This window comes from Sinohyriopsis cumingii, unplaced genomic scaffold (genome assembly GCF_028554795.1).
Source record: "Sinohyriopsis cumingii isolate HCF-2022 unplaced genomic scaffold, ASM2855479v2 utg000198l, whole genome shotgun sequence".
NCBI lineage: Eukaryota > Metazoa > Mollusca > Bivalvia > Unionida > Unionidae > Sinohyriopsis > Sinohyriopsis cumingii.
Genome location: NW_028315875.1, coordinates 2356175 through 2492093, shown reverse-complemented (window position 1 = coordinate 2492093; position 135919 = coordinate 2356175). Strand labels below are relative to the sequence as shown.

Below are 135919 nucleotides of genomic sequence, written 5' to 3'. Positions count from 1 at the left end.
GGCGAGGAAGTTATGTAATTTTGTCTTCATTGCTACAAACATGTTTTTTCTTCTTCAAAATTGCTTGCATAATTCGGTGATCTACTTAAAAGCCAATATATAATTTAATTTTTAAACCACTGAAGTAATGTAAATGGGTACAATATTGTGAAGAGGAGTTTGATAATCCTACATACTCCAGATCAGTTTGATGACTTAAAATAATGGTCAGTATGAATTCATGCCACATATATGACATTCCATGAAACATATGCTGATAATTTTTCCAGTGAGGGATTTCCAGCTAACCAACAGACATCTTTAAAAAGAGTATACAAAAATATATTAAACATGATTTAAACATAAATGAAGACTCATTTTGCGAATAGAGGTTAAAAAAAAATCAGAGATATTACTTACACAAGGATGTAAAAACATTTCTAATCAGAATTAAAATGTTACTATGCCAACACAAAAAAGTGTGATTTCTAAATTATTCAACATGGTTAAAGAAAGAAAATATATGGAATCCACAAACTAGTTAACGGAAATGTAGAGATACAAACATTTAAAACAAATCAGCCAACATTTGCACATATGCAGCTAATACTAAACTATGATTATACGGTTTTGTTCGAAAACGTTTAGATGATGTAAGATAAGTACATAATGATTTAATCAAACTTAATGTTGATCGTAAAAAATCGATTCATATAGTAGATATAGGTTATCTTCAAGATGGAAATGTTAAAAGAATAAGCAATCTACTGAAACGTGACATTGCAAAAGTCTGACAATTAACTGAAATAAAAAGAATATCATTAATGCAAATGATGTGACAAGTAAAAAGAAATTGCAAGAAATTTAGCAAACTTATGAAAGCAAAAAGCACAAATAGTTGTGAATTCGCTATTTGCAAATTTTCTTAAGAGAATAATATTAATAAGATTGATTGGATTATTAAAGAAATGTTACCCTAAGGAGAAAGGTTAAAACAATTGGTTAAGAAAGGTGTGACAATTATGGTTATTTTACAGTTCTGACGGTATCTTCTGTTACGTGTTTAGCCTCGAATAAACAGTAACAAAACAAAGAGTGAAAACAACAAGCACTGAAAAATTTAACAAATTATTTATTTCCCTGAGGGAAAAAACACAAAAAAAAAATAAAAAAGGAACTTACGGTTTTAAGAATCGAATCCATCAATAATCCAAGAATAATCCACGAATTAAATTTCAGAAGTCCTAATAATGAAATGTTCTAATGAATTCAAGTTCGATTCCCGACGAAGAATCCAAAAAGGAAGGCGATGACTTATACTGTAGTAAGTATACTTCTGACGTTTACAATCCCTTGTGAACCACAGAAAATAATATTCCGGTGTTTGAATTCCAAATAAAATTTAAATAAATGTCTTTGTCCGATAATTATGTATGAGCACTCAAATATTTCCAGAAAAAAAGAATTATCCTTTAGAATCCAAATAGTTTGAAGAAAAATTAAAATGTAATTCCCAAACTTGTCACAAACACACACACTTTCCACTATCTTTATAAACACTTTACACTATCTCTTTAAACAAAGATTATACAGTAACTAGAAACGCAAAACAGATTCCCAGATTATGGTCAACACTCCAGAATTTCTGAGAAGTATTTACATCTAAAAGCACGTAGTCCCAGTATGACCTTGACAAAAATCAATCATTTTACTCTAAGAATAAGAGAAAAATAAAACGCTGTGTACTTGTCTCTGTGATTTCTTAAATCAAGGTCGGGAACTAGGTCACCTTTAGGTGTTTACAACTGAAGATTGAAGGTCAAACTACTGTCTAAAAATGAAATCAAGTATCAAGCTTGTAGTAAACAAAACGACATTACTTTGACACATAATGAAATTAAAAATAAAAAGATTTTAAAACTTACAAACAACTAAATTAAATCAAATATAAATTAAATCAAATATACATAACACTTCCCCCATACAGAAAAAGAAAGAGTTATATGACAAAGCTCTCGTTTTACCATATATTAATTATACATGAGGTTAAAAAAATCTTATAATTTACACACAGTCTACATGAAATAATACATTTTTATACACGGGAAAGTGCATCTTCTATTAAATTATCTTTTCCCTTAACGTGTCTGATGTCAATATCGTTTCACGTAACAACAAACTCCACCTTAGTAGTCTTTGATGTTTATTTTTCATCTTGCCGATCAAAGTAAAGGGGTTGTGGTCACTAAATAAAATAATCGAAGAAGCAGCTGAACTAATGTAAACTTCAAAATCTTGAAATGCCAATATCAAACCCAACCATTCATTCTCGATTGTTGAATAATTTCTTTGGTGCTAATTTGGCTTCTAAGAAAAATAGCACACTGGGTGATCAATACCATTTTCATCTTCTTGAATCAAAGCTGCTCCAACCACAACATCACTGGCATCAACAGACAATTTAAATGATTGGCTGAAATTTGGAGCTGTAAGAACTAGCGCGCTTTAAAGTATGGCTTTTAACTTGTCAAAAGCCTCCTGACATTTTACAGTCCAAGGGAACTTGTTTTTCTTACTCGATAACGTTGGCAGGGGTTCAGCAATTATAGAAACATTGGAACAACATTTTCGATAGTACCCGACTATACCCAAAAATCGTATCAGTTGCTTTTTATTTACAGGCACAGGGAATTCAGAGATAACCCTGATCTTAGCATATATAGGTTTAACTTGCCCATGTCCCACGATATATCCTAGATAAGTTACAATAGCACAGCATAACTCACTTATGGATAAATTAATTGTCAAACTTGCATCTGTGAGTTTGTTAAAGAATTTCCGAGTGTTAAATGTTCATTCCAGGTGTCGTTGTAAATATTCTTGAACGGATTCCCTAACAGCAGACAATAACAAATGGATGCCTTCATCCCAATATTTATCCGTATCAAAACAATATGATCGAATCATATTTTTCAAAGTCTGATAAAATCTTTCTAATGCACATTGGCTCTCAGGGTGAAAGGCAGAAGATTTGAATTGTTGGCTGCCTAATTCGTGCATAACTTGCTGGAAAATTCCAGACATAAAATGTGAGCCTTGATCAGATTGGACAGATTTGGGAGGGCCAAACTGAGTATGTAAACTTTATGAAAGCTTTTACTATTCTTTTAGATTTAATATTCCTCAGACGAATTTCCTCTGGAAACCATGTTGACGCACATATAATGGTCAACAGGTATTGGTTACCTGACTTGGTCTTAGGCAAAGGACCAACACAATCTACCACAATTCTACTAAATGGTTCGTCAAAGGCATGACTAGGTTGTAGATGAGCATGAGGTATCTTCTGATTGGGTTTTCCTACCATATGACAGGTATGACATGATCTACAATATTTACCAACATCACGTATGATTTTTGGTTAATAGAAGTGAGTCAAGATCTTGTGTTAAGTCTTATTAATCCCAAAATGACCAGAAAAAAGGAGTTTCAGGGGCCAGACTAAGTATTTCCTGTCTGTAAGGCTTTGGAACTACAATTTGATAGTTCACTGATCACTCATCATCAGCAGGTACATCGGGAGGTCTCCATTTTCTCATAAGAATTCCATCTTTAATGAAATGACAGGAACTTCAGTGGCTTCAGTTTCACTAATGGCCCTTCGAAACGAACAGGAGATCTCAGGATCTTTTTCCTGCTCAGTGACAAGTGATTGTCGTTTTTCACCCTGATTAGAATAAAGAGAACGAGTAGTTAAAAGAGGATCACTGTGATCAATACCTTCTGATTGATCCAGACAAGGAGTGAAAGTAACCTTATCAAAAACCTGAACAGTACATGTGTCAAATAAAGGAACACCTTCCTTATCGACATCATTCTCAAGAGCTTTCCTTGCCATAGCTCTGGTAACTGCACAAGCTGGGAATAAATCAGAGAATTCTTTTTCAGTTAGATCGACTTTCTGATCCAAGCAAGGCTTGTCAGTTACAAATGGATTAACCACAACATTGTGTCCAGCTAGGTTGTTGCCTAGTAATAAATGAATGCCCTCAATGGGTAAAACATCACTATACCGACTGTCACGGGTCCTGAGACTAAGTCTGATGACAAATGACACATTGGAGAGGCGCATTAAGAAAGCCGCACTCTACGTCCTGAATAAGAACACTCTCATTAGAAGAAGACTTCTCAGAAAAAGGCAAAGTACCTGACAATAAAGGACTCTGAGAAGCTCCTGTGTCACTTAAAAGTTTAATAGGGATAGGCTTGGCCGAATCACCCAGGAGTGATATAGAACCCTTCGATATGAATAGTTCATAATTATCCAAAATAAAATCAGACTGGGGTTTTATTAGACCCAACAAATATATTGCTTCCAGTACATGACCGTGACCTTGACCTCTTAGAAATAAGGGCATTCGGAATAGGTCTGTCTTGATTCTGATGCCTCTTTTTCAATTTGTAGCAATCATAAATAACTTGTCCTTTCTTCGTACAATAGGTACACGTAGGAAGAGACAAGAATCTTGAATCAAGCATATCTGAAGCTTGATTTTTAGAAGTTGTGCCAGTTCGAGATTTAGAAGGGCTTTTATTACGCTGAAATATTTGTCTGCCAGAAGACAGTTGAGTGGAAGTCTTATTTAAAAAAGGAACTTTATGAGTTAAAGAATACTCAGCAGCAGCACGAGCAATATTTTCCAAGGTTTCGATCTGATGCTCGTCAAGATAAGTCTTAATGTCACTATAGACACAGTTCTTGAACTCTTCAAGTTATACAAGTTGTTAGAGACTTTCATAATCTTGAACAACTTTATTGGCTAAGCACCATCTATCACATAACTGCTCTTTTCCTCAAGCCAATTCGACATGAGTTTGTCCAACTTCATTTTTTATAGTTTCTGAATTTTTGCCGATAAGCTTCAGGGAATAACTCATAACCCTTTAAGATGCATTCTTTTACCGTATCATAGTCACCACTTTGTTGAACTGACAGTGAATTGTAAATATCACTAGCCTTGCCAGTGAGTACACATTGTAATAACTGAGTCCAATGCTCCCTTGGCCATTTGAAATTTTCGGCAACTTTTTCAAAACGAGTAAAATATTTGTCTACTTTTTCTCTAAATGGGAGCACTAAACTAATGTTCTTTGCAACATCGAAACTTAAATTTGTATGTAAGTGGGAATGTGCTTTTCACTTGCCAGGTCTATTTCTTTTATTATAATTTGATATTCCCTGTCTTCCTTCTGTCTTTCTTGCAGTTGCATTTGCATCTATCTCTCTCTCTCTATCTTTCTTCCTTATTTAATTGCATTTGCATTTGTTTATCTTTCTTCCTCCTGTCTCTCTCCTCTTTCTCATACTGTAACTGCATTTGTTTTTCTTGTAACTGTATTTGTTTTCTTGTCACTGCATATGTCTTTCTTTATCTTTTTCTTCCGCTTGTAAATGCATTTGTTCGTTTCTTTTTCAAATTGTAACTGCATTTGCATTTGTTTCTCTTCTTTATCTTTCTGAAGTCCCAGCTTCCTCAACTCCAATTCCATCTTGTATTTTAATTCTAATTCCTTTACTTTTATTTCAGGATCTGATATAGACATACTGATCGAAACCAAAGTACCTTCATCCAAAACATTCTTTTCTACCAAGTACTGGACCACAATATTTTTTATTTCTTCGCTAAGGAAGCTTTAGCTCATAAAGATCATATTTTCTGGCAAGATGAATTAATTAATCTCTTTTGAAAAGGTCTAATAGGTCCTGGGTAGGACTTGAAAAAGGTTTCCACTCTTGATGACATGTCAGAAAAAGCTTGCCGATTTCAATACAGATTTCAAAACTAGGGGAATTCAAATTTCAAAACAGTTTTCTGAAATATTTCAGCCAAAATTCAATATCGAGGACGAGCAACAAATTCTTATGTTACGTGGTTAGGCTCGAATTAACTGTGAGAAAAGAAGAGTGAAAACAAGAAACTTTGAAAAATTTAACAAATAATTTTTTTCCTGGGGGAAAAACCGCTTTAAAAATAAAAAATAAGAATTTACGGTTTTAAGAATAAAATCCAAGAATAATCTACAAATTAAATTTTAGAAGTCCCAATACTGAAAGTTGTAATGAATTCAAGTTCGACTCCCGACGAAGAATCCAAAATGGAAGGCGATGACGTATAATGTAGTAAGTATAGTGTTGATGTTTACAATCCCTTGTGAACCACAGAAAATATTATTCCGGTGGTTGAATTCCGAATAAAATTTAAATAAATGTCTTTGTCCAAGAAATCTGTATGAGCACTCAAATATTTCCAGGAAAAAGAATTATCCTTTAGAATCCAAATAATGTGAAGAAAAATTAAATGTAATTCCCAAACTGCTCACAAACACACTTTCCAGTGTAAAGAAAAAGCCCCGACTGAGAAATATCTCTGTAAACAATGGTTATACAGTAGCTTGAAACGTAAAACAGATTCACGGATGAGGGTCAAATCTCCAAATTTTTTAGACGTATTTACGTCCAAAAGCACGTATTCCCAGTATGACCTGGACAAAAACCAATCATTTTACTCTAAGAATTAGATTTAAAAAATTAAAAGCCTTTTACTTGCCTCAGTGATTTCTGACATCAAGGTCGCAAACTAAGCTAGCTTTATGTGTTTACAACTGAAGAGTCAAGGTCAAAATATTTTCTAAACAAATATCAAGTTCCTAGTAAATAAAACTACGTTATTTTGACATTTGATAAAAATTAAAAATAAAAAGATTTTAAAACTTACAAACGATTAAATTAAATCAAATATAAATTAAATCAAATATACATAACAGTTATGAGGACAATAACTTAGACAAATTTTGTAAAAGACCTAATGTTAAAGGCAGAGGAACAAGTGCTGCGTCTGGTGATAAAGGTAATACAGATATATTCATCGATACGCTTAAAACGACATGAAAAGTAATACCTTCCATTTCTTTTAATTAGCTTAGAAAGTAGCAGTACCTGTTCCGACGCAGTCACAAACTATGAACCAGAAATAAAATTAGACCAACAATTTTAAGTAATTTCAAAAAGTAATTTTTTTCTCTAAATTACAAAGTAAAAATTAAAGAGACTATTACAATATTGTGAATTAAATCCCAAATAATTCTAAATGTCCTATCATAAGTCCTTAAATATAGAATGCTCCGAATGAATTGCAATAGTCTTGAATGTTATGATATAACACAGAGATAGAATCCAGAATGTCTTTGAACGAATTCACAATAATCCAAAGTAGTGTGCATTAATCCAAAATCGAATGAGCACTTTAGTAACTCCAATGAATATATTAAGTAAAGGGTTCCTCTCTAATTATATCTGAACACAATTGTAAATACTTATCGAAATGGATTCCGACAGACTGACCGAAACAGGAATGAATTATTTGCTTATCAAATAGCTATCAGTACAATTTTTCACTTGACCTAGACGTAAATCATACCCAAAATAATCAAATCTAAATGTAAGCAATACTGGGCCTTGAATGTTCCAAACTAAAATGCTATGTAAACATTCTATTTACAACTTTTAATCATGAAAAAAAAAATAGCTATGTAAATAATGCGTGTACATTATCTAAGGTTCTACTTAAAATTATGGACAAAAGTTAAATACGCAATTAAATATAGATAACACATCATTAGCTGGTATTACTTGTGGTTTATTGACCTGAATTTTTCATTTGCTTGAAAAATGTTATTTTGATGTTTTTGTTATTTATTGTATGCGTAAGCTTGTTCTTTGCAATTGCTATTAATAGTATATGCATAGTAACCAAAAAAATAAAGAAGGACCATGAGAAAAGTGAAAATATGATTTGTTCAAAAAGTAATTTACAACAGCTTCTGCAACCATTGTTTTGGGCTTTTTTATGATCTTTACGTATAAATCATGTGCGGGTTCGGTTCTAATGACTACACAACACTAGCCATTATTCTTGACTACATTAAGTATTTTAATCTGTGATATTTGTTGGCTATTCTTAATGATTATATGTTTTATACGTTTGTATTTTGTACTTGATCTTGTACAAAATCATGTTTACTGTGTACCCGACCAGGGACATTTATCTTGTAAACAACAGTACACATAGTATGAATTTTGTCAATGATTGTTTATTCGATAGTCAGCTCATTATTAATATAAACATGATTATAGTCTTGATTCTGACCCTAGAAACGTCTATAATGGAAGTTTACATGAAGCGACAGAGTATTATCAGAATGGTAATCGTGACCTAGGTCTAGTACAGGGGTAAATAATTTTGCTTACATTGGGATTATTTATTTTTGCCTTAACATCTTGGAGTAGAATCGGTCTTATCGTTATGTTTGGTTTATAATTGTTGTGGATTTATTTATTGAAATTACTATTTGCTGGAAATACAAAATGCTCATCAATTATACTCTTGGAGATAAAAGTTAATTTGGAATTATAGTGAATTTAGGCAAAGACACTTTTGGACCATATTATAATGATACGTCGAAAGACTGTTAGTACATCATCAGACTCCATGTCATTGGCACATTACTTCGTTCGAGTCTACAAGCGCATCAACACATTATATTGCAACTTATTTGGAATACCACTGGAATTCAGTTGGAACTTTATACATTTGGACTAGTGATATAACTGTTAGGACTATTTGTGACTTAATTCAAAATATTATTCAAAAAAAGTAAGTTCTTTTCGATTTTCATTTGTATTATAGGGAAATAATATATTAGTTGAATTTCACTGCTGGTTTTCGCTCTTCTCTGTTACTTAGTTTAAAACCAAAATATAAAACACATTAGCTGAAGTAAGTTCTCCCATGTCCTGAGGTACTGTTACGTATATTTAATTTGCATTGCTGATTAGTTATTTTTAAATATATTTTTATTGCAGTATATGCTACTGATAATGTAACTTCGTATGTTGGACTTAACCTTGGCCAAAATCAAATTCATTTCTACCTGACCTGAATCATTGATCCGGGTTTCGTAAACGTCCTGTTTATCTCAGTCTGAGTCTAGAACTTTTGAACTTCCCCATAAAATGCCGGGTTTACCTGATGTGGACTATATTTTTTCTGTATATTTTTAGCAATAGACTTCTAATTATAACTAAGATTTTATTCTGTAAAGATTATTAACCTTCCAGAGGGAAACTTTCAATTAGGTAATGTTCTTTTTTAGAAAATGCTAAATATGACCTGAGGTCAGGTAGTGGACTATGTAATCTTGTTTCTCTATAAATTAATTAACGTGCTAGAAAGATCTTGAGGCATAATCATCTGTTGTTCAGTAGTTCATTAATCATCTGTTGTTCAGTAGTTCATTAATCATCTGTTGTTCAGTAGTTCATTTCGGCTGGAATTTTATTTATTCAAATTTTTTATTTGCTGGAATTACAAAATGCTCTTCCAAAATAAAATTCTTTGAAACAGATATTTGAATTTATAATAAATTTCGAATAAGTATATATTTTTTTATTTTATTATTGTGATCCATCAAAAGACTGTTGACAAATCACCAGGACAAGGGTCACCACAGGCATATCAACTCTTCTAACGTTAATTTGGATTTCCACTAAAGTTTATTCAGATCTTTAATCAAATAGGATTTGTGTCTTTAATTTCAGGATTACCTGGGATTTAATTCGCATTACGGACATACCTTTGTTACTTTTTCACTTTGTATTCTAGAGAAATAAATTATTTGTTGAATTTCGCAATGCGTGTTGCTTTTCAGTCTTTTCTATTACTTGTTTTAAAGACCATAGAGTCGTAATAGTTCATAATTATATTTTCTTCAGGGCCGTTATTAGTCTAATTTTATATTTGCCCATTTCTATATCTACATTAAATAGGTACATACTTATGTTCCTCACGGACCGTATTAGTATAGTTTATATCTTGCTCATTTATATATACCTACTTTCCCTATTAGGAGAAATACTGAGACTTTTGCTGATGATGTCAAAGTGTATTCGATCTATACTACCGATGGTTGGATTAAACGTTTCTTCATCAGGTGATGATTTTTCACAGCCTGACAATAGTTTTCATGGATGAGTGTAGATGTAAAACTTATATGTTGATTTTAATAACCTTTTAAAATATTTATATGTTAAACGCTAAAAGATATCTTATATTATGATATTGCCATCCAACTGATTTTACCGGAAGTTTTTTTCTTCACTCTGTGCTCCATATTTATTTACTGTATCTCAATTATCGAATTCTAGCATGTATTCATAAAAAGGCTTAATTGTTAGTATGTAGAATAGTTATTGTCACTGTTAACGTGTATGACTGCTTAAAGATGTAATGTGTTAAACTGACTTGCTAGAGAAGGGAAAGATGTACAGTTTGTTTGATTGGAAAATCTGATGTCCGTTATTTATGTATCTAAATTATGCTGTTTTTTATGATTGCAAATGTTATATATTTGAAAACATAAAATAATGGCTAGCAGATAGTCTTAATAATGTACGCCTATATTGATTTGCCCTGTCGCGTTTAACTTTAGGAGTTACAGAATTTAAAAGTGACAGGCGAAGGCATGTAGGAAGTGCTTTAACGTGGACAATTTAATGTTTGTTTTATATAATCTCTAATTCAATAATCTGTCTTGGTTGTTTGCTATTCATACTTACGTCTCCGCTTATAGCTTTCCTAATTCTAGTGATTATTCGTGGATTATGGGGAGTCGGTATCGGTAAGATATTTCTCAACCCGAGTATTTAGCCAATTTAAAGGTGTAGATATCTTAATGTACAGTTTACACGTGACCTTTTGGAAAGCATGGATCCTCTTTGGTATGTGTTTTAGTAACCTGAGATAGGAAATATATTTTCTGTTGTATTAAGTGTTTGGGTCGTGTTTTGGCTTGCATGGTGTTAACAACGGTTAATCAACTTGAAATACTTAGTAAGAAGGCATAAAAACGAGAGATAAGAATAACCACGCAAGCATAAAATTAGAACTTCGAGACGTGTGGTTATTAGGCAATCAAAACAATTATTTGTAGTATTTGCGCGTTTAAGAACCATTCAGTTGACAACCACTGCTATCCTTGGAAATAAAGGAAACATGGACTTCCCAGTTACTCTCATACAGGCGTGTTTGATTCGCTAGATATGATATCCCTTGCATGTGGTATAGTTGTGTTAATTTCATTAAGTTTACATTTCGAGGGTGTGTGATGCAACAGCGATCAAAGTTAGCCACAGTGGCACTATGTCCTAATAATTTAAAACACTAACACAAAAGCACAAAACTGTATTACTTCGTGCATATATATATATATATATATATATATATATATATATATATATATATATATATATATATATATATATATATATATATATATATACGATAGATGTATAGCTCCGAGCCTCCAGTCAGCAATGCCGACGGTTATATGATTGAATATACAAAAAAGTGAAATTCAACTAATAGCAATTTAATGATAATTCAATAATCAAATGATTAAAATTTCCCAGCCACTTTCCTTCCGCTCGACCCTGCGATAGCCTATTGCATCATATGATTTGTAGTGTGAGATAGCTTTCCACCTGTCCTTGTATTCTACTCATCTGTGTATCCTTCTCTCCTATTTCTCCAATTCCTTCTCCTCTTCCTCCCGACTTTTTCCAAATTCCTTCTCCTCCTCGTCTTCTCTATATTCCTCCGCCTTCTCCACTTTCTCCACCTCGACTACGTTTCCTCCGCCTCCTCGACTCTCTCTACTGACTAGACTTGTCGACTCCGACTGTTCTGCTAATCCCACTTCCGTCTCCTTTCTTAGAGGCTCAGGACTCACTGAACGGGAAGTTCTGTCCCCCAAAATGCTTCCTTTACGAAGCTTTGTCTTTTCTTAGAATCTCCTCTCTACGTTTTTCCGCCAAATTACGAGTGGCTTTCTCTGAGTAATCCTTTTTGCTCAGCAATCTTCCCCGGAGAACTAAATGTTCGCTTGCTAGTTAGAAGTTATAATTCGGATCGAAATTGTTACCACATCCTCCGTCTCAATTCCGATTGGATGTCTCTTTGATCTGATCCAATCAAACTTAGCTTAGCGGACAATGTCCTTTTGGCTGTCTGTCCACGTGGTGACGGATTTAGAATATGTCCCGGTCCTCGCGGGTTCCTCTGATCTTTGTAAAACATAGGTGTGAAGTCGCTGGATCTAACGCCTATGCCGATTCAAGATGCCGTGTCGTCTTTCTGGTCACGGTAACCTTGCCTAAGAGATTGTTTCTAGCCTGCGGCATGTTCAGACATCAAACGTGGCTTGTAATAAAAAAAATATTATATACCAGAGATGATACATTTTCTTAGAAAATAGTTTGACATTGGCTGTTAGTTTATAAACATCATTTGTTTCAAATCCTGACCTTGTTTCAGAATTTGTAGCAACCTTCGTAAACAAGTTCTATTTTGTTTTAAAATGATTGGCTGTTTCCAAGGTCATGATGGGACGTTGTCTTTAAGATACAAACAATTTTTTGTTATTATTTCTTAGAGTAAAAATGATTCGTTTTCGTCATGGTCACACTGGGTAAACGTGATCTGTAACAAGCATATGCTTCTATAAACTTCAAGAAGATGATCACGTAACCCTTGTTTACGTTTTAGAAAGCCCGTATAACCCATGTTTTGGAGAATTAATCTCAGTAGAAGTTGGGCTGTTAAACTGTTAGTTGTATGGTGTGCTGGTTGGAGTTATTTCAAATTACTTGGTTTGGAGTTATTTCAAATTACTTGGATTCAAAAGGATTAATTCTGTCATTTTTTTTTTTTGAAAATACGTGTGCTCATGTAATATTGTGGAACGAGGACAGTTTCTTTTTATAAAAATTTATTCAGCTATCAGAAACCGGAGTGATAATTCTTATTTCTACAAGGAACTGAAGACTTCAACACTACAGACTGCAGCATACGTCATCGTCTTCCATCTTGAATTCTTCGTCGGGATTCGAACGTGAAATCAGTAGAACATTTTGTTATTAGGGCTACTAAAATTTTATTCTCAGATTAGTTTTGGATCATTTTTGTATTTGATTCTATAAAACCGTAAGTTCATATATTTATTATTTTTAAAGAATTTTTCCAGGGAAATAAATTATTGTAATTTTAAAAGCTTGTTGTTTTCACTCTTTCTTGTGTTACATTTTATTCGAGCCTAAACAAGTGACATATATATATATATATATATATATATATATATATATATATATATATATATATATATATATATATATATATATATATATATATATATATATATATATATATAATGATATTTTATTATGTTCAAGGACGAATACTGTCAAAGAATTTTTTTATCACGCAGGGTAAATTGTTGAATGTTTAAAAGAGTAAGACCAGGTACTGATCCTGCGTTCATGATTGTCATTATTTCATTCTGATATCTGAGTTCGCGAGGGGGAATGGATTTTGAAAAATTAACATAAGGCTGTTTGATGGCATGTCATATGAGCCAGGGTTTACAGTGCTATACTATTAAAAACATATATTGCTATTGTTTATTCCAACGTTGCCTATTGCATTTAGTAGTAAACATTCCGATAAACTGATTTTCACACAACTGCGTTATGACATTTACCTGGGATTATCAACATCTTCAAAGTTAAATCCACATAACTCAGAAATACGGGTAGTCTTTTAAATTGTCATGGTTACGAAACACTCTTTATCATCCTGAAGACTATTGTTTATATCAATACTTTGTTCTCTGATCATTTTTTAAATAAAAAACCGAATCTCAGAACCAGTCCTTATATAGTCCTTGTATAGCAGATTCATTTTCAAACATGATATTTAATTTATATAATGCTTGAAATTAATCTTTACAAAATGCAGCAATCTAAAGACTAGAATGAACGATGATTTATTCCGGCAGGTTACTTTTAACCTCTGTAAAAATGAATAACATAATCCTTTCCCGTCAGAATTTCACCGAATGCAAATCCAAGCTCTAAAGCTAATACCAAACAAGCGTTGTACTGTTTTACTGTCAGTTTTTTTTTTAAACAGGGACTAAGAGAGATAATAGATAGTTTTCCAAGTATTCGATTGACCATACATACATGCATACATACATACATACATACATACATACATACATACATACATACATACATACATACATACGTACATACAATCATACATACATACAACCCTTTGAAATGCAAACGGAATAATAAACATGCGGTAAAAAATAAACGGAAAATGAACGAAGAACGAATACTAAGTGAATGCTGAATGAATGAAGAATGAACGAAGAACGAATACTAAGTGAATGCTGAATGAATGAAGAATGAACGAAGAACGATCGATAAGCTGTATAAGCTGCTTCCCGCAAACAAACCATAAACGGTAAATAATAATCTATAACAATAATTACAAATGGACTTTATCTTTTGCGGGGGGGGGAAGGTATTTATTTATTTTTCTGGAAGTTACTTCAATGTTTCTGGATTTGTATCTTCCCCTAATATCTCCCCCTCTCAAAAAATCCCATTTTGACAGAAATATCCTAAGCTAGACAACAAAAAGTCCCATTTTGACAAAAGTATCCTATGCAACACAACAAATAGTCCCATTTGATGCCAATGGTAAAGCAATTTTCGAAAAATAAAAGTTACTCGAGAATTTTTTTTTATAACTACGTTCTTGACTTAGAAGCTTGCTCCTGTATTATAAATTGAACTCTACTCTGAAGCCCCAAAAGGCTGCATAGAATTTTACCTAATTTGGCTTGAACCTTAATATCCATAAGATATAGGTACAAATGTAGCTTTTTAAAGTAAAGGGAGTAATTTATTCAATACATCGTAAAATAATTTACTTCCTGAGAGATATTTTCTTGAGAACATTTGTTAAAATTGTAAAGTAAAAACATGTGAGTTATGTTATGTTGTTACACGTCCTGTATATGTTTCTAGATTATACGTCTTTATTTGAAACATTGGCGCAGGTCTTCCATAAAAACTAAACTTTATAAAGTTAAACGAACATACATGTATTGTTGATTATTGGAATGGTCATACAATATATTATTGTGTTAAACCGTCTTGCTAGAAATGTTTGATTATTATTATTATTATTATTATTATTACTATTATTATTATTGGGTATTTTGAGGGAAGGGGGTTTGGGGTTGACTGAGATATGGTTAGAAAGTAGGCCGAAGCAAATCTTTCTATTTGCGTTTTCACAATATCTTTCTACACAATACAGTGTGCGGAACATGGTCGTAAAATCTGCTTTTCCTCAGTCTGTATCTGAGCATCATTCATTGATTTAGTTCAGCCAGACACTTCATTGAAGCTTGACATACTCACACTGGGAATTTCCGTTGAAGACTTAGTTCCAAGACGGTATACTAAGATGTAACATTAAATATGAATATTTAATCAGAAAAAAAAAAAAACAACAACGGGAAAAACCCCTTTATGACAGTGAAAACTAGCACGCGACCGGAAGCTTCTGATGTGATCGTCTCTAATACAGCTGTACTTAAAATTGGTAACACATGTTAGCATATTTCGCTGCGTCATCATGCGTATGCGCGAAGTTTAACGTGTTTTAGCTTAACTGCAGACCTTCTGCAGCCGTTACTCGGATAAAAATAAAATAAATCAGAAAAAGGTGCTTTAGACAGATGGAATAGTTCTGCATTAACCTTTGATTCGGCACGCTCAGGAATACTTGAAAAAAGTGAAGTGGTTGCAGCAAGTTTTCACAAAAAGGAAGTTCATCTGATAAAATCACTGTAAATTCCCTAAAAAAGACAATACCTTTTCATTCTATGACTTTTTCCATGTGAAATATTTAGACTTCTTCCTTGATTTGATAGGTTCCATAATGGCTAGGAAATTGAAATCGTCACTGGCAGACAATTTGAGCGCTGATACAATCTTTTCATGAAGGAAATAAAGTTATACTTTAGATTCTAAATCGTTCAGAACTTCCGCACTCGAAATCACACTTAAGATTTCATTTTTACAAGTAGTCCCTTTCTTCATACAAAGAAATCTTTCCGCACGTGGATCTTATCTAATTTTCTTAGATAAGTGTTCTGCAATATATATCTTCCTGCATTTCATAGAACAAAATCATATATTATATGGAAATGCGTGTACATGCACTTAATTTAAAGGATGCAAAGACATTTATATATACAAAGTAGTTCCAAAAGTTATATCGCCACTGTGGCGCTATCATTTTTCTCCCATTTATATATTTCAATATCTCAGTATAAATTACCTTTATGACGTTGACATGTCATCAGATGGATATACCTAGCCATCTATCAACCGATCAATCTATATAACAGTCAGACAATCAGTCAATCTATATCTGCAAGAATGTTGTGTCACTGGATGTATAACGCTTGTTATTATTGTCAGATACTTGTAGGAACCGGCCGTTTTCAAGGTCAACACGAGGTGTGCCTTTTCCAATGTGTTAGAAAAAAAGTAAACCAGCAACCTATTTCACCACACCAAGCATAATTAACGAGTTAACTGGAAAGTTTGCCAAACTCTATGCAGCCACTAGATTCATGTAAATGTTTTTATAAGGTAATGCGCCGAGATAAGAGATACAGTGTCTTTTTATTTTTTTAAATACACATTTTTTTATTGCTGGGTGGTCAGGTCTGGTTTTATGGATAACTTGATTCATGCCCTCAAAATGAATTTTTACGCTTGCATTATTAGAAACTATTAAAATCACTATAAAACGTTTTCTGCTATACTTAATGTACACGTCACCGAAAAATGTTCATAAACTCGCTCAAATTTTAGTTTCTTGAGAGCTGCCGTATATCAGAAAAAATATGATGCAGTTTTACTTTGTTTTTCAAGCTTTTCGAAACAAACGTTTGTATATTTGGATATGTCGTGAATTTTTAAGATATATTCTCAAACTATTTCAGAACAATTTTATTTCTTTGTGTTAATATATTTAAATGAAAAGTTTGTAGTGCGTGGTTACCCATTGGAATTTTTAAACATGATATTAAGCAGTGCATGTTATAGAAACCAGGTTTTTATATTTCTTTGCAGTCTCAGAAATTTCTGTGGTAGGTTTCTAGCTTATAAAAAGGTAAGCAAAACCAAATTGTGAATAGAGACCTTTACTTAAACAACTAACACTTACTCCAGGTTAGTAACAGTAGCAGAGAGTACGGGATGAACCTGACTATCCAATATAGAATAGGGGTACACACCAATTCTCAATTTTCGAATTCGATCGCGAGTACACACGCCATTAGGCCGAATAGGGTATAGCTGTTAATGTCAGTCGCTGTTTCGCATTTATCTCAGTCAAATGTGGCGTCTATAACTTTTACCGTTCCGTCAAACTCGCAAACGTTTTCATATCCCGTGTATGGTGGCCTTAATTCTCGAAACAAACAAAACTATTTGGGGATTCATTTATTTTCTCGCTAAATATTCCTAAAATGTCAAATCAATTGCAGTTTTCATTGCACGAATAAGCAAGTCGCAAAATCAATATAGTCGTGAGAAGAAAAAAAAAACTGTGGATCCTGTCCAGTTAAAGTATTCAAAAAGACTCAAGATGCACTAATACATCCCAAATAAATAAATAAATAAATAAATAAATAAATAAATAAATAAATAAATAAATAAAGCGTACACGATATATCAAAACTGATACATAACCACAAAAATATAAATGTTCCATTTATTGCATATTTATTTGTGGATATATTTTGAATAATTAAGTTACTATACGACATACAAGTGATATGATGCTGGTAATAATGAATGTAGTAGTAGTAGTAGTAGTAGCTATTCTTTTTCTTCTTCGCCTTCTTCTTCTCACTGCTCTGTCACCACAATGGTAATGATGATGTAGAAATGTTAATCACCAGATATTCAGCCAGATAAGAAATAGCCCACTCAGAATTAACAATAGCATAAAACTACAGCCTAAAGCCTGTAAAAATATCATCTCGAACAATGTACCTTTTTTATGGGGTAACATCCATATAACCCATCCGAAATCTGCTAATCTGCATACCTTTGTCGACTGATATTAGTTTATTTATGAATAATCATCGTCATCATCATCATCATCAGCAGCAGCAGTAGTAGTAGTAGTAGTAGTAGTAGTAGTAGTAGTAGTAGTAGTAGCAGTATATAACACAAGAAAAGCAGCGTTGAACATGACATTCCGGCTTTTAAGCAAGTGGTACAAGACAAGATAAATCGAAACAAAAGTCATTTCGCAGATATACAAACAAAAAGGAAATAACTAAATCCCATTATTTAATGACCAGGTTTTACTCATTCATGGGGGCCCCGAGTGGCCGAGTGGTTTAAAGCGCTCTCCGTTTCTGATCACTACAATCTCACCTCTGTCTGCGTGGGTTCGAGTCTCCGATTCAGCCAATGTGGGTATGTGAGAAAACTTGCCAGTAGCTTCTCGTGGGTCGGTGGTTCTTTCTGGGGTTTTCTCGGGTTCTTCCTCCATGGCGTTAAACCCTACAACAACAACAAGAAAAACTTATTCATGCTTCTGTCGCCCTCAAAAGTTTCACTAAGATATGTTTCTGCTGGTCATAACGACATTATTTCCTTACATTTAATTTATAGGTTATGTGTATATTCAAAATAGTTGTGTTATTAATAGCATACAAGAAAAACAAATGTTCATTTGTAAATTTCAAGCATGAAAAAGATGTACTGCAATGTATTATAAAAGATGAAAGGCTACGGATTACATCTGGTGGTGATACTATTGAGGGAAAAGTAAAAACACATCATCATCCGTAATATGAACTTTATTAACTCAGTAAGGTATGAACTTTTTTGATGCATATAAATATACAAATATGAAAGTAAGCTAAATCTGCTGTACAGTTTGAAACCTAGTAAACATTACAAGGTCATTCTACAATAATGCAAGAAAAACACAGATCTAATTGGTGAAAAACAAAGATAGTTTTAAAACAGCACTTAGTAAATGAATCATATGTTTTATATCCACATAGGAATGTGACAATTTAATATAAATCTCAATTCATTTATACTTCATAGAACAAACGGAGCAAAACTGTTGAGAATAAAAGATCACACTGCAGAGGAATATTTAGGCTGCTTGTTGATAATTATTATTTCTCAAACGAAAATAAATGTGAATCTACCAACAATGTTATTCAACAATAGTGAAAAATAATTTGAAATAAAATTGTGAAAATAAAAGTATGGTTTTTAAAAATATGTCTCAAATGTGAAACAGAAATCACTTGATGACCTTTACAGAACTAGTATTTACGGTAAGACATGACAAGAAAGTAGTGTAAAATATAGATAATAGCACAAAATGAAATAACGAATACGGTTCGGACTTGAACGGCAAGATTTTATCTCCGTATTTTCTTTTTTACGTCTTGCCATAAAAATCGTACATCAACTATTTGGATAGCACTAACACAGTAAAACCACCACAGATGGGCGTGGATTGCTTCATTTTGCTTGTGGTTTTTTTTTTCTTCTTCAGTCTAGTAAACAACGAAAACATTATTTATTATTTGTACGTTTGCGAATGATAGATTGTTATGATATTTGAACCTTTTTCATCTGTGCATATTTCTACTTTTTTTTCTTAACACTTTCCATCAGACAGAGCGTTATTCATAATTTTAATGGAATCTTTGAGTCTGCTTCTATGCAACCTGTACCATTATTATCAGGTGTTTTGAGCAGATTTTATTATAAGCAAATAACTGTGTTCACCTATGTTATATAGTTATTTACACGCTTGTTTCGTATGTATTATTGATAGTTTGGTACATAAGGACTGACCTTAATCCTGACCTTTCGTGCCTGCTATCGTATTTCATCAAGCCGAGTAGTATTCGTTATTTCGTTTTGTGTGTCTATCTGATATCGTACCTCAAATTCCTCTTTCAATAATGATGAATATATAATGGTCTATCAAACGTTTAAAATCTACACCTAATATCGTTAAGCTCTCATAATACCTAATATCGTTAAGCTCTCATAATACCTAATATCGTTAAGCTCTCATAATACCTAATATCGTTAAGCTCTCATAATACCTAACATCGTTAAACTCTCATAATACCTAATATCGTTATACTCTCATAATACCTAATATCGTTAAACTCTCATAATACCTAATATCGTTAAACTCTCATAATACCTAGTATCGTTAAGCTCTCATAATACCTAGTATCGTTAAGCTCTCATAATACCTAATATCGTTAAGCTCTCATAATACCTAATATCGTTAAGCTCTCATAATACCTAATATCGTTAAGCTCTCATAATACCTAATATCGTTAAACTCTCATAATACCTAATATCGTTAAGCTCTCATAATACCTAGTATCGTTAAGCTCTCATAATACCTAATATCGTTAAGCTCTCATAATACCTAATATCGTTAAGCTCTCATAATACCTAATATCGTTAAGCTCTCATAATACCTAATATCGTTAAACTCTCATAATACCTAATATCGTTAAGCTCTCATAATACCTAGTATCGTTAAGCTCTCATAATACCTAATATCGTTAAGCTCTCATAATACCTAATATCGTTAAGCTCTCATAATACCTAATATCGTTAAACTCTCATAATACCTAATATCGTTAAACTCTCATAATACCTAATATCGTTAAGCTCTCATAATACCTAATATCGTTAAGCTCTCATAATACCTAATATCGTTAAGCTCTCATAATACCTAATATCGTTAAACTCTCATAATACCTAATATCGTTAAGCTCTCATAATACCTAGTATCGTTAAGCTCTCATAATACCTAATATCGTTAAACTCTCATAATACCTAATATCGTTAAGCTCTCATAATACCTAATATCGTTAAACTCTCATAATACCTAATATCGTTAAACTCTCATAATACCTAATATCGCTAAACTCTCATAATACCTAATATCGTTAAGCTCTCATAATACCTAATATCGTTAAACTCTCATAATACCTAATATCGTTAAACTCTCATAATACCTAATATCGTTAAGCTCTCATAATACCTAATATCGTTAAACTCTCATAATACCTAATATCGTTAAGCTCTCATAATACCTAATATCGTTAAGCTCTCATAATACCTAATATCGTTAAACTCTCATAATACCTAATATCGTTAAGCTCTCATAATACCTAATATCGTTAAGCTCTCATAATACCTAATATCGTTAAACTCTCATAATACATAATATCGTTAAGCTCTCATAATACCTAATATCGTTAAACTCTCATAATACCTAATATCGTTAAGCTCTCATAATTCCTAATATCGTTAAGCTCTCATAATACCTAATATCGTTAAGCTCTCATAATACCTAATATCGTTAAACTCTCATAATGACCTTGTCCTGGTGCACTATAATATTGTGCAAGATTTAGCTTGCTGATTTTCATGCAGACGTTCCGAATGCTTAAAATGATCGCACAACATTGAACCATCTTTTCACGTTATAGTTGTGTAGATTGCCTAATGTGTGAAGGTATAATGTGGAATTCTATCTGAAAAGTATTATTAGTTAACATCAGATATGTATGAATTATTACGTCGTGATTTAAACGTTTCGATCGAAAATAACTGTTTCCTCCAATCTAGTTTGCATTGGACATCAATGTATGTATTACTGTATTCTATGAACTGCATATTTTGTTGAACCGAAGATTTACTTTACTTTTGCAATAGAACCATTTCATTCTGTCAACGAACGTGTCATAGTGCAAGTTCCCAGCCATGAATGAAAGTGATATGAGTTTAGGATATTTTACATTAAATTTCACTGAATAAGCGCTTCACCTCTGTAAGATATAGTCAATTAGGCCTGATCACACATCACCTCTGTAAGATCCAGTCAATTAGGCCTGATCACACATCTTACCTCTGTAAGATCCAATCAATTAGGCCTGATCACACATCTTACCTCTGTAAGATCCAGTCAATTAGGCCTGATCACACATCTTACTTCTGTAAGATCCAGTCAATTAGGCCTGATCACATATCTTACCTCTGTAAGATCCAGTCAATTAGGCCTGATCACACATCTTACTTCTGTAAGATCCAGTCAATTAGGCCTGATCACACATCACCTCTGTAAGATCCAGTCAATTAGGCCTGATCACACATCTTACTTCTGTAAGATCCAGTCAATTAGGCCTGATCACACATCACCTCTGTAAGATCCAGTCAATTAGGCCTGATCACACATCACCTCTGTAAGATCCAGTCAATTAGGCCTGATCACACATCTTACTTCTGTAAGATCCAGTCAATTAGGCCTGATCACACATCTTACTTCTGTAAGATCCAGTCAATTAGGCCTGATCACACATCTTACTTCTATAAGATCCAGTCAATTAGGCCTGATCACACATCTTACCTCTGTAAGATCTAGTCAATTAGGCCTGATCACACATCTTACCTCTGTAAGATCCAGTCAATTAGGCCTGATCACACATCTTACCTCTGTAAGATCCAGTCAATTAGGCCTGATCATACATCTTACTTCTGAACATTATTTTATCATAAAGGTCATATATTCACCACAATTTAACTCATGGACATTTTTTAAATCTTACCAAACAATTTGTAAAACATGTGAATGAATTATGTACAGCTCTAAACGACTGGTCTGTGTTATTTATGATTGCAGTACGCGCCAAATTCTGATTTAAATTTTCACAATTGTTCTTTTTTCGTCAGATATCTATTAAACCAATGACGGTATCTATCCAAATTGCATTTTGATGGTTTAATAACGTGACCACTTGGTAAATTTATCACAGATTCCTGAAAATAAAAGCAACACCAATTAGCTTTGTTTTGTACATTTATATAAGCTTTTTTATATATACGAGTTTCCTCAATCTATGTGCAATTGCAACATATCCACTTCTGTCATATACTAGCATGCATTTTCACTTATTTTCTATACAAATTTCGTACGTTTGATGTCTTTACCGATTTATATTCTCTTAATTGAATCTCTGAGTCGCTTAGTGATGATTATGTTTGTATGACTACTTCATTTGTCCAGCTGTAAAGGAACATAACGCCGTTATAACGCTATTCACCACTTTGAATGGTTTTAGAAGTGGGCTCACCCGAAACCTTTTCAACTCTTTATTAATAGCATACATGGAAAACAAATGTTCATTTGTAAATTTCAAGCATGAAAAAGATGTCCTGCAATGTATTATAAAAGATGAAAGGCTACAGATTAAATCTGGTGATGATACTATTGAGGGAAGAAAAAAACAACGCATCATCATCCGTAATACGAACGTTATTAACAGAGGTAGTCTTCTCAACTGAAACTAGGCTGAACTCCTCACTACTTGCGAGATTCACGCAAATCCAAGCACATCAATCCGGGCAAGTATCTACCCCACCAGATCGCTAGATATCCTCACAACTAATTTACATACAGATTCAGGTCATGGTTATGGTGTAGGCAATTTGCATGTGTTGTATTGGTGCTATAAATAGGTGTAATAAAAGAACTCGAGATATCTGTTTATTAATTTTTATCTATGACATATCGGAGAAAAATGATAATAATTCTTCATTTAAATATACAAATAAAAACTTCAAAATTATTTTTGGAGAAAAGCACGCTAGTCGGATTTGAATTCAGGTATTCGGGTTGATACGTTGTTCAGGTGATAGCTATTTACACTGAATCAACACTAACCTCAACCGCTCTTTTTACGTTCATTTTTGACAGTAAAGACTTATTTTGAATAATTTGCTGTGACAAAGAGGTTCAATCACTCATTATGGGTCTTATGCATTACTAAAGTTCACCGGTCTTACAGCAAATTGACTAGCTTCTTATTACTCGGTAACCATCTCGATTTTTAGACTTTTATCTCTGTAGCAGACATACGTAAATACTTAAGCCATGTCGGTTGTTCTTCTGCAATCCAAGCTGCACATTTGATTTCCAGTGCTTGTCTAACTGTGACCGGCAGTTACCGAACAGGTCATGTTATTTTCAAGGCTAACTCAACGTAAATGCAACCGAATTGTAGATTTAGTTTCTGTGTGAATTTATAAACGAAAGACTAACGCTTTTTTCATACAAATGGAACAGCTTGTGGTCAAAGGACGACAGTATCCAGCGCTAGCCAGCGGGACCTTACTAGCAGACAATGTTTGGTTTTTACGTCACTTTCCTTCCCTATTTTGACCTCCTGTCCGTCTCTGTTGTAGTATCCCTGTACTTAACGTTAGTAGGAAAATTTACATGTAATGTGGTAATATTGTAATAAAGCAGTAAGTGAATACAATGCTGGAACTGATTTCTCGATGATCATTGTTTAATTTATATTTACATACAATTTTACCGCGCACAATAAAAAGCAAAATATCATTTACCGCGCACAATAGAAAGCGAATATCATTTACCGCGCACAATAGAAAGCGAATATCATTTACCGCGCACAATAGAAAGCGAATATCATTTACCGCGCACAATAGAAAGCGAATATCTCTATTGATTCTTGTGCTTTAGCTTTGCCATTAGCAGTAGTCTCAACTGCATTGACTCTGGGAATGTATATTTCTAGATCTGTTATTTACTATTTGAATGTTTTAATTTGAATAGCATTGAAACACGGTGAAAACGTTCGGGATGACGATTGATAGTTGTTTTTTGGTTGTTTCTTTTTAATATTTTTTCCCTACATCTTAGTAAGTCTGCAATATACTCAACGCCAAAGAAGAACTCATAATTTGGGCCTATTTTGTCTTTTTTAAAACATTACGAGTGACCTTGTTCTGGAATATCACGTGTGTGTGTGTGTGTGTGTGTGTGTGTGTGTGTGATGAGGGATTTTAATAATTTCATTTTTAAATGGTCATATTTGTTGTTTGTTTGTGTGTTTTTATATATATATATATATATATATATATATATATATATATATATATATATATATATATGTGTGTGTGTGTGTGTGTGTGTGTGTGTGATTTAGCATATAAGCAAATAATACCAGTAACCAAGGTATGAAATGTTACTAACGTACTTAAACCTAAGACTTAATTGGTTTTGTTTAGCTTGTAAACATGGATGGTCTAGAAATGCCATAACGTTCTGATACCAGATTTTGCATGTGATTTTACACATTTAAATTGGTTACGTACATTCACTACGTAACTAGTTTCATTCGGTCGTGTAAAGTGCGAACTTTAGTTGCACGGTGTCGCTGTTATTAACACCTGATATAGCAAGAAGCGACCTAGGGATTGTCTTGTATTCTACTCGTCAAAGCTAATCGGTAACAATGGCATATCCCAGGGCAACGAGAAATATGTAAATCAATGCCAGTCACTATGAAAACATGCGAATTATGAAAATGAGTAAATTTATTATAATTTAGAGTTTCACCGAGTTCCGGTTTTTATAATCTTTCATTAATTTCAGCACACGTCGTTTCCCGTGCTCACGGTCGATAATTACGTGTCATCGATATGCGGAAAGTCTTTGTCTTGGCGGGAAATCAAGGATGTCAGTCCACATATATGTAATTAGTACATCGAATTATCCGTGTTCTGTGAAGTCTTATAGGAAATAAGCACAGATTATTTCTTCCTTCTCAAGAAAAGGAAATGGATTCTTCAGAGTCTGCGTCGCCATTGGAGGAGCAAAGGAACGTCAAGATGTCTATTTTTACTACAGATGATAATTGGTTAATTTGGGGAGTGTGTATCCCTGCCCAGCGATTAACTTCCAGTTATAAAGGCGTTGAGTTTGTGTGCCCACGGATTCTAAGCATTTGAACTTAGTAGCAGGGGAAATTAGATCCAAATGCCTTGCGAAATTTCATAATGTGTTGCATTACGATAGTAATAAGGAATGCTAAAACCACATTATACAAACCTATTAACTTCTTTTGCACTTCTATCCCATTTTTAACTGCCAAGAAAATAAGTAAAGACTGAGAAACTTTACCGACAATAAATAACAAAGTGAATGACACCGCGTCTTCTCCGGAATCAAAGCCAGATGTGATGGTCGGGAACTGCTCATCAGCCGGTCTTTAGAAGTTACAGTATAATATGTCTATTCATTTCTTGATTGGGAAGACACGTTTTGATAATTACCGTTGACGGACGTTGTCATATGTTTTAATTATTTCTTCATTTGGACGCGGTGTAATTTCTTTTTGATGGTAAGAGGATGAGTGCGCACAAACCAAACCACACCATCCTACAAACTTTACTTTTCTTTATTTTCTACTCCAAACTACAAGATAAAGATAAAGAAGCAACAAAGGTGCTCTCAAGAGCCATTAAAAGTTAATAATTCAACAACTGGCAGAAATAGCTGCAATATCTTCTGGTTTTTGTCAATGATCCAAGATTTTTGTTTTTAAAGACGTTCCCTTTATGAGGCCTGTACTATTCCATACATAATGCACTGATGGAACAGTTATGTCAAATAACACCAACAACACGTTTTAAAAGCAAAATGCAGTCTATTCTGAACATGAAATTGTCATGGGTAAAACTGTATATATCCCATAACATTTAATATTCTTTGTTTTTGTCTTTATGTGTTCATCTGCTTTATTTTAATTTCTGGTAACTGTTTCTATACTAGAGTTAAAAGTGATAAGTGAAACGTATATATATGTACCATTTAAAACATAATTCGTATGAATCCGTTTTATAAGTAACCGTATTTACTATACCAGTGGTTCCCGATCTCCATATCAAAATCATGCTCGGCGTTCACAGGCCTATAGATTTCTTCCGCAATTTATGGACTTTTCTAAATAGTTATGGAGATATTAAATGATATTCCAAAAGTTCGGAATTTGGTTCAGGTTTGAAATTGAATCTTTAAAGTCACAGTTTCTTCTGAATGTCTACATCTACTGCTTATTAATGTTTGAAAATGCCTCTGGTAATAGGAAATGCCTCTGGTAATAGGAAATGCCTCTGGTAATAGGAAATACCTCTGGTAATAGGAAATACCTCTGGTAATAGGAAATGCCTCTGGTAATAGAAAATGCCTCTAGTAATAGAAAATGCCTCTGGTAATAAGGTAATAGGAAAATGCCTCTGGTAATAGGAAATGCCTCTGGTAATAGGGTAATAGGAAATGCCTCTGGTAATAGGAAATGCCTCTGGAAATAGGAAATGCCTCTGGTTATAGAAAATGCATCTGGTTATAGAAAATGCCTCTGGTAATAGGAAATTCCTCTGGAAATAGGAAATGCCTCTGGTAATAGGAAATGCCTCTGGTTATAGAAAATGCCTCTGGTAATAGGAAATGCCTCTGGTTATATAAAATGCCCTTGGTGATAGAAAATTGTGGACTCTTAAAAAAATTGGTTTATAAAAAAAAAAAAAGGAGAATTGGTACGGGCGCGCCAGTGTATGTGTGTGTGTGATTTTCCCTTACTCTTGGACTCAAATAACGGACATTTTTTATAACACATTATGATAATCGTGCATTCATTCGAAGCCGTGTAACATAATCTTGTTAACACCGTGTAAACATCAAAGACGTAAATATAGCAATTGCATATTTAAACAGCAAAGAATTAGCCTCAAACTCACTCACCCACCCACCCACCCACCCCCAAAAAACGCGAAAAAAGCAAGATGAAATAATATTCAAGTTATTATTTTAAACTTTTCCTCTAAGTCTCGGAAATTGGCAAAACTCAATACATACTCAAGTATAAAGCAAAAGACCATGCATGCATAATTTGATTCAATTATTCATTTACTGTACTCCATAATTGCGTTACGTTTTGATGAACTGACAGGATTATGGGACAAAATTCGTTACAATCCTTGCTGTACCGCATTCTTATGTGATTAGAAAAATTTTCGTCTCTGAAATACCGTGAATATATGGGAATAGTATCAAGACTCGACGGTTTGGTTTAATTGCAATTCAGATCCTTTTATGTGGATTTGTTGTTGTTGATCTGTTGAGAAAATAAGAGGAAGAATATCACAATAAGATGTCTATATGCGTACAAATTTATTTGCGTGAGTATCAGTGTGACAACATTTCCTCAACATTTTATTTATTATAGTCACCGACGCAGGTGTTGGGCTTTGAGACTAAAGGACAATAATGGAAATTCGACTCTTCAAAAGCATTGGCTGTAATTTAAATACGCTATTTGAAAGAAGCAAACAAACAAAGGAATACAAATTTAAACGTGAAATCATTGTTCAACAGGTACGACTGCTACACGCCTGTAGAAGGTACTGATGCAGTTAAAAGTCAGACACCAGAGCACTTGCTGAAGCTGGCATCTCGTGCTTCCATTGGATGCAAATACAATGATACTATATTTCATTGAAATTTGAAATCTTAATACGCACATTAATCAAATTTAATTCCATCACTGATCAAGACCGCAGGAAGGCAAGGGCACTAATACTAAAATGAACTTAACGATAATCAGTTATTGGGTCATTTGTATTTTAGAAATATGCTGCTGCAGTTAATAAAACTCGAGCATATACGATCTTGCGTTTAATTATGTAAATGTAAACTATAGAAAAATGGAAAAGAACTGTTTGTTTTATAATGCCGTCTATAAAAGGAAAACAAATCTGTTCTAGACGAAGACAGTTTTTGACATCTTAAAACTTTTGATTCGAGCATAACAACTCTGACAAATGGACAAACTGAGGGTGCAAACTAAGACTTATATGTGAACATTTACAGATTTATGTTTAAATGTGAAGTAATTTAGAAATTTATGCACGCATTCTGTACCATTACTCAACCCATCCCTGTCACCTTCCTTTGGTTGCACATTCAAAAGAAAAAGATCTACAACTAGAAAAAAGGCAAAAATTGAGCATGGAGCCACTTAATACTGTAATTTTCGCTTACAAATAATTGTAAAATGTGTTACACTGCTAAACCTTTTGTTTTTCATAAAATGACAAAATTATTCGTTTAGAATGAAATTCTAAATCTGGAATATGTTTAAATAAAATGTAATTGCAATTAGTTACTGCGTATGCCTGGTCACGAACGAAGACTGAGCATATAATGATCCATCCATCCGTCTTTACGCCAGTTTCACGGGCATCGTTAGTCCGCACGTCATGCGACGATACGATGCAGCGAATGTGAGTACGGCACTATCAAACCTAAAACAGTTCCCTGTGACCTATATTTCAAGCCTTAGGGTCTTCGGTGGAGTTTGTTTTTATAAGCAAGTTTCTCTGGCATTTTTCTTCTGCAGTCTTGCCACTTTGTGTTGTTTGATGCACTTTTAGTGAAGTACAACATCGTCCTGACAAAAACAGTTTAGCGTAATCTATATTTCACACCTCAGTCGCTTTGGATAGGTAGTAAGTTTAGGGCAGCAGAATGATGCAGTGCTCTCTCTCTCTCTCTCTCTCTCTCTCTCTCTCTCTCTCTCATTAAGGCCTTCAAGTGCCCTAAGCATTGAAAATAGTATGCGCTCACCCTCCTACACAATGTGACTGTCCAAAAAAACAATATAAAAGACTAAATAGGTGGGAAAATACCGGTATTGGCATCATTCGAAATCAAAATACTCGTATTGCCATCATTCCAAATCAAAATACTCGTACATGCAGATCAAACTATTCATATATAATTCATTTAATTTTATCATCAAGAATTAAATTCAATTTTTTTCTGGAGCCCCTGTTAGGAAGGTACCCTCGGCACATGCCTAGTGTACTGAATGGGTAATCCGTCACGGGGCACTAAGCCTTGTGGTGGCGATGGGTGGATGGGTGCCATTCCACGCATCATGTTCTTTTTCGGCATTTTACTTAAACAAACGTACGTCTTTTTCATTCAAATGCATGCGTTTAGTTACTATTCTCATAGCTTTTAATAAATTTAAAAAATAAACAAGTTTTGGTGTTTCCGAGCGGGAGGGAGGACGCCAAAAGGCAACACAAGCCTGGGGCGCCGTCCAATGCAAACCTGAAACGGTCCTGGTTAGTACCATATAATTCGCAATTGTCTTCACTATTTGGTACATGATCCATGCAGAAGAGAATCACGAACAATCCAAAAAAATGGGTACTCTTAACTGAAAACCCGTTTTTGTTTTCCATCTCCTTTACGGTTCAGTAACATTTTCTTACCACCGTAACACCAATGTCGCAGATACTTCCTGGTTCGATTTAATTGCTAACTGGTATGCACATTTTACCAATTAAAATACTTAACTCTGGAATATGTGGGTTTAAAAGAAAACAAAGCTAGAATTGTGCGTGTTTTTATTCAGTTAATCATACTTAATGTACTGACAGCTCCCAGAAAAGTTTCAAGGATTTCTTCCCTACTAGTTGCCAGTTGTCAGTGAGCAAGAAATATATGACGAACCAGCAAGAGGTAATTAAAATATTTGAATACATTTACATTTGATCTAAGTCATTATTCTGACTTAATTAAAATTAGTACCGATCATAATAATTCCCTCTCTCTGTCTCTCTCTTGTCTCTCTCTCTCTGTCTCTCTCTCTCTCTCTCTCTCTCTCTCTCTCTCTCTCTCTATATATATATATATATATATATATATGTTTTTATTTTTAATTTTCGTAATTTGTATTCATGGTCGTGAAAAATAAAAATAATACAAATGAAAAATTATACTAATTTGACAGCGCCCAGAAAGATTTTTCCATGCTTTTAACTAATTATGTTGATCGGTATGGGCATAAAACTGCCTATGTGTGGAACATGAAGAATTTAACATTATGCTGCCTTTATTATTTTGGATCGTCACTCGCACAATGCGAATTTAATGTTAAAATTGTCATTGGATTAACATGTAGAGTGGATATGGGCACAAGGGGAATGTAATGTTAAAAGCTCCACGAGATTAACAATATGGCTCACTATGGCCACAAGGGAATTTTAACAGTGGGGGTCACAATAGATACCTACTGGAATTTAATATTGGGATACGTATGGCCACACGGAGGATGCCTCTTTCGATATAAATGGGGAGTTTAATATTGCGGGGCGATGAAATAATGGGCATTTGGATGCCATAGACTTATCATGGAAGTTCACGTAACTAAGTGAAATTTTAAAAAATTCAGAAACAAAAATGATCAATAATATAAAAACAATTAAAAGCAAAGAATATTTTACTAAAATGGTTGAGACTAAAAATAATTCTAAACGTCTGAAACTGAAATGGAATTTAGCTAAGACCGAAACAAACTGGATAAATGAATACAATTTGTGGAAAGAATTCCAAGCATTTCAAAATATTTAAATTTATTTGTAACTTTTAAAGCAACTAAGGAGTAAAAATATGTCTTTAGTGTTCTCATTGAAGATTGCGCGAAATTTAACAAATTACGTTTTTAAAAAGAAATTTAAATATTAAACTAAATAGTTATGGTTTAAGATACATATCTAAGCATTTCAAGAAAAAGATAAGCAAGTTGAAAAATTGTCAAAGGAATTTTAAAAATTAAAGTCAAATTAATTAAAACAAACGTGTAAAAGAAAAATTAAATAGGAAAATTAAATAATTTTTAAATGAAGCTGTATATTGCAAAAATTACACATATTACAAAATGTACCAATTTGAACCAATGAAACTTTAGAAACATTTTGAAAAAGTTTCAATATAAGAAGCATAAATAATTTTACAAATTAAAAAGAAATGTGAAATATTAAACGAAATTAAGAAGCTTACAATGTAAGAAAGTATATAAATTTAAAGCTATGTGAACATTTTCTACCGTAATTCAAAACAACCAAAAATTGCCCCAAAACGTACAATTTTAATATATTTAAAAATAAATGAAGTAGCATTCTTTAAAAAGAACTATGTAATGGCATCATAAATTAAAGAACAACTTTTCAACAAAGGAAAGATTTTTAACAATTAAACAAGAAACAATGAAAAACAAATAATAAAACAACATAAAATATTATATTTGAAACCTACAAAAAAGAATATATTGATCAAGGATAATACAAACCGTTTGAAAGGAAAAGAAAAATTGGGTGTTGGGGAAGGGTCTTAGCACCATGCGGACATAAAAGCACGTACACGTATATATCATTACACCTTAATCTACTTCCGTCCGTTTTGGTTTGAGTTTCGGGCTCAGACAATGTTGGCATGTGAGAAAATTTGCCAGTAGCTTCCAGTGGGTCGGTGGTTCTTACTGGGTTTTCCCAGCTTCTTCCTCCATCAGTTATACAAGACACCATGTATAGCCTATCATGTGCTGAAAAGTGGCGTTCAAACCAAAATGACATCAGCTCTTTATCCTTTTGTTATTTATATCTATATTTTTGGGTAATTTGTGTTCATATTTGTAAATTGTAGTGGATCAGGTGAGTTCTTAAAAGAATTAAGTTATTTCCCATTGTATAGATTGCACAGATGGGTTCTTTTACGGTATGGGGTATTTGCGAGCAGGAAAAAGTTGTTTCTGGATCGTAAGCTTTTATATAAGTATAAAACTAATCAATTGATTTAATTCTTATTTCAGATACTTATTTCATATGCTCTTGTATTAATATCATATTATTAATATCATATGTATTTATCATTGTGTTTAGATATTATTTAAGGGGAAACATTTGTTTAAATTATTTATAGAACTACAGAGTGATATTTGGGCTAAATATTATCCTGCGAATATTGTGAATTTATTAAAAGGAGTTCTAGACGATGATATTTTGATACAGCAGGACTGTTGGCAGACTAGTACATTCGAGGATCTGAAATTTATTCTGAACATTCGATTCTTTAGGATTTGTGACAGAACTTTCTGGAGTTTGTTTGGGGGGATTCATTTCATAATACTGTAGGTTCCTCTTAAATTTTTATTTTATAACTTTCATAATAAATTTTTTGCTAAGTTTTACAAAACTTGTTAGTTCTTGCTTGTTTCTGTAATTTAGTTTATGACCATATAACACTTTATTCATAGACTGATACAGAATATACTTCCAAAAACGATTTGCATAGTCCCATGCCTGTGATAAACGCACAACAAATATGACTGGTATACAAACGAAGGTAATTATAACTGAAACAAATTTAACATTTATATATTCTTCTATCGTTCACATGCATACAGTTGCATGCATTTACTAAATACAACGATTGCCATTTCAAATAAATGTTGTGGTCCAAAGAAGGTGGAACATAAGTTATAATTGAGGAAGTGTATTGCATTATTGTTTGATTTCCTATCACAAGAGCTAATAATTAAAAGTCCAGAGGAATTCAAGTGTAATATTCTGGTTTCGCATGCCTGAATATTCTCTAAGTCGTGTGGTTTTATTTATTCTCATTTTTACGTCATTTTTCTGAACTCAGCGCTAGCGTTTTGTGCTGATATTAAATTTGTATGTAATGACACCACCTTCTTTGACTAGATTTTAACCTTTCTCCATTCTATTCTCGCTGGTAAGTAAACCTCGCAAATCACCCGAGTGTCCCATTGTATAATCAGCGATAAATGGCTGTATCATATACGGTAGGCGATTTGTACCATAATAATTTAAAATACAACAGCTATGTCTATATAATGATATTTGAAGCTAAGACATGTCATTAGTGTTTTTGAAATCCATCCAATCCCGTAATTGTTTCTGTGTTTCTGTAACGTTCATAAACCCTTTGTATCCACCATTTGTGACTTTGAGAAGTCAAAGACAGATTTTACAAAAGTTCGTTCAGGATATTTGTTCCTCATCAGTTTCATTATGATTCAATAACGTCAATATATAGTTACTCCTTGCAATATTGAGTAGATCTTGAACGTACCAAAATAACTCCTGTCGTGAATAATTATTGCAATATATAAACAAATCGTGAAAGATTTATTATGCTGAAAACCGGATAGTAAAGGCTTGTTTTACAAAATATTTACTGGATATGATTAGCACATTTTGATGCTGCTGTCAGATTTTGTCTGGCTGTGAAAATAACCTGAATCTCAAATAACTTTAGTGGGCACTTTAGAGGTGTTTTAATGCAAGAAATAAAATATTGTTTTCTTCTGGATAACATGTTTTCGATTCTTTTATCTCAATGTACATTACATTCATTTCTGCTGATTGATTGTGTATACAAAACATTTATTGTTTGACTCTAATGCGGTATAAAAATCAAACTAAATGATATCATAATTTGATTCTATATGCAACTGGATACAATATTGAATATAAACCTAATAACATATTGCTGTGAAATAATTACTGAGAATAACTTTTATTCAACAAAGTGGAGGCAGTATAATTCATAATTTTCAACCAGTTTTTGACGGTTTTTCATACAGTATTCAAGGACATTTATGTAACTTATTATTCATAACAAATATCTTAATCATATACCTTATTTCTTTGCAATGTTTGGATGAAACTAATCCGATATCTATTTTAATTCCATCTGTTTACTCCTAACTCAGTACAATGAAGGAAAAGAAATCAAATCAAAATACATATAGGCATTAGTTTGGTTTTGTAATCGAATTCATTCGTGTGTTTATATATTTAATGTTTTAATGTTCTAATTATTTGAGACCATGCAATATTATTTGCACCAAGATTCCTTTTCAGGATAGTCATATTTATCTATATGCTGCTCCCTACTTTCGGTTTGTACTCTATCAGTTCTTCTAGTTCTTGTTAATACGTGTCTTTTTATCTAATTTAATTATGAGTGAACCTGCTTCTATTGTTAACATTTGTTCTGAACTAGTTAAATATTTCTTTAAAAATTACAAAATTGTATATTTTGTTAATATAACCTAATATCATACCAATATTGCTGACCATTTCTCAGTCAATATTTTCTTTAATTGTTAATATAACCTAATATCATACCAATATTGCTGACCATTTCTCAGTCAATATTTTCTTTAATTGTTAATATAACCTAATATCATACCAATATTGCTGACCATTTCTCAGTCAATATTTTCTTTAATTGTTAATATAACCTAATATCATACCAATATTGCTGACCATTTCTCAGTCAATTTTTTCTTGAATTGTTAATATAACCTAATATCATACCAATATTGCTGACCATTTCTCAATAAATATTGCTGACCATTTCTCAATCAATATTGCTGACCATTTCTCAATCAATATTTTCTTTAATTGTTCAAGCTCAACATGCAGCTTGTTATAAAATTCATCGAAGATAACACCCTTAAAATTCATCGAAGATGACACCCTTAAAATTCATCGAAGATAACACCCTTAAAATTCATCGAAGATAACACCCTTAAAATTCATCGAAGATAACACCCTTAAAATTCATCGAAGATGACACCCTTTGTCATTATTATTTACCTTGTATTTCTTTCTTGTCTATCATGTCTGGTTATATCTGATACAAATTCTTTTTCTGTCACTATGATAGGATATCAGTGTTAGCAATTAAGTATTTTTATGCGGAACTCATGGATGGCATTGTCGGATTTCCTGATCCTTCTGTTGGATTTCATTATTCTCGTCTTTCTGTAATGTTCCCGTTTGGAAATGCCACAGTTTTCCGGTGATTGTTTTCTCAGTTTCGCTTTCTAAATCATTTCAGTGTTTGTTTTCTCAGTGTCGCGTTCTACATCATCTTCGTGTTTAAAGTGTTTTAAATCGGTTTTACATATTATCTTGTTTAAGTGATCATTATCTTATCGTTTTCCAAACGTGTACAGCAGTAGATAAAGTATTGAATCTTTCTATAAACAATTCCTTTCCATCGAAAATCTTTTTCCTGTTCTCGTCAATCTGTTGGGCCTTTTGGTGCAGATCTGCTCCTGTGTTAGCTCTCACAGTCCAGTGTGTTGTCAACTAGTTTCCTCCATGTCTTTAACCGCTCCGGTGGCCTAGTGGTTAGAGCGTCCGCCTAGGATGCGGGAGGTCGTGGGTTCGATCCCCGACGGGGCCCCGGAGTGGCCGAGTGGTCTAAAGCGCTCTCCGTTACGGATCACTGCCATCTCACCTCTGTCTGTGTGGGTTCGAGTCTCCGATTCAGCCTATGTGGGTATGTGAGAAAGCTTGCCAGTAGCTTCTCGTGGGTCGGTGGTTCTTTCCGGGGTTTTCCCGGGTTCTTCCTCCACCATTAATACTGGCCGCCATGTATAGCCTATCGTGGGCTGAAAAGTAGCGTTAAACCCTACAACAACAGCAGTAACAACAATCGATCCCCGGCCAAGTCATACCATAGGCTTTAAAAAAAATGGTACAAACAGCTGCCTCGCTTGGCGCTCAGCACTAAGAGAATAGTGTTAGGACTGGTCGGCTTGGTGTCAGGTCAGGATAATGTGACTGGGTGGGACATCATGCTACATGTCTGCGGCATGATGCCCCAGTGCTAGACATCACTAAAAACGTTCACACTGCAGCCATCGAAGCGATGTGACTGAATTTTTTTTTATAGCTACGATAATAATGTAAATCACACACACACACACACACACACACACACACTCCTCCATGTTTTCACACCTATACAGTTGTTAACCTCCATAGTGTTACGTATTTGACTAACAACTTGTTGGTAGAAACCGACTATGAGATGCATCAAGTCTTTGTAAATCGTCTCAGAGACTAGTATTATGGTTATTGTTTAGGTTTATGTCACTGTCAATTTTATGACTTCTTTCTCAACCACTTTTATATCGATATTTTAGGTACAAACGAACTAACGCCCTTACAAATTCTTCAGTTCTGATTAGCACTGATTCTGCTACGTCTGTAATTAATTTATAGATAAAAGAAAGTCCATGCCACGCTGCTATACATATGTTGTCTCCTGCTATTTATCTAACAGAGAACCAAAGATTACAGACATAATGTTTAGGCCTATTTTCTTCTACATCTTGACTGATATTTAAAATCTTAGTAATACTTCTCAGTAACTGTCTGAAAACGGTCCCGTAACATTAGATGAACAAAATCACCATGAAAACTTTTTCTCTTATAAGAAACACATATATTGATATCTGGTTATTGAATTCTAACAATTTATTTATAGGTGGTGACATTCATAGCGTACTTGTTACTTGGGGTAACTTTTGAATTGTGTTTCAAACATTCGACAGCAATACTTTTTCAAATGTCACCATTTGCAGTCGTTTCCTACTGGCCTTAATTCTTGTACATCTCGTGGTCCTGATTAATATCAGGTGTGTAAAGTTCTGTATTTCATAAAAAAAAACTTTAAAAGAAGATGCCATTTCTTATAATGTAATATATTGTGAACAAGTTAAAAAGAAGCCGGAATGATTAGCTTTACAAAATGTTCAGAATGATAGTGGACCAAGTGGAAAATTCAGTAGCTTTTGCATAACAATGCTTTAGTTTTGCAAGGACCAAGTGGAAAATTCAGCAGCTTTTGCATAACAATGCTTTAGTTTTGCAAGGACCAAGTGGAAAATTCAGTAACTTTTGCATAACAATGCTTTAGTTTTGCAAGGACCAAGTGGAAAATTCAGTAGCTTTTGCACAACAATGCTTTAGTTTTGCAAGGTCCAAGTGGAACATTCAGTAGCTTTTGCACAAGAATGCTTTAGCTTTGCAAAGACCAAGTGGAAAATTCAGTAACTTTTGCATAACAATGCTTTAGTTTTGCAAGGACCAAGTGGAAAATTCAGTAGCTTTTGCATAACAATGCTTTAGTTTTGCAAGGTCCAAGTGGAACATTCAGTAGCTTTTGCACAAGAATGCTTTAGCTTTGCAAGGACCAAGTGGAAAATTCAGTAGCTTTTGCATAACAATGCTTTAGTTTTGCAAGGTCCAAGTGGAAAATTCAGTAGCTTTTGCATAACAATGCTTTAGTTTTGCAAGGTCCAAGTGGAAAATTCAGTAGCTTTTGTACAAGAATGCTTTAGTTTTGCAAGGACCAAGTGGAAAATTCAGTAGCTTTTGCATAACAATGCTTTAGTTTTGCAAGGTCCAAGTTGAAAATTCAGTAGCTTTTGCACAAGAATGCTATAGTTTTGCAAGGACCAAGTGGAAAATTCAGTAGCTTTTGCACAAGAATGCTTTAGTTTTGCAAGGACCAAGTGGAAAATTCAGTAGCTTTTGCACAAGAATGCTTTAGTTTTGCAAGGACCAAGTGGAAAATTCAGTAGCTTTTGCACAAGAATGCTTTAGTTTTGCAAGGACCAAGTGGAAAATTCAGTAGCTTTTGCACAAGAATGCTTTAGTTTTGCAAGGACCAAGTGGAAAATTCAGTAGCTTTTGCACAAGAATGCTTTAGTTTTGCAAGGACCAAGTGGAAAATTCAGTAGCTTTTGCACAAGAATGCTTTAGTTTTGCAAGGACCAAGTGGAAAATTCAGTAGCTTTGCATAACAATGCTTTAGTTTTGCAAGGACCAAGTGGAAAATTCAGTAGCTTTTGCACAACAATGCTTTAGTTTTGCAAGGACCAAGTGGAACATTCAGTAGCTTTTGCACAAGAATGCTTTAGCTTTGCAAGGACCAAGTGGAAAATTCAGTAGCTTTTGCATAACAATGCTTTAGTTTTGCAAGGTCCAAGTGGAAAATTCAGTAGCTTTTGTACAACAATGCTTTAGTTTTGCAAGGACCAAGTGGAAAATTCAGTAGCTTTTGCACAAGAATGCTTTAGATTTGCAAGGACCAAGTGGAAAATTCAGCAGCTTTTGCACAAGAATGCTTTAGTTTTGCAAGGACCAAGTGGAAATTTCAGTAGCTTTTGCATAACAATGCTTTAGTTTTGCAAGGACCAAGTGGAAAATTCAGTAGCTTTTGCACAAGAATGCTTTAGTTTTGCAAGGACCAAGTGGAAACTTCAGTAGCTTTTGCACAAGAATGCTTTAGTTTTGCAAGGACCAAGTGGAAAATTCAGTAGCTTTTGCACAAGAATGCTTTGGTTTTGCAAGGACCAAGTGGAAAATTCAGTAGCTTTTGCACAAGAATGCTTTAGTTTTGCAAGGTCCAAGTGGAAAATTCAGTAGCTTTTGCACAAGAATGCTTTAGTTTTGCAAGGACCAAGTGGAAAATTCAGTAGCTTTTGCACAAGAATGTTTTAGTTTTGCAAGGACCAAGTGGAAAATTCAGTAGCTTTTGCACAAGAATGCTTTAGTTTTGCAAGGACCAAGTGGAAATTCAGTAGCTTTTGCACAAGAATGCTTTAGTTTTGCAAGGACCAAGTGGAAAATTCAGTAGCTTTTGCACAAGAATGCTTTAGCTTTGCAAGGACCAAGTGGAAAATTCAGTAGCTTTTGCATAACAATGCTTTAGTTTTGCAAGGTCCAAGTGGAAATTTCAGTAGCTTTTGCATAACAATGCTTTAGTTTTGCAAGGTCCAAGTGGAAAATTCAGTAGCTTTTGCACAAGAATGCTTTAGTATTGCAAGGACCAAGTGGAAACTTCAGTAGCTTTTGCATAACAATGCTTTAGTTTTGCATGGTCCAAGTGGAAACTTCAGTAGCTTTTGCATAACAATGCTTTAGTTTTGCAAGGACCAAGTGGAAACTTCAGTAGCTTTTGCATAACAATGCTTTAGTTTTGCAAGGACCAAGTGGAAAATTCAGTAGCTTTTGCATAAGAATGCTTTAGCTTTGCAAGGACCAAGTGGAAAATTCAGTAGCTTTTGCACAAGAATGCTTTAGTTTTGCAAGGACCAAGTGGAAAATTCAGTAGCTTTTGCATAACAATGCTTTAGTTTTGCAAGGACCAAGTGGAACATTCAGTAGCTTTTGCACAAGAATGCTTTAGTTTTGCAAGGACCAAGTGGAAAATTCAGTAGCTTTTGCACAAGAATGCTTTAGTTTTGCAAGGTCCAAGTGGAAAATTCAGTAGCTTTTGCATAACAATGCTTTAGTTTTGCAAGGTCCAAGTGGAAAATTCAGTAGCTTTTGCACAAGAATGCTTTAGTTTTGCAAGGACCAAGTGGAAAATTCAGTAGCTTTTGCACAAGAATGCTTTAGTTTTGCATGGTCCAAGTGGAAAATTCAGTAGCTTTTGCACAAGAATGCTTTAGTTTTGCAAGGACCAAGTGGAAAATTCAGTAGCTTTTGCACAAGAATGTTTTAGTTTTGCAAGGACCAAGCGGAAAATTCAGTAGCTTTTGCACAAGAATGCTTTAGTTTTGCATGGTCCAAGCGGAAAATTCAGTAGCTTTTGCACAAGAATGCTTTAGTTTTGCATGGTCCAAATGGAAAATTCAGTAGCTTTTGCACAAGAATGCTTTAGTTTTGCAAGGACCAAGTGGAACATTCAGTAGCTTTTGCACAAGAATGTTTTAGTTTTGCATGGTCCAAGTGGAAAATTCAGTAGCTTTTGCACAAAAATGCTTTAGTTTTGCAAGGACCAAGTGGAAAATTCAGTAGCTTTTGCGTAACAATGCTTTCGTTTTGCAAGGACCAAGTGGAAAATTCAGTAGCTTTTGCACAAGAATGCTTTAGTTTTGCAAGGACCAAGTGGAAAATTCAGTAGCTTTTGCACAAGAATGCTTTAGTTTTGCAAGGACCAAGTGGAAAATTCAGTAGCTTTTGCACAAGAATGCTTTAGTTTTGCAAGGACCAAGTGGAAAATTCAGTAGCTTTTGCACAAGAATGCTTTAGTTTTGCAAGGACCAAGTGGAAAATTCAGTAGCTTTTGCACAAGAATGCTTTAGTTTTGCAAGGTCCAAGTGGAAAGTTCAGTAGCTTTTGCACAAGAATGCTTTAGTTTTGCAAGGACCAAGTGGAAAATTCAGTAGCTTTTGCATAACAATGCTTTAGTTTTGCAAGGTCCAAGTGGAAAATTCAGTAGCTTTTGCATAACAATGCTTTAGTTTTGCAAGGACCAAGTGGAAAATTCAGTAGCTTTTGCACAAGAATGCTTTAGTTTTGCAAGGACCAAGTGGAAAATGCAGTAGCTTTTGCACAACAATGCTTTAGTTTTGCAAGGACCAAGTGGAAAATTCAGTAGCTTTTGCACAAGAATGCTTTAGTTTTGCAAGGACCAAGTGGAAAATTCAGTAGCTTTTGCACAAGAATGCTTTAGTTTTGCATGGTAAATTGTGTTGATGATGGTTTTATTCTCAGCTTATCGTTTGTCTGGTAAAATAGTTAAAGACTCTAGTAATGGATTATACGTTGACATAATTGTGTTGTATGGTGAGGAGAGGTGTACACTGCATATAGTATTTATCCTTTAGGTACGTTGATTTGTATGCTACCTAAGGACTTCTTTTATAAGGATTTACCATCAACTTAGGTTTAGAAAAAGGAACCACACTTGTTTTTTTTTTTGCAAAATGAATAAGATACTCAACGCATCTGCACATCTGCCAATCAAACAATATATTGTTATGTCTGAACTATATGAATTTGCTTTATTTCTTTCAAGTAGAGTTCTTTCAGCATCTTGTGATTATGTAGATTCTCGTTATTCATTTTGCAAGTTGTTATATCCCTCTACACCGCACATTTTAACAACCATTACTTTAGGAATGGATTCATGTAATATGTAATGTTTTCACCATTTCTTCATGGTCTGCAGAAAAGCTAGTCTACGAATCTACAAAAGCAGTATAGTGTTTGTGTATGTGAGTAAACAAATGTATGTCCATCAGTTAATTCGAGAAATTTTATGTCGAATAGTGTTCCCTAAACTTTGTGAATGAAAAGTTCTTATGCAAATACATTGTCCTCTGTTTAGATGTTTTGTGTTGTTTGTTTCAAATTCATATGTCACTTTTTGTAATAATCACGTTGATTTTAAACGGGCTGTACATACCTGACATTTTGCATTTCATGCCTCCATTTTGTCAAACATTTGTTTGTTGGATTTGAAAAGTTCTACAACTGGGTGCATCATGTATTTAAAATGTTTAATTTTATTTACATCAAGATAGCAACTTAAACTATTTTATCTTCAAAATCTCCACATGTACATACCTTTACAATGTATTTTACATTTTACTTTGTCAATATAGTAAAAAAAAATCGCTTTCCTTTTCACTGCTTTGGTTAATTTTTAAAAACTCTTTAAATTTCATCATAATTTTGTGACATTTCCTAGTTTTCATTATGTTGAAAATCCCATTGACAAAAAAAAACTTGTAGTCTTTAAGAATGTGTTTGTTTTACAGAAATTTGTTGCAGAAATGGAATCAACTTCATTTTTTTTAAACGTTATCTTGTATAATTTCCTCGATAACTTTATTTATTACCTTTCGCCGCTTCACCATTTTGTTATCTACATGCGATTCGGGATATTTTAGTTACTTTATTTCTCTCTGGTTTTGTCATCAACATACCTTCACATGTCATGCATGTTTAACTCTTTAATTCTATATTTCACTGTTTAATGTTCATCTATAACATTCTAGAAAAAAAACGTATTTTTTTCACAACTCAGAATTTTCTTTTTCTATTTCATCTTTTATCTTAATGATATTAATGTTTCCTGTTGATCCCAGTGAATCTAACGATTTATCACATTCTTTATATTCTACGAGTACATACTTTTTAATATTCATTCTTATGGTTGTCATAATCTTTTCGATTTCACACACACACACACACACACACACACACATATATATATATATATATATATATATATATATATATATATATATATATATATATATATAATCTTGTTCGTAATATACTTGAAACTGTTGCTCATAAAACAAATCGTGTATGTACATTCACTTCGAATTCGTAAAGGACCCAATTTCCTAAATAAATGAATGATTTAGAATACTTAATTTATTGTTATTTAGGTAGCCCATTGTTAATTTTTGTTAATAAAGTAAATTATTTTCATTTAAAATTCATAACCTTGCCTATTTAGGCATTCCATATGTACCTGTGGTAAGGTAACCGAAGAGACACGTTCATACGTTTCATCTTTCGCCCTAGCTTGCTTCAACTGGAGCAATATGCATTAAACTATGATTATCGGCAATGAAACTTTGAATTAATTTTTAAGAAATAACAACAAATAGAGATACTTTTTTTTATCTGAGTCAGTTTTGACAAAAAAAGATGTACCTAATTAGTGAATATACCGGAAAAAGTGTCACTTTCAGTATGGTATTGATGCTGTTTTACTGATAGTATTACCCGTCTAAGATTTACTAATTTCCTCTTAAACTAATCATTTATTCAACAAAAAGACTTCTGTCCGAAATCTATACCTTAGAGTTTTACCCAGCAACAGTTTTCCTTTCAAAAATCACTTATTAATTGACAAACAGTTGACTTACTACATCGAAAATTGTAACTACTAATCAGTAGACAATACTGGCAAAGAGAGATGGTGAAGTTTTTTGATCAGATCCCCCCAAAACGTCTTAGAGGGTGATAGTCAAATTATTTTTGTCCCAATAATTCAGGCCTAAGCATTACAAACAGAGACGTCAATGGGGGGGGGGGGCAGGGGTGTTGCATGTCCCCTCCCCCAATTTGCATGTGCTGTAAAATCGCTGTAGACTAAAAATGAAAATGAACAAGCCCGTCAAGTTCCCCTCCACACACACACACCAAATCAAGCTTTGACACTCCCAATCAAGTTTTGCACCCCCACCCCCCAAGTTGAAATGACGTCCTTCATTACAAAAGGTGTTATGTGCTGACACAACATTAATCAAACCACATGATGTGAGGCACTAATGAGATTTATATAGTGCAGACAGGGGGACAGTGGTTTAGTTATACGGATTGCTCTATGTCCTGGTGATAAGTTTTTCACGCCCCTTTGTCCGTAGTACGTAAGAAGAAAATGTTTAAACAGTCGGAAACACCTAACGTCCAAATACGTTTAGTCAGCGACTTCTTTACTGATTCTCAGAAAGAACCAATCTGTACACTGAATCAAGTGACATCTGAATATTACCTTGCGATGGGGTGGGGGGAACATATAAATGGCTTGACTAAGACAAGTTGATATAATGAATTTTGAGAAGTCCCATATCTGGTGTTTAGTTGTTCACCGTATCTGCCAGTCAAAACCATGGAAACAGGAAATACCCAGAATGTGCACGGTTTTCAGCATCATATATATATATATATATATATATATATATATATATATATATATATATATATATATATATATATATATAGATAGATAGATAGATAGATAGATAGATAGACAGACAGACAGACAGAGTCGATCGTGGATTTCACAGCGCACCAGCAATGGAAAGGCTATATAGTTTATGTATATCAATATTGTGTAGTTTATATATGCCGCGATTTTAGATTGTAATGATTATTTATAAACATCTTGTTCAGCCACTTTTTAAGATAATTGAAGCTATAAATAGGATTTTTGTTTGGATGTTGAACCTGTTTATAGTTTGAGATGAACTTCCTTGGTTAAGTTTTAGTACTGTATTGCGAAATAAATCAGGTGGGATAATTGAGTATTGCATTATAAGTCAGGTGGGGTTGTATAGTGTCATAGAGAGGTGATGATGTTTAAAAGGCGGAATAAGTGAACAATTATCCCTATTTGTGTTCTGGTTTCATTTTCAGTCTGCAGAAGTATTTAATGTGTTTAGATTAAATTTGAGATTAGTTATTTATTTGAATTATTTATTGTATATTACAAAGTGCTCATATGTCTTCTTGGACGAAACAATATTCTGAATTATTGTGATTTCATTCAAAGACATTTTGCACAATGGCACTGTGGTACATCGAGACTGCTTGCAGTTTATCACATTCAATGCTATTTATACATCAGCACATTCAAGACGTTAACTTCATTCGGAACACACATTCAATGCTATTTATACATCAGCACATTCAAGACGTTAACTTCATTCGGAACACACATTCAATGCTATTTATACATCAGCACATTCAAGACGTTAACTTCATTCGGAACACTCTATTCGTTCGGACTTGTGATTTTGTTTATCTGAGATGTAATTCACAATACTGTCAAGTTCTTACATTTTCATTTAATAATTTAGATAGTTAAATTATTCGATAAATTTTACGAAACATGTGGATTTGCTTCCTATTTTTAATTAAAGACCATAGAATCGTAACAAAATTCGTGGTGTCATCAGGTATACGAATTTCTGTTAAAAGTTTTAAAAAAATTATAATTGCTTTTGAAATTCAGATTCACTTTTTTTCGGAATTTTCATTGTCTCTGGTAAATATTTTAATTTCTTATATATGAGAAACGTTAAGTGAAGCCAACAAGCTTTAGCAAAATAATCTAAAATGGAGGTCTTTGTTTCAAATCCTACTCAGGTAGGGTTAGAGTATTGTAAAAGGAAGTGTTGCTTGAGCTTGCAAGACATTATTCTATTTCGGAAGTAAAAATGTCTTTAGTAAAACAAAAAAAGGAAAAAATATTTTGACCCTGTATTTTCCAAAAAAGAAATGTTTTGATGAAAGAGATATGAGTTTGATTTAGTGTCTACCTTGGTCTGGAATGATATTACAAGAATTTAAATAAACAACTAGCTGGAAATAGAGTTTAAAAAGCTTCAACTTCAAAAAGAAATGATGGAATTCAAAATCAATGAGAAAAATAAGTGAGGGAGATACAAATGTAGAGAGAGAAATGGGAGAGGTAGAGGAAAAACAGATAAAAATGCAAATGAAATGCAAATTCCAATAAGACAAAGAAGAAAGAGAAGTGAGGCAAATGCAGGTAGAAGAAAGAGAAGTGCAATTCAAATTAAAATAATTAGAACTGGCAGGTGGAAAGCACGCTACCATTACACACAAGTTCAGGTTTAAATGTTACAATAAATATTGCCATAATACTTGTTTTAAACAAAGATTAGTTAATATTTTCCTCATTTTGAGAAAACTGCTAAAAGTTTACAGTGGCCAAGAGAGCACGGGATTTTAGTATTACAAAGTGTACTTATCAGCAAAGCTCGTGAAGTCAACACTTAACTGTCGGAAGAACAAAACGCTGATTATTATACAGTTATGGGGTGTATCTTGAAGGGTTATTAATTGGTACCTGCGGCTTATCGACAAAGGTTTCGGAATAGCAGTAAAGAAACTGGACAGACTCATGTCAAAATTGCACTGGAAAAAAACTGTTTGATAGGTGGTGCGAAGCCAAGGCTGTGGTGACTAAGTGACTCACAAAGCTTCATTTGTCAATACATTTTCCTTTCAGATTTTTTTTTAAAAAACCATCCCAGTCTCATACGAGTACTTCCAAATCTCATTCTGGCAGTTTTACAAATCAAATTTCCGATAACTATGATCAGAATTTGTTAACCTTCCTACGTGCACTTATCGTGAGAAGAAAGGACACGTTATTTCTGGTTGTTATATGTTGGAAAAAAAAGCATTAGAGGAATCATAGAGCATTTCCAAACGCTCTTGTTTGTAAGAGGTCGCGGCCACGGTCTTGTGTTTGAAAGCCAGCAATACATTGGTTGGGTGAAAGAAGCCCCAATCTTATCTTGTTATTGAGAATTATAAACCATTCATGTCGAAAGTATCTATGACTTCCCAGAGGCTTTTATTATCAAGTATTTTCCCTTTGTCTGAGAAGTCTTCTTCTAGTGAAAAATTTCTTATTCAGGGAGAGGAGTGCGTTTTTGCTGGTGTTCCTCTCTATAGTGTGAATTTGGCTTCAGACTTAGTCTCGCGACCATGACTAATGGAGCGGTGAATTCTTTACCCATTCAGGGTGTTCATTTATTACCAGACGATGACCTATCTGGAGATATGGTTGTGGTAAATAAATTTGTAACTGACAAGCCTTGCTTAGATCAAACGTTTGATCCAGTTGAGATTTAAATTCCTCAATTCTACCGTGCTTGTGCAGTTTTTAGAGCTATGACAAAAAGAGGTTTTGAGAATGACGTTGATCAGGGATTCTAGCTGACACACGTATTGCTCGGTCTTTTTAAAGGTATCTTTTGCCCCTGGTATTGATGAATCAAGAGGTATTGATCAGTGAAACTCGTTTACTACTCATTCTCTGTATTATAATATGAAAGAAAATCATTTGTTGTCCTTCAAAAGCAAGAACCTGTCATCTCATGTTTTTTTTTCGAGCGCTATTAGCGAAACTGAAGCCACACAAATGCTTAGTCTAGCCCTAGGATTCAATAAGACTATCATGAGACCGTGAATAATTTTTATCAGACGAACATTAAGAGTGATGTTTCTAAATACTTTAGATCTTGTCACACTTGTCAAACGGTAGGAAAACCAAATAAGAACATATATATGGCTCATCTGCAAACTATCCATGCATATGATGAGCCATTTAGCAAAATCAAGGTGGACTGTGTCAGTGCCTAACCTAAGACCAAGTCAGGCCACCAATACTTGTTGACCATAATAAGTGCATCCACACAATTTCCAGAGGCAATTCCTTTGATAAATATAATACTAAAACACCTTCCCAAATCTGATCCAGGATACATTTTACGTATAGAATATTCCGAAAAAATTATGCATGAATTAGGCATCTAACAGTTTAAACCTTCTACCCATCACCCTGAAAATTAAGGGAAGATGGAAATATTTCATCAGACTTTGAAGAATATGATTCTGTCTTATTGCTTTGATACACGAAAAGAAGTTTTCAGTCTTATGATTTCTGTCTCTCTTGCCCATACCTCAAAATCCTCTTCAGGCCATATAGTATGGTCCTTACACAATTGAAAATTAAGTAAATTACTTAAATTATATCATTATGACACACTGGAGTTGGAAACAGAAACAAGTTTACTATTTATGTTAAAGGAGTGTATTGATAAAGATAGCCAAATTAATCATTCAATCAAATTAGTTATACCTGCCCTACACAATGAGAATTTAAACGATGGCATGCAATTTGACTGTTGTGGCTTTACTTTAAATAATCTTCGAAATTCAGAAATAGTAAACAATCTGGACCAGAAACTTTCGCATCTACAGTTACACAAAAAAAAGAGTAAATTAAAACAGCTGTTTTGTGAGTATGAACACTTGTTTCCAGATCTTCCAGCATGAACAAATGAAATCTACCATGATGTTGAAATGGTAGATTGTCATCCTATAAAACATCATCATAGGTTGAATGCCTGAAAAATAACATCCAGTATTTGCTGCAGAAAGATTTTACTGAACGAAGCAAAACTAACTGTTGTTCACCATGTATTCTTCAGCCAAAAACCAGATAATAATTTCCGTATGTGTTCAGATTACAGAAAATACCAAGAATAGATGTCTGCATTGACATAACTGGAAATGCAAAATATGCCACCAAGTTTAACCTTTTGAAGGATTCTAGCACATTCCACTCACGGAAAGAGCAAATATTTTGTTTCGGTATTCGTGACTCCAGATGGACGTGTCAATAAAAAGGAATACTATTTGGTATGAAACATTCTCCCTCAACATTCCAGCATTTAATGAACATGATTACATCTGGTCAAGATATCTGCGAGGCGTACATTGATGATCTCATCATCTACAATTTTACCTGGAGAGATCATCTGGAACCATTTGGACATTCTTTGATTCAATGAGTGATGCAAATTTGACAATTAATTTAGGCAACAGTGAGTTTGGCCATGCTTGTGTTGCGATTTTAGGGCATATTGCGGGACACGGCCAAATCCAATCTATAGAAACTGAGGTCAAATGTCTCTCTAAACTCCCAGTGACTTCCAGTAACATCTACCTGATGATATTTTGGGGGTATGGCTCGATAATATCGGAAATTTTGCTACAAATTTCCCATAATTGCTTAAACCCTGACAATGTATTAAGTAAGAAATCCAAGCTGTATTGGTCTGACAAATATCAGGAGGCATTCGATAAATTAAAGGCCATATATATCAGTGCACAAGTTGAATCAGCTCCAAATTTCAACCAATCATTTAAAATTTATGCTGATGCAAAATAATGTAGAGGTTGGTGGAAGATTGATTCAAGACAAATATGGTGTCGATCATCCAATGTGGTATTTTTTTATAAACAAAATTAAACAAGCACCATATAAATTATTCCACCATCGAATTTTTTGCTTTATTAATGGCTTTGTAACACTATGAAGTATTAATTCAGCTCCTTCTCTGATTGTTGTGTTCAGTGATCACAACTCAACATTCCTTCATTGACAAAATGAAAAACAAAACAGAGATTGTTGAATTTGAGTTTGATATTGCAAGAATACAACACTGACAGTATATACATCATGGTTAAAACAATCTGATTGCATATACAATCCCCCGTGTACTATGTTGCTTTATGTATATTTTGTGTCATTTATAAAACATCTATATAATTTTATCTATATAGCATCATATGTATGCTTGACATATATATAAAAGAAAGTTTTATTGCGTAAATCTTTCGTTTTCTTTATTAGGGGAGGTTTTATGTATATCTTACCTGCGGAAAGTCGGTCTGTTGGAGACGGGTAAGTATTTCGTTGATAAGAATTTAGAGCATCTGCTACCTCTGTATTAAGTTGAGGCAAGGTATCACTTATTGATAGTAGTATTACTTTACAATGGCGATGGAAAGACAGAGGAAAAATGAGTATTGTGCCATTGGCATAGAATACTTAGATTACTAGCTGGACCAAGTCACAGCATACATTCAAAAACGAATTAAAGAATCAAAGGCAGAGAAAGAAGCAGAATGACGAGCGGTCGAGAGAGAGAGAGATAGAGAGAGAGAGACCCAGAAATAGTTGGCCATGATAGAAGCTGTTGAGAAAGAGAATTCTAAAGAGATGTCCAGGATAGTAGCTGCTGTGAAGGAAAGAGAGATCGCTCATGCTCTCAAGATGGAAAGATTACGAGTAGAGGCTAGAACAGCAGATAGAGATGACACCAGTTCGAGTCCTGGAGAAAATGGACGACCGACTACTTACCACCGTATTGTCCAAATAAATATACCACGATTTAATGAAAAGGTAGAATCAACTTACGATTTCCTCGTTCAATTCGAAAAATTCTGGTGCCTACATAAGATTCCTGAACAACATTGGGCAATCAACATTTCGGCCTTTCTGCAAGGTGCCGATAGGGAAGTTTATCACAACTTAGCAGTAGACCAGGCAGACGATTACAACACACTGAAGAAGGCCCTTCTGTGTCATTATCGGCTGATCGCCGAAACATACCGGAAACTTTTTTGAGAGTCAATGAGAAAGCTAATGGAGACCCAACTCCCAATTTCCCAGCCGAGTTATATGAAGATTTACGTGAAGAGATACTTAAGGAACACGTCCTGAGTACATATAGTCAAGCATTGACAGTTTCCTAGTGGAGAGAGCATAAGACTCTCGAAGAGATTGTCAGCTTGACGGAAAGAAATGAACAAAGGCATTTAAAGACTTGAGTCTCTGGAACTAAGAACAGATCTGGCTCCGCTGAGTCACGCCGTGTGGTTGAGGGAGAGTCAACCATACGTAACCGTCATGGGAACGGGAAGGTTGGAAGTGGATCTATGGGTAAGTATTACGTCCACATAGCCGGACCGGCCTTGACCACCGAAAAGGACTTTGCAGGACGGCGAGAGCCAGGGACTATCTCAATGGCATGCAGACCCAGGTGAATGATGTTGCCAGGTAAAAACCTGGAACCGAGGCAAGCTATAAACTAGTAAACCTTTTAGTCACCAACATCAATGGGGATGACGCCATCTTATACGACACTAGGTTTAGTTATCCCGACCTTGTCGACAAGTACGTGAAGCCAGAGGACTATACAGGGGACATAATTGAGGTCCAGTACTCCAACAGAACGCGTGACTCATTACCCGTTGACCTCATTGACCTCTATTCACCGTATGTAAACGGAAAATCGAAGCCTCGCACATGTCTGGGTTGTCACATGATGTCATGATGTCATTTTGTTTTACTCCAGCCAAACACTGAAACCTGTACACCTGTACCAGTAAATGCAGTGGACACTAGTTCCAAGCGTCGTCAGGGGAAGTCAACGCCAATGGAAGTTACGTTGTTGCCAGTTGGTAGCTTACTGCCAGCCGAGCTGAAGAAACTTTAGCAAGTGAACGAAACTCTGGAGAAGGTGCATAAACGCGGTGCAGAAGGAATGGAGAAAAAACTCCGAAAATCAAGGTTAAGTTTATACACAAAAAGGGGATCTTGTCACGCCACGCCAGAAAAGGACACAAGCACTTCAAACAAGTCGTCTTGCCGAACGAGAAGTATTGAAACTCGCACATTAAAGTCTCATGGGCGGGCACATGGGAATTGCCAAGACGCATGACTGTCCAGAGATATGTTAAGCGGTTTTGTTTCTCATGTGACAGGTGTCAGAGAATGGCACCAAAAACATAATCGACCCGTTCTCTTGGGGAATACACCTCTTATCGATGAACCGTTCTGCCGAGTAGCGATAGAATTGAACAGACTGATAAAACCGGTGTTCACACAAGGAAATCATTATATTTTAACGGTCGTTGATCACGCTACACGCTATTAGAAGGCTGTCGTGTTAGGCAATGCAATTTCGGAAACCGATACTGAAGCTCTGCTTGGGATTTGGTCACGAGTTGGAGTGCCTGACGAGATCTTGGCCGACCAAGAGATGCAATCCATGAGTCAGGTGATGGAGGAGGTGAATTGTCTAATGTCGATTAAGCATCTCACTACTAAACAGTATCACCCCAACTCCAAAGGACTTGTCGAACGGTTTAACGGGACTCTGAATAGCACCCTTGAGAAGCTGATTGAAGGCCGTCCTAACGATTATGATCGGTATATTCCTGCCATGCTTTCTGTACATCGGGAAGTGCCGCAAGCGAGTTTGGGGTTTTCCCCCTTCAAACTAATGCAGTTGTGGACTGACGACCAGGCTGTTAAAGAGTACGTAATAACTATCAAACAAACTGGAAGAAGTCTGCACGTTAGCAAAGGAGAATCTCAAGCAAGCGAAGTCTCGTCACGCCAGTACAAGGTAGGAGACAAGGTGTTGTTGCTGTTGCCCCAAAAACACAACAAGCAATACATTTTGTGCAGAAGGCCGTTCGTCGTAACCGAGAAAGTTGGGGTCAAACCTACCGGATATGGCTACCAACTAAGGAGAATCTTTACCACGCCAGCCTCCTTAAGAAATATAGAGAACGAGAGCCCCCTGGCGATTTCGTGGTTGTAACAATCGTCACCGAAGGCTGCGACACCATCAGACGTGGAGTGTGACCCTATGCTGAAGGAGGTACAGACGTTGCTGACAGGGTATTCCGATGTACTTAAGGTTGAACAAGAGAGAATGTCACTCACAGAGTTCAGTTTAAAGCTAGTGGACGTCCACCAGTTCAATGTAAAGTTTACCCTTTGCCCCACACAAAGCAACAAGTGGTAAGGGAAGAAATTGAACAAATTATTGCTCTTTGAGTGATCAAACCTGCCGACTCCCTGTAAAGTTCCCCAGTTGTCTTAGTACAGAAGAAAGATGGCACCCATCGTTTTTTGTGTAGACTTAGAGAACCAAATTATTTGTTAAGTTTTGTTGGTTTTGCTTCTTTCTGTTACTTAAAGACCATCCAGTCATAACAACTGTTACCTTGTTTGTCATAAATTCTATACCTAATTTTATTGATAGGTCTCATAAAATGTTTGATCTTAAAGTTGCACTTTGAATTTAGCAGAGTTCAAGTTTATATACCTGCTTATTTGAAACACAGAATTTACTCGTCCTTATAATGTACAGCCATCTTGCTAGCTGGTTTTTTTAAATATTTATCTCTGTTATCATTGTCATAGGATATATTTCTTAATATTTGAAATAAAACAAGAGTACTCTGATGGAATGAGGCTCTAAAGACTGAAAAGTATCTCTAGGAATTCAAGATAAGACTATTTCTTCTTTTTAACTTCTGAGTGCAGAAGCCATTACCAATATTCTGGAGTGACAGCAAGTATTTTAAAACTGTCAATATGGCAGGCATATTGGATGTTATATTGACCATATTTTTATTTATGAGTAACAAGATATTGTAAGGCTTTTGGTGAAAACCCCACTATCAATATGCCAACCATTCTGGAGTAGCAGTGATTACAATATTTCAAAGATGGTCATTAATGTGACCACACTGAAAATATGATCTGCACCATTTTCATTTTGTACTGACTAGATATTGTAAGAAATCTTTTGGTAAAAACCTCATGTCAATATCACCATCCATTAACAATAGCATCAATACCAAGACTTCCAAGATGGTCTCCAAGGCAACTATACAGGATCTCAGACTGGCTTCATTTTCATTTACAGCGTATAAGACACCATATGAATTTAGAACCTACAAGACACCATATCTATTTAGAACCTGCAAGACACTATGAGGGGACCCTAGTGGCTGAGTGGTCAAAAGCGCTCACCATTCCAGATCACTGCCATCTCACCACTGTCTACATGGTTTCATGTCTCAGGCTTGGCTAACATTGGTATGTGAGAAAGCTTGCCAGTAGCTTCTCATGGGTTAGCTGTTCTTCCCCGGGTTTTCCATGGTTCTTCATCCACCAGTTATATTGGCTGCCATGTATAGCCTATCTTGTACTGAAAAATGGCATTCAACCCTAAAATAACAACAACACCATATGAATTTTAGAGCCTACAAGACATCATATGAATTTAGAACTTACAAGACATCATACAAATTTATAACTTACAAGACATCATATGAATGTATAACTTACAAGACACCATATGAATTTAGCTACAAGACATCATATAATTTATAACCTACAAGACAACATATGAATTTATAACCTACAAGACATTATAGGAATTTATAACTTACGAGATATTATATGAATGTAAAATCTACAAAACACCATATGAATTTATAACTTACAAGACACCATATCAATTTGGAACCTACCATCATGAAAATGTATGAATCATAGGAATTTAGAACCCACAAGACATTATATGAATTTATAACTTAAAGACATTATATGAATGTAGAGTCTACAAGACTGTAGACACGATATGAATTTATAACTTACAAGACACCATATGAATTTAGAACCTTCAAGACACCATATGAATTTTGAGCCGACAAGACACCATATGAATTTAAAACTTACAAGGCACCATATCCATTTAGAACCTACAAGATACCATAAATAGTCATCGGGTGAAAACCTTGTGTCAAAATGACTTACAATTTACGAACAATAACGATAACAAAATTTTCATGTTGGCAGCCATATTGGATGCTAGCTCAGCGCCATTTCATTTAGGAACAACTAGAGATCTTAAGAAGTCTTACAATGAACCGGAGTCAATTAGGACCAACATGAGATCTTAAGAAGTCTTACAATGAACCAGAGTCAATTAGGACCAACTAGAGATCTTAAGAACTCTTATGATGAACTGGAGTCAATTTCAAAAACTTAACCAAGAATGTACAAGTAATATAAATGTACAAAGTTAACACCATTATGCCACTCACCACAGAGTGGATACTATGAAACCCATTCCTAAACATTTCCAAGGACCTGGAAAGAAAGAAACGTTGACATGTAGTGAGGCCATGTATTAGATATGTTTGTGCTTTTATAATATGCACACACCAATACAGATTCCAGGGCTAGTAAAATATATATCTTCTACCTCATTAAGGTGAGATAAGGACTTGAGATAAAATGGAATATCCCACACATTTATACAAGTGTCAGCATAGGATATGGGATATAATATAATTCGATACATTCCTTCTTTCCATCGATCCATTTGTCCATCCACATGCCTGTCTATTATCACATCTCATAAATGGCTAGGAGGAAATTTACAAAACTTGGTAGTTATGTTGCCCCTGGGGTGACTGTAAAAGGGGAGTTAATAGGGGGCCCCTGAGAAAGGGTGAAATGTCAACAGTGCAAAACTTTCAACTACAATCACATTTTAAAATATTTTCTGACCAAAACTTCATTTATGCAACTAACAGAAAGACAAATCATATCTGTTTTGCAAATTTGCATCATAAACCTTAGGTCACTGTTGTGGAGTGAGGAACTGGGAGTTAGAAATATGCAGTGAAATCATGGGATCTGCGATAGGGATTTAGAAATATGCAGTGAAATCATGGGATCTGTGATAACGACTAATTGCAGCTATTCTTGTTTAAGCTTATAACAAATTTGCACTTTCAAGGGACATAAATACATTTAAGAGAAACTGATAATAAAGATTAACATGGTTTGAATCAACATAGTTCCACGGTCTATTTAAAACTCCCTGTATTCCTTAATAAATGTATCTATATAAGCTATACAAAAAGAGAAAAATAGGATGCATAGATAAATAACATGAAAACCCAAATAAAGAACGCAAGCACACTTTTATTTTACACATGTATTAAATTTAGAAGTCCTTGCAAATATTTTTAGTTCTTTTAAATTAAATCTTACATAATCTGCCATGGTTTGTAAAAATTCAATCAGTTTACAAAAAATTCAATTCTACAAAATCTGATATTTAATAACCTGGATATATTTATCAAAGTAAATTAACATATAACACATGGTTTGCAATTATGGCAGAATAGTACACATAATTACAGAAAAGAAAAGCTACATGCCAATAATTCAAGTAAATATTATAATATCTACTAAACAGGCAAACTGTAATGGGTTTAGGAATACTATTTTTTAAGCTCTGAGTCCCTGACTTCTTTAAGTTTCTTCAGACAAGTCTGAGCATAGTGTATACCAAATTTGTCTTTCAATTTTAATGACACATTCAGACCTTTCTGGCATGCACCCTCTGCCTCAGGCAACTGCATCATTCTCAAGTAAAGGGCTCCAATATTACAGTACAAACTCGGCAACTGGTCTGAATCTATTTTTTCTCCAAGCATGACTGCCTCCTTCAAGATCTTTTCAGCATCAGGGTAATTCTGTTTCATAGTTTTTAATGTAGCAATGTCATTCATGAGGGTCAAAGTTTGACTGTGATCAGGTCCAAGCAAAACTTTTGCCACTTGAAAAGCTCGTGTCAACATTGGCTCTGCCCCATCAAGCTCATCGTGAAACATTAAAAATCTAGCATAGGTTTCTAAAGCCATGCCTAACAGACCTGAACTGTTGTGATCAGCATCAAAATTATCCCCAACTTTCTTGTTTAAAGCTTCAATACAGAACTGAAAGCCAAGTCTGGCATCATCATTCCGTTTCAAAATGGAGTAAATACTGGCTAATTTGATGGACATTTCAATCATTGCATTATCCTCTTTATCCATTCCTAACTGTAAGCAACCCTTCATTGTTTCTTTTAACAGCTGCTCAGCCTTTTCAAACTGGCCTTGGGCTAAGGACATATTAGCTAAAGCATCATATATGAAGGTTTTATTTGTAACATTTTTAGTCTCATCAATTTCTTGCTTCCTAAAAAGATCATCTGACAGTTTTAGAGCATCATGGTAGTGCTTTTCTGCTTCATTGAATTTCAGTTCCATTTCAGCACGTCTTGCCTCCAGGATGAATGGTCCAATGTCTTCAATCTCCACCTCCTTCTTCTTAAACAACCCAAAAAATGATCGAGAAAATCCAAGTGTAAACAGCAGCTTGTATGGGGCATTCTTTGTATTTGCTCCATATCTGAAAAAAGAAACAATAAAATTAATCTATGCTTCACAAATGTAACAATTTGTTAAAATATTTTAGTTGTCATTGTCATGCAACAAGTTAACAACATGTGCTGTTACATATATCTGATTTAATTCATATTTATTTTAATTTAATTGTTTGTCAGTTTTAAAAAATTTAATCTATTATATGCTTTTATAATGTAAATTTATTCACTGGAGATGATATTTTTCCAGAAAATCGGTTGACCTGAATCATCCTTTTTGTAAACACCAGGTGTTGATCTAAATCCTGACCTTGTTTCAGCATTTGTAGCAACCTTCATAAACAAGTTCTAATTTGTTTTAAAATGATTGATTTTCATCAGGGTCATTTTTGGTGTACGTGACATAAACACAATCACATGACCCCCCCCCCTTTCAATTTTGCAATTCCGGTTTTTCTATTACTGCGCATTTGTTAGTTTTAATAGAGATGCATAGAGAGAGAGAGATTTATCAGTTTGGGGCTTTTCACACTTATGTCATGCTAATTTGTTGCAGCCAGTTTTTGAGTTATAATTTTCTTCAGATCAGTTGGATTTCAAAAGGATTATTTCTTTTTTCTTTAATCCAAGAAGTATCAAAGAGCACTTTGTAATGCCAGTAAATAATTGAAATAAATAAATCCACCCAAATTTTTATTGAACACAACAATAAGACTGATACCACTTCTAATCTCAAAGTAGGGATGAGCAATTTTCAAGAAAACAACATTGATATAAAAAGCTAAGACATAATAAAACTAAAACCAGGAGATTTCGTCTCCTCTCTAAAACATTCAAAGTCGTCAACATGTTTAGGAATTTTATGAATGAAAAACTAATGTACTATTCTAGATTCAAATAAACATGTTTATCTCAGATAATAATGACCTAAATATTTATTTTATAATCATAGAGAAATATAAGCTATGTATTACATTGTTTACAAAATAAATGCTCCTAGCCTGGTAGACTATTAACTTGATTTTGGACCAAGGTGAATTACAAAATACAGATATACTGAAAGGTAAGATGAGAACAGCCTCAAATCCACAATAAATATTGTTAATGTACATTGTGATGCGTTTTAATTTTGGTGGTAAAAACAAATATTGATTTTGGTAAATTTGGATACTGACATATTTTAACATTTTGATAATTAGTATTTATCTATGCTACTATGCTTATTTTACCATGGCACAATAACATAATCCATTAGTTTCCATGCTATCGTCTGCTTGTATTTAGCGCTGAACTACAGACTCAACATTGTTCTGATATTACCTTTCGGTCAATGGTGAAATCCAAGATAATCCAAATGCAAACAGCACTGTCAGACCAATTCTTGTCCAGACGTCAAAATCGATGAACAACTGTTGCGTTTTCTCCAATATATCACAAACTGAACTAAGTCTGTCGAGCTGTTTTGAAAAGTGAAGTATTCTTGACTGCGACTGGCATAAGTTGGAAATTAGCAGACACAATTAAGATAAACTAGCAAATGGATGCATTTTCACGTTCATTCCGATGTCAATGACATCGGAACATGCTATACAAGGCTGTTATTTGGATAGTAAGACATAGCACTAAAACAAAAACAACATGTGCTATGTCTTACATTGTAGGACTACCATGGTACGTTAATCTGGGTCAGGCACCATATGTGTTTTTATTAACATTTATTCGCTTTGACTGACATAATTTTTTACATAAATTACCCCCCAGAACAAAAATATCGGGTGAAGTGTCTTGCATTTTAGGACCATAATGAACCCCTGTGGGTTCACCAATGGTACACAGTCCTACATGTAAGACCTTGACACTGATATTTATGTTGTGGGTGTCAAGGTCTTACAGCCTAACTAACGGTGCTGTGTAACATGTTTTGATGTCAACTAACATCGTTACGAAAGTCAAATTTTCAGAACATTTCACACAACTGACAACCAAAATAAGGATGCTTTTCTGCAAAGTAAAGTCATAATGTTTTGGTCAGACAATGCTTACTCTGATGTCTTTTCTCTAATAAATTCAAATTCTCACAAAAGAAATGGACCTGTTTTCAAGTTTCATTGGCCTACATTTCAGTTGGCTGGAAAGCGATGAAAGCTGGGAATGCCGAACTCAGGTTAAGTTGAAATATCATTCTTTAACTTACTTCAGCATATCTCGACTACTGTCACATTGCAACAAATTCAAATGTATATCAATGATACTCGAAAATGCGTCCATTTGCTAGTATCACATTTTCTTTCCGCCAGGATAAAGACAGCACAGTAAGTATATTAAGTACACATAAATTAGTGGAAGAGTGTCAATATAGGCTGCCAAGTGTATGAGATGTTCCTGAAACTTTGATTACTCATTCTGATGTCAACGACATCGGAACACGCTATACAAGGCCGTTATTTGGATAGTAAGACACAGCACTAAAACAAAAACAACTTGTGCTATGTGTCTTACATTGTAGGGCTACCATGGTACGTTAATCTGGGTCAATATATGTGTTTTTATTTACATTTATTCGCTTTGATTGGCAGAGAATTGTTAACATAAACAGATGGAAGGAAAGTCAAAATTTTAACCATGCTGTATACTTTGCATATTACCGGTATAAAAGGTATATCTGAGGTAGATTTGCGAGCATCTGGCGTAGATATATGTGAATTTGGTGTAGATTTAAGTGGAATCTGTGTTTCATATAACCGATATTTACTGTAAGCAACCTGAAAACATCGAAAACAGATGACATAACTGGCACGCACCTTTTCATTAAAGAAAATATGGTCAGCTTCGTCTTGTAGCTACTGGAGTAAAATAAACATCTTTGTGCAAACTTGACTGGAAAATTACTAGCTTTCTCACGCATGAAATGCGTACGAAAATTTGAAAAGGATCTTGCAAATCCACAATAACGAAATCTCAAAAAGAAAATCATCGCAGGTTAAGAAGAGTTATCTGTCTTGACTAATGTAAGTTATCTAAAATTCACGTAAAAGTAGGATTACGGGACGATGTTAAGACTAAGACTAACAAACTTTATTTATAGTCTTTATGTGTGTATGTATTTCACAGGTGCTCGACGCGAGCTTGATGTTGAAAAAAAAATAATCTGAAGGGGAAAAAACAACATACAGAGTGACAAAAATACCTTAGATTACCCCCGTGACCCGTTCTGACATAGGACCCTCTCTATCATAATATATAATACAACATATGAAATAAATCTGAGACAGAAAACAGGTAAAGGAAGTGTGAAAAGTACAAGGCGATCACTGATTCTTTCGTAATATCGGTACTACAATCTGCGTAATCGGTAAAGGTCTGCTGTTTGCTATCTGAGCTTTATTTTTGTATATGTGTTAATCCTCACTGACCAGTGTTTCAGTTTTTATCATGCTCAGTGTTTTATCAATATATGTAAAAATGTCATTGACTTAGAAATGAATAGATACGGGTATTGTAGAAAAGCTGTCTTCTTCTTCTTATTATTATTATTATAAGTCAATCTTACGTTACGGATTTACGTACCTAATCTCTCTTATATATTATGATAGAGAGGGTCCTATGTCAGAATGGGTCATGGGGGTAATCTAAAATATTTTTGTCACTCTGTATGATTTTTCCCCTTCGGATTATTGTTTTCTTTCTCAACATCAAGCTCGCGTCGAGCACCTGTGATGTATGTATGTATGTATGTATGTATGTATCCTTCAGCACACGTTTACCAAGGTATACGCCTTTACACTGATTGCGTCTCGATGTCATTGAACTTCAAACCTATATATGCAACACATATACACGATCGTTGTATTTTTTGGTACCCTAGATTATAGGTTGACTTAGAGAATTACAACTCGTATACACGATCTATGTAGTTTTGTATCACAGATGATAGGATGCACTAGAACTTTATAACACATATACACGTACTTTGGTGCCCTTGATGACAGTATGACTTGAGAATTGAAACTCGTATACACAGTCTACGAACTTAATTATCGTAGATGACAGGATGACTTAGAAAATTACAGACAGTATACAGGATCTATGTAGTTCTGTATCCTAGATGACAGGATGACTTAGAACATTACAACTCATATTAAACAGGAAGTCTTTACAAAATAAACTTGTCATTCATACGACCGGGTGTTCTCAGGAAGTTTCAATAGATGAGAAAGCTACAAATAGAGGTAGCACGAATTGTTACTGGACAAACAGGAAGTATCAAATCGGAAAATCTGCACAGGTCGGTCAAAACAATGTGAAAGACGAAAATTTCATAAAAATTCTAACTTTAATAAAAGTTTAGATAGCCAGTAATCATTTTACCTCTATGATCACTTACCAGATCTTATTGCCCATTTGCCAAGTTACAATCTAAGAGATATATTTAATTTTTAAATATGAAAGAAGCCATTTGTTATTACGACCCTATCTTAACCTTTTTTAAAACGTAAGACATTCCCAATCAATTTGTGAAAACAGACAACGGATAACTTTTGTGCATTATTTCTATACTCTACATTTGATGAGAGAAAATATTGTGTCATCCATGCATAAAATATAAATAATGGTAGACAAAATATTGTGTCATTTATGCATGAAACAGAAATAAGTGTAGAGAAAATATTGTGTCATCCATACATGAAATAGAAAAAATTGTAGTGTTCTAAATGATAACCTTTTGATAAACACTGTAATTCAATCATGTAATTCCGGAACGGAAACTGAAACTGCATCTCATCTTTTGTAGCGAGTGGTCGTTATTGAGATTAACGTAAGATCTAACTTTAATCACCCACTTTGCGACAATTGATACGTCAACAGCTTATCTTACTTACCCAATGATCTAAATTGTAATTTTATTAATGGAGTCCAAGATTCTATTAAGCAAACCATACAGGTTACCCGACTTTCTTCATTTGGTTAACTCCAAATGTAAATATTATTATAAATATCACGCATATGTAAATAATTGTATCTGTATCACCCATAGCCACCTATTAGTTATAATTCTCCCCCCACCCTCAATTTTTATGTATGGGTAGGGCTGTACCTAAGTTGGAGAATTTGTGTCCAGCCAAGTTGCTTCAGTACTATGAAATTTGCATTTGCATTACTATTACTATTACAAGTGTACTCGATCAGTGCAATCGTGAAATATCTACCAGATTCCGATTTTTTTACAACATTCAAATGAAAAGGCCAAAACGTATCTACTGCGAGCATTATGTATATACCTAGTAAACAACATAAAATTTGTCCCTAGATGGTAAGTCATCGTTATATAAACATGGATGTGAAGTTCTAAAACAATCTTTGCTATAAATACATGTGTGTGAAGACCTAGGCAAATCATTGCTATAAAACAATGGTGTGAAGTTTTAGGCAAAGCTTTGCTACATAAAAATGTGCGTGTAGTTCAAGGCCAAGCTTTTCTATATAAACATGGGTGTGAAATTCTCTACAGTAATGTTCTATCTGAACATGGGTGTGAATTCCTAGACGAGCCTTTGCTATATAAATAATAGTGTGAAGTTCTAGTCAAGGATTTGATAACTCGATGAAAGAAGAGGAACGTCTAGAGAATGAATTAAAACCAAGCAAACAACAAATAGAAAGAATTTAGACACATGGTCAAAACATCATCAAAAAGGCTGACGACTAGTTAAACAAAATTACAAAACAAAGGTCTGACTTTTTAGAGAAGGCATTAGATCCTAACCGACCTTGTAGAGAACGCATTAGATCCAAACCGACATTTTAGAGGATGCATTACAGCCAAACCGACCTTTCAGATAACGGATTAGATCCCAAGCGACCATTTAGAGAAGGCATTCGATCCGCATTAGATCCTAACCGATCTATTAGACAACACGTTAGATCCCAACCGACCTTTGAGAGAAGGCATTAGATCCTAACCTACCTTTTAGAGAAGGCATTAGATCGCAGCCAACCTTTTAGAGAACGCATTAGATCCGCATTAGATCCTAACCGATCTTTCAAAGAACTCATTAGATCCCAACTGACCTTTTAGAGAACGCATCAGATCTCAACCAACCTTTTAGAGAACGCATTAGATCCCATCCGACCTTATAGAGAACGTATTAGATCACAACCGACCATTCAGAGAAGGCATTAGATCTCAACCGACCTTTTAGAGAACGCATTAGATCCAAACCGACATTTTAGAGAACGCATTAGATCCTAACCGACCTTTTAGGGAACGCATTAGATCCGAACCTACCTTTTAGAGAACGCTTTAGGTCCGCATTAATTTCTAACCGATTTTTCAGAGAACGCATTAGATCCCAACCGACCTTGTAGAGAAAGCATTAGATCCTAACCGACATTTGAGAGTTGGCATTAGATCCCAACCGACCTTTTAGAGAACGCATTAGATCCTAACCGACATTTGAGAGTTGGCATTAGATCCCAACCGACCTTTTAAAGAACGCATTAGCTCTCAATCGACCTTTTAGAGAACGCATTAAATCACAAATAACTGATTAGAGAACGAATCTTATCCCACCCGACCTTGTAGAGATCGCATTAGATCTCAGCCGACCTTGTTAGAGAACGCATTGAATTTCAACCGATCTTTTAGAGAACGCATTAGATCCTAACCGACCTTTCAGAGAAAGAATTAGATCTCAAACGACCTTTCAAAGAACGCATTAGATCCCATCCAGCGTTTTAGTGAACGCATTAGATCCCAACCGACTTTATATAGAACGCATTAGATCCCAACCGAACTTTTAGCGAACAAATTAGTTCTCAACCTGCGTTTAAAAGATCGCAATAGATCCCAACTGATCTTGTAGAGAACACTTTGGATCTTAACCGACCTTTTAGAAAACGCATTAGATCTTAACCGATCTTTTAGAGAACGCAGTAGATCCTAACCGACCTTGTAGGAGAACGGTTTAGATCTCAACCGACCATTCAGTGAACGCATTAGATCCTAACTGACCTTCTAGAGAACGCATTAGATCCCAACCGACCTTTTAGAGAACGCATTAGATCCCAACCGATCTTACTGAGAACTCATTAGATCCCAACCAAGCTTATAGATAGCGCATTAGGTCCCAACCAACCTTTTAGAGAATGCATTAGATTCCAACCGACCTTTTAGAGTATGCATTAGATCCCAACCAACCTTATAAAATAACGAATTAGATCTCAATCGACATTTTAGAGTAGGCATTAGATCCTAACCTACCTTCTAGAAAACGCATTAGATCTCAACCGACCTTTTAGAGTAGGCATTAGATCCTATCCTACCTTTTAGAGAACGCATCAGATCCCAACCGACCTTTTAGAGTAGGCATTAGATCTCATCTGACGTTATATAAAACGCATAAATCATTAGATCTGAACCGACCTTATAGAAAACGCATTAATCCCAACCGACCTTATAGAATACGCATTAGATCCCAACCGACCTTTTAGAGTAGGCATTTGATCCCAAACAACCTTTTAGAAAACGCATTAGATAGGAACAGACCTTTTAGAGAATGCATTAGACTCCAACCGACCTTTTAGAGTATGCATTAGATCCCAACCAACCTTGTAAAAAACGAATTAGATCCCAACCGACATTTTAGAGTAGGCATTAGATCCTAACCGACCTTTTAGAGAACGCATTAGATCCCAACCGACCTATTAGAGTAGGCATCAGATCCCAACCGACCTTATAGAAAACGCAATAAATCACAACTGACCTTTTAAAGAACGCTTTAGATCTGAACCGACCTTATAGAAAACGCATTAATCCCAACCGACCTTATTGAAAACGCATTAGATCCCAACCGACATTTTAGAGTAGGCATTAGATCCTAGCCGACCTTTGAGAGAACGCATTAGATCTCAACCGACCTATTAGAGTAGGCATCAGATCCCAACCGACCTTAAAGAAAACGCAATAAATCACAACTGACCTTTTAGAGAACGCATTAGATCTGAACCGACCTTATAGAAAACGCATTAATCCCAACCGACCTTATTGAAAACGCATTAGATCCCAACCGACCTTTTAGAGAACGCATTAGGTCTCAACCGACCTTATAGAAAATGTATTAAATCCCAACCGACCTTATATAAAACACATTAGATCCCAACCATATTGTACATTTTAAAAGATTATAATCGGATGTAAATGCAATAGTAAAGATGAACACTGAAGTGTAGATTTATAAACAGTTTGCACAGCTAATTCTGGTGTAGCTTAGAAGGTGAGAGATTTCGACATAATGGAGTTTTAGTTGATACAAGTATGTGACAAATCATTAAAGTAAGGTACAAGCAAATCTGCTAACTCTGAGATGCTAATACTTGTAAACTGTTAAAATTTCACAATTATCCTGCTGTCTCAGAACTTTCACCTTCTAATCACTAATAACTATACGTCATACAAAGTTTATGTGTAGTTACATATTATTATTATTTGGTAGAAAAAAGTTAGGAGGAACTCACGCTTAAAGATTTTTTTTCGTTCAAACAGTTGAAAACAATTGTGTTCTGCACAGCCCTATAACATATATAACATGTATGAATGATAGCAAGCGAGGATTTCCTAATGGTTCGCTGTCGCATGAGGTCAGGTTCTGTTCATGTAATTACAGTAAACCCATTGTAAACAACCCAACTTCACAAGGTCATGGCCAGTGTCGAATGGAATGACGGCCGATAGTGAATAAAATACCATGATAATTCGCAGTTATTTACTTAGTGGAAATTCAAACACAGACTTTCGATCTGGTTATGGAGCTTACTTAAAACAGGTGTCCTACATTGTATATGTCATGAGTAAAACACAACAGGTACTGTCCATTTAATGGAAATGTTTAACTGACATGAATACAATAGATCTTGCAATAATATCCATTAAAGAATCTAAGCTATATACCATAACTGTGAAAATGGAGAATTGTTCAAAGTATGGGGGAGCGAGTTAATTAAACCTTTACAATTTTATTTTAAACACATAAAGATAGAATTAAATGCTATGGGATTTATAGACATGCTCACGTAGGAAGTACTGATCTTGGTATGCTGCGAATAATGCAACAACTATCTGGGGTTTTGTTTCGCACAGGATCCGTTTGTCCACGTATGGGGAGAACAGAGACGAAGACGACAACGGTGATATTTTGTTGGAATGGTCAAAAACAGAATAAATTACTGAGACAGGAAACGTGATATGTTTGGTTTATTTGCAAAATTCCCTGTAAAAGTCTTAAAATAAACGTTTTTTTTTTTCTTCATTTATCCCGTAAAGTTCTGCACCCACACACTGACATCAGCATTACATAACCTACATAGCACGCGTAGCTATTTACGATTATTAATATTTTTAAGGACATGATTAAGAGTAATAAACCATCCTACTAGATGAATGAGTGTCATATATATATATATATATATATATATATATATATATATATATATATATATATCATGATGCATGATACATGGATAAACATGGCTATATTTATAAGAGATAGCACCAGCTTTTCTTGCGTGTTGCTCATATATGGGTACAAATCAAAATAAGTATTTAATTGCTAATTAATTAAGTGATGGAAACATTCTTTTAAACCCTCTAATTTCTCACAGATGTGCTGATTTCTTCATGTCAGCCTATCTTGCTCTTTTTCTTTCTTTCTTCTACTAATAGTTATCCCGTCAGTCAATATATGCTTTGCATGGAATGTTTATTGCTATATTTTTATACTTTTGGTACTAAGTGATTCGAAGTAGCATTTAAAACAATTTTGTAAAATAGTAAATTTTCGTTTATTAAAAACTTAATTCATTGGAACAGTTCGTGTCGTTTCTGCGTTTGTCTGCGCGCGTGTGTGTGTGTCTGTGTAATTAAATTTTAAACGACTTTTTAAATATCTTATTGTTAGAATAACTTGTATTTGATTGATGAATTTCAACAAAGGTTCGCAAATGTTTAAATCTTATTAATTCCCTTGTATACCTGGACAAATCTGTTCATTGACGTCCTCTAAAGATGATGACCTGTTCTCGTAAAAGCCCTATCAGTATGCAATGAACATGTCTAATGGAATTAAATGGTTTTTTCATTGTCTCTTATCCAGATTCAAAAGAAGACAAAGTACTGGCACGCGACTCTCTCCAGATAACAACGACATGGTAACGGGACACTACTCTCACTAAAAACAAACTCACACCAGAGAGCGCTGACACATAATGTATGTCCCCTCTCTAGAGGTCAGGATCCCGTGATAGTGTCAAGACAGCTGTCAAACCCGTGTAGTGCCCATTTAACCAAAAGAAAGCTTGTTTCCTTTCTTTATTTATAAACCACTGTCGAAAGTTCATTAGCTGTAATCATCGTCTTGGCTTTGTATGTATATAATTTACTACTGCTATAGAACACACTGGTAAGGCTAAGCAAAGACTTCCTGTTTTCTTTTCCTATCGTTTTTCCTTATCTATCGTTTTCTTTTTCTTTTTCTATCTCGTTCTGAACACATTACATTGTAGCTATATTGGATATGTTTTGAACTTCTTTTGCGCGCCAACTATAAAATAAAGATCAATGTACCGTCTAGCATTGTCTATGGTTACTTCTTTAGCATTGTTTTGTTCATGGGGTTCGAACTCGATCATTGAAATAACGTTTCTTGATATTTATTTATTTATTTATTTATTTATTTATCTAACATAAATAAATAAGAAACCGTATAGTTCTTATCATTTCCGCATTAATCCATAGTTTATATTTTATCAAATGTAAATACTAAATATTTCAAATGTGTAATCATACGTACGATATTAAATCATATCAAAAATTTTCATTGACGAGGAAGAATGTAACGAAGCATCGCAGTGATCCTGGTACTTTTTTAATACCTTTTCTCTCAGTTGATTTTCCAGGCGCAAACATTCCGGCGGAGTTGTATAAAGCACCAATGCCACTGTTACGTGAAAGAAGTAGTGCATGCCAAATCATCTCAACGATACTGAATCTTGAAATATATTGGTCCTAAACATTGTCGGGTTCCATTAAAACCAAATAATATCGACGTTTCATGACATTATGGGCCATGTTATTTCTCCCTCGAATTTTGAAACCCGGTCATTGTTTACATGTGTACAAAATTAATCCATTGTTAATCGGAGATATCCGTGAGTTTACCAGTTTCAGTGGAAAGCTACAACCTAAACATAAGAATCCAACATCGTGCAATGTCGGATTGTCTTTAGTCCAAGTTGGCACTTCAGTGTATATTCCAGCGCCCCAGCTAATCACCAATATTCTTATTTTTATCTAATGCACACTTCTCAGATCCGCTAAAAAAGCAGGTGTGTCTCTCCTTATTTGTTCTCGATTAAACACGTGCACCACTTGCGAATGTTGTCGTTATGGATTATTCATTAATGGAAATTGTCGCATGTATCACATCACTACTTTTGGAGCACTCCTGAAAACGATCGAAATTGCGAGCGACTTCATTGACTGAATTAAGGGATGGCACCTCTTAATTCTAAACTGAATATTTGAACATCCTTTAAACCTAACATCTTTATTATTTCAAAAGAATGGTTAATGTCAGATAGGTTGTTTTTTAATAAATCATTTCCTTCCTTCCAAACGTTCGTTAATTTGGAAGGATGGTGAAATTTATAATAAACGTCGGCATTGGGGTTTTAAAGGATACGTTCCCATGAAAACGGTTGCTGGCAGTCAGGAAGTTCAAGAAATTTCTATGACTACAGAAACCGAGAAAATCCCGTTGATTTGATAGTCTTAATATTAAGTTTTCATTACCGCATTAGTTTTACATTGTTTGGTTTTGTTTTGTTTTAAAGCTAAGAAAGCCACAACAAATTAGCATAAAAGTTAGTTTTGATTTAGATGGCCTTCATTATTAAACAATCTAAGAAGCTATAAAAAAAGACCCATCTGAATATTTTACATTTGAATGAGAACTTTTGACAGTGCTATTTAAATCCACATTTAGAGAAATGACCATTGACTATTAAAAAGCATTTAAATGGAATCCATGAACATCGATGTGGTTGATGTTTTCTATCAAGAACAGAAACTACTGCAGTTGTCATAGACCCTACTTCAAATAATAAGAATAACTCTCTTAGACTGAAAATCACACTCTTGACCCGAAAACATTGCCAAAGTTGTCAGATCAAACACCCTTGTCAAAACAACATGTCCAGTGTTTGATGGCGAATCAAGAAGAAAAGTTGGAAAATTATGTTGGAGAAGCATGGAAACTCGTCTCAGAAGAGATAGAAGTGAAAGTAGTACATATAGACACGAGGGACGTTCGATGCATCCACTGTTTAAACTAGAGATGAAATGCATCAGAACTTACTTGCAACAGAGTACCGATATTTCCTGATGTTCAACTTGATGGACATTTTTTTAAAGAAAAAGTCAGGTGTGAAATCATTACATGTGAACCTGAATGCCCAGGAACCTATTACCTTTTGATTCAAAGTACGCACACAGCTCCATGGAATCAAGAGGTGTGTCATAAGGATGGATTTTTTCATTCTTTCATTGAAAACCTAAAGAGGTTAAAGATTATATCATCAACACGGATTCCTGTGGATTACCTCGTCTCAAAGACGATATAACAGATTTTATGAGAAGAAATGCTCTATCCACTAAAGTCAATGTGACGATACACAGATCCGATTCCATGGTGCGTGGACAATATTGTGTCTATTTTCTTCTTTAGCTAGATCTTCCATTCCCATTAGAACGTGAAAGTGATTTTCCTAGACACTTTGAAATTGTATGGGACCAGAATTGCTTCCTGTTTTCATTTGGATTTTAACGTAGCTTTAACAATTTTTCATTCGTATCGCTACGATGTCTGCAGTGTGACAGCTTAGAGTGATGTCTAGCACTGGGGCATTATGCTACATACATATAGCATGATGTCCCACAAAGTCACATTATCCTGACACCCGGCCGACCAGTCCTAACACTAACCTCTTAATGCTGAGCGCCAAGCGAGGCAGCTGTCAGTACCATTTTTGTAAGTCTTTGGTATGACTCGGCCGGGGATCGAACCCACAACCTGCCGCATCCGAGGCGGACGCTCTAACCACTAGGCCACCGGAGCGGTTCTGAGTGATTTGTGATTTTTATAGGAATTGTTTATGTGCTCTCTCTCTCTCTCTCTCTCTCTCTCTCTCTCTCCTTTAACTGTATTAAAAGTATTAAATGTATTAAAAGGGACGGTTTCTTTCACGTGCACGTACCAGATCTGATGTATGTTTTTCTTTATGTTCGCACTTGGAACATATATAGCGGTGAGTTTCCCACTCTTCATTTTCCAAATTCGGCTAGTGAGTACTTCAACGATGTTGTTGGGCAGACCAGACCAGGGAAACATGGCGAGGTGCCATTCCGCCTGCCAGCCACTGCCATTACACCACCCCAGTGCTACGAGCTATTAGGGCCCTAGGCAAAGCTCAAGGTATTAGCTAGAGTTTGCAAGCTGGAGGTAACAGGACAACGCTCCTACTTTTAACATAGGATGAGCAAAGTGTGCCAGTAAACGAAAATGATGGTTCTGGCTATTGGGAGACCCAAAGGATGAGGAAATACCAGAAGAGTAGGAAGAGGAGGAGGGAAGCCAGACTACCACTAGCAGCTGAGCCAGTCCTTACATAGGATAATACCACAGCCCCCTAAATCGTTGAAGTGACGAGAAGCACTTCGCACACCATGGTAACAAAAAGGCAGAAACTAATAACAGATGCTAAGATTCCAACCATTATCAGCATACCTAATATTCAGAGAATGAGACTGTTCCGGAAGAACAGGAACAGAAAATAGAACAAGTACATGAACAAGCACGAGAAGAGAAAACTGGGTATGTTGACGAATCAAATGAGAGGAAGGAGAGGGCGACGCAGACCAGCAAAGATTAGTGGATGTTGAACTACAGGACGCAATTTAGGTCACCAAGAAGGTGAGTAATTTTGTAAGTGCTGTAAAATACTTGGCTTGGAGATCCCTGAAGTCTCGAAAATCAAGACCACAACGATTGCAGTTTAGAGTCAGAATCCTCTCAAAGTACTACCATGATGCCTATGAACAACGCCCCTTGTCCACCCTGGTGGAAGCTGCTGAACAAACTCTGAGCGCTGGAGAGTGTTGAGAAGAAGACATCGCCCACAAAACCTTCAATCTCTGCCGTCCTGACAGCCCTTCTAAGGGCTGTTACTAACCAAATGCCTCATTATTAGAAGGGTTCCAGTTTGGCTTGGAAACCCGTCTTGATAAAACTGTATGGAAACTAATCTGATCCTTTAGTCATCGATCAAAAAATTCACCCACTTTCTAATATTGACGAACAAAGTAGCGAGTCTCCTTGACTAGCATATTTTAGATTATGTAAGGTTATCAATAAGTACGCTTTTTACACCAAATTCAACATTTTTTTCTCTGAAAGTTTATAACCATAGATAAGCGTGACTATAATTAAAGAATGTGGCATACACAGAAATGGTAATAGGGAATAGCCGATTTAGTTACAGAACATAATTTGAATATATTACCACTAGGGTTTTCAACGTTCTGGTCGACGTTTAGTGTCTGCTGCCGAGCCCCTTCCCTCCCTACCTTCGTTCGGACAAGCAAAACTGAGTGTGTGGGCCGATTCCCAAACGTCTAAAACTCCGATGAGAATTTATGCACGGAACGGGGGAACGGGGCATCTTCATTGGGGTATTTATCCCCTGCGAGTGTCTTATTGTGATAGAGACTATCAAATGAGTTTGTGTGTGTTTTCGATTCCGACTTATTTTAAACCAATACTGTCTCATGGGGCTTCATTGCCCGAAAATGCTACACAATTAAGAAGCACACTTTGTGTGAATAAACGCGTGAGTGATGGGGCTGTCTTTCCTTCCCACACGATCAATTAAATATATCACCGATTGTGGAATAAACTAGTTGCCCAATGAGGCGAAAGCGACTCTGATCAAAGCAAAATAGACAGTCTTCTTTTTTATTCATTCATTCATTCGTTCGCACGTTCGTTATTTCATTCATTCAGGACTGGTTTTGCAACCGGAGTGCTAGTTGTATAGTAAAATGGGTCGAGTCGAAAAGCAGGATTCACGCGGTGACACGTGTGTACAATGACTATTCAGGATAAGGAAAACAACGAGGAGGTGCACACGCCATCGTATGACGCAAGGAAAATGCAAAAGGTGAATTACATCAGACTGATTATTCAACGTGGAACTTCCACCAGACTTGAATGGGCTGGCAAGCGGTTTTGGTATGAAAGAGTTAGCCGTCCGGAAACTGGAAGCGTACCAGTCGATACTTAATTAATCTGTGAATGAGTTGCACAGAGAAGTAGCAAGTAACTGCAGAAGTTGGACGGGATGCGCCACTCCTTTAAGAAGAGGCAACCACCGGAGAAACAAAAGAAAACCAGTTACTAACAAGATACAATTTTGTGCCGAGGGAAGTATTTCGACAACCGAAGAAGATCTGTTGCTAGTGAACTCGGTCTGGGAGAAGCCGATTGTCTGAATGTTTTGGTGGCTTTTTTTCGGATATTGAAGACCCCTTTTGATAAACACTATTAATTCTTGAGAACCTGAGCTGGTCCTTTACATACCACCGTCAAAATTACACAGACCCTTATATTTTGTATATTGCTTGATACCAAAATATGAGTTACCTAAACCGAGAAGACTGGGTTAAAATCTGGAAACGAATGTACACTTTGTACTCTAAATTCCAACTTGAATGAATTAGTAATGAATTTATTAAACTTTCATTTATTGACTTATTTGCACAGGTGACTTACACATTATTGTTAGGAGGGGCCGCCCACTTGGATAACTGGGCTAAATTTGACAAATATTGTATGATAATGACGTTTCAGGCGCGTTTCGGCTGACATTTGGAGTCCCATCCGAGCACTCTCTCACCTTTTCACTCTGGGACAATCAAAGACGAGTGTGTGGTCCGATTCCCACTCGTTTAGTAATCAGGTGTCGCGATGAGCGTGTACGCATGGAACCTGGGTGACTACTTGAGTGGGGTATTAATCCCCACCGAGCCTCTTATTGCGATACACTGTGGGATGTGGTTTCGATTCCCCTCATTTTAAAACCAACAATATTGCCGGGAGCTTCATTGTCTGAGTGTCCCATATTAGTAGGAAATATACTTTGTGTGCATGAAACCGCGAGGGATGAGTCTCTCTTGACTTCCCTCACGATCAATGGATTGTCTCACCTATTGTGAGAATAAACCAGTTGACACGACCATTGGGTGAATGAGATTAAAAAGAAAGAAAAGAAAGAAAGAACAGCTTTGCCATCATTCAGTCTGCAACGAACAGAGCAGCGAACAACATATTAGAAGTAATGAAACTAGCGACGGATATGATTTTCAACCATGCGCTGAACGCATTGAGAAGCCTCGGCCTTTCAATTGCATCCACTTGTAGCCGAAAGACTCAAGAGAAACGGACAATCCTTCTCATGAATTTGGAAAAACAGCCAAAGGAGATAAGATGAATACTTCGGGGTCGTAGATGCGGAAGAGTGAAGCAAACGAAAGAACAAGTAAAAACCAAGGTAGCTAGCACCTCGCCAAGGGTGTCCTATATAGATGGCCTAGTTCAGCAGCCACCTGAGCCACCAATTTTACTTATACTTCTATTATGATAATTAAACCAGCAAGCGGTTAAGCGAAAGGCTAAGACTGCCCGTGAGGATCCGGCCCTTACTCCAGAACAACATCTAGAGATGATTGTGCGATAGGAACCCTCATCTCCAATGTCATTAACTCCATTAGTGGTGGTAATGAAGAAAACAAACAAAGCAGTTGTCTATAAAGAAACATACAAACTTGCCAAGGGGTTCTCTCCAGACTTAGGTCTTGTGGAATTATGGACAGATCCAGCAGCGGCAACTGCCTTTATAAAAGACTTAGTAGTACTGATGGACAACAAAAGACAATCCTTCCTGAGGTCAGAGCAAACCAACTAGAGCGGGGACAAAAAAGCTGCATTAAACTATAAGAAAAAAGGGGAACATCTTTTTGGAATGCCCAGTAACACCAGCAGCCATGATCGGCGGTAGTTGACTTCAACACCATGCGCTAAAGAGACCTCCAATCTCATATCCACAGTTTCAATGCCAATGGATACTGGCTGACGTCTTGGATCCGGCCCCCTTGAAACATCTTCTCAGAAGAATCTTCGAGCCGCCTTCTCAGATAATCCAGTTGAATGACATTCCTCAGGAGAAATAAAAAGACCTTTTAAGGGCTAAAACTACTCCAAAATTGCCAAACAGGTTTTCATTTTAGCTTGAAAACCTCATGTGATAAGACTATTGACATCGGATATGTCCCTTAATTCACCGTTCTAATAAACATACTATGGCTCAACCAACTAAGTGGTCACAAAGACATATAGTTAGTGAAATGTTTTCGGAAAATCGAAAGTACACTTTTGTACACAAAATTCAAAATTATAATATGATGGAAAATTTGAAACTATTTAGCCTGATTCTAATTACGAACATGGCTAACACGTAACATGTAGGATTACGTAAGCCAAATAGCTTCTTGCTAGGCCCCTTCCCTCTCTTACCCCCCCCCCCATACAAAGACGAGAGTGTGGACCGATTCTCACTCGTTTAGTAAACAAGTGCGATAAACCAAGAATCCAGCGGTGCCAGAATTATCTTCTCTCACAGGCCCGAATGTGCGAAAGCGACGCTATTCCAAACTAATCAGGTAAGCATTCTTGCCACTAATCATCGACCAGACAAAACAGAAAGAATATGAACCAGAACATTAGCGGTAAGTTAAGTGAAGCCCTCGATCACTTAGGGTTTGGAAAAATATTAAGCTATAGATCTATCAAGCGGAATATAATGTAATGTAAGCCTGCAAATAAGCTGGCGAGGTAAGTCTTGGATGAACAAGCAGAACAGGAGATGAGGATAGAATGAGGAGAAAAAACAGAAAGAACTATAGCAACTGTTCCTTTAATGATAGTAGTACCAGCAATAGCTTCAGCAACCACAGTATGAGCCAGAGCCTCTCGGTCCACAAGGGGAGAAAATTAGGCTAACCAGTCTCAGGTTTCCTATCTCCGTGTCCTCTCAGTGGACGGAAGGAATCGGTGAAAAATATGTACGGCCTGTAAAACCCTGGTTGGGAAGTGTTGCCACCAAACGAGAGCGAGTCTGATAAAAACATCCAAATTTCTTAGAAATAGTACTACTCAAAAAAATGTTATTTTGCTCGTTTTTCTCTTTTGTTTTATCGACCATACCAAACTTAAACCCCATTCCGCACTTCTGTCTTGAATGGTTGTATTCTTCTGCTCTAGTTGTCCGGCTCATACCATATTCCCCTTCCACACTGGGTGCTGGTGAGTAGGTATGGATGTTAGTGAGTAGAAGTGGATGATGGTCAGTAAGGTGGACGTTGTTGAGTTGATGCAGATGCTTGTAAGTAAAATTGTGTGTGGGCCAGTAGTGCTAAGTTTTGGTAAGTCGGGATGGGTATTGGCCAATACTATCCATGTTAAATTCCCCTTGAGCCCAGGTCGTTCCACCATTATCATCCTATGTGAATCTTTAACATTACCATTCCCCGTGTGTCACTGTGTGATTTTTGTTTCCAGAACAAACAAAAACCGATTGACACTGGGAAAAGTAATGTTAATTTTATTTTCAATTCCCCTTGTGCCCAAACCACCCCACCCTATTTTACCTTTGAATGTTTTAACTTTAGGTTTCCCCTTGTGTCCGTATTTCCATTGTAATGTAAATCAAATGGATTAATATTAAATTACTCTTGCGCCCATAATGCTTCCCCGTCCCCTACACAACCCTTGACATACGGTAAACTTTAATAGAATACATATATTGCCAGTGTAAACTGTCGGTACAAAATATTCCTGTTCAGTTTATAGACTTTCACCATGTGAGATAGAAGTTATTTTTCTTTTTATTTGAACTCATTTAAATGCTTTTCGATGATGTACCACTAGAGAAAATATCTGAAAATAATGAGGTTTAGATAGGATATTTTTAGGCTATATTGTTACTATTTCATAGTTTTTACTTTCAGGTATAATTTTTTAAATACATTTTAAAACAGTTGAAATCCCTCTTTTATCTTGTTGGTTTACATGCCTAATTATTTTCGAAGTGTCTATTTTACTTTTCTGGCGGCAACTGTTACCTTGACTATCTTTAGAACTTGAACTCTTTGAATGGCATTGTATTGATTCGATCTCACGTACTGTTGATTTGATCTCACGTACTGTTAATTTGATCTCACGTACTGTTAAACCTAAACATAAATACTTAGTTTTGTGTTCCTTACAAAATAAAACTCATAATAATGTTCCACTGTTGGCTCGAAGTTTGAGATAATTGAATAATACTGATATAAATGTGAAAGATTGCAGACCAGATATTTTTAATGAGGTTTTGGGTACGGCCTAGCGGATAGATATCATGAAACATTTCACTGCGCACAATAATCGTACACGAATCATATCTCTTTAGTTTTCTCATCGACCGAATCAGATACAAATTGATGCCATCCATAATGCATATCTAGGCAGTAAGAAAGTGCATATAATGCTGAAGAAAAATACAAGAGAAGTATATCTGCCCATAAGGCATAAAGCCATGAAATGCTTGGAATAATCTGGCTTCTTCTTTCACGGCCTTACAAATTTCTTTCTTGCTAAAGGTGTTAAACTTGTTCACGCTTGGTAAGATAAATAATCTAATTTATGTAATGATACTTTTAATTAATTGGGGGTTGGGGTTGGATTCATTTAGGGCGTAACCATGAATAATGCATTTAGGATCTACAGTATTTCGAATGTTTTGAACAGCCAGTGTTTACCATCGAATCCAAGTTTCTTCTCTCAATCACAAATGAATTTCTGAGTGTTAGACATCTTAGAATAAACCCACAATTGACAACTTTTCAGTGAAAGCATGGCGGAACAAAGACTTTTGACAAAAAGGAAGCTAGCAAAGATTCAAACAAAAGAGTTACAAAACAAGGCCAAGAAAATCTCGGAAAGTTGGGAAAAAGAGAGAAAGACAAAAAATGTCGGAATACGGACTTAACACCGTACACTTTTCATCGTCCTTTCTTATTATGTTTCTTGATACCGAGTCAAGCTCGAGAAGATGTCTAAATCGAATATACTAGCCAAGTCAAAGTTAAAGTTACAAAATTATTCTATTTTTGGATAATATTGAATTATTAATAATAAAGATTCGGACAGCATTCTATATATGCCGTACCCAAAATTTATAGAAAAGAGTCAAAACAGAATCATCGTTTTTATTTTTCATGGATACGCCCAGCATTACCAAAGCTAGGCGTAAAGAGGAAAGTAAGCAAACCATACTACAAATGTGTAGATGTAGAACAAATCTTCTTTCATGTCTCTTCAAAGGATCCCTCCCAGTAAGCTGTTCTCTCGGTTTCACCATTGCCAAGCAGGCTTCCCATAATTTGTTCTGACACCGCAGTTATGTTTCGCGACTCCTGATTTACTGGACATATATATGTATATCATAAGAATAAGTGATAATTTATTGCACACGTGTTTATAATTTCAAGGGCCGTTCTTTCAAGCAGAAATAAAGACAGGAAGAGAATTGTGCTGGTACAATATAAGGATCTGATGCACTTGTACAAAATATCTCTCTGCCCTTATTACGTACACATTACTAACGTAATCATATCAAAATTCCGTAATCGACTTCAGCAAATGTAATATTGTTTTCTCCTATTAATAATAATTTTGTTTTATTTTCCTTTTCTTTTCCCCATAATTTTTCTTTCTAAAATAAAACCTTAAATGTCGAGAATACCCAGCCTGCAATATACCATTTAAATCATAAAAATACATGGAACTGAATGTAGCAATCTGTGCCTGAATATCATTTATACGCCATAGGTATCTTAGTCAAAATAGAACAATGAACATTCAAAAACTAATGTTTTATTATGATTTTATGGGGTTAAAAATGTTTCGTATTATAATAGATTTATATATGACTTCATATTGCGAAATGATTTGTATTTGTTCTATTGTCACATGTTAAGGTATAAAAACACAGAACACATATACGTACTGAATTTTGGCGTCCATACAGTAAATCTTGATTTACAGTAATTTAATCATAATCCAAAAGCATTCAAATGACACTTTCCTATAATTAACTACCTATCAACTTTCCTATAATTAACTGCAAATCAGACAAAACGAAAATTTTAAATGAAATTATAGTATTCAAATTTAAACCTGATACAAGCACTGTACAATCTAGTATGTGAAGGAATGGTAAGAGTTCGCATTTCATTACCTTATAATTAATATTAACCAATATTAACCTTATAATCAATATTAGCCAATATTAGCTAGTCACTAACATTAAGTAGTTGCGAATCTCATTTTGTAAATGATATAAACACTTGAATGTCGCCCCAGGATATATATATATATATATATATATATATATATATATATATATATATATATATATATATATATATATATATATAGAGAGAGAGAGAGAGAGAGAGAGAGAGAGAGAGAGAGAGAGAGAGAGGGGGGGGGTCTTTTTCAAATATTTTCCAGTATCAGCAACAAGCTGAAAAAAACTAGTTGACACATAATAGAGTTATGAGTTTGAATTCCTGTAGAAACAGCCATGTAAAGTTTCGCAAACATAACCGTTTTTCTGTTTTATTTGTTTATCTTGTCCATGTATTGTATCTGACTTTTTGAAATAAGACAAATAAGCTAGATACTAGTTTCGCACTGTTCGTTGTTAGTTCATTGCAATTATCCTAACCAATCCCTGACATACGTCATACTTTGCTGAATCGAGTGCAGTTGAAAGGATTGCTATTCTCCATATGATTCGTATTCTATATATATATATATATATATATATATATATATATATATATATATATATATATATATATATATATATATATATATATATATATATATATATATATATATATATATATATATATATATATATATATAGTTAGTTAGTTAGTTAGTTAGTTAGTTAGTTAGTTAGATATAATGAATTAGTGAAATGTATCCGTGGGAGAACATTTATACCGCCACAGTGACTTTGTACCTTTGCCAACAAGAAAATTGTATTTCTTTATCCACGCATATACTGCTTGCTCATCTTACTCTTTGATGACCACCTGGTATAAATTTATTTAATGAATGAGGATTCGACAACAAAAAATGCCTACAACTGAACTCAGGCAACAAAATATAGGCTGCAGGTATTAACCTTTTTAAACAGAATTTTCCACATGACTCGTACAAGCTGTCAGTGCCCGAATTTCCATGACCTGTTTCGAGTTCATATTCAGCCACCCATACAGTGTCGTATGCCTGTTAAACTCTACAACAAACAGGATATGATCTTTGAGGAGGAAAAATTCTTGACAAAGTATGATATAAAAACAAGCATCACAATCATAGCCATGTTTGAATGAAAATTGTGGATAGATGACTGTCGATTGTGAATAGATGAATGTCGATTGTGGAGAGATGAATGTCGATTGTGGATAGATGACTGTCGATTGTGGAGAGATGAATGTCGATTGTGGAGAGATGAATGTCGATTGTGGATAGATGACTGTCGATTGTGGAGAGATGAATGTCGATTGTAGATAGATGACTGTCGATTGTGGAGAGATGAATGTCGATTGTGGAGAGATGAATGTCGATTGTGGAGAGATGAATGTCGATTGTGGATAGATGACTGTCGATTGTGGATAGATGACTGTCGATTGTGGAGAGATGAATGTCGATCATGGATAGATGAATGTCGATTGCAAGCGGAAATTAAGTGACAATCAAAATTTCGGTGTAGCTTCTCTTACCGATGAAGACTGCACCTTGGCAAAACCACACAGTCTACACAGGAATGTATAAACTACAAAATAATGAAACACAGTCCTAATAAATATACTTGCAAACATTACAATCTATTGTTTGAATGTGTTCTGCGTTGAAGTATGTTGGCTATAAGCGCGACGCTCTGAAAGATTAATTTACAGCACCCCACCCCAACAATATCGTCTGTATCAATCCGCGTATGGAAAATAAAAATCTCGTTAGTTTCCAATGAAAACATTCATTAATTTAATCAAGTGCATACTTTGAAACAGTATATATACCTGCTCAATTTGTAAAACTCTTAAACTTGTAAAATTTCGGAACTTCCTCGTATTGATGTAGTTATGTGGCTGTAATTGCACAGGATGGAGCAAAAACATCCTTGACGATCAATAGTTTTTAACTTTAAAAATATCTTTCAAAAATTCAAGTTTTTTTTTTTTAAAAAGTAGGTATAAGGAATTATTTCTCTCTTGCAGTGAAAACATTTTGTATTGCCATTCATGGCTTCCTCCCTTATGGCATAACAATGTTTCCATGTCACGATTGACATATTTTCTTATATCTGCTAAAGAAATGTATAGAGCTGTTGTATATTTCTACGTAAAAATGACATAAAATATTTAGCAAACAAATTGTTGTCAAAAGTGTGACTGTAAAATTTATAATTTTGCTCAGTTTAAATAATTATACTTTTACCATAAATATCCATACGACCGTCTGTCTATCCCGATAAAATATCGTATATAGTATTATAATCTCTCTGTAACTTAAGTAACACTTCCCACGATAAAATATCGTATATAGTGTTATAGTCTGTCTGAACTTAAGTAACAATTCTCACGATAAAATATCGAATATAGTGTTATAGTCTCTCTGAACTTAAGTAACAATTCTCACGATAAAATATCATATATAGTGTTATAGTCTGTCTGAACTTAAGTAACACTTCTCACGATAAAATATCGAATATAGTGTTATAGTCTGTCTGAACTTAAGTAACAATTCTCACGATAAAATATCATATATAGTGTTATAGTCTCTCTGAACTTAAGTAACACTTCTCACGATAAAATATCGTATAGAGTATTATAGTCTCTCTAAACTTAAGTAACAATTCTCACAATAAAATGTAAATTTTGAAATTTATCTGGGGGAGTTGAAAGGAAAGAAACCAATTAAAACTCTTAAAAAATAATTACAACGTAATAAAGAAAATTTTCTGAAAACGATAAATAAATTAATGTTAGTGCAAGACTAGTTGCAAGTTTGATGTTCTCTTCTAACAGACTTGGCATTATACGATGTCATAAACCTTGGCATTATACGATGTCATAAACCTTGGCATTACACGATGTCATAAACCTTTGCATTACACGATGTCATAAACTTTGGATTGTAACTTTTATTATTGATAGAAAATCGACATCACATGCACTCGGTCTATATAATTCTGTATTTATAGGTGATTGGAGTTAACAGGCAATTTTTAGAAAGTATACTTCTCATGCATACAACCATGTTCAGAGTTTCAAGATGTTGTATCATTATTAGAACCATATTATAAAAAGAAAAAAAAAATAGAGTTAATCCGAACAGAATTACCAGGATATAACAAATCCTATTGAAGCTAATACAAATAAAATAGCGCAAGAGATTAGCTTTATTTTTTAATGTTTTATTTTACCTGTGATGATTGAATCGATATTTCAGATTTGTTGGTTCATTGCTTGGTCTTTCTTTTAAGTTTTAAAACTGAATGGCTACATCATGTTGAGAAAATGGTAGCTAAATGACTTTCCTACGACATACTGATGCAAATGATTCTGAGTTAACCTGGGCAGGCATTGAAGCTGCCATTCTTGTATTACGAGAGGGAAGCTCTACTAACTGAGATACCACAGCTCCCTTGCTATTTCAAAGTTTATCTCAACTGTAAACGATTTTGTTACAGAAACCGCAAGATTCTCTCTCTGTCTCTCTCTGTCTCTGTCTGTCTGTCTCTCTCTCTCTCTCTCTCTCTCTCTCTCTCTCTCTCTATATATATATATATATATATATATATATATATATATATATATATATATATATATATATATATATATATATATATATATATATATATATATATACATATACACTATTGCATTTCCAATGCAGTTATGATTGCAAGGAAATGTTTATTATCGGAATGAATGAACTATGTACAGCACTGTCCCGTGAGTCCGCTACAAAATGTAGATCTTAACCTTTTGCGAATAATCGCAATCTACTTTAGAAATTGATAAGTTGCTTATTTTAGTTTTGAACATTTAGTTTCATTTGTATTGATGAAATAGACATAAGACATGATTTGAACAAGAAAGCTGGTTTAAATGAAGAAAGTATAATACTACAAGCACATCATGATGACTATTCGAACATTGAACTTTGCAGTTTTTCATATTTAAAGGAGCTGGAGAGATAAATTAAGCGAAATGAGGAAACGTCAAGAGGTTATTAAAATATTTAAATGTATTTACATTCCATCTAAATCATATTTATGATTTAATTAATATGTCTGCCAACCACACATTTGTTTTTAACTTCCTTTTCTAACTTTCCCATTTACCTTGCTTCGTGTGACTATATTTGTCCATTATTGATAGGTTCAGTGACATCGGCGCAATACACTGGTATTTTTTGTACCGATCTTTCGCTTGTATCTTTCTACGAAGGTCCAGAGAGACAGAGGGACAGAGGCAGAGAGATAAAAAGAGAGACAGAGACAGACAAACAGACAGATGTGATAGTTGGGTTGAGGAGACTTACCATAAAGACCCATAATTCATTGTCCACCCCAGTATTTCGTTCTTTATTGGTTAGTTAGTCTGTTTCGTTATCAGCCCATACAGTGATGGAGAACGGTTGAGATAGAGTCAAGCAGTCTTCACTCATTTTAATATTAAATAATATTTTAGCCCTTATTATTGTGTTTAAAACGAAATGAAAAAAGAAATAAATAATTAAACAAACAAAGCATGAAATATATTAATCTAGTTTTTCCTTCATTGGACGAAAATTCTATTATTTGACTGCTCCGGTGGCATAAGTGGTCAGAGCGTCCGCCTCGGATGTGGGATGTGTCGGATTCGAAACTCGGCCGAGTCGTACCAGAGATTTATGAAAATGGTACTAGCAGCTGCCTCGCTAGGCGCTAGGCATTGAGAGGTTAGTGTTAAGACTGGTCGGCCTACACATGGTGCTACATATCTACGGCATGATGCCCAAGTGCTCGACATTACCATAATCTAAATACACTGCAGACATCGTAGCCATATGACTGCACAATTGTTAAAGCTACGTTAAAAATAAAAATCTCTCTCTCTCTCTCTCTCTCGCTGTGACACAAACACACATACAAATACACAATCACACGCGTGCTGTTATTTATTCATATGAATCATTGTGTTGTATGTTAACTTAGAAATGAATCAGAAAAACACAATTGAGTTTGATTGCCTTCACTCTGGTTGCATAGTTTAATATAGATCAAATGTCATGTTTGGCGTATTATAATTATCACTTTCAATTTCAGTGATCCTAAGTTTTCAGAAAAGCGCCTTTTCTTTTAGTATGGCCATCATCAAGGTCACTTTCTCACAGATATCTCTACATGGAAGAAAGCATCTGTTTCTTCAGTACTATGAATATAAAAAAGAAAAGAAAGCTTTTTGTATATTTGTCAAAATCACCCTATTTGTAAAGGTTTTGTCTATTTGTCATGACAAAACACCCTCTAACACATCAGTGCAGGTAGCTTTCATTCGTACTTTTCTCTGTGCAACGGTAAATAAATAAAACAAATAAATAAATAAATAAGAATCCAAAACCTCATATTTTTACTTAGACAAAATCTCAATACAGAAAAACTACTGCGTTGTTATTTATGTAACATTCGAATGCCGTGTCACAATATTAATCAGGGATTGATTTTAAGTAGCGTTTGATTTTAATTAGGGTTTGATTTTAATTAACGTTTGATTTTAATTAGGGTTTTGATTTTAACTAGCGTTTGATTTTAATTAACGTTTGATTTTAATTAGGGTTTGATTTCATTAACGTTTGATTTTACTTAGGGTTTGATTTTAATTAGCATTTGATTTTAATGAACGGTTGATTTTAATTGGAGTTTGATTTTAATTAACGTTTGATTTTATTTAGGGTTTGATTTTAATTAGGGATTGATTTTAATTAGCGTTTGATTTTAATTATGGTTTGATTTTAATTAACGTTTAATTTTATTTAAGGTTTGAACAGGTGAAAAATCTGGTACAAATATCTTGCCAATTATTATTCTGCTTTACTTTTAACAACTTGACGTAGAAGATCACTCTCTGTGTGAGTTTTATTTTCTTAGTCATTTCTATCTTTCGATTATATTTTTTAAAACATTATACGCACAAGAACTATTCTGTTGCATATACGCGTTCAGTTTGAGAGTGCCACAGTACAGGGATAAAACGTTCTGTTCACTTTTCTGCACTAGTGCATTTTATTGGTTTTTTTTAAGTGTTTCATTTTCCCACCATTTCCACTCTTTTCACAGCGGACTCTATTTCGCTTCATTCCAGTTCAAAATTACAAATAAACTATTTAAAATATAAGGAACATCAACGCATTCGTGCAAAATCTGGTAAACGCAATCTTAAAAAAGAGTCCTTACAAACTGTTTTATTCTTTAACCATATTACATTAAATTGTAAAGCAATCATGCAATACAAATTCTCATCTAAACCTTTGTTGTTATCGTTTTAGATTCAGTTTAAAACCCTTAGTGGAAATTTAGAAATGAAGAAATATATGAAGTCCACTACTTTTGTAATTGAAAAAAAAACATATTCAGTGTTTGAAAAAGTAACGTAGAATATGTATTCCTTCTTTTATTCCGTCATTCTTTCCTTGCTTTCTTCATTCACCAATCGTTCATTGGTGCTATTTGTATAAAAAGGCAATAAAGAAACAAGCGATAAAAAAACCTGCATCTGAAAAAGTTGAAATAATTAATATTGTGAGTTAATACTTTTCTCTTTCTACAGTTTTTTTCTTTGTATATTCAATGTAACAGTGAAAAACGTGATAAAACCTTTCTCCTCCTATTTTCGTGGTACTTCAGTTTTTACACAATTGTCATACAATTTTATCAAGATCATTGGGATAGTTATTTATTAACTTCCAAATGAAACAATAAGAGAGTTATTTTGAGCTACGATGTTACGGCTCTATAAAAAAACAATATATAAAGTCACAATTAAAAAGTTCCCCGTTGGAGATTTATTGAGAGAGAGAGAGAGAGAGAGAGAGAGAGAGAGAGAGAGAGAGAGATCTGGAATCATTTGCAGTTGTGTTCAGATCTAATTTGAGAGAAATTATTTGTTTAAATTATTCATTCGAATTACAAAGTGCTCATTGACTTTTTGAACTAAAGCACTACTTTGGGATTATCCAGACTTCATTCAAAGACATTCTGGATTATATCAACAGGACACTTTCGACCGTTAGATATCATTCAGAGCATTCCATACTTTTGGGTTTGTTATAGGACGTTTACGATTATTTGGAATTGAATTCACAATATTGTGTCTCTTGAATTTTCACTTTGTGTTCTAGAAAAATATTTTTTGTGTTGAATTTTACTTCAGTTGCTGATTTCACTTATTTTCTGTTACATTGATTAAGACCACATGATCGTAACACTTATTTCAAACTGGGGAACATATCCAATTTTCGCGGAAAGAATATATTTAACACGTCCAATTAGTTGTCGATATTGTTGCTAAATTTAATGAAGGGAAATTATCCATTATATGAAATAGTGTGAAAATGTAAATTGACCATATATTTTAAGTAAACACGAAATTAGATTAACTTTCTTGTGATAAAAGTAAAATTGTTTCTCAGTTTTTTTTTAAAGTCTTGTCCTTTGTACTAACTTCAACATGTACATGAATTGTTATTGTCACTTCTTCATCTAATTTATACCAGGTAAACGATGTGTGAGAATCTGCACGTATTCTGATGCATCCAGTGTGATCGCTCCTCGCTTAAGTCGCTATGTCCTTTTGGTGAATGGTGTCGTCACATTCAGAAAATTACTAATTTACTAACTTGCGTAGCTTTTTGTTTCTGGTCGTGTGTCATAAGAAGAAAATCCATTTGTTCCTACACACTTGAGCAACACAAAAAGATCAGCAAAACAGAATTACATCTATGTTTAATGAATACTTTTATTGCACAGACATACAGATGGACACATGGATACATGTTACTCGATACATATATCACTTTTATGGTACGCATTAATAATATAAATCATGGTTATCAATCATTACGTTACTAAATATAGACTCATTATAGTTAAATTTTGTACCAATAGGACAACAGCAAAAAAACTGATGATCCTTAATACATGGGTGCCCGCAGTATAGGTCAAGGGGGCTCACGTGACCAAGCTGGAAATGATACTACAAATTTATGTCACAAGATTCTTTTCAGAACGTTTAGTAAATATTAGCTTTAATTTCAGACTGCTTACGCACGGAACTACGCAACTGACTCTCCCGACCGTGACTGACTGACCCTGCCCCCCGCCCCGCAAAAAATCCTGCGGGCGCCCATGCCCTAATATTTCCCGTGTGTACAGTTATGCTCACTTATCAAACGGTGTGTTAATTATATAATCAGATAACAGTAGGCGCAGGCAATGATCAGAAGTTGAGACATTTGTGTTCGTAAGACAGTTGTTATGAATATTCAGGCTGTATACAATTTGCACTTAATTTTCCTAAACTATCTGCTGTCAAGAAAGAGAATGACATATACAAGTGTTGGTAATCACGTGACTACTGCAAAAACGGAAACGGAAGTACAAAAGACTCAGATGCTTCCGACTACTGCGATTGAAGGCAAATCGTGAAATTAGGAAAGGGGACTATATAGCTCCCCATTTTACTACTAGTTATGTATACATAATGCTTACTATCCTATTCCTTGTCCACTTATCCATTATATGAAATAAAAATATATTTGACTTCTTTCTTAACAAAATATTCTTGAAATAGTCAGCAAAAAGGTGTTTGGTTCTGCCTTCTGGAAATATGCTCTATGTATGTATGTATGTATGTATGTATGTATGCATGCATGCATGTATGCATGCATGGATGTATGGATGTATGTATGTGTTATATATATATATATATATATATATATATATATATATATATATATATATATATATATATATATATATATATATATATCACTCAGTATAAATTGTCTCGACTCAAGTTTCGGCAATAATTTGCACGTGGCACGTGGCATATATATATATATATATATATATATATATATATATATATATATATATATATATATATATATATAATTGGTCAAAAATAAACTTGTTTTAAAAATAGTAAGAATGGATTTAAACTCCACGATCTGCTACTTTGACCATGGGTTCAGAAGCATAGGTTAATATATTAATTAGGTGGTGAACATGTTGACTGGAACATATACACAAGGATCTTGAATAAACCTGGCATGTCTGTGTATACCAAGAACACCATAGAAGATTTTGATATTCAGCGGTAACGAAGGACAAAAATGAGACGTTTTCTAAATGCCTGCAGAATTCATTATGGGTAGATGAACGAGGTTTAAAATTTAGATGTCTGATTGGATGAAACTTGCGTCTGACTAAATGTTTGCCGATCTTGAAAATAACTTCCAAACTGGACACTGTGTATCAATAATGGAAAATATTAACTTGACACGATAATAGTTTTCACAGGTTTGACAATGCAATGCCGGAAAGAGATATCATCTGAGACATGGTGCCAGACTACAGAAATAGCATCTCTAAATTCTGTCACGCTTTTTCTCTGCACATCTTGATATACCCTATAAGAATGCCGAAATGACTATTTTCCTTAATTCTTTAATCATATTCTTCATAAAATCTAATTTGCTGGTTATTCTCTTCAAAGGGGCAGTACCAAAATGATCCAGTATCCTTCCTTGCTCCGTGTGGAGCATACTGCTGTTCTCCCAGCTACTATAGATAGCACAATGCCGCTTTACGACTATTTTCTTCCTGATGGATCGCTATAGGAGCCGTTTCAACGCTCATTGATGTTGAGCTGATATATCGGTTTCCCCGGCAGGGGGCGTTTGGGTCGGAATGTTTAAAGGTAGTATTTTAACACGGCACAGCGTGGACCGAATATCATTTATCACAATGAATGTTATCATAGAGTGGGGTGGGTCGACGTTAACATATTCCCACAATTTTTGCATGAGAATATCTCAAGACATGGCAAATTTGACCGTATCACGCTTAATTTGCTACTGACATGTTTTGATATCAATAATGTTTATTGTATTGTAAAATGTTATACTGACTGCAACGGACATAATAAAATAGGAATTTCTGGCCGGAGTGCAACAGACATAATAAAAAGACATTTCTGGCCAGACTGCAATTGACAATAAAATTGACATTTCTGGCCAGAATGAACATTTTTAAATGAATGACTTGATGAAAAACGTCGATGTTAAAACTTTATCACACAAATATATGAAACATAAAATGGGCTTTTAATCGGCCATCACTGTTACAATTTTAATTTTTTTCTTCATGGTAAAGACTTTAATATAGCTGAAAAATATACAACAAAACACAGCAACGGATGAACGAAGGATCGACGAAAAGACCTTTTGTATATCCGATGGTGGTATATCTTGTGTTGACGATATGTAACGTATCAAAGAACCTAGTAAATTCATTAATACCGCTTATAGATTGAGAGATTCGTCCCTCAGGAAGAAATAGTGCTTCATGTTTAGATAATACATAATACATCGCTAGTAAGGAAGGATTCTTGAATAAAAATGAAGCCTGAAATAATGTTGATAATGAATTGTAATTAAGCATAATTATATCAGTATCATAAACCCAAACGCAATCACATCAAAGGTTTATATGAGTTCATTGGCTAAGTTAAAACCAAAAGAGGCGAAACATTTTAAACCAGAAGTGCAGTAAAGTACTGGGATGTTACTTTTGTGTTATCCTACAAACTTTTGGGTTGTTGAAAATTGCCCTCAAGAGACAGACACTATTGCCTATCACGGCATGGGGAAATAAACACCCCCCGCAGTGCAATTATTAGGAATATCTTTATTGGGGTGACCTTTTGCATCTCGACTGATGACAGATGCAGATTGAAGCATGTCAGCTTCCTGCTGCGCATGTCAGCAGAAGCAGATATGTCATATCTACGCTTTGATAACTGTCGGCAGCATGTAAACATTTGTTTATTTATGTCAAACATTGTATTCGTCGATTTCTTTCCTCCTTACTAGAGACTGAACTGAATATCCATGCCATTGCCATTCGGTTATTTTCAAGATGACGTCTATATTAGTTGAAATGGTTCTATTATATTTCCTACATCATAATAATCAGTTTTATCGACGTATCATATAAAACTAGAGTTTGCATAAATTTTGTGCACGAGGAAACCTTTGTGATCATCTACCATGGCTACTTTGCTAAACTAATCGCCTTCGGAAGCTGTTAATTTAGGTCACGCATATTTTCATTTTGTGGAAAACCAGTGATGAAAGAAGAAACATAACAATATATGTTTACATTTACATAATCAAATTGGCAGGTCCATATTTTAAAAGAAAGCGACTTAAAGATGCTTGATGGATCAATGAAAATCGTTGCATACTTTTTTAATAAACATAAACAATACAATACACTTAGAGAAATATATAATGTATTGGTTAAGTAGTCGGCAATAAATTTAAATCAAATTTTCAAAAATCATCAAGTTGAAGTGGTTAATTTAACCATAAAATCAATTACTAATTACATGAATGAGAATCTGAATTCAATTTTTCATCCAATATATAGAGGAAACTAACCGAAAATATTTACACACTTGCATATAATCCAATTGCAGAAAGCACAAGAGCAGAGTTGTAGACCTTAAAAAATGATCGCAATTACTTGAACAGTTATTATGAGCCTTCTTGTTCAAGTGTAGCCATCATTTGTTATTTTTATTCAGTTCATACAAAGTGAACATTTCTCCACGAAATCAAGAAAGTACACTAATATCATTAGCGTTACTATACCTGGTAAAGGATAGGAAATTTTTATTGAAGAATTATGTCATAGCACACACATAAGTACACGACTTTTGTATGTTTAGTTATATTTCCGTTGTAAGAGTTGGGTAAATACAATTTGGTTCATACCCGTTTTCTTTTCTAAATATTTAACTGAATTATAACCAGCAAATCAAATAAATAGAAAGATAAATAAATAAATAAATAAATAAATAAATAAATAAAAAAAATAAATAAATAAATAAAAAAGTAAATAAACCGTCGAATATTCAACTTGAGCCAATGTAGGAGTAAAAATAATTTTGATGAACATTGCTACCAAAACAGATGCTACTCTCAATTCACTAATACTTGAAGGATGATACGATCATCAAATCATAAACAGTTGGGATTCTGGTTTCAAGCATGTATTATTTGCCTTAATTTTTTGTATTTAGTCCTTTTTTGTTTTTTTCAAATCTTGTTATCGAAAATAGCAAAGATATGCAAATGCATATTGGAATGTAGAAAAAATTATCATTTATAAATATTTTATTTTACATACTTTAAACAAATATAATTATTATGAAGAAAATAAATTGCTTTGCTTAGATACTAATTTTAAGAGACATAACAAATGATATGGTGATGATCCCATTGTCATTTGATACAAGACGCAATGAAATGTTTAAACCTGAATATGAAACAACCACAGGGAAACGTAATAGTTTCAACAGCAGCAGTCATAGTATGTGCTAGCTAAGTGTATAATATAGGGAAATGTTATAGCTGAATTCGCATTAGACCATATCCCAATGAATGCACTAGTTTGCGAATTAGAAATATTTGATTTTATACATGTGTAATTAAGCAATGTTTCCCCTACTTGTTCCTTTTCATAGGTTATTCAGAAAATTATGCCAGTATTACTAGCATTAGCACGTAGTTCTGATGAAGCCGTTTATCTGTGCAAAATAAAACTACCATGTATTAGTATGATTCGGAATATATATATATATATATATATATATATATATATATATATATATATATATATATATATATATATATATATATATATATATATATATATATATATATATATATATATATATATATATATGACATAATAATATAATATAATATAATATAATATAATATAATATAATATAATATAATATAATCTAGTAACATGTATTCGTGTCTCGTGGTTTCTGGTTTTCTCTTCATCTTTGCTTCGTTCTTTCATTCTTGTTTTCAAAGTTAATAATTCTATGTCTTTTAATGCTACAGACACAAATAGTTAAGGATCATATTAGCTAACACAACGAGCTAACAGTTAGACCGTACTGTTGCTGTCAAGGTAATGTTATGTTCTGATTCTTTTTAATCCTTACCTTTCCTTCCTTTCCTTTCTTTTTACCTTTCACCCGTCATTTTTATGTAGGAGCATTTGTTGATCAAATGTATCTATTTCGAGACTGAATTGGTTTCTTTATAACTTATAAAAACTAACTCAAATTATTGCTGAAATTTGTGTCTAGATTAGAAACAAGTGCAAATGAGACTTGGACCATGTTAATCTTGACTTCTATACACAGGTCACTATAACATAAGTAGCGTCGGTGACGCTAATAATATTAGCATGACGCTTATAGTGGCATCATATCACACGATGCCAGAATATAAAACTCCATTTTGTCAATAACTATTTTTCGATAGCGATCAGATGCTTACCTTCCTGGCCTCTCCCAGCATGTTAAAGTCCAAATTATCTTTAGCCCAGACAGGGTATTATGAATAACCGGCGGGTAGATAGAGACCGATATCGGACCAGAGATCTGGTCGATAAACTAATATGGAAACCCCTTTCCCACGCCACATTTCGAATTTTATAGCTTCTGTCATGAATACGTAATTTTGTTAAAACCTGAATTTTTTCATGCTGTTATCATGCATTTTGAATCATAATTAATAGACTTATCAACTGCATCTGAATCAGGTTTACGCAAATAGGCAAGCGAGGCAGCCAAACATTTTCGATAATAGAGCCTTTGATGCCGCAAGCTTTCGGATAAGAATCCAAATAAACTAATTTCTTCGGGATAAACTCCGCATGGGTTCCGATAGAATGTTTGTAGGACATTATGGTTGGGAAGACTGCATACTTTCCTTTGTAGCAGTACACAATGGAGATTCATAAAACTTGAATTTCTTAACAAAATGTGTTTACATTTTACACTTGTATTCATATCACATGAATTTCAAACAGTATACGTTTTTGTTGCTCCATTCGTGTATATTGCCGATACTATGTTGTGTAAACACATTTAAAGAGGCAACGTAAATAAAAAGATTTACTAATTTACTTTCTGAAATTTGGACATATAAAACATACTAAAAAGCGACATATACATACAAATATATTATTAAAACTAGAGTCTGAGAACATTAAAACTACGCACACAAACTCACGATTCCTTTTTTACTAATCTGTACTGAGCAGTATCTGATTAAAGGATTGTTAAACGAAAATCTACATCCTCCATTTCCTTTTTGCAATCTACAATATTAGCACGTTGAAGATTATGTTGTACTGAGAGCAAATCAAAAAGCGGACACAAATGCTTGCTTGAACTGAATTTGGCGGACACAAAAGGATTGCTTATCGGAATTTTCCTAGGACCAAACGTTTATTTCTGCTACACAGTAAAAACTAGAGTTTCATTCTATACATATGAAGGTTATATTTTTAGAGCACAGTTCAAAGTGAGCAAGGCACAGGGCGAAGTCGTTTGGTATATAACACTAGATGCATTTTACCCACTTGGATTGTCATTTCGTTTTGATATCTAGTAGGAAAACTTTGTTAAACAGTAAACATAATTGACTACTTCTCTGTTGCTGGGGAAATGTACTTCAAATAGCGCGAAGTACAATAACTGTCCCTTTCCGTGACATATAGAATCACATTTTCAAAGAGTATGCATTACTATTTTCAGAAAGTGTACTATAAAAGTTTAAAATATCCCAAAACTACAAAAGTTGTCGGCTCCAATTTTATAACTAACCTCTTAAGTTCAGAAAGTGGAAATAGCCATGCAGAGCAAGCAATCCTCTGGCCTACCAGTGTGAAATGTACATCTGACATAAAGCCTACCAGTGTGAGATGTACCTCTGACATAAGATCTACCAGTGTGAGATGCAGATCCTACATAAGGCCTACCGGTGTGAGATGTACATCCGACATAAGGCCTACCAGTGTACTTTCAAACTCAAATCAAACCTATTATTCAGATATTGAATTTTTGTTTAAAACCTAATAAAGGATATATATATATATACATATATATATATATATATATATATATATATATATATATATATATATATATATATATATATATATATATATATCCCTTGTCTTAAGCAGGATTTCCAGTTGGAAAAATATTTGGAATACTTTCTTTAAATTTTTAACTCTGTCTGAAAATGTGAAGGAGCGAAACTAAAATAAGATGTCTAGCAAAATAAATTTTATTCACTTTTGTAGTCAACATTATTTTGATTCCATTTCTCTTTCTTTTCAAATTGAACATTCGTGCGGAAATGTATCCGAATCATACGATTGACACAAATAGTTCCGCTAAAGACAATATAATATAAACTAAGATTCATTAAATTTTCATAATTGTTTTTTTTTTTTTTTGCAATTTCCAAGACATACATAGTTGCAAGTATTGGATATGTGAAACTACAAGATTACTCACTGCGCTCTAAATATGAAGATAGGCTTGGTTATATTGGTTTTTTTTTTACTGATGACCAAAATATCAATTAGGACATGATTTGTATATTGATATGGCAAGTAGAATTGGCGTTATTTCATTCCCAGTATGATGGTGGACTTTTTAGATAGTACACACACACACACACACACACACACACACAATATGTTCAAATGACATTTCTATTATATGTATTGAGTTTCCACGTAGAATTAACATGATAAATCAACATATATTAGGTTAGCTAACAGAGCAAACATAGGACGCTTTGCTCTAGACAGATCAAATATTTGAATAAATATGTTAATGAGTAAATTTATTTATCACTTGAATAATTAATTACATTCTTAGGATTAGTATACTAGTTGCGCTGAGTGTACAATTTTGTTTCACGAAATGAAGAGTAGCTGTTTCCGGATAAAAACTCAGCAAGTTAAGTACTTCCGAGAATTACCCTAAGGAAGCTTCCTTTGTCGAATGAATCAAATCTTGTTACGTACGTTCGTACAGCAGCCAATCAGAGAGAACATAATCCGATGAAAGAAGATTATAATATAGTAATAACAGAGACGTAGCTAGTGGGGGGGGGGCAGGGGGGGTACATATGTCCCCGGGCGCCAAGGTACAGGGGCGCCAAAATGAGGCTTACAACGTTACATTATAATAAGTAAACAAGGGTAATATTCAAAAATGTTATTAAACGGGGAGGGGGCTGGGGCGCCAATTTTATAGTTCGTCCCCGGGCGCAAAATATCATAGCTACGCCTCTGAGTAATAACAAATGCAAATGTCATAGCAGCTTAGGTTCTAACTTCCTGTAAACAAATAATTGTTCGTTGCATTTACATTGAATTTGAAAAATTATTTAATATTTTCTACATCAATAACATTGACATATACGATTCTTGTAAATTATCAATGGTGTGATTCTTTATTTCAGCATCAATGCAGAACTTTCATGTTGCACAGTGTTAATGAAAACTTTGATATTCGAGACACGCTTAAAATCTCAAAGTTTTGTTTGTTATAATGCGTACATGTTTGAGGGTAATTTGTAGTTATTGTTTCACACAAACAGAACAAGTTATTTACAAATGAAAAAAGAATATGCACATCAAACAAATAATACTGTTCTTTTTTCATTTTATTATTTTATTACAATTTTAAACGTATTTTTTCTTCTCCGGTAGAATATATATATATATATATATATATATATATATATATATATATATATATATATATATATATATATATATATATATATATATATATATATATATATATATAATCCAGGTTTATTTAGCAAGAGCCTGCTTGGAGAGGGTGGGGTGGGTAAGTCGAGGTTTAAATAACAGCTTTCTGACGGTTATGTCGATGTGTGGTAAAACATATGTAGATGTATTACAATTTCTTCATCACACCTTCTTTGGAGAAAGATAGATGATTGTACCTATAGATACAGACAAACCATGATTAACAGCCAGTCATCAGAGCTGAAATATTTCGAAATAATGTTTAAACCGTTTCATCTTGACAATTTCTTCATTTTTAATGGCATGGACATTTTGGGGGCATTGATACCCATAAAATGATTCAAATTAAACTTCTAATTAAAGTAATATGTAAGCAGTAACCAGGTAAAGTGTAGGCATTCTTCATTAATATGTCTAAATTGTTTTACATTATCATGTGATAAAATGCTGCATACACGATGTTATACTGATGTAGCGACTGCAGATTTCTTTAGATTTCAGCTTAAATTTGTCTTTCCACAGTAAACGTATGTGTAGTGGTAACACTCCCGATATGTGTGGTTTAAGGTTGGAGCCCAGACTGCACCACTTGCATGGGAAAGAATTCGCCATTGAAAAAATGTGGGTGTTTCCCTTAGGTTCTTTCGTTTCATCGACCTGCAAAGACTCTTTCTGCATAAATAAAGAAACATCTGAAAATGATCTTGTACCAGTATTAGAACTAAGTTACTGTACAATGACGGAATAGTAAGTATACGCTTCAAGGATGTAGGCACTCTGAGGAAATGTGTTGGGGTATAAAAAAGATAAAGTGTAATTCGAAGTCCTTACATGGTCATATCATGCTATGGACCCAAAAAAAAACCTTGTCCTGGTCACCTTGAAGGTGTCTTCAGACAGAAGACCACTCATGATATATATATCAATCTAGTGTTTATACTGAGGTGCTCGAAGATAGGAACCAAAGTAAGTGCGTCAACGAAAAGGGAAAGGGATGGGGGAGAGCATCGAAGTTAACATAAGAATTAAAATGGGTTTTCCCAGGGTGAGACTTTTTGACAATATTTTATCTATTTCTTACATCCATAGCTTTCGGATATAATTATTTTTGCAGAGATGTTTTGAAATAGAAACTTGTGCAAAAAATAAACAAAATTCAAAGGTCGTCAACATTAAAATAACGCACATTTTTTTTTCCTTCTAAAGAGTATATAAAACGTAACGGAGGTACCAATACAGAAGCCGGTAAATTTTTTCAAATTCGACAGGACTTTGGATCACATAAATCATTATATTTTGAAAATAAATCAGTTTAAAAAAAACAGAATTACATACTGATTGTCTAAGATGAATTTTTTTTGGTTACAATGAAATGTGAGCTGGAGTTTAATTATGTAAATTGATTACTAAACTTAAAATCACGGTAAAGAAGGGCTTTAAATATTAATTCAGTTATAATGATGGTAAAAAAGACCAAATATGAATTCAGTTAAAATGAGGATAGAAAAGGGCAAATATTAATTCAGTTATAATGAGGGTAGAAAAGGGCAAATATTAATTCAGTTAAAATGATGGTAGAAAAGACCAACTATGAATTCTGTTAAAATGAGGGTAGAAAAGGGCAAATATTAATTCAAAACTCGATTCTGCATGCTGTTATTTTCTTTCATGGTCTTTAAAATGATAAATTATTGTTACCATTTATTTGATGTCATTAAACCTGCCATACTGGTCATCAGTTATGGGTACATATCTACTTTGAGACCTTTTGTATTCAAACGTGGTATATTTCTACTTTCTGTCTTTTTGGATTCAAAAGTGGTATATTTCTGCTTTAAATCCTTTTGGATTCCATAGTGGATGCATTTTAAATACATTATCCTGTCCCCGAAATGCAACTTTATACAGTGAAACGTCCTTAAACAGCATACTATTGGGACAAAGATCTTGTCATTTTATTCAGGTGGCCTGTTTGCTGATATTTGATAGGCCTGCTTGGATTACAGCATGTGGCCAGTTTGTAGAGGATGCTAAATTAGAGAAGAAACTGGTTTAGGAAAGTTTCCCTGCATACTATTTTCACTGACAACCATAACGACACGTGACATGTTAAAATTTTGTCGTAGTTGAATTATAAAAAACGTTAGCATTAGATTATTGTTTGTTTGAATTATTTGTGATCTCTAATGTCCTACAAGTAGCTATACAAGCCATTGATTTTGGCAAGGTTACATGAGAGTTCAATTAAATGTGTCGCTGACTGAAGTCCCTCATCATGAACAGTTTTTGAGCAATGAAGAAGCATTTTAGAAGGCTGCTTATTTTCCAAAGAGATTGTACTAATGAAGATCACGTGGTTCTTAATATAAGCATTCAGTACTAAGTCCGAAATTAGTCTGTGAATATATGTAGTGAAATTAATGGATAGTCATATTTTTAATCGCTGAATTCACGAACAATTCATTACATTTTAAGAGAAATATTAAGCAAACAGAAATATTAACTATTTAAACAGCCGAAAAATCAAATGTATACAAAAAATTTTTATATACTACAAACAACATAATTAAATCTGCCTTTACTCTGTGGCCAAAATGTAGTATGTTTTATGACGGTGGTAAAATTCAAACTCTACACATGTCGATAACTTAATGAAGTTATGTAACGATCCTTACTTTACACTCCTTCCTAACGTATATTGTTCCAAAGTACATACGTTGTGGGTTGGTTTCTTTACGTAATGGAAAGCCAACATTCCCGTCAAATGGCCTATCCTTTAAGATGTGAAAACACGACTCTCAGTTCACAGTCCACTATATTCTAGAAGGCGCGGACATATATTTCAAGGAGGATATGCAATCAGTATACAACGATTTTAATAGATTTAATGTCACCGAAAAATAGCATCTACTATAACTGCTCCTACTACTACTAACACTAATACTACTGCTACTACTACTGCTACTACTAATAATAATAGCAACAACAATATAATTATCTCTGAGGAAAATAAATAAAAAAAGCTTATATTTGGTGGATTACACCCTTATAACATGATGTTTGGTAAATTAATCCCTTGTAAGGACTGTGTACTTGTTTATAACCTAATATTTGGTGGACTACTCCCTTATGACATGATGTTTGGTAAATTAATCCCTTGTAAGGACTGTGTACTTGTTTATAACCTAATATTTGGTGGACTACTCCCGTATGACATGATGTTTGGTAAATTAATCCCTTGTAAGGACTGTGTACTTGTTTATAACCTAATATTTGGTGGACTACTCCCGTATGACATGATGTTTGGTAAATTAATCCCTTGTAAGGACTGTGTACTTGTTTATAACCTAATATTTGGTGGACTACACCCTTATGACATGATGTTTGGTAAATTAATCCCTTGTAAGGACTGTGTACTTGTTTATAACCTAATATTTGGTGGACTACTCCCTTATGACATGATGTTTGGTAAATTAATCCCTTGTAAGGACTGTGTACTTGTTTATAACCTAATATTTGGTGGACTACTCCCTTATGACATGATGTTTGGTAAATTAATCCCTTGTAAGAACTGTGTACTTGTTTATAACCTAATATTTGGTGGACTACTCCCGTATGACATGATGTTTGGTAAATTAATCCCTTGTAAGGACTGTGTACTTGTTTATAACCTAATATTTGGTGGACTACTCCCTTATGACATGATGTTTGGTAAATTAATCCCTTGTAAGGACTGTGTACTTGTTTATTACCTAATATTTGGTGGACTACTCCCTTATGACATGATGTTTGGTAAATTAATCCCTTGTAAGGACTGTGTACTTGTTTATAACCTAATATTTGGTGGATTACTCCCTTATGACATGATGTTTGGTAAATTAATCCCTTGTAAGGACTGTGTACTTGTTTATAACCTAATATTTGGTGGACTACTCCCTTATGACATGATGTTTGGTAAATTAATCCCTTGTAAGGACTGTGTACTTGTTTATAACCTAATATTTGGTGGACTACTCCCTTATGACATGATGTTTGGTAAATTAATCCCTTGTAAGGACTGTGTACTTGTTTATAACCTAATATTTGGTGGACTACTCCCTTATGACACGATGTTTGGCATATTGACCTCTTACAATTACCGCACTTGTCTATAATCTAATGTTTGCTTGATTTCTCGCTTATAACGAGTGCACTAGTCAATACTATTATATTTGATGGATTTACTCCCCAAAAGCGAGTACAGTAGTCAGCATTATATTTGATGGATTTACTCCCCAAAAGCGAGTACAGTAGTCAGCATTATATCTGGTTGATTACGCCCCAAAAGCAAATGCAGTAGTCGGTCAGTGATCTATTATGATAATTCCCAAATTAAGTTTGCAAAAGTACCCATATAAACCTTGAACTTGTTGCACGGACGTGCAGTAAAGCTGTTATTAATACTAATTTTGTGGCTCTAAATTAATAATGATTAGATAGATAGAATATCAGGTACAGGGACCGTCATAGTAACTTTTTGTATCGTTTAATAATAAAGAAAAATGGCAGCTAGCTATTTTTGTCATTATGAGTCCCCCACCCATTACAGATGAGTAAATGATGATGATGATGATGATGATGATGATGATGAGGGTGAGGAGGTATCTGCAATAATATATTCCATTTTCGTATTATGCTTTGATGCAATTTATTTTTAATGAAGATACATGCAACTCATGTGGTAAACAGTTGTATAACAAACTAAAGACTTAAAATAATTAGGTAGCTGGGCTCAGGATGACAAATCTGCTTCTGGCCCTTTGTCGGAGTTGAGACATACACCCTTTCCGGAGCTTCCGGTTTGAGGGCAAAGTTTGACATGTATATCTCTAAAAGAATGGATTAGGCTAGCAATAGAATCATATGATAAGCAAGCGTTACCAAACTATTCCTAATTAATGGCGCCTCTTGATATGTAATGGTCTACACACGATGTAGACTGTTGATAATATTTTATGTTCTGATGTACACGGGCGTTGGTATGCCAGATTGCACAAGAACATTTTAACTCTAGACAAAAATGAAAGCTAACAAATTATCGTAAGTAATAATGCACATATATTATGTTTCTCCGCATTTAACTTAGTTTTTATAAAAAAGCCGTAAATGTTCATAAAGTAATCAATTTCACACACTGGTTAAGCGCAATTGTTTTATATAAATCAAAGAACAGTATTCGGATCTTTTATATTTATTTACGAAACACTGAATATTTTATTCAGCATCATTTATTAAACAATTCAGGACGAAGACGAATTTCTTCTGATTTTACTATTTTACCCCTCCAAACAACCCAAAACAATAAAGCAAACTACGAGAGTAGCTATTTGCAAAGTTTGCCATACCATCGCTTTTTTGTCGACCTATAAAAAATAAAGGCCAAGCGGCTGAATACAAACAATACTTCCTGCACATGCAAACAATGCAGATGTCTTTTTTTTATACAAACGCAAGCACGGTAGCAGTTTCTTCGAATGCAAGCAATACCGTTGTTTAAACACATGCAAGCAAAACAACTGATTTTATACATGCAAGTTTTACCGTTGTTTAAGCACATGCAAGCAAAACAATTGTTTTATATATGCAAGTAATACCGTTGTTTAAACACATGCAAGCAAAACAATTGATTGTATGCATGCAAGCAATACCGTTTATTAAACACATGCAAGGAAAACAATTGTTTTATGCATGCAAGCAATACCGTTGTTTTAACACATGCAAGCAAAACAATTGTTTTTATACATGCAAGCAGTACCGTTGTTTTAACACATGCAAGCAAAACAATTGTTTTATACATGCAAGCAATACCGTTGTTTTAACACTTGTAAGGAATACAGCTGTTTTTACACCTGCAAGGAATATAGGTGTCTTCACACTTGCAAGCAATACCGTAGTTATTACACATGCAAGCAATACAGTTGTTTTGACACACACGATCAATACACGTGCTTTTTTTTAAAATTTTATTTATTTGTTACATATTTTGACTGAAATAGGGCAAGACACGATGCCGATAAATACCCTCTCCCACTTATATTATTTACATTTTAATATTCTTATAATGAGCAATTCTCACGGTATATAATTTGTAGCATGCAGCTACAAGTAGTGTATTGACTATGACTTATTTATTTACTGTAAGAATTGACGAAATTAGGAGAAAGACAAGATCGAGGAGAGGAAGATGGACTCTGTGTAAATCAATGATATTGTATATGTATCTGTTATTATAGTATACTGTTCTAATAATATATCTAACTAGACACATAAGACTGGAGAAAATCATATATACTAGTTCGCCCTTCAGTGTGTTTTTAGAATCAGATAATTGGATATGTGATCTTAGACCAAAACTGGGTCAGAACAACGTCAAATTTTACTCAGTTCCCATGTAAACAAACCTCATTCTAATAGCCTGATATTGCTGATTCTGGATTATGTAAAATACGTACGTTCATACATACATACATACATACATACATACATACATACGTACCAACCAAAAATGTTCATATGTTGACTCTTTGATTTGTAAAGTCCGTTTGCCATATTATTTCCATGACGCGGCAAAGTGACAAATTACGAGAGAGAGAGAGAGAGAGAGAGAGAGAGAATTAGACAGCTTCATTAAATCACTGACGTACATAACTTCTGATACCGATAGGCTTGACAATTTTGCAGTCAATTGCAGCCTGGTGCAGTGGCGTTCAACCCTGGCTTTGGAGTTCGTTGTTTACGATCCGTTCATTAGTCGAAACCAAAGGCCAGTACATCCGTCTCCTCAAAATGGTCCCTAAAATGAGCTGGTCTTGGCTTACATGCTAGTCATTCATACTTGCAGATTGCATTATAAGGAAAATGGTGGGAATTTTATTTTTCAAGTAAATATTAATAGGTACTATTAAAAATACAACATAAATCTTTTATTCCGGAACTCAGGCAAGGACTTTGCATGTAGGCCTATTGTCAATATATTCCTGTCGGCAAAGTTTCATTCGTCTTTTTCCTTTTCTCCAAGCCCGGTCCTAGGATGTGTGGGGCCCAAGGCAGCATGAAGGGCTCAAGGCAACAAGCGTTCGTTCGCCTTGCCCTAAGGCCGGGGCTGCTTTCCTCCTAAATCGATCGATGAGAAATTTGTACTATTTACTTGATTATTCGCAGAGTGGTTGTTGGTGTGGTTCTTTATAGCTAGACTTTTAGAATATTAATAACATGCTTCCTATATAAAATGTTTAAAAGCTAATTTAATTCGTTGTTTATTTTTAAATTATTTTTTAAATTTTTTATCTTCATGAATATAAAGAAAATGTTTTCTCAGCTTTCATCAGAAAAAAAGTCCACATCTAAGAACTTTTCATCCATGACTTTGTCATGTACGTCATTCCTGAGATAAAACAGTCAGAATTCGATTTTATTACTTACTTTGTACTTATCCACTCACTAACTTCAATCTAAAGTATGAACCTAAAACATAGTTAGCTTCTCTTTCAAATGAAAATAAGAAATATAATTCTCCTTACTTATTCAATGAAAACTATCAACAATAATTTTCCCCAATTTTCTGAATTTATTTTTGAAATGAAACTGAAATTGATGAGCTCAGAATTCGAATTTAAGACAGTGGATAATGTTCAAGCAAACCAGATCTTTTCACCTCCTAGAAACATGGGTTTATCCTGCTGCATGGATAAATTCAACAATTTACAAATACTTTGTTGATGTTACTAACTGAGGCATAATACTATTGAGAGGAAATATAATTAAGCTCCTGTGCTAGTAAACATAGTGTGGCGCTAAATACAATTGATGCCTACATATAACACGTGTTAGATTATGAACACTGTGTGTGTGTGTGTGTGTGTGTGTGTTACATAATAAAATGTATAGAGCCATTTATATCATTAAATCATGCGCCCTCGGATCAGAGTCAACACCTTTCACTTTTAATGAACAGCACAGATCGTGACCTGTAGGCATGTTATGTAACATCACATCATTGTATATGATCTTTACAGTTTGGATAGTCATACACGGGTAACGGGGTAAGTACGAAATACTTAGCGTTTGGCTACAAAGCGTGACAACGCTGCATCTCTGCAATCTGACTTAAGTTAACTCGCGTCAACACAAGTATGCGCGCACGATCGCTATTTAATGTGCAGCCAAGATGTTATTTAAAAATCGCTTCTTACAATACAATAAAATGTATATATTTAGTTTAGAAGAAAGCATTAGGTATAGAAACCAGGGCTTTCCTAGACAATTATATATAAAGACTACATTTCAAGTGCAATCAAAAGAAAGGAAAAAGATCTGGTAAAAGTAATAAAAACTTCTGCAATGATAGAGCAGTGAAGAAAATTCCAGAATTTCAATTACATGTTTTTGGCCATATTCAGTCTTAAACATTTTGTATAATTTAACTAAAATATTCATTCATAAAATAAGGAGAGAGAGAGAGAGAGAGAGAGAGAGAGAGAGAGAGAGAGAGAGAGAGAGAGGGGGAGGGAAGAGAGACAGAGGGGGAGGGGAGGGGGGAGGATTACTTTCCAGGTCACATAGCACACATGTGCACGTTTCCACAGCAACAGGAAGCGTGATCCGGAATGGGTATCCTATTCATGACCAGGATGTCGGATTAGCTTTGTGAATATTTCCTGCCCCATGCCCCCCAGATCCGATTTTACAAACGCAGGCTCATTTGTTTCATATACATATCATGTGTGTGTGTTGCTTACGTCATTAAATATATTTCGTTTCTAAGTTATTAATGATATAACAATATGACATAAACAAGATGACGTCATAGCTTACATTTTTAACCTAGTTGTCTTATTCTTTAACGAATAATTGACATGGAGATACGCATATACAGCACAGATTAATGGTATTTTAATACATAAATATACATAAAACTGGACCTTAAAGATACACATATCTCTGTTGGTAACTATTTATAAAATTGATGAATAAATAGATATAAACAGTTTTATTAATAATTTTTTAATTATGTATAATGCACATTTTAAAAAAAGATAAAAAATAAAGTAAATAAATCTGAATATATATATATATATATATATATATATATATATATATATATATATATATATATATATATATATATATATATATATATATATATAATAGTAGGTTCTGTGTCAACAGTTATCGCTTCTATACTCTAAATTAGTGATGTGTTTCCACTGATTGATTGTTAGCTACATGAGATAGTATCGAGAAAAACGTAATAATATTTGTTTTCTAAATGAATTAAGGATCGTACACACTTTCCATACAAATCATCTCTGCTTTTCCTTTGATCGCGTTCTCTCTCTCTCTCTCTCTCTCTCTCTCTCTCTCACACACACACACACACACGCTGCACACACAAGGACAAAATACGGAAAATCTGTGGAGTGAGAGAAACAAAAAGAGAACAATACGTGCACCAAACAACCAACAAGAGCCTAGATCTTCTTAACAGTTATGTGTACACGTTGCAATGTCCTTTAAATACAGTATTCACACTACCAATGATACAAAGTTGCAATAGACAGTCAGGTACATGTCTTAGTTAAGAGGAAAGCGCATACTGTGATCTATTTAAAACTTGTTTTCTTCTTACTTTATAAAACCTATTAATAATGTTCTAAAAAAACATTATTAGATACTAAAATGTCCGAAGATCGCCCACATCCCCACGCTTTTGTCTCTCACTCAAAGATTAATCGAACAACAAAGAAACATAGGGATGGGCAATACATAAATGCATTTATAGTAAGTCTCCTCAACACCACCACTACCTCTCTCTCTCTCTCTCTCTCTCTCTCTCGGAGGATACCATCGAAAATTCGTGAAAGAACAAGCGTGGCAGGAATTCGACTGCATCATGCAATGCTGTCTGCGGACATGATGGCAAAATTTAAGACCATACATATCAACGGAAAGTGGACAGAGGGAAATGGACAGCAGAAACAGTTGTTTGGTCGGCATCAATGATAGTTACAACATAATAATGACTTAGATCAACTGTGAAAACATTTAAATGTTTAAATTACATACTGTTCATTCGTCTTTTCGCTAAGTTTATATATCCCGCTCTCCAGTAAGTGAATGGTTGTTCGTTCAGTGTTCAAGTAGCTATAGTATTCACATAATTTCCTGTTTGTTTGAACCGCCTACCGATTTAAAAAAAATTAAAAAAATGAACACAAAAAAGCATTAAGGATAAAAAAAAAATTTTAAAAAAATGCACAAAAGGGAGTCATTTCACTCATTGATTTATAATTTCTAACCTAATTGACGCCAAAGCGTCCCTAACATTGTCGAATTTTTGGCGTTTCAATGCATCGGACGCTCCAGTTGTAAAGAAAAACAACAGTCAGACTGCTTGCTGTCCTTTTCTGGTTTTTTTTCTAGAGTAATATATAGTTCAGTAAAATTGTCGTCTGCGTCCAATATTTGCAATGTATAGTTATAATATTTCTAACACAAACTGAATAGATAAATAGGAGGGTACTCGTGTATACATATGTTGAAAGAGATGTAAATCCACATTTTACAGAATTATTGAGATTTTCAAAGATAATGGAGTACATCACGTCTGTTGATTGAAAACAGAGAATGGCCTAAGTCATATTGCGAACGTGTTGCTAAAAATCTCCCGTTTGATTCGAAATGCCAACATGTTGAACATTTCTAAATTCCTGGCGACAATTATGTTAGAATTTATAAATCAACGAATGAAATGACTAAGCTTTATGCATTTTTTCATATCCTTGATGCCTTCTGTTTTTAAAATGGGTAGGGGGTACAAACAAATGGGATTGTGAAAGAACACTATGACTACCTCTCTGTTTCTAGTGTTCTAATTTCTTCATTTCAACCGTCTTTCATGCTTAGATCATAAGTGTGTTTTATATTTATTCAAACAATATGAATGAAAATAGAAGTTCAAAAAATAAAAGAAGCAACTTGTGAATTTGCAAAGAAGACAGTGATTAGCCGCAAAAGGTAAATAGTAAAGAATTATATTTCGTATCGGACACATTGGCCAGGGATGTGCTGAGTTCATTCATTCCGTCAATACATCGTAACATATAGTCAGTCTTTACTGCTTTTTATGGAAATGCAGTTATGTGTATTTGTATGTGATATGAATAAAATACATGCATAGTATGTCTGCTGTATATTTGATATGCCACTCGTTGTATAATTATTTTCATTAAAAGAAGAAAAAAAACACTATATATATATATATATATATATATATATATATATATATATATATATATATATAGAGAGAGAGAGAGAGAGAGAGAGAGAGAGAGAGAGACAGAGAGAGAGACAGAGACAGAGAGAGAGAGACAGAGACAGACAGACAGACAGACAGACAGAGAGGATTACCACTACAGAACGGAAAGTGCTATGCCTGGATTCTACGTGCGATTGCTTGATATAATTTTTTTTATAAATACCAATAAATAGTATTATCATAGGGGACCCGGGTCCGCGGGTAAACGGCACCCATCGCCTGGCCTGCAAGCACCGACTCCTATACCATTTCGACCATGCACACATCACCAAAATGTGATGTTTAAAGTCGGTGGTACAGACTTCCGTGCGTAGCAGACATATCCAAATAATGATCTAGTGATTAATTTTAGTATGTACACTGTCATTATGACTCCCTAAACATTTGTATATTTGTAATCCTCTATAATTATTTATATACACCTTTATTTCCGTCTTAGGAATTCGGAATGACTGTGCAGAAAGAACAATGGATTACTAGGTCGATACATATATTCCATTGTATATCTTTTATCAAAGAAATAGATTACCAGATAAAAGGATAGTATGAAAGCAAAAAATAAATAAATAATGAATAATATATTATCTATTTATATTTGTGGATGTGAATTCCTAACTAAATCTAAGCAAATCGACTATTTTCTGTGTGGGCTACTGAATCGGGCAATCGAATACATTATACCAGTACAATAATATACCACTACCCCATTCTATAATTAACCATTTTTATTAAAAATTTAATTAACATGACTAATTTGTAATTTTAATAGCACGTCTTTTTTGGCTTCTTGGCTTCTTAAATTTTTACAACAATACATTGCATGGTGTAGAATATTATATTTATCTCTTGTCTTATCGTCATTTTCCTGCTTTTTTTTTTTACTCCTTGTACTTGTCAACACAAGGTATCCTTACGAGATCTAAGCTTAAATATACCTGACTACTCAATTTGTCAAACGTTAAAGCCGTCACCATTGTTCTCCAGGTATTTAATTTATTTGAAACTCTTCCAATATCACTTTGATATGATTGCAAAAATATAATAATGATCCATTGTTATTGTTATTGTTATTGTTATTATTATTATTGGTTCAAGCTAAGTTTCTTTTTAACGAGGCATTTCTTATATCGAAGTATTCCTTTATTTATGTGTATTATCTGGGGTCCAATGTGGGTGTTATATCAAGGAACTAGTAAAAGCGAGGTTCGTTAGAGCGAGGGTTTACTACACTTTGCACAGTACGTTATTCAATACGTCAGCGTATACTGAAAAAAAATGGTTAAGCACGATAAACCTTATAGAATAAAAACTAAGCGCTATATATGCATACACAAGATAATACGCTTCGTTAAAGGTCGAATGTCTAATACTGAAATGAAAGATAGCACTTTTAACTGATCTCACCGTTATATTATGCAATGTTTTTATTATATGCACATTGCAAAGTTATTTTTTCCATGCTATTTTAAATTAAAATTACATTGGATATGTTTTGCTGTAATCGCTAGTAAGTAAAGATCTTTGATAAGTTAGGAGTTCCAAAACTTTAGAACCAGTTATAATACGTGCAACTGGGGATTTCATCGATTGTGCCATTCGCGAGATTAATCTGAATCACGCTCATCCATTTACCAAGCCTTCCTGTTTGTTTATTTAACGTGACGATGATCACTGTAACAAGAGAGTACAGTCTAAACCACAAACCGACACTGGAGTCTTGAAGTCCCATTAGTCAGACGGCGTGCTGCATAATCCAGGAGCTGAAATTTACGGAGCTACAAACATACTCCCGACTTCTGTATGTAATTCAGACTCAGAGTAACTAGTAAAATGAACAGAAAAACAAAAACAAAGACGGGGGACCCTTTTCTTCTCTTCCGATACGACAAGTTCTACTTTTGCTGTCTGAAACGTATACAGAGTAAACAGTCCGAAATTATTGCTGGAGTTTGTGTTGTAACATTTGGCTACTTATATATTTTACGAGGGATATTGCCGTAAAAATCATTGTTTTGACATCGTAGTTTTGTTCGGGAAATACCCTAATTATTGCACAAAAAACACCGATAAAGTTAAACTACATAAATAATTCCGTGTACATGTTTGGTGCCCTTGTTTGCTTACTTAATCACGTGTCTACTAGTGTATTTAATATTTTCTGATTTACGTGCGTACAACTGCTAAGTAAATGAAATGAACGATTAACAAAGCATAAGATTTTGAAATGCATTAAAGGTTGCAAATACTTTCCTTTAAGTCTAACTTTGTATTACGCAACTAGATTTTTTCTTCTTCTCCAAACGGTGGTACAACTTTAATGGAAAGTTAGGACGAACAATCGTTGAATCTACCAACATTCAGTGGATAAGCACCACAATATGAAGGACTAAATTAATAATTTGTCTTCAGCATGTTTCACTTTTTATTATAAGCGTTTATTTTTCATCTGAAATTTGTTTCCATGCTAGTGTTACACAATGAATGAGTGTATCGAAGAAGGAAGAACAACACCCACAGGAACATACTGGTAGGACAGGTAATGCGCAGAACAGAATGTTAGGCTGTGACAGTTTGTCCACCAATATTTGCTCTCCACATTAGGCTTCGACAGCGATTTTTTTTTAAAGACTGTTGCAATGACTGGAGCCACAGAAAACGATACCTAGTTATCCAGCAGATCTGTTGTGAGTGGTAAATTGAAACCCGTTCACAAGAAATGTTCTCACTCCAAACACAAAATATCGGTCATAATTAGTTCTTTCGTTTAATTTGTTCGCGTTTACTGTTAGCATACTTCCTTCAACCTGAAGAGACCACTCAAATTTATTTGAGGTTATATTAAGTGATGCCCAGTTTAGGGGCAGGCGATAAGTGATCGTTTCTTCGTTACTTTTCAGAAATCGTATCAAATAAAAGTTCGGATTTATTTTGAAGCCGTTTAAATGTGTCGATATTTTCCTACATTCACTTTACTTGACGCTCCACTTCCATCATCTCTCACTGTCTACCCTCGACATAGCAATTGTTTTGAGACATTAATTAACTATGAATGAATTAAGTATTAATTGCATTTTCGATAAAGGCTTCGCACTTCATTGTTTTCAAGGACTCAGGTGGCCGAGTGGTCTAATGTGTTCGCCTTTACCGATCACTGTCATCACACCTTTGTCCGCGTGGTTTCGAATCTCGAGCTTGGTTAACGTGGGTATGCAAGAAAGTTTGCCAGCAGCTTCACGTAGGTCGATGGTTCTTACGGAGGTTTCCCCGGGTTCTTTTGCCACCATTTATACTGGCCGCGATGTGTAGCCTATCATGCGCTGAAACCCCCCGAAACAAAAACAACAACAGTATAGTCTTTCACTTACAAACAGTGAGAAAATAGTTTAAAATTTTTTTACGGCAGGTGCCGCTGCGCTCGATTTGGTCCATATCGCTGTCACTTTGTGCAGTACATATAGCGCAGCTTGCAGTTGACTCTTTATCACAACAAATATGTCATCAAAACATTGCACTGTGCCATCTGATAAACTGAAATTCGAAATAAGACAAGCGAACGCGAACATTTCATGATGATAAAAGAGGCAAAAATAAAAACAGTTAAGACGCTACGACCATACGTATGTCGATGTATATATGACTACAGTGTTACGTTGAATTCTTTTTGTAAAATAATAATGCAAGCCTATGTTGATCAATATGCAGTCATGAGACTGTCTATAGTCTATATTAATCCCATAGGTAGTCATGAGACTGTCTATAGTCTATACTAATCCCATAGGTAGTCATGAGACTGTCTATAGTCTATATTAATCCCATAGGTAGTCATGAGACTGTCTATAGTCTATATTAATCCCCTTGGTAGTTATGAGACTGTCTATAGTCTATATTAACCCCATAGGTAGTTATGAGACTGTCTATAGTCTATATTAATCCCATAGGTAGTCATGAGACTGTCTATAGTCTATGTTAATCCCATAGGTAGTCATGAGACTGTCTATAGTCTATATTAATCCCATAGGTAGTCACGAGACTGTCTATAGTCTATGTTAATCTCATAGGTAGTCATGAGACTGTCTATAGTCTATATTAATCCCATAGGTAGTTATGAGACTGTCTATAGTCTATATTAATCCCATAGGTAGTCATGAGACTGTCTATAGTCTATGTTAATCCCATAGGTAGTCATGAGACTGTCTATAGTCTATATTAATCCCATAGGTAGTTATGAGACTGTCTATATTCTATATTAATCCCATAGGTAGTCATGAGACTGTCTATAGTCATGTACGTTAATTCAATAAACATTCCTGGGCCTGCCTATAGTCTATGTTATTTCAATTGGCAGTCATGAGACTGTCTACAATACATGTTAATTCAATAGGCAGTTGTGCGACTGAAAATAGTCTATGTTAATTCAATAGGCAGTCAGGAGACTGTCTACAGTACATGTTAATTAGTCAGTCATGAGACTCTATAAAAGAATCTATATAGTCCATGTTATATCAATAGGCAGTCATGAGAAGATGGGTTGGATTTAGCTGTACTCGCAACTTTGCCACCCCCACCCCCAAAATTAAAAAATAACCAAACAAAAAACAACAGCAAAAACAAAACAATCAAACAAGAAATGGTGAAAGTTACTTTGGACAAAATCAATGGCTGCTTGGCATCACTTGAGAAGACGTGAGACAGGTTCTCCAATGAGAGCGGGGGACATTCCTGTGCTGGAGCAAATGCAAAGAAAAATTGAATTTAATCCCAGGAAAGAATATTCAATTAACACTCGATATTATTTTTCATATTTCCAATGTGTGAGTTTCAGTTATAAGGGAATAATTAGAAATGAACATTTTGCATCTCTCTCTCTCTCTCTCTCTCTCTCTCTCTCTCTCTCTTCCCTGTACACGCATGAAAGTTAGATCTGATGCAATAAAAAATGGAGCAAAATATACAAGGGACAAATCTGACTTTTACTGTAATGCAAGGTTAATGCTTAATCTCTTTGTGAATAGAGAAATATTGATGTCATGGCCTGAGGATATCCAGTTACAGTGACCAAGTTTTGGAGAAGACAATGCGCTGATATCCACCATTGCACCTATACATGTAGATACATGGTTAGTTCTAGAATTTTAGAGCAGTAATTAATTATGTCATTACAATAATTAATTAATAGTAATAGAGACTATGAACAACTCGTGTAGGGATCCGACATCATTAAACTAAGAAATAAAAGTATTATTAGCACACTATCCAAATATTTACATGTTACACGTAATAATTATATAATGGATTTCTGGAGCTAAAACCAGTTTTAAAACAATACATTATAAAGAATTAAAATATGCGAATTTTTGTATTCTATTAAATTTCCAGTCTAATTTGAAGTTCTTGTAAACTTCACAAGATAATCTAAAAAAAAAAAAATTCAATATAATCAGATCAAAAGTATGAAAAAAAATAGATTGAAGACACCATTCATTTTATTAAAAAGTCATATTAGAATCAAACATAAGAAGGCCAAATCTGACATAAATATGAAATCATTCATAGCTTATAGGACCCAAAAAATTTAAAGCTGCAAAATGGATGGCAATTGAAGTACCTGTTTTAGACAAACGTCATGTTAGCATGATGATAACACACATAAAACCCCAATTAATTGGACATAAAGTATTCTCTAGTCGTTTTATAAGGTTTTAAATGACTGAGATAAGAGAGTTTGTAAAGAAAGATACATAATAGTGTTTACTACAGTCCTGAAAGTCCAGCTGCTTACAGTTTTCAATCAACTGTGGGAATGAATTAGACAGGACAAAAATAAAATAAAATACACTGAATTAAAAAGCATAGTGAACAAAAAGGTCTAATTCAATATTACCAATCAAGCGAGAGAAAAAATTCCATGCAAAATATTTAATGTTAGTCACGTGGATTACCAGTGTGAAGCAGACATTTTTGACATACAAGCCTACAAAAACTTACTAATTGAGATAAATATGTGCTGACAGCAATATGTATTTACTTACAATGAGTTCGGGCTGAAAAGGAGAAACCAGAACTGGAGGATGAAAAAGGTCTTAGAGGAGCTAAAACCAGAAAAGAACCGGTGATGCGAATCACAAAAGTAATACAAAGGAAAATGAAGCATTTCCTGCAAAAGGATAACAATGAACACTTTCTCTGTCAATAAGGAAACTGTAGTGGAGAGAATTAACAGATGCTTAAAGAGTAGAATATGGAAGTATTTCTCTCAGAATTAAACAAAAATATGGGTTGATGATTTACAAAAACGAATCGATCTTTACAGTAACAATTATCGTACGTCAATAAATAGGACTCCAGTCTAGGCGAAGAGAATATAACAACCGTATGGATCAACCGTATAGAACAAACGTATGGATCAACCGTATAGAACAAATGTATTGATCAACCTTATAGAACAAACGTATGGATCAACCGTATAGAACAAACGTATGGATCAACATTATATAACAAACGTATTAATCAACCGTATAGAACAAACGTATGGATCAACTGTATAGAACAAACGTATGGATCAACCGTATGGATCAACCGTATAGAACAACCGCATGGATCAACCGTATGGATCAAACGTATAGAACAACCATATGGATCAACCGTATAGAACAAACGTATTGATTAACCGTATGGATCAACCGTATGGATCAACCAGTTCGGTTCCTTAACTGCTGACCAATTCGGTTCCTCTAACTTCTTAATCGTCCAGAATATCCAAATTTAAAACATGTGAAAATGTCAGAATTTGAAATGGAAACCAATCTTTGGAAGGGGCTACCTTCCTAACTTTATTGAGGAAATATTGAAAATCACGCAGATAAAGCTTAGGTGATACAATTGTTTGCAAAATGGAGATTTGAAATGGAGAGAGTTAAAAACAATTTTAAGATGAATAAGTTTAACAGATTTTATAAACAAAACGGATGAATGGTAAAAGAGATGTACCAGTGAATTGGAAAATATTTGATGAATTGATAAAAGCTGGGATACAGCTAAAACGATTATTGACAAAAAATGATGCACAAAAACGTACACCTCTCAATCGTAGCCTGAGAAAGCAGACTACATATAAATAATAAAAAGCCAATCAGTTGATATTGGAAAGGTGTATCCACTACATGAATGAAGTACAATCATGTGCATCTTTCACGCCGTACATATATACCGATTTTGAAGGTATACTTTTTCAAAACTTTTCTTCTTGATCTAATTTAAATTAAAAGAATGAAGTAAATGATACAATCAGTATTGGAAACACGCTTCGTTGTTCAATGTTAAGGGTGCAGCATAGAAAAACTTAGATAGATAGTGGAATAACGAATTACAAAACACTAGTGATGCAAAGATATGGCAAGATCAACTCCTGATGCTATGTTAGCTGCTTACAAATATAAGTATAATTACAGATTATGTACTGTTGAACACTGCAAAACCTTGTCGGTTGATACAACGAATATGAAAGTACTGTCTGGACTTAATCTTCATATAAAGTAATGAGATATAAGTTGATGAATGGATGGTGCGTTGAATCAATTTATAAGGTCTTATACAATCTGCATCTTGAGTGCACATGTTCAGAACAAAACATGGATTGCATAGAATATGTGGACAGTACCGGACACAGTAAAAAGTGAATCGAGCTGTAAATGTTAGGACAGCACGCTTGTTACACAGACAAAAACAATATGACTAGATTTCTAAAAATTCATAACCGATTCAAAGAGAAATTAGAATATGCAAGCGGTGGAGATAATATATTTCTGTCACTAAACTGACGTTTATAATACATTTTCATAAAGAGACTTACACTGGAAATTAAATATTATCATCAATATCAAGGCAACAATTACCAGAGACTGACATCAATAATCAATATTTCACCAACCCATAGAATACCTGTTCCTGGTAACGCACGGGCTATTCGTCGATGACTAGAATTATTGATACGGGAAAGTACTGACGAGAAAGCCGCGGTCATATATTAATGTACGTTCAATGACTGTATCTGATTTGCATGGCAATCGCTAACGATATAGCATTTATAGGAAGCAACGTTCAATGTATTTTATTCTCAAGGATCTCATGAAGAAGAAATTATACACGACAAAAATAAAAAGAATACCATAACAAAGGAGAAAAGTTAAAAGACAGGTGATTGCTTGGGTGAAGTATAGAGATAAGATGTAGGGACTCGGTATTTAAATGACCCGGATGATGCATTTCTTTATACGTGTCTATTGATAGCGGTGATTACGGGCATGCTTTAAACAATCTTGATAAAAAGGTAAAAGTTTAAAAACCCAGTCCAACTAATGTGATTGATTTCTATCGAGTTTGTGAAGATCTAGCAAAATGCGAATACACATTTACTGCACCACTGATACGTTTTAGTGGTGGTATTAGTTACACGTTTTCGTAGAATTGAAGACAATATGCGTCGATTTTGAACCCGATTCATGGCAACGTACTGTAACTGCACAAGAAGACATCACAATGAGGTCCAACACACCACTGTATCACATATACCCCTAGCGGAATTAAACCCGAACCGTCATTCACAGCAACAAAGAAGATGACTTCAAATCCCTCGATTGTACCGGCAGTATGGTATAAAGGTGAAAGGAGATGCTAAGAAATGCAGTGGTAAACAATTTGGATATGATGTTCGTGAAAAACAATACCATATCGTATGGAAGTGATGATCCATACAAAGATTTGTAGTTACCTGGTTCGTTAAAACAGAAAGGAAATTATGAATGGTAAATTGAGAAATGTTTTGAAAGAGGTATGAAACATACGAAACAATGCCACTGACGCTACAGTTCACGATATATAAAAATGAAGTTGGACTATCATTAGACTTTCATAAACGAATTCATCACTGTTCAGAATATCCTCGCGCTTTTCTTCTACATGACTTCATATTTAACACAACACTTGCAAGCGTATCTGAATTGATAAAATCATGTAACCAGTATTACAAACTTGAAAACATTTGCCTCGTATACAATGCGATTAATTCGAAATCAATTACGTAATCGGCCAATAATGAATATGGAAACAGAACTGCGTTCATTTACGACGACATAGCGGTCAGTATAACTTTAGCGATACATGTTATGGATTCTCCCGGAATGAATTTAAAGGGTGTTCGTATATTGAGCATTAAAATAAGTGGATAATGTGACTTTGAAAACCGAGTAATATCATAAATATCCCTGACTATAAAAGGTATACTTAATATGGTTAAATAAGAAAGACTTGTATGTAACACATCAGTTTATATAAGCCACAAGGGACCCTGTGTGGTAGAGTGGTCTAACACGGTCGATTTACCAATCACTGCCATCTCACCTCAGTCCACGCGGGTTTGAGTCTCGATTATGGCCAGTGTGGGTATGTGATAAAGCTTGCCAGTAGCTTCCCGAAGGTTATACTGGGCCATATAAGCCTACCTTTCGATAATTTCGATAAACCCAAAACAACAGTAACAACAATATAAGCCACAAAATATTTCTTTGAAGAATATCAAAAACATACAAAACTCAGTAGGACAGATGCTAACAATGTAGAACATACTGCAAATCAACAGAAACGAAAATATAGATCTGTTCATGATAATCATGTAAACACTAAAACCAGTAAATGATTAATTATGTTTGATGTATATATAGATGTATTGGAATGAACCTCATAACATGGTAATTTACGGCGTGAATGTGTAAAAGGTAATGTTTGCACTGAATCTGACGTACTGAATACAAAAACATTTTGATTACATCGATATCATCAGGCCAACATCTTTAGTCGACAAAGTTTTAAATAGAACTTGGTTACTCAAAGATGAGACGATGATCCTGATAGAACACGACCATACATTAAATAAGTGGTTGGAGTTTCTAGAGCTGGGTACCACGAAAATTTCTATACCACGGTATACCGCGATATTTCTGAATATACCGCCGATAAGTACTTACCGCGGTATACCGCAGTTGAATTAGTGACCAATAATTTAATATTCTGGGACATGGACCTGATATATTTGTAATAAAACGATTCCGTTTGTCAATAGCTGAAAGTATACTGCGTTGATTTATAGTAAAAACAAACCAATATATTCTATACATTACATTATTCTTTTTAAAAAATAATTGTGTTCAGGTAAAAGAAATCCCCGCTTTAAGAAAATCGCAGCCCACAACCCCAAATTACCTGTTAGATGAATTTGCTATGTGCACGTTAATAGTTGTATAAGTTGTAATATAGAAACTGTAACTAAAGTGGGACAATTAAACTTTTACTATCGCGGATATCCCATGAAAGTTATTGTGATGACATTACAGACCTTTTGGATGAAAATATGAAGTGTTGACACTGAAGCCTACAATTTACTAGCTACGCTTTTGATGCAATGGGAAGGGACATTTTGAGTGGGATGTCAATACACAGCCAAAATATTCAAGAGAGAGAGAGAGAGAGAGAGAGAGAGAGAGAGAGAGAGAGAGAGCAAGTAAACATCCAGTAAACATAAAATACACTTACTCGACAAACGAGGAAATATTCAGTGGACTTAAGAAATTACTTAATATTCAAGCAGAAAACAAATGTTTTCCTGAAAATCCAAGTCGAATCAAAGTCTTACAAACGAATTCATCCATTTCAACTTTACTTGATATTGAAATGTTGAAGATGACATTACCTATTTCAGCTTTACTTGAGAAATTTATAGACTTTGTTACACGTTTCTATTTTTAACTTTTACTAGATCCTAGGTAAGTAGCTTCATATATTTGAATCAAGCTGCATCTGTGCAGAATCCAATTATCTCCATCAAATATGTCTTAGTGCTTTTAACACAATGTATGCAAATCCGTAAAATGTACGTTCATTGACATTTCTGTTAAATGAACCCACAAGACGTATTAATAATAATCTTAAAATTCTGTCTATCCATGCGTCATAAATCTACTCCATGTGTAAAATTTATTAAATGTAATATTGTTAACTTTCTTTGATATTGGTTAATCAAATATTGAAGTGTTCTTTTGGATTTATTGGAGTACAAATATTTCAATATATATTTAGCTTTTGTGATTGTGTGTTTGGTGGATTACAATATATTTTGCACCTATTTGGAAAGACAACACACAAAAATAATATATGTATTTAATGCATGTGTTCACTTTAGAAAGGTATCCTTTATATGAGCAGGTTTCCACATTAAATATGTGTCTGCTGTAAGCAGGTGTCCATGCAGATAAGGCTCAATAGCGTAATTACTCCTAAAAATAAAATAGTTTTAGTTTGCGTTACAACGTTTATAATTGTATCATTCATACACTAACTGGACAAAACTTATATTTTAACTAATAAATGTTATTAATAAACTACTAAATCAATTAAATAAGTCATTCATGAGATCGAAATTATGAGCTAACTGTATTTCTTTGTATATTTGGGCTAAGGTATTTGTATTTTTGATGTAGGAGAAAATTGGAATAAGCAAATCATTTATTGTAGTTAATTCTTCATATATTCATGATTCATTTCTTTTTATGTTATTTTATGTTTTCTAATTTCATGGTGTTTGATTTTTGTAATCATATCATTATATTTGGTTTTTATGTTACAGGCGTTGTAAAATGTTGTAAAGGGCTTAGAGCTTCTAAAGATTAGGCGCTATACAAAGATATTATTAATTAATTAATTAATTAATTAATTAATTAATTAATTAATTAATGAGACACAAAATTCTCTATGTATACTACTTATATCAAGCCGAGGAAATAAGAGGTGGATGCCATTTCGAACGATACACAAAGACAGATATATAAATGAAAAGAAGAATTAAAAAAAATATTGTAACTAGAAGCCATCGTTTTCAGGACTCCAAGACTCCAAGACACCAAGACACCAGGACAGCAAGAGAAAATTTCCGAATGATGCCGACAATATTTAATCAGCTGCCAATAGATGACCCGTTTTAGTTACAAAAGGTGTTGTCATCATTATTTCGTAATCCTCAGGTTTTACTCAGCATATTGACGTTCGATTGGTCGGTGACTTGACGTTAGCCAATCATATGTGAGTTCATTAGTTGGGTACGAGTTTGAAAATCGTTTGTATTGATGGGAAAAGAAATAGTAGGAAAAAATCGGTGAATAGAGACAATAAAATTCACTAAGAAATTGTTCAAAGAGAACGAGAGATAAAAGATGGAAAAAGTCGAAATAAAGAAAGAAAAAATTCAACAAAAAAAATGTCATCCATTGAAAAAAACTTCCAAAGCATAGTATTGCATTCGTTGGTACCTTCAAAGGGTCTGTAGCTGTGTTTGTCTGTCCATGAGTCATTAATTAACAATTAGAGAATACAAATCAGACATTCCAGAACCAGTGATTTCTCGGCCATAATCAGGCAATATCAGTAGCTAAATAAACAAAATTAATAACCGCTAATTCCATCAACTGCAGCCGCTCATTAGCACGAGCTCTGGTATTAAACTCCAATGCTTCGTCGAGCAGAGCAATTTATAAATTGTAGAGACGAACACAGCAAAACTGCCCGTTCTATCACACAATAAATTAATACTGTGGATGATGCGAGAGCTCCAGTGACACCGGACTGATAACGTCTGATAGCCGAGACATGAGGCGGATAAGCCGTTACCGTTTCGAACATTTACCATGCTAAGTTAGGGAATGGTTTTCTTCAAAGTCCCAAATGGAAGACCAAGATTTCTGGCAATATACACCACATTCCTTCCGGCACGCTATAGTTTACTCAAAATACAACAAAGTCTCGGCTTGGCGTCGTCATTGCACGTTATTTCGCCCATCAGCGAAGAATTTATCGCATTGGAAACTTTCTGGCTTTCTATATTGTTATGCTGAACGGCGGACCTACTGCGTGGTTAGACTGACATATGCTTCGAGGCGGCCACGCTGGCTTCGCAAAGGTTCTACTGTTTTATATGAGGGATGAAGTCGAGTGACAGACAATTTATCACAGAATGCCGGTACATCCACATGCAGAATACCAAGCATAGGTTGTATACAGAAAATTGGATAATTGATGGTTTATTCAGGCATTCTGCTTATGTAACTGCAGAAGAATTTTAGATGTTCATGTAGCACATCAAGACACGGCTTCATAACTGCATTTCAGAGTATTGCAGGAGAAGAAAATGGAAATCTATTGGATATATCAATGGGTATTTTTGTCAAATCATGTTTATCATGTAGAACGACAATGAGCAACTTTAAAAACTGTTATCGACCATTTTCGACACTACATATAAATGGCAAATAGGGATATATTAATTGCGGCCCATACAGTCACACGGTTTAACAGCTCGTCAGCACAATTCTGACTATAGGGTGCCGATTAAAAGCATAGTTATATAAATAGTAAGCAAAACAATTGCGAAACACTATAGGGGGAAACCCCTTCCAAATAATGTACGTATTTGTTCTTTCAAGATAACTGGAAAAGATCTTAAAAAGGTTTTATTAAATAAATAAAACAACGAACATGGAAAGAAAGAAATTAAAAACTAAAACTTAGCATTATAAGGGATTATAAACTTCATGCTAAGTTTTAGTTTTTAATTTCTTTAAACTACTGACTGACAGAAAAGAAAGGTTAATTTGAAATAAATTTTCTGACTTTTTAAGTACCAGTCATGCTAACTTGATATGCAGTAGTCAATAACTTGTTAGGTGATAACGATTGTATGAATATTTAGTGCTATCCATTGGTCATACAGGAGGATGCATAATAATTTGAAGTGAAATTATATTTGGAGAAAGAATAATATCATACAGGTCAGAGAATTTTAATTGGTTCCGCACTAAAATTCGAATGCAGGTCGTGCGGGTCACGGCAGCCATCGCATTGGAGTTTCGTCCCTTAACAAGAATCAAACGCATGCACCAAAGTTTATATCCACGCGTCTAGATGGTATGAGGGTTGGTGCGTACATGCAAGGGCATGGGTGTGATAACCCGAGGAGACAGAAGTTCTATTCCTATCAAGGGATTAATTAAATTATTTAAATTAACCCGTAAAATAATATTCTCTGTGTGTGTGCTTGTTTGTGCGTGTACGCATATGTGTTGGCTCGGGAAATCGCACTCCAGAATAATAATAAAAATAAAGAAAATACAATACAAATAAGAAAAAAAATAATACCACCAACCCCTCCCTTAAAAAAATTCCACTGCAAGTAGTAAAGTGATAAGAATTTCAGAATAACAAGATGGGCTTGACCCATCATTCAAGGGTGGCACCTGCTAATCAGCTATTACTTAACAGATATTCAAATGGACCACCAACCACTTTGATCGTTAGCTAATTACGAATTGTTGCAAATGGTCGGAGAAAAGCTTGATCAGCCAAATGGAGCAAATAGAAATAACCTACTATACAATATGTACAGAACTTGTCACAATAATAATATCAATCTTGTTTCAACTACTGGATATTTTTTCAAAAGGAAAGCCAACTGTTTTAAAGAAATAGGTATCTGCAAATGAGGAGGCGGATAATCCTCGAAAAGAAGTCAGATTGATCCAGATACAATTTTCCATTTTTCCCAGGGGTCAGATTAATCCAAATCAAAATATTTTCTTTACTAGTTACCTCAGAATTACATCCGTTGATATGAGTTTGGAATTACTTACAAGTATTTGATAACTGAAAATTTAGTTGAGGTACGAGAGAGAGAGAGAGAGAGAGTACCATACGTCTGACGTACTGTTCATTCACTATGACCACTGAGCTATCTCGAGGACGACATAAAGCATGGTAAATTCAGTGTACAGCGTGTGTGTGTGTGTGTGTGTGTGTGTGTGTGTGTTTGCGAGTGTTTGATTTGGATTTTTAACGTAGCTTTTAACTATTTTCCAGTCATATCGCTACGATGTCTGCAGTGTGGCAGTTTATAAATAGTGATGTCTGGGTCATCATGCCGCAGACATGTATCACGATGTCCCACTCAGTCACATTATCCTGACACCGGGCCGACCAGTCCTAACACTAACCTCTTAATGCTGAACGCCAAGCGAGGCATCTGTTAGTACCATTTTTGTAAGTCTTTGGTATGACTCTGCCGGGGATCGAAACCACGACCTCCAGCAGCCATGAAAGAAATACAAGTTTGAAACGGACTTTACATTCTGTTGACAAGGTTACTGTTACATATTGAGCACAGCCAATTACCCCCACCCCTCAACTTGTCCTTAAAGCGAAAGTGTTCAATTATGAATTCTTTGTAGAAATATTGCTGAAGTATTTCCATGTGCTGCAATGAATAAATAACCACAGGAAACATTTTTTTTTTTAAAATAAACTTTTTCATACTAGATATAGATTATATGACTCACATTTTGGTCTATTTCGAACGTGTGTTACTTATATTTCTTTCAAATTATGACTACAACTCACCTTTCGACCTATTTCAAACATCTGTAATAAATGTGATGTCCAAATTAGAGCTACGCCTCAGGTTTTGACCTATTTTAAACCTTTGTAGATAATTTTGACACACTAATGAACAGCTAAACATTAGGACCATTTTGAACATATGTAGAAAATGATTGTCTTCTCGAGGATTAATTTTGTTGTTTAAAACCGACATCTTTAGGGACTAGTGCCAAAGAGACCTACCTTGCTCTTTAGGGACTAGTGCCAATGAAATCTTACTCTTTAGGGACTAGGGCAATTGAGACCTTACGCTTTAGGGACAAATTTCGATTAAAGTCAGCCTTTTTAGTGACTAATGCCCATTAAACCAGCTTCTCTAGTAACCCAGTAAACCGATCTCTTTAGGGACTGATGCCCAAGAAATGGCCTCATTGGGGACTCATGCCCTTTAAAAGGCCTCTTTTGAAACCAATGCCCATAAAATCCGGTATCTTTGGGTACTAGTTCCCATTAAAGTCGGCTTCTTTAGTGACTGGTGCCCATAAACCGACCGCTTTAGAAAGTAATGCCGAATTATAGTTGGCCTCTTCAGGGACTAAGCCTTGGTGTACTTAAAAAAATATACAAGTGTAGTGAACATGTAAGGTATCTTACAACACCTTATGCGCTATTAATAACTACTTCAAATAAACCAATCTTGAGTTAATTCGTGCAATTCCAAGTTTTCACTGATTAATTTATTTTCTATCTCAATCTATCTTATTTATCTCTTCGGTGCGTACAGTTCTTGGGAGGCTTGATGGTTGTGCTACAATACATAGACATTTATTTTAACTCCCCCTTAACAGATACAATAATACTCACGCAAACTGGCTTGAAATTTACGTATTTTCTCAATTATGAAAATACATTTTTCATTTTGGGGAATCAGTTGACCCTATCATTGATCTGGCATGGATAAAACTTCCATTTTATTTTTAAAAGGGCACAAACTGTCAGGTACTGGTATCAAAGTGATAAACAAATGAGTGTCAAAAGATTTCCCCACATACGATAGGGCTACGTGTGAGTGATGTTTACTTTCTCTCGGACTATTTGTGGCAATTTAGGCCATGTTATTTTGCTTGCTATCTTTTTTCTGACATTTTGATGTAGCACCTTGGACCTACGGCGGAGACTGCAGCATGCTTAAGCCAGATATTCCTACGTCAGTTTCGGATTTGCCATTGTGTGTTCAAAAGTAATTGTCCACGTTGTTCTCTTTCTTGGTCTGATCAATAATACGAACATTGTAGCAACCCAGCCCCTGTTATTATACTTCAGTAAGGCAAAAATGTCAGTCATTGGCCCACATAATGCCATTTTCAGGGAACAAAAGTCGTTATTCCCTCACACAATCATGTTTCCCTGACGCTATCGTGTTCTCTTGTCTTGCTTGATTCGGTATAATAAACTATCAATTGCTTAGTTTCGGGGAGATATGACAATTTACTCACCAGGGACATATTCCATTCGGATTTCGCCCATGTGGAACATGATTTGCTTCCAGTGAACAAATGTTCATATTTCTCCCAACAAAGGATAGCCACCCCTATGGATTTTCCCCCAACAACGGACAGCCACCCCTATGGATTTTGTACCCTAAGGATTAGAGGCTTTAGTTGCAACTCCCGATGATAATACTACCATTACTATAACAAATCTGAATCAGCACCAGCTGCTATAGAGACTGGTGTGCTGATTCCTTAATGACACATTCAGCATGGTGTGCTGATTCCTTAAGGACATATTCAGCATGATGTGCTGATTCCTTAAGGACACATTCAGCATGGTGTGCTGATTCCTTAATGACACATTCAGAATGGTGTACTGATTCCTTAAGGACATATTCAGCATGATGTGCTGATTCCTTAAGGACATTTTCAGCATGGTGTGCTGATTCCTTAAGGACACATTCAGCATGGTGTGCTGATTCCTTAAGGACATATTCAGTATGGTGTGCTGATTCCTTAATGACACATTTAGCATGATGTGCTGATTCCTTAAGGACATATTCAGCATGATGTGCTGATTCCTTAAGGACACATTCAGCATGGTGTGCTGATTCCTTAATGACATATTCAGCATGGTGTACTGATTCCTTAAGGCCATATTCAGCATGATGTGCTGATTCCTTAAGGACATATTCAGCATGGTGTGCTGATTCCTTAAGGACACATTCAGCATGGTGTGCTGATTCCTTAATAACACATTCAGCATGGTGTACTGATTCCTTAAGGACATATTCAGCATGATGTACTGATTCCTTAAGGACACATTCAGCATGGTGTGCTGATTCCTTAATGACACATTCAGCATGGTGTACTGATTCCTTAAGGACATATTCAGCATGGTGTGCTGATTCCTTAAGGACACATTCAGCATTATGTGCTGATTCCTTAAGGACACATTCAGCATGATGTGCTGATTCCTTAAGGACATATTCAGCATGGTGTGCTGATTCCTTAAGGACATATTCAGCATGGTGTGCTGATTCCTTAATGACACATTCAGCATGATGTGCTGATTCCTTAATGACACATTCAGCATGGTATGCTGATTCCTTAATGACACATTCAGCATGGTGTGCTGATTCCTTAATGACACATTCAGCATGGTATGCTGATTCCTTAATGACACATTCAGCATGGTATGCTGATTCCTTAATGACACATTCAGCATGGTGTGCTGATTCCTTAATGACACATTCAGCATGGTGTGCTGATTCCTTAATGACACATTCAGCATGGTATGCTGATTCCTTAATGACACATTCAGCATGGTGTGCTGATTCCTTAATGACACATTCAGCATGGTGTGCTGATTCCTTAATGACACATTCTGCATGGTGTGCTGATTCATTAATGACACATTCTGCATGGTGTGCTGATTCATTAATGACACATTCTGCATGGTGTGTTGATTCCTTAATGACACATTCTGCATGGTGTGCTGATTCCTTAATGACACATTCTGCATGGTGTGCTGATTCCTTAATGACACATTCTGCATGGTGTGCTGATTCATTAATGACACATTCTGCATGGTGTGCTGATTCCTTAATGACACATTCTGCATGGTGTGCTGATTCATTAATGACACATTCTGCATGGTGTGCTGATTCCTTAATGACACATTCTGCATGGTGTGCTGATTCATTAATGACACATTCTGCATGGTGTGTTGATTCCTTAATGACACATTCTGCATGGTGTGCTGATTCATTAATGACACATTCTGCATGGTGTGCTGATTCATTAATGACACATTCTGCATGGTATGCTGATTCATTAATGACACATTCAGCATGATCATAACCAACGCCTAATCTAAATGCAGCAATGTTATCATTAAGTGTACTACTACTAATAATAATATTAATAATAATCAGAAATTGCTACAAAGCACTCCGTTAGAAATTAGGATCATCATAGAGTATGGGAGTTGGGAGTTGGGGATGCATCTTTTATATCAAGGATGACAATTCAATCTGATAGACCATGAAATAGTTACTATTGTAATTATTTTCTGTAACAACTGTGACCATTAAAACTACAATTAAGATTTGTTTGATGTTGTCTCGCTTTGAGTAGTTATCTGTCAATCAAACACATTGTAAATGTATGTTTGTCTCTGATGTAATTACTTTGTACATGATCCTTGTAATTACTTTGTACATAATACATTTATTGGTATCTCATATATATATACATATACGGTATAATTCCAAAACTTGAAGTGCTGCCCTGTTAATAAATATAAACTTTTGATAATATCTGCAAGGTAGAACTAGAACTGAATTTTCGTTTTAATCAGCGGAAAGTTTGTACTCTGCCAACACCAAAAGCAAATATAAGTGTAAACAAATCCGACCATGTACGCTTCCTTCAAGAGAAACGACTTAATTTGTACTTGACGGGTAACTTGAATGCGTCTTCTTTGTCCGATTGTATAGGACAAACATTTAGTTTTCTTGCAAGAAAAGAATGTTAAAGTTATTGTGTAATTTAACGACATAAGAAAAAATTGTGCTTTACAGTGGCGATTTCACCGCATCGAAAAGTTCCCTTTCAAATGAAAGAAATGGCCCCTTTTCAGTGTTAAGACGAATAACATTTATGCGAAACCAATCACCCCATCTAAACTCAGGCCCCCTTTGACAGAAATCTAGTTCCGCTCGCCCCCCCCCCCCAATCTTTCCCTCTTTCATCCTCGCTTCTGAACTTTCTGAAATACAACCAGAACTCCCACTCGTACATTCTCATGCTGGTTCAATCACACACACACACACACACACACACACACACACACACACACACGCACGCACACACACACATACACACACACATATATATATGGTATTTTTGTTGTTCTGATACTTCTTTTTACTACTACTACTCTCGCTGCTGTTTACTATTTGCATGTCGTGAGTCGGTGGTTCTTTCCAGGATTTTCCCGGGTTCTTCCTCTACCATTAATACTGGCCGCCATGTATAGCCTATCTTGTGCTGAAAAATGGCACTAAACCCCATTACAACAACAACAACAACAACTATTTGCATGCCATGTATAAGTTTATGTCGAGGATAGTGTACATATCTCTATGATCGTCAAGCAATGATTCTTCCTACATATACAGAGAATGAATAATATTTCAAGTAGATGGAGAAAGCGGACGTTCATAAGGAAACATGTGTTTCCTCTGACTCGACAAAACTCTTCTATCCCACACTTAGACAAGGAACCTCAGTTAATGAAATCTAAATATACATCTGACATATTTATTGTTTCTACTTTTTCTTTCATCGACGAAATCAAATCGATAATTAATTCGACAATATTGTTTTTGTTGGCCCGATAAAAGAAAATGTTCGATAGGGAGAAAATATACAAAATAAATAACATGATAAATTGACAGAAAAGTGTATTTGTAAAAGTAATTTGTTTAGTTTTAGAAAAGTGAGACTGCAAACAAGGAAATGTGATGCTTTCGATGTTTTCAATATATTAGTTAGCATTGTTATTGCAAAAAATTCACACTGTGACATATTTTATTATCGGTACCAATATGGAGACAAAATTTTGTGAGATTTTCTAGATATTTGCTTTTCATTGACAGAGAAGCTATAACAGTCAGCGTCTTTTATTTTGCAATTAATATCCCCCCCCAAAAAAAAAAATAATCAAAAGAGTCATAAGATATATTTACGCTTTGTTTCAATCCATGTTCATACAGCTTGAAGAATACCTGAAAAGGGACATTTAAATCCAGATACTTTATTTCTATACCATTACTTCAAAATATTTTCAGCACTAAAATAAGAGCCTTATGTATGTATGTATGTATGTATGTATGTATGTTGTTCTAGGGTTTAACGTCATTTTTCAGCACAAGATAGTCTATACATGGCGGCTAGTATAACTGGTGGAGGAAGAACCCTGGAAAACCCAGGGAAGAACCACCGACCCACGAGAAGCTACTGGCAGGCTTTCCCACGTACCCACGCTAGCCGAGCCTTGGACTCGAACCCACGCAGACAGAGGTGAGATGGCAGTGATCCGGAACGGTGAGCGCTTTAGACCACTCGGCCACTCGGGGCGGCGACGTATGTATGTATGTATGTATGTATGTATGAAAGTATGTGTTTGTGTATGTATGTATGTATGTATGTATGTATGTATGTATGTATGTATGTATGTATGTATGTATGTATGTATGTATGTATGTATGCATGCTTGCATGCATGCATGCATGTACGTATGTATGTATGTATGTATGTATGTATGTATGTATGTATGTATGTATGTATGTATGTATGTTGCTGATGATGATACAGTATGTGTAACGTGATTACTTCTGCTGCTAATATTACTATAATACGAGTATGTTTTACCTGATGAGTATTATACACCAGAAATCGCTGTGCCACTTTTATTTCCAGACTTGGGATTATTCAGTTCGAATCGGACCTTCGCTGCAAGACAAGAAGAAATAACTATGCAGGGAATAACTGGAAAAAGCGTATTTGATAATTTTTCTGTTATTGAAGTATTTACTCAGTATAGATAGTGCAGAATAATGGGTTGAATGTAAGTATGTATCATTATTAATATTGTAGAAAAGAGAGTTGAATGTAAGTATGTATCATTATTGATATTGTAGAAAAGAGCTGAATGTAAGTATGTATCATTATTGATATTGTAGAAAAGTTGTTGTTGTTGTTGCAGGGTTTAACGCCATTTTTCAGCACAAGATAGGCTATACATGGCGGCCAGTATAACTGGTGGAGGAAGAACCCTGGAAAACCCAGGGAAGAACCACCGACCCACGAGAAGCTACTGGCAGACTTTCCCACGTACCCACGCTAGCCGAGCCTTGGACTCGAACCCACGCAGACAGAGGTGAGATGGCAGTGATCCGGAACGGTGAGCGCTTTAGACCACTCGGCCACTCGGGGCCCCCTTGTAGGAAAGAGAGTTGAATGTAAGTATGTATCATTATTGATATTGTAGAACAGAGAGTTGAATGTAAGCATGTATCATTATTGGTATGTAGAAATTAGAGTTGAATGTAACTATGTATCATTATTGGTATTGTAGAAAAGGGTTTGATATGAGTATGCATCGGTAGTCATAGTTTATAAAAGAGGGTTGAGTGTATAAGTATGTATCAATATTGATAGTGTAGCAAATAGAGTTGTGTGTAAGTATGTATCAATATCGATAGTGTAGAAAAGAGATTTGTGTGTAAGTATGTATCAATATCGATAGTGTAGAAAAGAGAGCTGAATGTAAGTATGTATCATTATTGATATTGTGGAACAGAGAGTTGAATGTAAGCATGTATCATTATTGGTATTGTAGAAAAGGGTTGAATATGAGTATGCATCGGTAGTCATAGTGTATAAAAGAGGGCTGAGTGTATAAGTATGTATCAATATTGATAGTGTAGCAAACAGAGTTGTGTGTAAGTATATATCAATATCGATAGTGTGGAAAAGAGAGTTGAATGTAAGTATGTATCATTATTGATATTGTAGAAAAGAGAGTTGAATGTAAGTATGTATCATTATTGATATTGTAGAAAAAAGAGTTGAATGTAAGTATGTATCATTATTGATATTGTAGAAAAGAGAGTTGAATATAAGTATGTATCATTATTGATATTGTAGAACAGAGAGTTGAATGTAAGCATGTATCATTATTGGTATTGTAGAAAAGGGTTAAATATGAGTATGCATCGGTAGTCATAGTGTATAAAAGAGGTTTGAGTGTATAAGTATTTATCAATGTTGATAGTGTAGCAAAGAAAGTTGAGTGTAATTATGTATCAATATTGAGAGTGTTGACCATAGGGTTGAGTATGAGTGGTCTGTATCAGTAATAATTGTGTTAAAATCGGCTGACTGAAAGTATGTACGGTCCCAGTTGTCTTAATTAAATTGATAAAACATTTTGGAAGAAGAATGATTGTACATAGAGATATACGCAATTATTCAATTGTATGGAATGTGAGAGATAATGAAACGACATTTTAACTAATATTAAACGATCAGATAATAATAATAGGGAAAATTTGTTTGCTACGTCAGAGTTTTGAAAAAGCTGTTTGAAAATGTCAGTGTTAATATGATAATTGACAACAACAACAACAAAGAGTTAATGGAGTCAATAAAGAATGCAAGAAATGATTGGCAATTAGTAAACCGTTTGGTGATGGAATCTGATCCAGACCATTATAAAAATTTGTAAAAGAAGCTAATAATCCAAATAAAGCATTTTTTTATTTGTTGATATTTTTAAATTTATTGGTAGACATATTTATGGCGAACTACGGATCATGTTTGAGGTGATTGTCCTTGAGACATCAGTGTAAGGAATAAGTTGTATAACCTCTTAATTACAGTCTATCAAAAGTAGTGGTCCTAATGCATCGATCACAGGCTTTGATCCTAATGCATCGATCACATGCTTTAATCCTAATGCATCGATCACATGCTTTAATCCTAATGCATCGATCACATGCTTTAATCCTAATGCATCGATCACAGGCTTTAATCCTAATGCATCGATCACAGGCTAATGCATCGATCACAGGTTTTAATTATAATGCATCGATCACAGGCTTTAATCCTAATGCATCGATCACAGGCTTTAATCATAATGTATTGATCACAGGCTTTAATCCTAATGTATCTATCACAAGTTTTAATCATAATGCATGGATCACAGGCTTTAATCAGAATGCATCGATCACAGGTTTTAATCCTAATGCATCTATCACAGGCTTTAATCCTAATGCATCTATCACAGGTTTTAATCCTAATGCATCTATCACAGGTTTTAATCCTAATACATCGATCACAGGCTTTAATCCTAATGCATCTATCACAGGTTTTAATCCTAATGCATCGATCACAGGCTTTAATCCTAATGCAACTATAACAGGCTTTATTTCTAATGCCTCTATCACAGGCTTTAATCCTAATTCATCTATTACAGGTTTTAATCCTAATGCATATATCACAGGTTTTAATCCTAATGCATCGATCACAGGCTTTAATCCTAATGCATCTATCACAGGTTTTAATCCTAATGCATCGATCACAGGTTGTGATCATAATGCGTCTATCACAGGCTTTAATCCTAATGTATCGATCACAGGCTTTAATCCTAATGCATCTATCACAGGTTTTAATCCTAATGCATCTATCACAGGCTTTAATCCTAATGCATCGATCACAGGCTTTAATCCTAATGCATCTATTACAGGTTTTAATCCTAATGCATCTATCACAGGTTTTAATCCTAATGCATCGATCACAGGCTTTAATCCTAATGCATCGATCACAGGTTTTAATCATAATGCATATATCACATGCTTTAATCCTAATGCATCGATCACAGCTTTTAATCATAATGCATTGATCACAGGCTTTAATTCTAATGCATCTATCACAGGCTTTAATCCTAATGCATCGAACACAGGTTTTAATTATAATGCATCCATCACAGGCTTTAATCCTAATTCATCGATCACAGGCTTTAATTATAATGCATCGATCACAGGCTTTAATCCTAATGCATCGATCACAGGCTTTAATCCTAATGCATCTATCACAGACTTTAATCCTAATGTATCTATCACAGGCTTTAATCCTAATGCATCGATGACAGGTTTTAATTATAATGCATCGATCACAGGCTTTAATCCTAATGCATCGATCACAGGCTTTAATTTTAATGCATCTATCACAGGCTCTAATCCTAATGCATCTATCACAGGTTTTGATCATAATGCATTGATCACAGACTTTAATCCTAATGCATCTAGAACAGGCTTTATTTCTAATGTATCTATCACAGGCTTTAATCCTAATGCATCTATCACAGGCTTTAATCCTAATGCATCGATCACAGGCTTTAATCCTAATGCATCTATCACAGGTTTTAATTATAATGCATCTATCACAGGTTTTAATTATAACGCATCGATCACATGATTTAATCCTAATGCATCGATCACAGGCTTTAATCCTAATGCATCGATCACAGGTTTTAATTATAATGCATCGATCACAGGCTTTAATCCTAATGCATCGATCACAGGCTTTAATCCTAATTCGTCTATCACAGGCTTTAATCCCAATGCATCGATCACATGCTTTAATCCTAATGCATCGATCTCAGGTTTTAATTATTATGCATCGATCACAGGCTTTAATCCTAATGCATCGATCAGAGGCTTTAATTTTAATGCATCTATCACAGGCTTTAATCCTAATGCATCTATCACAGGTTTTAATCATAATGCATTGATCACAGACTTTAAGCCTAATGCATCTATCACAGGCTTTAATCCTAATGCATCTATTAACAGGTTTTAATTCTAATGCATCTATCACAGGTTTTAATCCTAATGCATCTATAACAGGCTTTAATCCTAATGCATCTATCACAGGTTTTAATCCTAATGCATCTATCACAGGCTTTAATCCTAATGCATCGATCACAGGCTTTAATCCTAATGCATCGATCACAGGTTTTAATCCTAATGCATCGATCACAGGTTTTAATCCTAATGCATCGATCACAGGTTTTAATCCTAATGCATCGAGCACATGTTTTTATGTAATTTTTATACAAATTTGTTAACACTGTTTTCGATGCCAGTAGTTTTCCTTGGGTACGTCTTTGATTATCATCACTTGGTACACAAAGGTAACAAAAGTGAAGTTGAAAACTATAAAGGTGCGTCTTTGATTAACGGATCAGGTGTGAATTGAAACGTTAGTCTACAAATTGATTTGCAAGCAGGTTGTAGGAAATATATGTACATTTGGTAATATAGTTATGGTAATTGGTCCATTATCTCGCTTCATTAATAGTGTTGAGAATTATTATTATTTTTTGTTTTTGTTGCTTTTTATTGATTTATTTTTCTCTCACTTCTTCATTATCTGGTCAGAAATTTATACTAATATAAAATGCTTAAATATGAAATGTGATGAAAATTTAGACTTTTATTGGTTATGTTGCATGGTCGTGATATTGTAATAATACCTCAGGTAACACTTGGTTTACAGCAAGGTTTAGACACACTTTACAGCAAGGTTTAGACACAGTTTACAGCAAGGTTTAGACACAGTTTACAGCAAAGTTCAGACATACATTTAATAGCAAATATTTCAGACAAAACTTGGTTTACAGCAAGGTTAGACATGCTACACGATTATTGTAACGTTTGAAAATTAAAAGTGAGTACAGAGAAGACAAAGGCGGTGATCTTGAAGAAGGTTGTAGATGATCAGATAGACACAACTGTAAGTATGTAAATACCAGTCTATGTATATTTTTCCCCACAGTAGGATCCTTATGGAAGAAGCATATGTACCCTTAGCAGGCCAAATTCAAAAGTCAATGTTTAAGTTCAAATAATATCTTTTTCATTCAATCGATATACATGTAAACTATTATCAATTAGTCGATATATACGTGAACAATACATGTCATCGTTGGACACATTATTCCTTCTAATACTGAGTCATGTATAAGACATTTGGGGTTTGATAATGGAAAGTGTCTTTAAAAAAGTGCAAATGCAATTCTGAAACCATCTTGGTGTAAAATAGTATGTGAAATATTATTACTTAGAGTTAAACATGTTTACAGATGTTAAATTCAAGGTCTAGTATGTTTGGTTTTAAATAGAAATTAAGGATGTTCTAGAATTAAATTGTTTTTTAATTTGATGTGAAAATTACTGTCTTTCTGGTTCTATTATAGTGTCCTCGCTTTTTATATATATCATTCGGAATACCACTGGAATTCATGGAATTCTCTATACTTTTTGACTTGTCATAAAAGTTTTCAACTATTTGGTATTTAATTCACAATAATGTAAGTTCTTTTTAAATTTTCACTTTGCATTCATGGGAAATAAATTAACTGTTGAATTTTAAACTCTTGTTGGCTATCGCTCTTTTCCGTTACTTGGTCTAAGCTCATGGGTTCGTACCATTAGCCTAACCCAGACAGCACTAGGATATAGAACTTCAGAGTGGCACCTATTTCACTGCGGATTTCTCACATCGTCTTTAAATTGAAGTAGGAAGACAGGCAAATCTACACATTCCTTGTGAAACCGAAAATGTAAAGTCTGCTTACGTTTTAGAAGATGGATATCAATTTACTTTATATGGTGATTTACGAATAAAATATGCTTCCATTAGAATTTCGACAAATCCCAAATACGTTCAAACTGATTTAGCTTTACATAGTGAAAGTTCTGAGAACCATTGCTATTTTGTTCAGACGGTATTATGCATACAAATGTCATTTTGTATTTCAGCATTTGAAAATTACTTTAATTTTAAATGATATTAACAATGCTTCTCTCTCATGTTGTATTTATTAGTCATTCACCCATATTTATCATAAATTATATTACTATCCCGTTAATTTGCACCATATCATATACCTCATTTATTACTATCATTTCATTAATTGAAATTGTAAAATATATTATTAATTGATTATTCACTTTCGATTCAAGTCATATTTTAAGTGTCGTTCCTCAAGGCTCTATATTAAGGCCTCGTTCTTTTTTCTTTTTTTATACTGTTTATCAATGACTTTTAGCCTTGTATCCAGCGCACTCTGCCACAAATCCTTTCGCTGACAATTCTACATCGCATACATCTGGCACAGTTCTTGACTCTGCTGAAAATAAACTTCAAATGGAAATCAGCAAAATATCTGTTTGATGTCAGCAAAACAGAATGCATATTAATGCATCTTAAACGAAATGTACGACAGTTGGAAAAAAAGCAGCGCCTATCCACTAACATGCACTTGCTTCGAACTCAAAATGGCTGCGACGTATCAAATTAAAATAAAAATTAAAGAAAAACATTTGTTATCCATAACATATGTGCCATGATTGTCACGAGAAAATCTCTTTTAAATTACTGTCGAAATTTCTACCTCTCAAGTCGCTTGGACTTTATTTTTCAAAATATGTACTACTACTATGGCTGTACTATATGGGGAAACACATCCTATATCAAAAACTTAAACTCTGTAAAAGAACCGTCCCAGTAACAATATAACTTTCTATTACGACTCCCTCGAATATTTTGTTTTCATGTTTACGGTGTTACCTATACAAAAACCCGTTCTTGAAGAATGATGGCATTTAAATATTTAATCAATCTTTCTCCAGATTACATCTCTAGCCTAACTGAAATAAGATCATCGAATTTTCAGCGTGATCTCTGATCAACAACTAACAATGAACTCAAGATTCGTGGTTGAAAACCTATTCAAAAGCTCTTTTACTGTATCAACATTTACCTGTTGTAATTCCTTATTTATATGTAATTCAAATGCTCTTGCTTCGTTTAAAACCTCATTAAAGAGATCCCTTCTTGACCAGCTGAAATGGTATATTTATGCCTCCCAATACAGAATTTTATCATTGTACGCATAGATAATCTACGCATATTTTTTTTTTAAATTCTGTCTATGTATATATGACTTCTGACAGACTGAAATGTGTATAGTGTATTGTTCATATATCTACCTGCTGACTGCCCTAGTTATACATATTAATTCATTTCAAATCTGATCAGTATGTGAACGAGCATTTCTAAGTTTGTTAGTGACTTTTTATAACAACCTATGACAAAAATTGAGAACCACATTGGTCTTTCGTGACCAAATTTATTATCCTAGTTAAACAAAGACCAATGTTTTTGTTTGTTATTATTATTATTATTATTATTATTATTATTATTATTGATTGATCGATTGATTGAATGATCGATTGATTGATGGATTGATTTAGGTACTGAAATTCATGAAATTTTCTACACATATTGATTTGTGCTTACGGACGGTTGGCCTACTCACAAATAAAGTTCTTCTCCTACAGATAATATTCGGGTATTGACAATGTGTTGTGACTCTTTGCACAGAAGAAGAAGAAGAAGAAGAAGAACAAGAACAAGAAAAGAAGAACAAGAACAAGAACAAGAACAAGAAAAGAAGAAGAAGAAGTATCGATCTGCAATTTAATAAAATAGAGGAACATCCTATTTGATGAGTCATATTGTATGTGTATCAATTCTGAATACACGAAACGACTAACATCCGTATTGGCGCATTTATTTCTGACATTAATGAAAATAAGATAGTCAACATTCGTTAGAACACCACGCATTACATAGACTTTTGTAATGGTCTTCAACGAATGTGTCTTAATCTCACTGAACACCTATCTAATTATACACGCATACATATTACACATGTACAATTATAAATAATTTACTTGAACTGATTTTCAGTTAATTAAACCATTTTAGTCTGTATTTATTATTCTTTACATTTAACATCTGAACATACTGCTATCTAATCGTCCTTGCTCTTCAACATCAATAAGGTTATAACCCCTTTTATTGCACCCTCGTTATAATGCCATATTCGTCTGGAATCGAATTTTGGCACAATAATAAGTGTCGGCTAAAAGAATAAAAATTTTGGATTTGTAATATTGGATTCACGACAGCAAAAAGTAATTTGTAATTTGATATTAGAATTTTGATAATGAAATCAGTCTCGCACATCAAATACTCATCAAGAGCCATGTTTATTTTACTTTGAGATTGCTCAGCTTTATCAGCTGATAAATAGTAAGTGTTTACTATACCGTTAAATCAATATAGCATCGTCTTTGGGTACATTGTATAATTTCTGTTAAAAATATGTACTCATTAG

General features: G+C 34.5%; 1 protein-coding gene and 1 non-coding gene across 2 annotated transcripts; one reads left to right on the top strand and one right to left on the bottom strand.

The window, feature by feature from the left end:
* The first annotated feature begins 35917 nt into the window (after window positions 1-35917).
* Trnap-agg (transfer RNA proline (anticodon AGG)) lies at window positions 35918-35997 on the top strand. Its single transcript has one exon. It is a non-coding gene; the product is annotated as a tRNA-Pro (tRNA).
* Window positions 35998-55302: 19305 nt separating this feature from the next.
* On the bottom strand, window positions 55303-91491 carry LOC149774577 (tetratricopeptide repeat protein 19, mitochondrial-like). Its single transcript, XM_089945048.1, has 2 exons — window positions 91473-91491; window positions 55303-56579 (listed from the first exon to the last, which is right to left on the bottom strand). Exon 2 carries the CDS (start codon window positions 56435-56437, stop codon window positions 55625-55627), a length of 813 nt encoding a protein of 270 aa, XP_089801174.1. The 5' UTR covers window positions 56438-56579; window positions 91473-91491; the 3' UTR covers window positions 55303-55624.
* Window positions 91492-135919: the final 44428 nt, after the last annotated feature.

What these genes read in the sequence shown, in the direction of transcription:
- LOC149774577 (XM_089945048.1), bottom strand. Translation starts at nt 56,437, where the DNA reads ATGGAACTGAAATTCAATGAAGCAGAAAAGCACTACCATGATGCTCTA.